This window comes from Ovis canadensis, chromosome 4 (genome assembly GCF_042477335.2).
Source record: "Ovis canadensis isolate MfBH-ARS-UI-01 breed Bighorn chromosome 4, ARS-UI_OviCan_v2, whole genome shotgun sequence".
NCBI classification, from domain to species: domain Eukaryota; kingdom Metazoa; phylum Chordata; class Mammalia; order Artiodactyla; family Bovidae; genus Ovis; species Ovis canadensis.
The window spans coordinates 109,548,778-109,692,956 of record NC_091248.1 but is presented as its reverse complement, the minus strand read 5'-3'; the positions used below and the strand labels follow the sequence as shown (position 1 = coordinate 109,692,956).

At 42.7% G+C, this 144,179-nt stretch overlaps 1 protein-coding gene, 1 long non-coding RNA gene and 1 other non-coding gene across 3 annotated transcripts; 2 read left to right on the top strand and 1 right to left on the bottom strand.

Annotated features, from left to right (window-relative positions):
* Window positions 1–28,558: 28,558 nt before the first annotated feature.
* LOC138439506 (uncharacterized) lies at window positions 28,559–137,101 on the bottom strand. Its single transcript, XR_011256750.1, has 6 exons — window positions 136,974–137,101; window positions 132,046–132,102; window positions 65,723–65,821; window positions 33,032–33,168; window positions 31,363–31,462; window positions 28,559–28,973 (listed from the first exon to the last, which is right to left on the bottom strand). It is a non-coding gene; the product is annotated as an uncharacterized lncRNA (long non-coding RNA).
* On the top strand, window positions 61,805–61,940 carry LOC138439891 (small nucleolar RNA SNORA13). Its single transcript, XR_011256835.1, has one exon. It is a non-coding gene; the product is annotated as a small nucleolar RNA SNORA13 (small nucleolar RNA).
* A 173-nt stretch (window positions 137,102–137,274) lies between the features above and the next one.
* On the top strand, window positions 137,275–138,462 carry KLF14 (KLF transcription factor 14). Its single transcript, XM_069588835.1, has one exon. It carries the CDS (start codon window positions 137,388–137,390, stop codon window positions 138,369–138,371), a length of 984 nt encoding a protein of 327 aa, XP_069444936.1. The 5' UTR covers window positions 137,275–137,387; the 3' UTR covers window positions 138,372–138,462.
* Window positions 138,463–144,179: the final 5,717 nt, after the last annotated feature.

Sequence of the window (144,179 nt, the reverse complement as noted above, 5' to 3'; positions counted from 1 at the left end):
ATAGGCTGAACTTGGATAAAAGTAGAAACTGAGGTGTTTGAAGTAATTGATATTTGAAGTGTTAGTTAGATTTTGGCCTCAGTATAATCTCATATATGTTGGATCCACCAGATCACACCCTCAAGGAGCGGTCATTTAGTATATAATTATTAGAGAGTTTCTCATTCTTCTTGGAGATGGATGAGAAAAAAGTTCACTTGGTCATGCTGGCACTGTTAATTCCGTTTACTGCTTTGTGTCTAAATGCCTTAGAGATGGAGTTCTTAGCCTTTCCAGGGTGTATTGGGCCCCTTTGAGATTGTGACGGAAGCCATGAGTCCTCTTAGCACACTCACACGCAAACGTTTGCCCACATTCTCCAGACCATTGCGGCCACAGCAGCGCTCGTCTGTGGGCCCCAAATTAAGGACTCCACCAAGAGTGAGACCTCACTGTGACACCGCCATTCCCAGCAAACACTGAGACTTAAAGTACGCGGCATCTAAGTTGAAAAGAAGTGGTCGCTAGGTGGAGGTGCAAAGTCCGAGGAAAGGAGGAAGAGTAGAGAATATGTGACTGATATTAAATAGACAAAGAGAATCATTAATATCAGAACCTCCGACAGATACTCCAGAATCCCTACATGTTTAACCTTGGATATTTGTCAAGTACGTTGTGAATTCCGGTAGAGACTTGAGGATTCAACGTTCAACAGTTGAGGAGAGTTTTCCTGACACGTAATGAAACCTCTTTGCTTTCCTTTTTGATTTCCATTGTGTGTGTTACCAAGCCAGGTAGGACTGCCAATATCTGAACCCCAGAAGTAGAAATAATAATAGTTGTAACAAATTGGAGAAGTGATTCTACATTAGCAGAAGGAGTTTACTGGGGTGTATATAAGGTAGTTTAGCTGAGTACACACAAAACCCCACGAGAAAGATGTAGCCCTTCTTGCCCGTCAGCTAAATTTGTCAGTACTGTAAGGCTGACGTGGAAAAAAATAGACATGATTCGGGAGTGTATTAAAAGGAGTATGACATAAAAGGGTGAGAAAATAAGGCTTGTATTAGTCAAACTCATTCTTGTGTGCAACCTGAGTCACATTTGAAAAAAGATTTGGGGTAGTTGTGGAGAGCTCTGATATGCAAGTGACAGAAAGTTATATACTCTTCTAGCAAAAGATAAAGAGTAACTGGAGGTTTTAGTCTCCAAAAGGCTAAGGGATTTCTTGCTAACGGTCTTTAAGTAGTAACAGTTTGATTTATCTTTGTAGCACACTGCTTTCTTTCAGTAAATTGTGATGCTTTGATGGCTGTCCTGTGTAGGGACATTTGTAACACTTACATGAGAACTTCGGCAAGAATAGATAGATTCAAATAAAACCAGAGTTGTCAGGACATAAGGTGTATGATAAATACACTTCTTTGTTGATTAATAGATAAGAAAGACTATCTCGATTGCCAAGATGATAAAGTAAACAAGTGGCTGAGGGAAGTTATGAAATCTTTGGTTGGGCCCTCTTTCAAGATGAAACTAGGGAATTCTGTTTTAGGTGGTGGAAACATTTATTAATTCCTTCTACAAGCTCTGAGGACCTACTTTGCTAGCTGCGCACAGTCTAGCTACAAAAACAGTTCACGATGTATGGTTTAGTGCTGTGGCTGCATAAAAATAGCATATGTGTGGCACCTTGACACACTCAGCCGCCATCCGTGAGTCTTCCTGATGGAGTGGCATCCGAATTGATCCTTAAAGGACAGCCTTTAAGGAGTGAGCTGGACCAGGGAGGCAGGCATTGTGGTGAGGGCTTCAGGCAGGAGGAAGAGTGGGTGCAGAGGAAGAGAGGAAGAAGAGAGGCTCAGAGCGGTAGGTACAGTGGAAGGTGAGGGGAAGGGAACAACAAGAGATGAAGCAGGAAGAGCCGTTGATACAGGGATCTATCCTGCTGTGCTGTGTTAGCCTGAAGGTGTCCATCCAGGAGGGTCATGAGGCCAGATGTGTGCACTGAAGACAGATCATGGGGCTGTCCTGAAGGGAGTGTGTGTGTGTGTGTGTGAGAGTGTGTGTTGGGGCAGGGGGGATGGGTTGGGCAAGAGGCAAGGAGACCAGATGGAAAGAAAGCTCCTCTGGTTGTTCAGGGAAGTAATGATGAGGACACCAAGGGCAATGGATTCCAGAGAGATTTGCAAGGTAAAAAAAGGGAAAAGGTGAAGTAAGGTTAGTGGCTTAGGTTATTAAGTGGTAGCGTTCACCACAGAATGAAATCCGAGAGGAAAAACAGGTTGGAGGGGAAGACAAGGCGACATTTGGACGTGTGACAGTCACATGGACGGAACAGGCGGAGGTGTAAGAGCCGAGCGAGCACGGAGGTGGTTTCTATGGTGTTGGACCTTGAAATGTGGGTTAGCAGCAACAGCCTAAAGTCAGTGGTGGTCTTGACTTGTGTGAAGACTTGTTTCTAAAGTAGTAGATCAGTCTTTTAAATTGTTTGTACAGTATTTAGAAGTTTTTCCTGGAACTTCTTTTAAGTTGTAGAATAAAATAGAGAAGAAATACAAATTTTCTTCTGACTCCATTACCCAAAGTTCTGTTAATATTTGCAAATTTTTATTTCCTTGCAGTATTTTCCAGAACATGCACATGTATGTGCGCGCACACACACACGGTTGCAAGAGCAGCATCGCTCTGTACAGGCATTTTTATATCCCGCATTAAATGCACATCTTCTCCATGTGCTTTAAAATGCTTTAAAAACGTTTTTAATGGTGCATTGTTTTCTAATTTGGGAGTTCAGTTTGCTTCCATTTTTTTAAAAGCCATCTTAACGTTACAATCATTATCCTTTTCTAAGTATAAAACTTTTAATTATATCTTGACTAGAATCTTCCTGAAAAGTTTTTTTCTAATAATTGATTTATAATAATATAGTTAACAATATTTTATTGGTTTCAGGTGTACAACATAGTAATTCAAAATGTGTATAGATTATACTTCTCTTACAGTTACCACAAAATAATGGCGATATTTTGTAGCGCCCTGTGCTGTATAATGCATCCTTGTTACTTCTGTTTTATGGAAGGTAGTTTGTGTCTCTTAATCCTATACCGCCCCTCCCCCACGTCACTCTCCTCACCAGTACTCGCTGGTTTGTTTTCTGTATCCGTAAGTCTGTTTCTCTTTTGCTATACATATTTTATAGTTTATTTTATAGTTTTAGATTCCACATATAAATGATTATATACAGTGTTTGTCTTGCTCTAACTTATCTCACTAAGCATAACACTCTAGGTTCCTCCATGCTATTGCAAATGGTAGAATTCCATTCTTTTTTATGACTGAGTAATATTCCATTGAATATATGTATGTGTATATATGGGTGGGTGTGTGGGTGTGGGTGTGTGGGTGGGTGGGTGTGTATGCACACACACACACACATACCTCAAACATCTTCTTTATCCATTCATCTGCTGATAGACACTTGGGTTGCTTTCATATCTTGGATTTTGTGTATGCTGCTGCTAAGTCGCTTCAGTCGTGTCCAGCTCTGTGCGACCCCATAGACGACAGCCCACCAGGCTCCCCTGTCCCTGGGATTTTCCAGGCAAGAACACTGGAGTGGGTTGCCATTTCCTTCTCCAATGCATGAAAGTGAAAAGTGAAAGTGAAGTCGCTCAGTTGTGTCCGACTCTTAGCGACCCCATGAACTGCAGCCCACCAGGCTCCTCCGCCCATGGGATTTTCCAGGCAAGAGTACTGGAATAGGGTGCCATCGCCTTCTCCAGCTTTTGTGTATAGTCCTCTGTGAATATTGGAGTACCTCTATCTTCTTGAATCGGTTTCTTATTTTTTATTGTTTTGGATATATACCCAAGAGTGCAATTGCTAGACCCTGTGGTCGTTCTGTTCTTAGTTTTTCTGAGATACCTCCATACTGTTTTCCATAGTAGTTGCACCAGTTTGCATTCCTAGCTGTGTACAAGGCTTCCCTTTTCTCCACATCCTTCCCAAAATTTGCTATTTGTAGACTTTTTGATGATAGCTATTCTGACAGATGTGAAGTTATATCTCATTGTTGTTTTGATTTCCTTTTCTCTAGTAATTAGTGATGCTAAACATCTTTTATGTACCTGTTGGCCATCTGTAAGTTTTCTTTGGGAAAAATGTATATTCAGGTCTTCTACCCATTTTTTAAATCAAGTTGTCTTTTTGATGTTGAGTTGTATGAGCTGTTTATATGTTTTGAATATTAATCCCTTATCAGTCCATATCATTTGCGAATATTTTCTCCCATTTAGTAGGTTGCTTTTTTGTTTTTTGGAGTTACTTTGCTGTGACAATAGTTAACCTGTACATGTGTCTTGGACAAATTTTCAGTGATTTCCTTAGGAGAGATTCCTTGCAGTAAACTTAAGTCACAAGAGCTGAACTCCTAAAGATTCTTGTTATCCTTTGCCTGTTTGTTTTCTGGAAAAAACTGTATCAAGTTATGCACAGTTTTATGTATTTTTAAATCTTTAGGCAAAAACATTACATTATTTTTGATTGATTTATTCAACAGCTATTTGATGAATACTCCGTCAGGCATGTGGCATTTTTATTGGCTGTCAGTAAAGTTTACCTTCTTTATGTGCTGATGAGTCCATTGTTTACTTTTGTAAATGTTCTGTTCACACCCACTACCAACTTTTCTACTGGGGTGTGATTGTTCTATATTGCGTTTGCATTGTTCTGTAATATATTTAGTCTTTTATGTGTATGTGACATTTGTGGCAAATATTTTTCCCAGCTTCTTTGATTTTTTATTTTGCTTATGATTTTTTGAGATATAGAAACTTTACATTTTATTTAGCTGAAAATGAAAAGATTTTTGTCTATGCTTTTTTTTTTCCCCTTGTGACTTCTGTTCCCTTGGGCTTAGGAATTCCTCCCCACCATAAGTTAGACAATATTCATCTAATCAGAAATTTAAAAAAAACATTTTTTTATGTAAAATCCACCAAATGGATCCAGATGGATTTTTTGACAAAGTCAACCTCTCAACATTGTGTGCAGAGTCGTCTACATTTCCCCAGTTGCTTTTTGGTGCTTCTTTTATTTTATATTTCAAGAGCTTGTACTATTTAATTGAGATGTAGGAGTCCATGAGTTTTGGTGGATGTTAGCACCCAAGTGAAGGTTATAAAAATACTTTTAAGCTAGCCTCTTATTGTAAAAAAAATCTCACACAGCAAAGCTGAAAGAATTTTACAGTTAACCCCCATATATACCCCAACTAGATTCTGCAATTAATATTTTACCACTCTTTCCTTTGTCGTCTACCTATTCATCCGATAATTTTATACCTCCTGAATCATTGTTTGAATTCAAATCTGGGACTAAAAGACATTTTCTTTCATTCTGGTTTTTTTCTGTAATTTGTAGGTTTGATTTCTAGAATCCCATGGACAGAGGAGCCTGGTGGGCTGTAGTCCATGGGGTCTCAAAGGAGCGGGACACAACTTAGCGACTAAACAACAGGAAACTTTCAGCAATTTATATTAATGCAGTAAAATCGTGAACATCCTAATAGATACCAAGAGAAGCTGCCTGGTTTGTTTTGGCCCTTTAATTTCATGAATATAGTTTACTCTGTCAGGATTATGATGGTTATTCACATCACGACGGCTGCCCCGTCCTCCGTGAGCTCTGCCTTCCACTAGAGTTGCTGTTTGTTCTTTCGGCTAGAACTGGAAAGGGACAGAAAGGCCACTCAGTAGACGCCGAGATGCTGGTGGGAGTGTGTGGTGGATGGGCCTTGGCAGAGCTGGTGAGGGGGCTGGCTGGGCCGCAGTGGGCTTTGAGGAACGGCGCTTGCCGGAGTCAGCCACTTGCCTGAGTGGCTCCCATCAGTCTCTGCCACCGGAGTCCTCAGCATGCAGGTCGCTTTGCCCTGTCCCAGACCTGCCCTCCTAACATTCGTCTTTGAGTGTCCCTGGTTCACGGCAGGTGATCAGAACAAATAAACCTTAGGTCAAGAAGCTTAGCCACCTCTTTTCCAGCCTAAATGATGAGCACCTTAAATTCCCTTGGTTTTTGGTGCTTGATGGCATCCCCGCCTAGAGATGGGTTGCAGCTGTGTGCTCACTGCAGATTGATATACAGCATCTGCCCCTTGGGCCAGCGTACAAGCAGCTGATGGAAAAAGGCACAGCCTGCATTAAAAGACTGCCTCATGGTCACCACTAGAAACAAACTGCCGTTTCATTTTTGTACTGTTTCTTTTTTCCCCATCCAGGCTTCAATTTTCTGTCTGTAAAATGTTGATTTTATTAGATTATATAGAAGGGTTTTTTTTTTTTGTTTATCCTAATCCTGCGATTTTAGTCCAGAACCTTGAGTGTAGGTCAGTATTCACCTCTTTCTCAGAAATCTGGGAAGACAGGTCTGTCCAGACTGTTAAGACCCTGGATGAAGCTCATCAGACTCTGGATCTGGGGCTAGAATTTTAAAGCCATTAGCTCCTCTGAAAGGAATGAGAGGGCATTCCTGAGACCGGTCAGAGGGGGAAAGCCTTACTCACAGGAAGCTTGTTAGCTGACTAGCTGCTTACAGAGCACGTTCCCGCCCGGACCTCCTCCGGGATGCTCAGCCTGTGGCGACACTGACCTCTGTCCTGAATTCTCTGCTTGTAGCCAGTGATGTGATAGTATTTTATTTTTATTTATTTATTTTTTTTTTGCGATAGTATTTTAGAAGCGTAGCCAGCCAGTGCTTTGAAATGGAAAGATAGCCATACTGAAAAAAATTTAACACAACCTAACCTAAGTTAATACTCTAGTAATACCAGTATTCAGAAGAGGCATCCTATTTGAGTGAATTTTCAGAGAGAAGGAAAAGTTAAATAACCTGAGTTTTTCCCTTGCCACTGTCCCCTCTCACCTTTACGCTCCAGCAAGACTCAGCATGTTGCTTCCCAAACCTGCCAGGCCGTTTCCTGTTGCCCTGCCTTTGAACACACAGCTGCCCCACCCTTAGCCCTCTGCCCACCTCCCCAGTACCATTGTACCCCACCATGCTCACCTCTCCCAGCCCAGTGCTGCTTAACAGATACCCAGATACTAAAGTAGGGAGTTGATTGGGCTTTCATTAATTTGCCAGGAGCAAGGGAGGGTAGTTACAAAGCACCACTCTAACCTGTTATTTTCTGCGCTGTTAAAATGTGAAGCAGACCGATGAAAGAACCTGCTCTCCCCACCAGTCATCAACAGGCTGTGCAGGGGGTTTATGAATCGTCTTCTGAATCCACAGCTAGTTTTAAAATCTAGCTTCTGGGCTTGGTCTGCAGGAAATACGACCGTGAGATCATAAATGCTGTGGAGGGAGTATGAAGTTATTTACCAGGTCCTGTAACATTAGCACTGGGACTCCTGTGTAAGGTGCTTTATTAACTGGGTTACATCTGTTTGGAACGTTAATATCCCCAAAGGGGTTAACATGTCAAAAATATAAACCAGCTTTAAAATGAGTCGAAATGCAATTGTAAAGGTTTTAAGCATGAGGTTTGGGTACATTCACAGGCAATGGGATTATATGACAGGTTTGTAAGGAAAATAAGATCTGGGGGTACTCCTTAACTTCTAAGCTAGGTGTCTTGAGAAAATGCTCATGAAACACTATGGTGTTACTCGCAGGGATTTAAAAACAACAACAGAGAGCACAGAAACACTGATTTAGATAGATTGGAGATATTTTCCAGGATGGAATCTTTCACGCACCGATTTAATGGAGAGCCGTCTCAGATGAAACTGTGATGGTAACAGTGCCAGATAGCTGTGACCTAAACTGTACCAGCCATGACCAACCTAACCGGGGGTTCCAGGACAACGCGGTCGCGTTTCCTGTCGCCTCAGTCTTCCGGGGGCAGAATTAACAGGGATAAGTCATTTCTGTGTTCAAGTCTCTAATTTTTCATCCATGTAAACAATAGATGAGAATAGACCTGACCCACCACAGGTCTGAGAGATCTGTACTACTAACAACAGTAGCTAACAGTATTAGCTGGGCACTGTACATCAGGCACTAGGCGGAGTACTGTACTTGGTTGTCTGTTCTAATAAACAATCCTATGCGGCGGGTGCTGTTACTATACCCATTTTATAGATAGGAAACTGAGGTGTAGAAAGGTTTTTATTTCCCAAGATTACACAGGTAGTAAGTGCAAGATCCAGGATGGAATCACAGCAGTCTGGCTCCTAAACCCAAGCTCTTAATTGATATCCTATTCAGTTTCCATGAACAACTCATATTTTGGAGGTACTTTTATTCTTTGGGGCTGCAAGGCTTCATTTAGTCCATTATCTTCCGTGGTGCTTTTAATGTATTAGGGAGGATGAATACAGCCCCCAAAGCTGGGCATTTTCATGCCTAACCTTGCTCTGGATCACCTGGTTGCAGCTTGTTATTAATGATGCATGTTACCACAACACAGCCCCATGGCTCCAGCAAATGCACCATTGGTTAAGAGAGAGTAGTATGTCCAAAAAAGGGAATTAACAAAGCAGCTATCCCAGCTACCAAAGAAACCAGTGTGGTTGGCTCATGAGGAATCCCTTTTTCTTTTATTATTGGAAGTGAATAGAAACTCATTAATATTGTGCCTTCCAGTAAGTTCCAGCCCTATAATTTAAGCACACTCTCGGGACCCAGAAATCTGTTGTCTTATGAGACTGTTATTGTTTGGTTGACTGCCTACATACTGCCTCAATTGTGGGGGAACTGGTTTTCCACTGTTGTAGCACAAAGGCCCTTCGTGTATTGGTCTCATCTTTTGGCACTATCCCATCCCTCCCCTATTCCATGGTCTCTGCCGATCCATGCGCCCTACATGGAAGCTCTTTCCTTCTCTCTCTTCCTAGCCAACCACTACTGTTCCCTTCAGATGAATCCTCCTACAGGCAGCTGTCCTTGACTGCTCAGGACCAGGTCAGGTGCCCCAAATGCTTCCACAGTGCCCTCTGCTTACTTCTTCGTGCACACGTTATATTAAGTTCTAACTTCCTGTTTCTCGTCTGTCTTTCCTGACTGGAAAAGCTGGCCCAGGATTGCTATTGTTTACTTTTGGATAGGGGCTTCCCTGGGGGCTGAATGTTAAAGAATCTGCCTGCCAATGCAGGAGATGCAAGTCTGACCCCTGGTTCGGGAAGATCTCCTGGAGAAGGAAATGGCAAGTCACTCTAGTATTCTTGCCTGGGAAATCCCATGGACACAAGAGCCTGGCAGGCTGCAGTCCATGGGGTCGGAAAACAGTTGGGCAAAACTTAGCAGTTAAACAACAACAACTTTTGAATAAAAACTCTGACACCCAGGACAGTGTCTGACACGACAGATGCGCTACAAATGTTCGAATGAGAGACAGGTAGAAATGGCATATGTGGTGATAAGGGAAACTAATATATACAGTACCTAGTGGTTACAGTTCATAAGGTACATTCATGATTTTACTGTACTGAATGCTCATGGCAACACGGGGAGATCAACTCCTTTAACCCCTTTGCACTGATGTGGAAACAGCAGCTTACCCCCGTGCATATACGTGGTTAGGAGGTGGGAAAGCCAGGACTTGAACTCAGGTCTCTGACCCCACACCTTATGCTCTAATACACCATGTGAATATCCCAAGGCTAGTCTTAATACAGCTACTAGACTCTGGAGCAGAGCAGCATGCCATTCTTGGCCTAACCAAGTAGATCCGGAGGAAGAATCAACGGGTGTTAATTTTTCTTGCTGGCCTCCTTGGCATCCTCCTAACCCCCACCCTCACCCGCGTTTCCAGTGAAAACCTTCCAGTGACTTGTGCCAGATCCTTTCCAGATTTCAAGGTGTTGATGGTGAATATTTTGTTTGCAGACCAGGCTGCTGCTGGTCTTAATTTGGGGGAGCTTTGGGAAAAAAATGGCTGACGGAGTTCTGGTGAAGTCCTTAAGCGAACTGAGTAAGGTCCTGGTGTATCAGGGAGTAAGAAATGAGCAAGGTGGGAGGTGTGTTGGGGGGAGGGGTCTAGGAACAGAGAAAGTGAGCAAGAGAATGTGAGTTGCGGGCTGGTTCGCTTGGCAAGTCAAAGGTTGTTGAGAGGATCCTGGCTGCAGTGGGCTGGGTAATGAACCAGTTGAACAGACCTTAGTATCAGATGGGGGTGTTCTTCCCGGGCCTGTGGGGTGGGGGCGGGGGTGGCAAGCAAGTGAATTGGCAGCGTCTTGGACACACAGGGCTTAGGTGACTGACTCACCTGGAATGCAGGGCCTGTGTTATTACCATAAGCAGGGAACCCGTGGAGTACAACAGAGCCAGAGGAGGAGAGAGAGATTCGGGGCAGCACTCCCTAAACTTGAAGAGTTGAGGATTTCATACTGAGCCCTGCTCTGTTCTGGGTACTCCGGGGAATGTTGTCAAAGGGAGGATATTTAATTGCACACAGATTAATTTTGCCACCATGACAGAACGTTAGGCATTCCTTCAGCAGTGGTCTGGAGTGTTAGTTATGGACGCCTCCTTTTGTACTTGGTTATTCCCAGTGAGGAAATGGCAACCCACTGGAAAATGCCTGGAAAATGCCACGGATGAAGGCACCTGTACAGTCCATGGGGTCGCAAAGACTTGGACACGACTGAGTGACTTCATTCATTCATGCACAGTGAGAAGCCATCCCCGCGTTTACTGTGGTTTTCCTGGGGGGTGGGCAAGGTCAGGATGAGGTGCAGATATGGCTGGAGGTACCTTTTCCAGGACATTCGGAGATCAGAGCAGCTTGAGGAGGTCAAGGCAGGCTGTTTCAGTCAACAAAGATTTCTTGGGCGTGCCAGGCACTGGTCAGCACAGAGGATAGTGACCTCTGTTGCCATGGAACTTGAGTAAATGCCCAGAAAAACAGCCTATTAAAACCCAGGTTCCCTGAGACCAGGGGAAATGTGCTGTGATGAGACACAGCCTTCCCTTCACGTGGTTCTCTGAGGAGGTGATTTCCAAGGTGAGAGCTGGAGGATGGGAAAGGAGTGTGTCTACGGAGGCACCAGGGGGCAGGTTCCAAGCACAGAGAGCAGCACATTCAAGAGCTCTGGGGTGGGGGACAGCCTGGCCTGTGAGGATCAAGAAGGCTGGTGTGGCCCAGGTGAGGGAGGGGCAAGCAGGTGCGGCCGCTCAGAGGCCTCCAGCTTGCTCCATCTCTGCTCCAGAAGACGTCCACCCAAGAGGTCTCAGGCCCTGGCCGGTGAGCCCCGGAAGTGTCCCCGGCCCAGGCCCCTGGCTCTTAGGAGAGCCCTGCTCTCCAGAGGCCGCCTGCCACTTCGCTGTCCTGCCGCTGTCACTTGTCAAGGGGATCTACAGCAGATGCAGATTTCAGTGAAACCAGCAGTCGTGTCAGGCGCCCCAAAGTGTGAGAATATGCCCACGGGACTATAAAGTGACTTGACATGGAAACGGCTTTAAAACGGATGATCTGCCTGCCCTACTGTAGTCACGCTTGCCAGTCTTGTGAGCAGGGAGACAGCCAGGCGCCAGGACTAAAACAAAACTCTTGGTCAGTTCTGTGAAGTGCAACCTACGTTCTTGGCCCCTGAAGTTCTGGGGCAGGTGGTCTGCTGATTGGGTGGAGCTGTTTCCTGGAGATGGGGTAGGGGTGGGGCAGGTTCTGACTCTAAACCTCCTCTGATCTGATGTCTGAGCCTCCCCGGTGAGCAGCCTGACTGCCTCCTGAAGGCGAGTCCCTCTCCCGAGTCCCGAGTCCCGAGTCCCAAGTGGGCAGGAAGGGTTCCTCTCAACTGCGGCGAGGTCAGGGCAGGCCTCTGGCTGCTCGAAGCCTTCCCTCTTTCTGAACCTTTCCCTCTTTATCCGTGCGTTCGCTCTTTGAATCACCTCTCCCCCATTTTAGCAGAAATGAACTTCGAACTCACTTGGGGGGGGCGGGGGGCAGGGCCAGGAGGAAGAGAGTGCTCTGCAGTGTTGTGTAAACACCGATTCCTGATCCTTCTCCTCTTTTACTACCTGTAGGGACAGGTGGACGCGGAGAAGCTGCTGGCAGGAAGAGCCGATTGTTCTCAAGGTTGTGGGTTGTGCAATAGAGCAGACGAGCTTTGAAGCCACAGGAGGTCAGAGCAGCTTGACCACGCGGCATATTACACAGAAGTTTTCCTTTATATGAGATCCTGTTTGCTTGACTCTCATCAGGAGTGCCAACACTTAGCTGGATCTCTGCTAGTCTATAGTTCAAGGAAGTGGTTTCCTTTAAAGGATTCTACCTGCAAAGTTGAGATGCCAGGCTGGAACAGCTAGCTACCCTTGGCATGTACATTTTAACATAAAGTTGTTATATCCTAGCCTGTAACTTTGTATTCAAGTCCATGAGAAAGAAAAAAAAAAGAGAAGATCCCGTAAAATAAAAAGAGAAGATCCTGTCTTCTTTATCCAGTTACAAAGTATAGGTGGACGGTGATGTAATAGGTTCTCTGGACCAGGCTGTGCTGAGCTGGCGTCTAGGACAGTGACCAGACGGACAAGAGCAGAAGTGGAAGATATTTTTAGCTGGTCAGGGCTGCTTCGAGACATAGGTTTCCCCCCAGCCCAGTACTTCCAGCGGGAGGTTCCCTGCCAGGCATACTTGCTTTGGTTCACTTCACTTCCATGTCGTTTTCAGATACTCATGAGGCCTGGTGGGCTGCCAATTTGATGGAGCAGCTTTGAAACTCGCACAGTTCAGGCCTGAGTCTGTGACGCGACTCTGTATCTCCCCACCCTCCCCCCACCCCCCAGGGACCAGTGTCTTCCCTCCTACACATGGTATTCTCTCGAAATCAGGGCCAGGGAACATAGTTCACTCTTTCTATTGAGGTGGACTTCCCTGGTGGCTCAGATGGTAAAGCGTCTGCCTACAATGTGGGAGACCCGGGTTCAGTCCCTGGGTCGGGAAGATCTCCTGGAGAAGGAAATGGTAACCCACTCCAGGACTCTTGCCTGGAAAGTCCCATGGATGGAGGAACCTGGTAGGCTACAGTCCATGGGGCCACAAAGAGTCAGACACGACTGAGCAACTTCACTTTCACTTTTCTGTCGAGGTGATTCAGGCATGCCTGGAAGTTCTGATGTTGAGAACAACATGCCCACCTACAAAGTGAGTTCTTAAAATTCTGAGTGAGCCAGTTTAAACCGCTGGCAATGGTAGATCAACGGAAAACTTCAGTGAGGTTATAAATCAAGTACAACTGAAGAATAAGTGAGAAAAGAAGGGGATCCTACCTGGGATAAACTGGCTATCTCTAGAATCACTCTGCAGGCTGCAAGGCTTCTGTGTGTAGTAAGGAAGTTATAGGTCAATTTCCACACAAGGGTTTGGGCCTCTCCGGTAAAACTTGTGCTCAGCTGGTCATTGTGTGCTCAGCTGGTCATTGTTTGGATTGAGGGCCGGCTGGTCTCTCTAGCCACGTGAGCAAGTGGTGGCAGTAAGACACAGAAGGCACCACGTGCTGTGTGGAGGAAGCGCTGCCGGGGCTGGGAGGCCCAGCCCCTGTCCATTCCCTACAAGCACCAATGACCTGGGAGGTTCCCGAGCCTCTCTCTCTCCCCCTGTTGATAAGCTGAGACAGTGTATGGCCCACAGGCTCTGAAGCCAGGCTGCCGGGGTCTGCAGCCCTGTTCTGCCACTTGCTAGCTGTATGACTCTGCACACATTAAGGTTACTTAATGTCTCAGTGCCCGAGCCGCCTCCTCTGTCAAATGGGAACAGCACCCATCTCACAGGCTGCTGTGAGGCCCGAAGGGGTTAACGTGTATGGCGTGCCTGCAAGGCGGTGTGCCGTTCCTGGGAGGGATCTGTCACACTGGCCCTAGTGATGGAGCCGGCTGCTTTCTCCTGCCTCTTCAGGCACATAGACCCACATGGTCACAAGAGCCAGTCAGAGCGAGCGATGACCAGGAGAGCCCTGGGTGGGGGCGTCCCGGAGCCCCTGGTGCCCACCTTCCTCACTGGCTCGTTACACAGCAGCCCTCGCCGCCCCCCACCCCAAGGAAAAACTCAGCCCCACCCAGAGCCCAGGCCCCGGGAGCTCCCGCAGGCGACTCATTGCACAAGGGACCCGCGACCTCGGTGGGCAGTGTTGCTGACCTGGGTGTGGCACCCCTGGGCCTGCCGAGGTCCCAGAGTCACGCGCCCGTTCCCTGCAGTTTGAAGGGTCATTGTCAGACTGCGTCATGGGGGCCAAGCCCTTTACTAGCTAGTTCTCCTTGGTGAAAACCCTTTCATTAAAACTTTTCTTTCTCAGTCTGCATAGTTTCAGACTCCCAACACTTTCTGGGCTGGCTTCCCTTCAGATACCCCAGTGAGAGGCAAGACCGCCAGTTTTCATGCTGACCCCACCCCCCCCCCCCAACCCCATCCCCCAAATCACCTGACACTCTGTGGTTTCTGCAAGAGGTTCTCAATGGGAGAGAGATGTTTATGGGGCAAGTTCAGAGAGCTTATATCTTCTCTTCAAAATGGACTTAGCAGCTCTGCCTTATGTGGTGGGGAACCCCGTTCACTTAAGTTGGGGCTTCCATCCAGTCTCTACTAGGAGTTACATCTTTAAAGGCTGCGTGGGCAGAACGGTCTGGTATTCCTTGCTAGAGACCTAGGGGTTGTCAGTGGACATCTACAAATCCAGGAGGTGCTAAGCAGGTGAGCAGTCTGGGAAGAGAAAGCCAGGTTGAGAGCAGATGGAGTTCTGCTGCTGCTTTATTGTATCGTAAGTCACAAACCTGAAGTGTTGGGAGATCTCTGGATAAGGAGAGAACCACCATGAATAGATAAGTGTCTCAAATCGACTTTTACAAGGAACTGAACTGAGAATGGTAAACATTCTTCATCACTAAAATTGTTCATCCAAAAGGCCTGGGAAAGGCCAGCCACTTCTTGTGGTCAGAATTCAGAGCTCCCAGTTTTTTTGCAAACCTGGGAACTCTGTCCCTTCATCGTGGAGGGCCTGGCCTTGAATGGCTGTCTGAGGCTGCCCCCTTGTGGCTAGCATCAGCAGCGCGTGTGTAATCTGTTGCTGAAATACTCTGCAAATACTCTCTGAAATACTGTCGTTTTAAAGGTCTTTTTAAAGACCTTTCTCAGGCGCTGTCTCTCTCCACTTATCACTCCATATCCAGGGCTTAACCATTCTGCTTTGGCATCTACTTTTGTCCCCTTTTGACTCCAGAGTCACTACTTTCAAATAAGCTGATCCATGGCCTCCCAACTGATCTTTCAAAAATGTGAATCTGATGTCTTTCTCCTACTCCAAGCCCTTTAACGGCTCCTCCTCTTCCAGGTTGCGGCACCAGTCTCAGAAGATCCCCAAGGCCCACTTCACTGCCCTGGACTCCATCTCTGCCTGCGCTCCTCTGTCTTCCTCATCTGCTCACCTGCTAATAACCTGTGCATTCTGAAGAGCCATCTCAGGTATCACCTCCTCCAGGGAGCCCTCTGCCTTAGGTTAGATGATGTAATGTGATGTGATAAGAGGGAGGAGGAAAGTGGGGAAAACGTGGGCACGCTGTGTTAGACCCAGGTCTGTTCTCCGTCTCCCACGAGACGCAAGCTGCCCGAGGGGGAGACTTGCTGTGTCAGCATGTCTGGCTGTCACTGCTGTCACCACTTACAAGGAATAAGGGACGCAGAGTAGACGCAGGCAAAGGCCCGGGTCGCCGACTTCTTCCTGGGCTGGGTGGAGCTTGGGAAAGAGCTCAACGAAGCTCCAGGCCCAGAGCGAAGGCGCAGAAGTCAGGGTGGATGGAAGGAAGCCTCGCCTCACAGAGCAGCTGGCTGAACTCTCCTTCCTGCCCACCCTCCAGATTCCGCAGCAGGACCCACCCACCTGTACTGCACACCCTTTTTGACACGTACCCTGAGTACTGTCCAGAGTCTAGGACTCAAGAATTACTTCCTGATGGACTTAATTACTTATTTAGCAGGAGATATGGCAGAAGCACATCCTGGAGTGTCTGTTAAGTCAACTGTACTTCTATTAAAAAAAAAAAAAGACCAGGGAGGAAGAAAGACGTGTGTTACTGTCTCTCTGTGGGTATGAGGCGTTGCGCTGGCCACTGTGGGCGGTCAGAGGGAAGGCCTTCGGGGCCTGCACGGGGCTGACTGTCCAGCTGGGGAGAAAACAAGCATGCAGGCCACATCGGGGACGAGATAGCCGGGGTGACCATGTCACAAGGCAGCATGTGATTAATTGCCAAACAAATGGCTCAAGAACACGGTGGTGATTGAATGTGATAATGTATGTCCAAGTGCCCCACCCCTCAGCACTTCCGGGCGCAGCGGGCCCTGCCGTCTTTCTCTCTCACCCGGGAGTAACCCCGTTGATGCATTTCATACAGCACAGGTACTCAGCCAGTCGGGACAAGTCCTTTGAGCTCAGATCCCGGCCCCCAGCGCCTCCTACCCTTGAACCCAAAGCTGCAGAGATGCTCAAGAGAACGTGCCATCTTGTTTCTGAACAACCCACCTCCCTCCCTTGTCCAACCTTGTCCCTCCTTTAAAATCCTCCTCTTCCTTTAAAACCCAGCCTAGAGTTCCTCCATAAAGCCTGCTGAGCCTGCAGAGCTCCTTGCATGTGCTCGACGGCAATGCGCGCACGTGAGTCTCCTGCGGCAGGAGGGAGAGAGGTAGACTCCTGCCGCAGGGTCCTGTCTTTTCTCCTCACACTCTGAGCACAGGTCCCTTAAGTGTTTGTCACTGACCGAAACACATTAGAGCCTGAGTGCACATCAGGTGGGTTTGCAGTTGAGACCTAAGTGCTGGTGAGTGCAGAAGGTGACATGCCCAAGTGGCCCAGGGAGGCCGTGTAAAGTAGGGAAGGTTGAACTGGACCTTAAAAGGTTCAGCTCAGAGAAAAGGCAGAGAACGAGGAGAATCCGAGGTGGGATAGCCCTGTGTCTGACTGCTAGCAGCCCAATCGGCCTCTCAAAACAGAAGCACAGAGAGGGAGCGAGCCCTGCAGGGCAGAGTGCTGGGGGCGGCTTATTTTAGCTGGAGCAGAGGTTTTACCTAAGGGAAGGCAGGAGGCTGCCCTGGAGGAAGGGTGGACGTAAGAGATGGAAGGTGATGGGCAGACCTCAAATGCAGTGGGGGTATCTTGCAGCAGTGGGCACCCTTTATTGCCTGTGAAAGCCATGGTGATCTGATCAAAGTGGTGTTGAAAGTGGGAGCTGTCCCATGGCCCTGCCCTCATTTTAACACCATGGCCCAAGGCCCACCGTCTCGGTGCTGCCCGAGACGCTCAGCACCCAGGTGGGAAGCCCCTCCACACACACAGCCTCTCCTGGAAATGCTGGGCTTTCTGTAAACAAAGGCTCTGCTTCCGGCACTGCCCTTGACCTGGCTCTGAGCTGTTGATTCTTTGAGTCCATTCAGCTCTGCCCTGTCCCTGTACCCTCATGACTGGCAGTGACCCGGAAGGTGGCAGCGCCCCCGCAGCAGGTGGCCTCCAGAGCTGAGTCACCGCCCTGGGAACAGTGCCCTGGCGAGGCCGGCCCAGGCAAACCGGGGAGGCCTCCCACCCCGCCCTGCTGTGCAAGGATCTCAGGGCACCGTCGGTGCTGCCGAGAAAGGGATCCTTTATGTGTCCTGGGTGTCATCAAGCTGATAGGAAAAGTGAAACTGAGGCCCCGGGAGACCAAAAAGGAGACTGTCCTGATGGTCCTTCCTGGCTGGTGTCTTTGGCAAGCGCAGAGGGCTTTTCTCAACAGTTACAGGGGCTGTGGTTGTTTTAATTGAACAGACACAAATTATCCATTGATGGATATCTTTAAGAATGGAATGAAGAGGTTTTGAAAATGTTGGCTTACGATTCTGTTTGACCTTGTACAATAAGAGCGCTCAAGGAATAAAATGACATGGAGTGATAGGATACCTAAGCTGCCAGTATCCTTAGAAATGAGCAAATGAGGTTTAAGGTTTCTTTTTCTTTTTTTTTAAGTTTTCTATATCATTCTTAGATACTCTGGTGGATGTTGCTTTTAAAAATTACGGTGCTTTCATTTCATCCCAGAGAAGATAAAAATGCAGTGTTACTCTTGAAAGGAAGGGTTTTTTGTTTTTTTTTTTTTTAGTCTGACTTGTTTACTACACCAATGAATAGAGATGACCTCAGTCTAAAAAAACCGAGTTAACCATAATCTCACTCCTTGCCTGGCAAAATAAGCCTTTTTCAAGTAGCTAGAGAAGTGCAAGTCTGACCACCAAGTCGTCATTTCAACTGATTAGATTTTCCAAAAGACAAAAACAGAAGGCTGTCTACATGTTCACAGCTGAACAGTGGCTCTCGGGAAACACTCCCAGCTTACTCAGTTCCTATAAGGCCATGACAAGTCTGGTGACGATTAATCAGACACTGACCAAATGCAAAAGCTCTACACGGTTAGCTATGTCGTGACCACTGTTTGAGTTTTCACAGTCAGAGACCACATCGCTGGCTTTCCGAGTATGCAGTTCTTTACCTTTAAAGGCTTAATTTTTTACGCTTTATACACTGTGAGCCTCGTTATTCTCTACTGCTGAGGTGCCCCTGAAGGCAGAACCCCAGTCGTTTTCTTGGGCAGGTTGTCTTGAGCACTGGGTGTATTTCCTTGCTCTGACAAGCCTGGGACAGTTTTCAGCAAGGCCATGGAACTCACTACTTAGTTGCCAAAGATGCTGTGAGCTGTGACTAGGAAGTTGGGTTTTCCCTATTGTTTTATTTTCTGTGAGCCACACAAAAAAATATGGACAGTCAAAAGTGTTCCCAGTTTCTCTGAGGCAAGAAGAACTGAGGCGAATTCTGCTAGAAGCCAGAACCATGTCCTGATTCCTACAGCCTCAATAAAGGCCAAATCAAAACAGATTTGAAAGCTAGTGGCCAGTTGATTGTAGGATCCATTCCAGCCAAAAAGAATCTCTAGACTCACTGGATTGGGGCATGTGGTTTAGGGGGAGGATTTTTTAATAAGAGCGCAGCTTTATTCTTTTTGACCAGTCTGGAGGGAGAACCAATCTATTTTGTGGGTAGAGATTGGAAGAAAAAAAACAGCAGTGACTTTCTGGTGACTATACAGAAAGATTAATGAGCACTGGCCCCAAGCTCGGCCTGCCCGCCCTTAAGGAAGCTGGCATAGGTACCAGCCTGGCGCATCAGAGTCAGAAGGCTCCACAGAAGCACTCAGGGCCCAAGGAGTTAAAAAGGCAGAGACAGTCAGTCAGCAAGTGCCCGCCTAGGCACGGATTTGTTTATCCTGCCCTTCTGAAGTCAGAGCCAACATTCTTCATGGTTTTGGATGATTCAGAATGCTGCTCTCTTGGCAGGGCCACTTTGCACACAGGGGCTTATGACTGAAGCCCCTTAGGTGTGGGCCAGGGCAGAGACCCACCTCACACTTGATGTCACAGCTTAGAATCCTCTTATATTAGAGCAGCAGGGAAACTGGCACATACAGCTGCCTGTCTCAGAGGTGAAGACACTGAACCCAGGGCCTGGGGCCTGGGGCCTGCCAGAGGTCACTGCGTGGGAAGGCAAGGCCAGCAAGAGCCAGGCCACCCTCCAACCACACAGCTCCCGTCCAAGCCCGGTGGGAGAGGCCGCTGCCCTTTGAGGAATGCTTAGAAAAGGGCTTAGGTCAGAAAGAAGAACCTCATTTTTACAAAATGAAACAAATCATTTACTTGTCACAGGCAGCTTTCCCAAAACCTCCTCTATCCATGTGGTGAATTTATTATCTCCTGGACTTCCAAAAATAAAAATAATAGCATTGCTGTCTATGGGCCAAAGTGGGAGACTTGAATATACCCGCCACGGCCCCCCTGCCACTTCACTTTTTCTTTTTCTGGATGAGAATTAACTTATTTCACGGCTAGTTCTTAATAAAACAAATGTTGACTCCTTCCCACAGGAGACGGAATTGAGCAATGTTCTCTGAGAACACGCTGTGCTCCTTGGAGCCCTGAGTGAATGTGATGTTTAGAAGATGCTCTAGAAGCTTGGAAGTGCCTCTTGGGAATAAAGCGAAGGGGGTGGAGACGGGGTAGCGAAGACACCACGGCCGCCCCAGAGGAGCAGTGACTCACCCTGTCTGCCTGGCCGGGGACTTCAGGCCTCGAGACGCCCACGGCCAAGGACTCAGTTCCCCTTGAGCCCCAACGTGAACCTGTGACCTTTAATGGACCCACAGGCCACCTCCGCGTCCACAAGAACCACAGAGAAGGACGCATCAGGGCCCTGGCTCTCTACCAGCGGCCTCCCCGAGCCCCTAGGCAGACAGTGCTGTATAAAGACGAAACACCCTGAACCAAGAAATGGAGCCACTTTCCTGAGGAGAAAAAGCCAAAGGAAGATTGCTGCCCGAGGCCTCCTGGGGGCAGGTGCCCCTCCTAGGTGGCCCACAAGCAGCCGTCACATCACGTATCACTTTGCTAACAGCTCGGCCATGGTGTTACCATGTCAGGAATATCAATTAAGCATGTCCAACAAGATCTGCTGGTCGGAGGAGCTGCCCGCGGTGCCAGTAAGTGCCACCTTCCCTCCTCCCAGGCCTGGAATTCGGGGTGGGGGCTCAGGTTGTGTTGAGCTTCTAAGGATGATTTTAGGGGATAAATAATAATGCTTTCCTCTCCATCAGTCGTATTGTCTTCATTTTTAAGAGAGACAATGTATTTTTAAAAGAGCCAAGAATAAGAAGCATTCGGCTGTGTCCCCAGTGGCCTTTCCCAGGCATCGAGGGTGCTGGGCCTCCACGTGCTTCCCCAAGGGTGGGGGGAACCCAGGAGGGGCCTGGGCAGTGGTTTAACATACTGTCTACCACTGAGTTTAAAACTCTGGCTTTGTTATGTTTGTCTGTCCTTAAAAAATTACAATCTAGCAAATGTTTCAAATTTAAGCCACAAGTAAAATTTTCCTAGCCAATAATTACACGGTAAAGCTGGAGAAACAGAATAGAAAGCCACTCAGGGTTCTCCTTACGGTTTGTGCATTTGTGTCGGACTCAGAAGGTGCTTCCAGTCCCATGAGGTGAAGCAAGGGAGGGTGTGTGGCGTGTCCTGCCCACCTGCAGTCAGAGGTGGGCCACAACCCCGGCCCTCCAGACAGACAGGGATACCGGTACACCCTCTTCATCAAGGCATCCTGAGAAAGGGCTCCCAGCCTCTCTGGGGAACCCGGAAGGACCCAACCATCCTCATTTCTTCTTGCCCACACCTCTGCAGACGTGGAGACTAGGAGGCCCTGGGAAAGCTTATTATCCTGACCCTTTAGTCCAGGGCCTCAGCTTTGGGTCCCTATAGACCCTAGAGTCTCCCCCTGTTCTGGTACCTAAAACCCACTTTGCCCGTTTGTCTGGACCCCTGCGAGCCCGCCGAGGCCATGAGGACTGGGGCCCCGGCTGGTTCACTTTGTGTCTCCAGCCTAGTGCTTCCCACGTAAAGTCCAACAAACTCGTTTCTTGTGTCCTTCATAAACTTCACGTTTTCTCTCATCTCTGCTGCCACCTTGGATCTCACTTTCACGGCGTGTGCGCACGCGCATGTGCACGTGGGGCGGGCGGAATGCACACATGTACTTGCTTTCTCTCACACGCAGCAATCCCGTGTTGCCTCGAATACCTCGTCTAGTTTCCCAAAGCTCCCACATGCAGTGGCTTTCCCCATGCTTGCTGACTTCCCCACCCCCCACCTTACCCCCTGCCACATTTAACTCAATGTCAGCATCCCCGCCCGTCCTTCACCTGCCCGGGCCACACCTGTGGAGCCCAGCTCAGATCCCATTCCTCTCCGAACCCCACCCCTCCACCACCCCCAGCCAGCTCCATGCTCACGCAGCCCTAAATGACTGCAGCGCTGTCCTCTGCGTGCACTCTGAGGTACCTACCCATCCTGTATGTGAGAGGTCATTGCACAGCTACACTGCATGGTCGCGTGCAGGCGCACCGCATCCTCCGTTTTACCTGTCTTTCCGGTGTCTGGCCCAGCGCTGGGCTCTGAGGCGGCAATCAGTGAATGCCTGCTTATTGGTTTTGATGTTCTGTTTTCATTGTGCTAAGTCGCTTCAGTCGTGACTGACTCTCTGCAACCCTATGGACTGCAGCCCGCCAGGCTCCTCTGTCCATGGGATTCTCCAGGCAAGAACACTGGAGAGGGGTGCCCTTCCCTCCCCCAGGGGCTGCCTTTGCCAGTAGTCCCGAGGAGTGACCTGTGGCCCTGCTGTTGTCAGTCCCTCCACGAAAGACGGGACTGTCCCAGCCCCTCCCTTGGACGTGGTCCCAAGTTGGCCCCCACACACGTGGTCTTCCTTTGGGGCCCTCGTTATGTCATCTCTTTATTTACATTGGACTCACCTGCCATATTTGCTCATGTCCTCTGAGCCTCATTCACCTCCTGGTACATTGTCATCTTGGTGAAACTGTGACGCATGACTAGATGGATGGACGTAGTTAGAAGATTCCCATCCCAGTTTCAGATTGTATGTCTATTCTCTTCCCTGACTGTTGACTCCTTGTCAACATCCCTTGGCTTATGTGTTACCCTTTCCCTCCAGAGAAGCCCCCAGACCCACAGCCTCTATGTACTGATGTCCAATCTGATTTCAGTGTTTCACGCCAACTTTAACATATTGATCATAACGCCTTAGGAAATGTTATCCAGCGTATTACATGAGCCGTCTTCTCACAGTGAGGGGAACGTGGGGGTGATGGGGCGGTTGACATTTGAAGGGCTGTGTACCTCCCATGTGTCTTATTTGAGTAAGCTATATTTACACAACTCTGAGAATTAGCAGTATTTGCGCGTTATAAATGAGGGAACTAGGCTGCCCCAGTGGCTCAGATGGTAAAGAATCCGCGTACAATGCAGGAGACCTGGGTTCAGTGCCTGAGTTGGGAAGCTCCCCTGGAGGAGAGCATGGCAGTCCACTCTAGTATTCTTGCCTGGAGAACTCCATATACAGGAGCCTGGCGGACTGCAGTGCATGGGGTCTCAAAGAGTCGGACACGACCCAGCAACTAAGCACACAGCACAAAGTTTAAAGGGTTAAACAGCTTGTCCAAGCTGCGTGACAAGTGTCAGTGGGAAAATCTGAATCCTGGTGTTTTTGATCTCCACGCTTATACTTTTGTCTCTCTGTTCCCAGTTTCAATGGACCATTAAATGGGAGGTTGCTCGATGGCACTTGAGATGGAAAAGCCAGAACAGCAGTACTCACTCAGATGAGCTAATGCTCACGAGGAAAGGCCAAGACAAGGAACAGATACTGGTAGACTGATTCTGGGCAGGGATTGACCAGGACCAGCTTCTAACACCTTCAAGGTTCAAGAGAACGACCTAAGACCACGGGGCCTCTGTGGCAGAGGGCTGTCAGTGGAAAGTGTAGGCTGACCCTCTCCCCTCCCCCCATTCTAGGAAAGCAGCAGGAATCCCAAGAGTGAAGTAAGCTGTCCCCTTGGTGATGGGCTGGGGACCAGCCTCAGCCTTGTGCTTAGATGAGAGCAGCTGGTAGGAGGCACCATCCTCCTGCGCTATGGGAGGCAGAGGGTGGAGATGTCAGTGGAAAATGCCTCTAGCACACTTACATTCTCATGGTTGAAAACCTTGGTACCAACTTATATAGTCTTCTTGACCAAATTCTTTTCGTGCTCTGGTGTCCCCACCCACAGATGATGCCCACACGTCTCAGTCTTATGAGGCTGCAGGCACAGGGCACAGAGTGCTCCCAAGGTCCTCAGAGGAGTGACCTCCAGGGTGGGAGAAGCATCCTCAGAATGAGGCTTTATCTCCAGCTCTTGCAGGAAGAGGTTGGCTGAAGCACTTCCCAGCACCTAAAATGAACTACTCGAAACACTTTTCCCAGATACTGGAAAGCCCCCAGTTAACAGTCTGCATATCTCCGTTAACCATCACAAAGGGAAAGAGCTCCTCTCTGACTTGGGTCCTGTCCTCGTGTTTATGAGCAGGCAATTTCGGAAGCCGCTATCACACATGGTATTTAACTGTCCCAGAAACGTGTGTGACTCCGTGGTGGCCAGAATTTGGTGTTCACCCTGATAAATCTTCCCACGTGTTCTCCATTTCCATGACTTCTTTTTAGATTGGCTTTTCTGTTGTAAGCACAACAGAAAATATCTATATATTTCACTTAAAATATCTATAATTCATCTATATCTCTATACCTATTGCTTTCTCTCAACTGTTTCTCTTACTGGTCAAGATCCTCTTGGATTCAACCCCGACTCTGAAGGATCTTCCTGACATAGTGTGTCCCTGTTCTGAGGGCACCATGAGGCACCTGAGCACAGTCCCTCCCCCTCAGAAGCACTGGGCCGAAAGGTTGCTCCCAGGAACCAGGTTCTGACCCATCCTCTGATGAGCCAGCTGCTCTCTGCCTCCACTGTGTTGACATTCCTCCTCTAAGGGGTTGTAGCCATTAACTTAAGACATGTCATGAGGCAGTCACTTGCCAAGACAGACTTTCCGGCATGGCCTGCTGAGTCACTCAGCCTCCCACTGGCTGAAACGTGAAGGCTTGAGAGCCGGGTCCTCCCTAGGTGAACTCTCCTGGAAGCTGCTCTGAAGCCCCCTGGGGAGTCCGGCAGGTCCCACGTGCAGACTCAAGCCTTACCTCAAACCACCAGATTTTAGGAACCTGGGCTCCCACTCCTCCTGTGATGTGGTGGAAGGAGCATTCCACCCCTCAAGTTAGATCCCAAAGGGCACAGTGTCCCTGGAACCTGTTCTGGGTTGTCCGCCTGCTTCCCAAGCAGGGAAGAGGTCAAATGTGCAGACCCGTGCTGCCCTCTGCTGGCCCTCTGGAGTCTGTGCCGCTGCAGCCCACAGTGGCAGAAATCAGTTCTGAAAACGTTAACAGAAGCTCTTGCTGGGAGAATCCCATGGACAGAGAAGCCTAGTAGGTTACAGTCCACGGAGTCGCAAGGAGTCGGACACGACTGAGCGACTTCACCTCAACTCACCTCACCTCACCTCACCTCACCTGTGCAGGCTGCTTGCTTGTCCTTCTTCGTGATTAGAGGTAGAGGGTCACTACGGTGTTTTATTTCATAAGACATCTACCTGAACACACCTTGATGGGCGGCGAAATGCACAGCCCTGCGTCTGCGGACAGTCTCCTTAGCATCGGCCGCACCAACTCCACACACAGAGAGGTGGTGTGTGCCACTGGGTGGACAGAACCCTCTCAAACTGCATGTCTTAAGCAGGATGCAGAAGGTGCTCCTTACTCCCCGTCTTCCTCTGTGGCTCTGGGATGTTCCCTAAGGGCTCATAGTGTCATTTAAATTCTAGGTGCTGCTGTTCTGAACAAACGCTCCCTGAGGATTTCCGTGCCTGGAACTTCTCCTCAACAGACTGCTGTGACACCTAATGTAAGTAGAGGCTCTTGCTCCTAAATCAGTCTCAAGGGAGCTTTGTTCTATTTTGTTCCTGGAGGATCCCCCCCAGTAAAGTTTTTTAAATGGTCATCAGTGTTCCTTCTCTGTTTCTTTTCTCTGAAACACTCAACTTCCGATTTACTATCAGAAAAAGACTATGACATGAACGCCTGCTTAGAAGCAAGGATATGGGATCCCATATTCGGGTCTCAGAATGGGAAGAGGAGAAGGCAGAAAATATTGAAGCTGCTCACTCCAGGCAGTTCAGTTGGAGATGCCATTCGTAGGTCCAAGGGCATCTTTTCAGGGTTTAGTACTCACCAGACTCCTGTGCAGAGTGACTGAGGAAATGTGCCCCATACAGCTCAGGGGTGAGCCCCCGTGATGTGGGGGCCCTTCTGTTTGGCAGCCGGGGCTGATCTCGTAGCCATGTCTCCGCTTATAACATGCGGAAGGAAAACCTGTCCCTTGTTTATCATCGTCACCATCCCTTACTGAATGTGTACATGTGCCATTTCTAGTTCTGCTTGCTTCTCCTCGGGCTGCACCCTCACATCAGCCTTCCGTGGTGTGGGTCCTCATAGTACACAGGTGTGATTTCCCAGATGGGGAGACCAAGGCATGGAGAGTCAAGTAACTTCCCCCAGGTTGTGCAGGGAGTGAGTTTCGGCTCCACAAGGCTGCGCTGGACCAGCCCACCAAATGCCCCACAGAAACAGGCAGCTTTGGAGGATGAGCAGTGGGGCTGATCTGGAGACAAGTGTTTCAGCGCTGCCATAACCCCCTGTGGGAAGGGGCTGCTGGACTTAAAGCCTGGAGCTTCCTTAAGATTAGTGGGAGAACAAAGCTTTAGAGAAGATCTAACAAGTTTAAGGTCACACTGCAAGTCAGAGTGTAGCTGAGGGCCCTGGGCCAACCTACCAATTTCTGAGTATTCGCCTTCCTCTTTGTCGTCAGGTGCCACTTCTGGTAATAGGGCCAAGGCTGGTTCCAGTGATGTGTGTATGTGCCTACTGGTGAGGACCTGCAGCACAGAGCCAGTTTGTGTTCAGAGACCCACATGGCCATGTGAAGATTGGCTGCTACAGTATCCGAGCAGCAAAGAAGGATGACTAAGAGCCTGGGCCTGGAATCAAGCAAGGGTCTGATCCCTCGTCTTGTCAGTCCTAAGCTTTTTGACCAGAGCGAGTCCTGCACCCTCACTAAATCTCTGTTCTTGTACCTGGAAACTGGAAATAATTCCACAGCCTTGTAGGCGGATGAACATGCGAAAATGCGTAGAAAGCATGTAGCACCGTGTTTGGCCCAGAGTAAGTCTTCCAAAAGTGGAAGCTATTATCCAGAGAACCTTTCCATCCACTTTTCAGTTCATGTTGGCCTTCCCCCTACAAAGGCACTACAGTGTCCCAACCCATCTAAGAAAACAACGTTTGAGTGCAGTGCTTTAAAAATTACAGATGTTTCCTCATACTGAAATCCTGATGCCTTTAAGAACCACTGCAGGACCGGAATCTGTAACTCCATTCTCTAGATCGGCATAAGAAGGCCCAGCAAAATTAAATGATGGCCCAAGATCCCACAGCTAGTCGATAGCACAGCCCAGCGCCAGATCCTGTGACTCTTATTCATCCATTTCCTGTAAGAAAATACTCATTAAAGGCACGTAAGTCAATAGAAAACCACCTCCCACCATAGGATCCAGCACCTTCCAACCGATAAAAGAGTTGTAACTTTAGTCCTAAATATTCAGGCCAGGACTCTCATATCCTGACGTCTGTTAACATTTTGAAGCTACCTTCTCAAAGAAGTGTCATAGTCAGATACCATCTCCTTGTGAAATCCTCAGGCCCCAAGGGACATTATCTTAATCTGGTTAGCTCGTGCAAGAAACAACTAGCATTTCACTTCGAGGAAGACAACATGTTTCCGCTGTTCTGCTTTTGCCACACAGGAGTTACCGGTGTGGCTCCCCGGTTCACATTTCTGGCTCTAACTTTCCTATCAGATCTGGAAGAAAAAATACAGAGAAGGGCAACCTGTTCAAAACAGCATGAAGGTAAAGAATCGCAGGTGGGATTTTGAAAGGGAAACGCATCCTTGTGGCCCCTGGGCTGAGAGACACCAAGGAAGGATTTTGTTCTTGAAAGGTGGTTACTTGGCTCCTGGAGATGGAGAGTTTAACAGTGTTAAGTGTGTATCCTGTGTGGAAGAAAGATTTGTTAAAAAAAAATAACATTCTTTTCAAATGATGCAATACCTTGGCACTGTCAAGGGGTCAAATAGAAACACCCTGAGTTACAGAAACTCAGCCCTGCCCTCTCCTGGCCTGGAAATACAGAACAATCAGATGGATTGTTGGAGGTGGGAGGATGGGGAGGAGTGGAAACATGTTAATGTTTACTGAGCAAAGTCTTTCTCTGCAGTTGACTGTCACTGAAACACTCATCAAAGTAAGCAGATACCACGCGCTGTCGTCTTGTTTTCCTGGAAAGAGAATGAACAAGTGCCTGTTAACTTATCAACTTTGTTTTTCGCTTACTAGTAAACAATGCGATTTTTTTCCCCTCTGTGTTAATTCAATAGCCAGCCTGCCTACAGACCTCTTTGAAGAAAACCAACCTCTTACTTTAGAAGATTACTCACTCAAGATCTCTTTTTGGCTTAAGTCATTTTACAGTCACCAACTAAGTACCTCGGTTTGCTGCTTATTACAAAATTCAGAGAAGTATACTACATGACTGATCCCTGTGCCGATTACTCTGTGTCTGCTAGGAATGCCTCCTCACGTGGAGGGATATACATGGGAAAGGATATATCCACCTTCGTTCTTCTGCTGAATTTTTTGAAAAATATACTTAAAGGATAACACAAAACTTACCTTATCTCTTTGTTTCTGCTAAGGGAACAGAACAGTATGGTTTGTAATACAGTATGTGTTATGTATGTGCATGAAGTGCCTGGGTGGGTTTGACATATATTTGATGTACAAAGTATGTATGATTTTATTAGGCTTAAGTAACAAGAAGCAATTCACTCTTTACTTTTCTTCAGGAAAACGTTTTCTCCATAACTGAAGTGTCAGTCATTTGAAAACAAAACAAAACTTCTGATTGGCAGTAGGCAAAAGCTGTAACTAGTCACTTGTAAAACATAAGCAGACCTTTTTGTTCTGGATTTTGGGTTTGTTTTTTTTTTTAACCAAAAATGATGAGAACAGTCTGGCTGCATCTTGCATAGCTTCAGTCACTGTTATTATCAATTACAATAGGATATCCAGAAGGAACAAAATTAGTGACATAGTTATTTGAGAGTGCCAGTGATTACATGTGTCTTGGCACTTTTTCCGGTTTAAATGCTTGAATTGACTCTCCGATTGAAATGTTAACTGCCTGTCACTTCACAAAATATGCGCATTCCTTTGCAGTAGCTTTGATGAAATGATTGCTACCCAGCTCTGCAGCCCAATAGTATTCTATTTCTTTATTTAAAGAGATGAGAAATCTAGCCTAGTAGCAGTAGGCACATACATGCGGCTTTTCCACTGTAAAGGGTGAGCCTGTGTTGCGATCTCCTGATGAAGGGGTCAGTGGCCAAGCCTGTCAAGGATAAGAATGTGAGCTGAACTCCCTGCCCTCCTTTATTAACATCCTGCTGAGCCCACCTGGAATCCTCAACCACAGGCACGTTTAATTGGATGTTCTTCCCACCCTCATTTGATGTATGAGGCAAGTCAAGAAGAGCTAAGTTTCTGTTAATTAATCTTTAAGCAAAGAGAGCACAGTTAAGTGAGTGGTACAACCAAGATTCAAACCCATTCTCACAAGATGATACCAACATGAGAAAAGCAAAAAAGGACAGGGAGATGTTTTAAGTTAAAAGAAACCAAAGAGTCTTGGTGAGTGAACCTTGATGGGATTTGGGGTAGAAAACAACCCAACAAATCCATAAAAGAAAAATTTTTGGAGAAAGTGGGAAAACTTGGATATAGGCTAGACGTCAGATGATACTAAGGAATTGTTAACTTTCTTAGGTATGAATAAAATATAACTATATGGAAGAATGGCCCCATTTTCTTTAGACCTGCTCAAAAAGTTAGGAGCACAATGCCACAATGGTTGTTGAGTCACTTTCTAATGATTCAGCAAAAAGTATGCATACGCTGTACATCACTAAAGCAAAAGTACCCAAAATGAACAGTTACTGAATTTAGGTGGAAGAAATTTAGGAATTCGTTTCATTGTCCTTCAAATGTAATGTGTGTCTGAAATTTTTCATAACAGTTTTAAAAAAAGAAAGCACATCTCTTTGGGTTGGGTGACCTGGACATAGTACGTATCTTCTTGGATCCCTGGAACCCTAAAGGGAATGGCAGTAAGCTTCCTAATAAATGATATCAAGAACGATAATGGGAAGGAGAAAAGAACTGCAGCAAAAAAATAATTTAAGGAGAACCAGGGGTGCAGTGAACAGAAGGGAGCTTAAGTAAAGCCAACAGGAATCCTTAACAAATAGATGCAATCTAAGGAATTCCATTCTGAAAAAAAAAATTGGCTCTCATTAGGGGTCGCACGGAGTCGGACATGACTGAAGCAACTTAGCAGCAGTAGCAGCAGCATCAATATATTACTTTGCCTCTGAGCTATTATGTTATCTCCTTTAGGCCCCCCCAAATCATAGTCATCCTTTGACTCAAACAAAATTATCTTCAGACGAAAGCACTAGGTTTAGGAAAGCGTGGTCTTGAACTTGTACCAGAGCACCTGCTTACTTGGTACCATTTACGTGGATGTTGTACCACTCTGACTCATCCTGCACTGGGCACTCCAACCCCTGGGTCAGCTCCGGCTGACCTTTTACCTAAGTAGAGGGTTTCCCTTGACCTCCCACCAGGAGTAAAGAAGTTGACCTGTGCCTTGCCCCTGAATGATAAACACTGAGTCTTTGGGCAGCTTGAGAATTAAAGAGCCACAGTCACTGGCCCATACCCACATCAGCTATGGAAACAAAGACAGAAGTATAAGCATACAGATGTGCTAAGGCTTTCCTTACACCACAAAGGAAATACCTCACAGCAATGTTTCCACTTTTCCCATCCCAGGTTGTCTTTGTTTATTTTAAGAGAGCATTCCGAAGGAAGAACAGATCTCAAAGCTTCTTCAGGAAGCTGGTTTCATATGGTGGTTTAGATTTAAATAGTGATTGTCTAGCACCATTTGAAATCAGTGTTCTTGGGGGAGACCAGCTGCACCAACGGCGGCAAAAAGGACAAAAGGGACGAAGCCCTGAAGGCCAGCTGGCGAGGAGAGCCTGCCTGGAGCTGTGCTGACCCAACCCACCACTGGCATCGGTGAGCCGTGGCGTTACACACAACAGGTCAATGACGCAACATCTCATTCCTAGAACTTCACACTCATCTGTGCGATAAACCTTCTATAGCACTCTTCCCATGACACAGCCTCCACCGTGCGTGCATTAAAGCAGAGTGTGGCAGATGGCAGATTGATTAATCTTGGGGCCTTCCCAGCCCTCGCCTCCTCCTGTGACCCCCCCTTAGAGGATGACTGATTTCTTTTGGTGTTCAGAGTCAATATAATTTTCTAGCACCATCTGAAATCGGTTATAATGATTGGGGAAGAGCACCGGGCTGCTGACTAAGGAGAGAGAACGTGTTGGTGACCTTCGGGGTCAAGACTAAGAAAATGGACCTATCAAGGTGGTTTTTCTTTTTTAGTTTCATTGCCATGAATTACGTGTGTTTTAATGCTAATAAATGCTAATAATACTAATAATGCTAATAAATGCTAATAACTATTAGCATATTCCTAGTGGTTGTATTTTAGAGGAATTCCACAGACTTTGTAGGGATGTTTGTTTTGATGCTGGACACCTAGGAAAAAGTGGGTGAAGTCAGTTCCTCGGGTCATTTGGGAGGTGTCACGAGGAGGGAGTAATTTCTGCTGCTAGTGAGAAGCCTGTGAACCTCACCTTTGACACTCCCCTGCCTCCGTGGGGTGGAGTGAATTCCATGGTCAGCCAGGTCTTTCTCTTGAAGGCAGCATCAGGCTCAGGCAGCTGGAAGTTAAATCTAACAAGGCGTGTGAAGGAAGGTGCACAGATGACCGAGTTTATCTTTCTAGGGCACAATGAAGCTAACGTTTCTGTTCAGTATAGCAAACAAGGTGAAGAAGGCCTCAGGTTACACACGAACCATTTTCCTGAATTTGTCTTCCTTACTGTGGATGGGAAGTCATGAAGACTGAAAACCGCCCTTGAGTTTCTGGTCCCAGGCCGGGGAGGGGCACGGAAGGGCTCGGGAGGGAGCTGTCTCAGTCGCCCCGCCTCCCAGGGCTCCTCTAGGCTGCTGCCCCGGTGCCGGTGCGGCGTAGCCACTGTCAGCCTGACCTCACGCGCCGTCCTGGAACACAGCAGGGGCTCCTGCGGGAAGGCCAGACCTCGACCTTCCATCTTCTCTCTGGCCTGGAGCAGCCCCGGAGCCTGACTGACATCGGGCGACTCCTCGCCCTGCTTCGCAAAGCTCGACCGCCACCTCCCCGCCCTCTCCACACCCGCCCTGCCTCTCCCCACTCCTGCCTGCAATTTGTCGGGGAGAGTCCTTCCACTTGAGGGCTACGACATGGGATCTGTTGCCAAAACATTCCGTCAGCCACGCACATCAAGTAAGGCCATTTCGCTGCTGCTGCTTCTGTCCTCTGGTTATTCGTTCCCCAGGACTCTGCCTGTTGCTTTCTTACCTGTTTTCCCCCTGAGCAACCTTATTACTCCCCTGCTTCAGATACACCTGCTACGTGATGATTTTCCTCAAACTAGAATTCTAGCCACAAAGATCTTTCTGAATTCCTTGTGTCCATGTTTCCGTTTTTTCCCCCATACAAAATCTTTAACTTTGCAAAGAATCACTTGTTCACTCCAACAGCTGTACCAGACTTGGCCGCCTGATAAGTTACAGACAGACAGACAGACACACACACACACACACACACGCTAATTGGCACAGTTCTTCAGTTGGTCTAGTCAGGACCAAGTGGTCACATTCCCCACAGCCTTCTTCCATGAGGACATCTTACTCAAGACAGGCTGAGGGGCAGCTGTGCTTGAACTTTGGCTCCAGAGAAGACTAGATAGTTTCACCTGCTATTCTAAGCAACAGGGATCTTAGTTCCCCCACCAGGGATTGAACCTGGGCCCTCGGCAGTGAAAGCATGGAGCCTTAACCACTGGACCGCCACGGGGTTCCACCGCCGCCCCATTTTTTGGTCTCAGTTATAATACTAAAGCTGTGCTGATTTTCATTCCCCCAAACCAGCTCTCCCTGCTCTCTGCCCGCCACGTTAAGGCTGACCGCCTGAGAAGTGTCTGCCTTTCCCCTCCGCTGCCCCAGCCTCACTTCACTCCCCAGGCTGTGCTGCTTCTCTGCCCTGCCTTTCTGAAATCCACCCTGCACCCTCAGGAGCCTAGGCAGCTTTCTTATCCTACCTCTCACCTTCCCTCCAGCTTCCGTGTTGCCTCTGGTTATCCTTCTCCTGACGTGTGACTTGGCTCCCCCTCCTTCCCTGGGGGGTTTTCACCCCTGCCTATAGGGCTGCCTTCCTCTCCAGACCCACCCCTGCCCCCAGGGCCCAGCTTCTGAGCTCACCCAGCTGCTTGCTGCTGCGAACCTGCAGCTACCTTCACACCGCCAAGCCTGTGTGTGACAGTTCCTCTGCTGGGATCTTCCTTCTCCTCCTCAGCCTAGAACTCCAGCTTATTCTCCAGCTTCTGGCTCAAGTGATGCTAAATTGGAAAATAAACAACAATGATGATAACAATAGCAGCAGCTAACACTGAGCTCCTATTTTGTGCAAGGCACTTGGTAAGCATTTTTACACGAATTATCTTATTTAACTGAACTTTCAAAATCATCCTGTGACGTTGCTATTATTACTGTTATTCCTATTTTGCACGAGAGAACAAGCGAAAAGAAATGATTTGTCAGTGACGGTGTAACCTTAAGATTTTTGTGCAGGAGTACAAACCCAAATCACCAATTCCAGGGCTCTTCTCTTCATTAGTGCTGCTGTCTCCACTGTGGGTATCACCATCAGTTCAGTTCAGTTACTCAGTCGTGCCCAACTCTTTGTGACCCCATGGACTACAGCACGCCAGGCCTGTTCATTTGGTAGGCAGGCTCTCAGCTGGCCCCCCCTGCTTCCCACCTACAGGTCTTCATGCCCAGTGTAATGCTCTCCCCTTTAAGTGTGGGCTGGACCTAATGACTTGCTTCTCCCAAATAAAATAACAGCAAAAAGTAAAAGGATGTGACTTTTGAAATTAAGTCACAAATAGCTGTGATTCTGTCATGCTCTTGTATACGTTGTCTCTCTCTCTCTCCGCAAAGGCACCTGCCACGTTGGGATCTGCCCAGTGGAGAGGCACATCTGGCAAGGAACTGACATCTTTAGACAGTAGCTCTTGAGGACCCAAGGCCTGCCAAGAGTCACGTGAGTGAACTTGGAAATGAGACCTCCTGCAAACAGCCTGGGGGTGACTGCAGCTACAGCTAATCCCTTGACTGTGGCCTGTGAGAGACCCTGTGTCACAGAACCCAGTTAAATGTGCCTAGATTCCTGACCCATAGAAACTGGGACATTAAAACAACAAAATAAATACAGGTTTGTTGCTTTAAGCCACTACGTTTGGGGGTTGGTTGTTACACAGCAGTAGCTGTTTGTTATACAGCTCATAGTACTCATGTCTAGACTCAAACTTTCTGCTTATAGGACCTAATTTTTTAGGTAAACTTCTTGTTGGAATAACTCTGCATTAAAGAAAAGGCAAAAAGAGTACAAAGAGGTTTTCTCTCTCACCCTCTGTCATGCTGTATGTAATCATGGTTCACTGTCAACACTAACAAACCAACACTGGTGCCTTACTGTTCATTAAGTCTCAGAACTGATTCACAGCTCACCAGTTTTCCCAACAATGTGCTTTTACTATTCCACAATTGGGGTTGCATTTTTAGTAGCATAATAGATATCACAGCCCATAACTCTATGTGTTTGTGTTTGTGTATATGTGTGTGTGTAGAACAAGATGAAATATATATGTGTTTGCTAAAATCTGGAAGATATATTATTTATTATTCTTTAAATAACGAAGGGATATTAGAAAAGTCTTTAATTAGGGATATTGTTTATAATTATTTAGAAAAATAATCATTACATTAACTAAAAACTGTTATCGTGCAGTTACTGAGGAGGGAGGTGGGAGTGGCTCCCAAGTAATAAATGACAAGGTGCTAACAAGTCACAGTTTTAAAAAGTCAGATATATGTTGCTAAAAACCTTTAAAGGTTTCCACTTATTAATAAGTATACTGAATGCTACAAGATTCACAAATGGTTCTTTGGCATTAGGATATTGGCATAAATTAATTTTATTTATATAATATGCAAATACTTAATTTGCTTGTAACTATTTAAATGGAGACTGTTCAACTAAGAGTCCTAATGTACATTTTTATTGATTCCTAATGCAGTGCGATCTTGGCAAGTCACTTGGTCTTTCTGGGTTTTTCCTTGGAATGAATTTATATTACTAGATTTTTGCCACGAATTAATCATGGACTATAACTACTTAGTAGCTGTAAACATTTTGCAAACAAAACTCTGTGTACAGCATTTAATCATAAACTACTGTCTAATTAAACGTTTAGCTGCATTATTTTGCAGCATTGTTCCAAGTGATTCTTAAGGAACAATCCATGTACAAGTAAAACTTTTAGTGGTGTCACTTACAGGAGAATCCCACGGGTAGAGGAGACTGGTGGGCTGTGGTCCATAGGCCATGTGTCACAAAGAGTCGGACACAACTGAAGCGACTTAGCACACACATATGCCAGGACAGGCAAATCGGTTGAATTTTTAAGTAGGCTGTACAAAGGAGGAAGTCAAGTGACTTAGCAGAAAATAACAAGTAAGGCAAAACTTCGGATAGATCCTGAAAAGCTATTAAGTGAGATTGGATTTGTGAAGTCCTCTTGGTGACCTACCAAAATCCCAAATAAACCACTAAAAATAACAACAGAAACAAATTTGAACTTTGAAAATAATGTACACATGAGACCCCAAGTCTTAGTGGCCAAGATTTACTTCCTGGCTTGTCTCTGAGGGATCAAGCCCTTCTTTGTGGCCAGAATGACATACCTGATCTTCAGTAATCAACTACTGAATGAAACAGGCAGTAGAAGATGTTGCAGAAGCAAGAGATGCCAACAAGAGAGAAATAAATACAATTGGGGGAAAAAAGGACCAGAACACAGTGTAACCTCATTCACAAGCCGTCACTTTCCAGAACTCTGAATTCATTAAGTTTTCCGCACTTCTCTACTTTGAAAGTGTCAGATGACAAGAAAGCAAGCTGTTAAGTTTACTGAAAAACTGCATGCATAAATATTTCTAATATTATGTTTGGAGGTTAGTACATAATTCATTTCTGTCTAATGTGCCTAAGATATAATCTTGACTATTCAGAATGATGACTGATCCTCATAAACTGTGGAAACCATAAATCATCAAAAGCTTCAATCATATTCATCACCCTATGCTTACCAAAGCCAGAGACTGTGGAAATATGCTCTCGAGACTTTGTAAACAACTCTTCGTTTAGCAAAAAATTAAAATCAAATCTGTATACTCTATAGACAGAACCCAGTATTCTTTAAACTTTATTACTGAGATGCAAGTTCACCCTAACGTATAAAGTTCACCATTTTAACCACTTAAAGTGCACAGCTCAGTGGCTTTTCCTATAGTCATATTGTTGTGTAGCCTTCACCACTACCTAGTTCCAGAACATTTTCATCACTCCCAACAGAAATTCTGTAGCCATTAAGCAAGATCTCCTCAGTGCCTCCTCTGCCACCCATCCGCCTTCCATGGATTTGCCTGTCCTGGCATATGTGTGTGCTAAGTCGCTTCAGTTGTGTCCGACTCTTTGTGACACATGGCCTATGGACCACAGCCCACCAGGCTCCTCTCCCCGTGGGATTCTCCAGGCAAGAATACTGGAGTGGTCTGGATGTCCTCCTCCGGTGTATCTTCCCATTCCAGGGATCAAACCCACGTTTCTTACATCTCCAGCACTGACAAGCAGGTTCCTTACCACTAGCGCCATCTGGGAAGCCCTGCCTGTTCCGGACATCATGCCAAATGGATACGCACAGTATGAGGGCCTGGCTGCACTCACTTGGCATAACATTTTCACGGCTCAGCCATGTTGTCGCAGTGTCTGCACTGCATTGCTTTTGTGGTTGAACCATACCCCACCGTGTGGGCAGACCACGTTTTGTTTATTTGCTTTCAGTCTGATGGCATTGGGCTTGTCTTTCTCTACATCTCCAGCAATGGCATACATGTCCACAGACTATCAGGTCAGGTGGTGCTGGTCCCGCAGTAACAAAGGGCCATCCCCTGCCCGTCCACAAGCTGCCCTTTTCAGCCCGTTTGTTTCTTCTGATTATTTTCTTCCATTTAAAATGCTCATACTGCTATTCCTCATTTCTCCTTTATTTATTTTACTTTTTCTACTATGGGAAATGAGGATTTAGTTCTAACATCACACTTAAGTACATCGTACTCCATTTACCATCACAGTTTAGTTACAGCACAATTTTCAGTTAAACCAAGAATCAGTGTCGGTAATTATATACTATTGACAGCATGAGTGAGTGAGTGAAATCTCTCCGTTGTGTCTGACTCTTTGAGATCCCATGGATTTTAGCCTACCAGGATCCTCCGTCCATGGGATTTTCCAGGAAAGAGGACTGAAGTGGGTTGTCATTTCCTTCCTCAGGGGATCTTCCCAACCCTGGGATCGAACCCGGGTCTACATCATTTTACATTTCTTTTTAAACTTTTAATACTGAAGTTAGTAATTTCATAATTTTAACTTGCTCAATTTTCTAGATACTTAATTATTTTCCAGTCTTCACTATGAAACCCTAAGACCATCTCAGCGTTTTTTTCTTGGAGCTGTGTATCCTCCCGTGGTGATCTGGACTGGCCGTTTTCTGGGCATGGTTCCCAGCCATCATCCCAGGACTTAATTTCATTCAGTTCAGTTCAGTTCAGTTCAGTCGCTCAGTCGTGTCCGACTCTCTGCAACCCCATGAATCGCAGCACACCAGGCCTCCCTGTCCATCACCATCTCCCTGAGTTCACTCAGACTCAAGTCCATCGAGTCCGTGATGCCATCCAGCCATCTCATCCTGGGTCGTCCCCTTCTCCTCCTGCCCCCAATCACTCCCAGCATCAGAGTCTTTCCCAATGAATCAACTCTTCTCATGAGATGTCCAAAGTACTGGAGCTTTAGCTTTAGCATCATTCCTTCCAAAGAAATCCCAGGGCTGATCTCCTTCAGAATGGAGAAACTGCTTTGCTTTTCTCCTGGGTTGGATTCCCCACCCTGGATCCTGGAATGTCTCTTGCTTTACTTTTAACTTTGTGCCCATCCTTCGGTAGTTTCCTAAGAAAGGAAGTGTGTGCTAAGTTGCCTCAGTCGTGTTCGACTCTTTGCAACCCTATGGACTGTAGCCCACTAGCTTCCTCTGTCCATCAGATTCTCCAGGCAAAATACCGGAGTGGGTTGCCAGGGGATTTTCCTGACCAGGGATTGAACCCGCATCTCTGTCTCCTGCTTTGGCAGGCAGGTTCTTTACCACTAGCACCACCTGGGAAGCCCTCAAGAAAGAATGACCAGGAGGTAATTTTTTTAGGCTTTTCATTTTACTTTTATGTTAATTCCTGATTGGAAAGCAGACATTTGTTTTCTAGCTCCCTGTGTTGCTGAGTAGTCTGATACAATGCTACTTTCTGGCTCCTTTTCTCTGGAAGTTTTTAGGAGAGTCTGTTTCTTCCTTATGTTGTTTAAATTTCACAATTATGTGTATGATCGAGCTTTTGTTGATTTATTCAACCAGGTATTTAATATCCTTTTCATCCTGGAAGTTTATTTTGTTCAACTCAAAAATAATTTTTGTTATTTCTTAGATAATTTCATGTATTCATTCTCACTGTTCTTTCTTTCTGGAAATGTTAATTTTCCTATATTGGCCCTCCTGGACAATCTCTGTTATTTTTCTTTTTTTTCCCCCTTCCAGTTTCCTATCTTCTTGATCTTATTCTCATTTCTGGGACAATTCCCACCTATATTTTCAAAACATTAATATCAAATTCTTATTTTTGCTAACATGTGTTTAATATCTGAGAGTTTTTGTCTTTTTTTTCTAGCCTTTTGTTCCTGTTTTGAGGATTCATGAATGTCTCTGAAGATGTTAAATAGATATTTCTCTCCCCGCACTGTTTTCTGCTCCCTGCACTGTTGCTGATAAACCTGTTTATCCCAGTTTCTTTGTGTTTTAATTTTTGGTTTTGTCTTTCACGTTAGAGGCTTTCTCGGATGTCTTGTGATCCTTGACTATCCATTCATATTTAAGGATGCGGACTTTAAAGCTGTTGAAAGCTCTCTTTACATTGGCAGAACTTACCAACTGCTGGGCTCATCCTAGGACGCATGAGAGGCAAAATAATGACAAAGATGTCCACATCCTAAACCCCAGAACTTGTAGAAATGTTGCATCACATGGCAGAAAGGACTTTGCAGATGAGTTTCAGGTTAAGACCCTTGAGATGGAGAGAGCAACCTTCATGACCCAGGTGGGATCAATCTAATCACTTGAGCCCTTAAAAGAGAGAATGGTTCCCAGCTGTCTTCAGAGGGAGACCTGACTGCCTAAGAAAGGTCGGAGAGTTGCCACATTGCTGGCGTTGAAGATGGAGGATGTGAGTCACAAGCCAGAGAATACAGTCAGCTTCTTAGAAGCTGGGACAAAAAGGTAACAGAATCTCCGCCAAAACTTCCAGGAGGGAATGCAGCCTGCGGACACTGCTTTTACTCCAGTGAGACCTGCTTCAGACTTCTGGCCTCTAGAATGGTAAGGTCATAAATTTATGTTGTTTTAAGCAACTGAGTTTGTAAACATTTCTAACAGCAGCAATAGAAAACGCATACAGGGTAACTGGCTTCCCTGGTGGCTCAGACGGTAAAAGAATCTGCCTGCAATGCAGGAGATCCAGGTTCAATCCCAGGGTCAGGAAGATTCCCCTGGAGAAGGGAATGGCAACCCACTCCAGTATTCTTGCCTGGAGACTCCCATGGACAGAGGAGCCTGGTGGGCTCCAGAACATGGGGCTGCAAAGAGTCAGATGGCTGAGTGACTAACCCTTTCACTACAGGGTAACTGGAAGGACAGCTGCTCACTGAGAATTCCCAATTTCATTCTCTATAAACTGTCGGTTTTTTTCACTTTTTGGTCTGGTCAGTTTCTTCAGTGATGAATCCTTCATTCTCCTGCTGGGGGTCAATCAGTTAGGCTCAAAGAGAATCACCACAGGTTTCACTAGAATAAATTAATTATAGCCATTAACGTGTGTGTGTTTAGTCGCTAAGTCATGTCCGACTCTGCGACTCCATGGACTGTAGCCTGCCAGGCTCCCCTGCCCATGGGATTCTCCAGGCAAGAATACTGGAGTAGATTGCCATTTTCTCCTCCAGGGGATCTTCCCAACCCAGGGATCAAACCCATGTCTCTTATGTTTCCTGCATTGGCAGGTGGGTTCTTTACACTAGTGCCACCTGGGAGGCCCATACAGGCTTTAGGGTCTTCACAAACGCAGGACGAGGTTTGCTGGGAAAAGGGGAGGCCTTGAAAGCTACAACTAGAGAATTAGTGAAATTGTCACTGAAGATGTGAGCCTGCAACATGAGCAGAAGCTGGAGGCACCAGGCAATTCCAAGAAGCCACAGCATCTACCAACCAAAAGGGGCTGTGAAATGGGAGCTTGTGGGGAGAGAGCACATCTGACCGCTGGAATAATGGTGCTTCCTCCGCTCTGGCACCCAAATCTTTATTCACGTTCCTCTCACTGGCAGACTGGGCCTGGAATCGTGCCAGGAAAGGGGTTCTGGGAAGGGTGGTTCCCAGCCTTAGACAGGCATGGTGACAACCACAAGCAGACAACCCAGCATGGAGGTATAGTGGAAGCTTGGCTGCCAGGTGCTGGAAACTGAACTGAGGAAAGCAGCTAGAAGCTGAACAATGAGGGAAGCTGACTGTTCACAACATGGACTAAAGTCTAACCCTCTTCACAGTAAGGCACCCGATCTTCCCATGGCTGTGCCTGAGAGTCCCTGAGTCCAGAGCGTCTCCAGAGAGTGGCATCTGTGTTGGGAAGGACAGGGGAGAAGCCTGGAGTTAAAACTGAGCCCTCACCCAGACTCCCAGCGAGCCTGTTTTTGGTCCCCATTTTCAGAGGCGACTGCACCTTCCACTTTCCACCAACGTGCACAGTTACCAGTTTGCTGGGGTCTTAAGGTTTTGGCCTGTTTCCTTACCACGTATCTGTCTCCTCTCTTAAGATTTTGTCCACAGCCTCACAGGCTACTGTCCACTCTGGCATTCTCTTTGTCCTTATTGGCTCATACTTATTTTACCGTTTATTATCATGTTAGTGGGATTTCAGAAGCAAGTCAACAAGCCTATGAGTTCACTGTGCTTAACTGAACAGCTATAAGGTTTTTAAAGTTAATTGTATAATACTGTATAAAGAGCTCAAAGCCAGGTGGCTTGGGTCTAGTTCCAGCTACCTTACCATTTTAAAGAGCCAAATTTTCTCATCTCTGAAACGAAGTGGTCCCATCGGGGTCCTTTTTCAAGACTCCAGTGAAAGCTGTGGTCCTTCTCCCTTAAAAGAAAAATAGTACACATGTGTACACACACAAGTATATTTTAGAAGGCTCACAGGTCCCTGAGGGCCTTCCAAGAAGCCTCCAAGGCAAAGTTCAGAACCCCTGACTTATATTGCCTCTGAGGCCACTTTTAGATTGGACATTGTGATTTTTTCAAAGCTGTAAGGTTTAAATGAAGTATATTTCAAAGGTGACATTTCAAGGCCTTTTTAAGAATTAAGGAAATAGTTTTCAATGTACTAGTTATTAAGAAACCAAAAAAGCTGGACTCCAGGGATTAGTCTTAATTCATTTCAGAGGGATCAAGAGACTTAATCTGCAGCAACATGATGGACCTAGAGATGATCATACTTAGTGAAAGTAAGTCAGAAAGAGAAACACACAGACCATTTAATATCACTCATATGTGGGGTCTAAAATATAACACCAAATGAGCACATCTAGAAACAAAAACAGATTCACAAAAACAGAGGACATACTTGTGGTTACCAAAGGTGAGGGGGAAGGATTGGGAATCTGGCATTAGCAGATGCAAATTATATTATATATATATATTATATAAAAATATTATATATAGGATGGATGAACAACAAGGTCCTACTGTACAGCACAAGGAACTATATTCAATATCCTGGGATAAGCCATAATGGAAAAAATATGAAAAAATATATACTTATGTATAACTGAGTCCCTTTTCTGTTCAACATTGTAAATCAGCTATACTTCAAAAAAATTTTCTGAAGTAAATTTAAAAAGGAGCTTCGAGGTTTAAGTGGCTTGTGGACTTCTAGATGATCAATTGGCATTCCTGGTGGAAGAACTGACCAGAGATTAAAGGAACCTTCTCATTTGCTCATCATGAAAAAGACCATGAAATCCTGGTGCGAAATCTTATCAGAAGCTTGGCCGGCAGGCATCGAGGGTAGTCCAGGTTACTTTAGCAGTAGTCTCCCTGACAGTGCACTCTTCAGCACACAATTCTTTAAGTTAATTTCTGGCTGCCCTGGATCTTCATGGCAGTGCACAGCCTCCTTGTTGCGGTGGCTTCTCTTGTTGCAGAGCGTGGGCTCCGGGTGCATGGGCTTTGGCAGTCACAGCACCCAGGCTCAGAGTTGTGGAATGCAAGCCTAGTTGCCCCTCAGCATGTGGAATCCTCCTAGACCAGGGATCAAACCCATGTCCCCTGCATTGGCAGGCAGACTCCCAACCCCTGGACCACCAGGGAAGTCCCCACAATTTTTAAAAATGATAAGAAAACAAGCTCATCTGAGCTACAGATGCCAGATAGTAGCATCACTATGTACCCAAACAACCCTATATTGGTTTTGGTCTTTTTGTTTTAGCTCTTTAGTACCTGAGGGGCAGCATAGCTGCTGGGATTCTGTTCATATTATCATATTATGCTCTGTGTGGGTAAGGGGCAAGATGACTTCTTTGGGGCTGCATGTAAGTGGCCGACAAAGAGAACTTTTTCTGTATTGCTGAGAAAGATGAGAGGAACAAGGGCACAGCCTTTGCCTAGGTCAGGAGGAAGTGTGAAGGGGAGGGTCTCTACTAACTGGCCTCCAAGAAATCAGAGCAACACTGCAGTTACAGTTCTTTATCTCTGGACCTGATGAGAGCTGAGATCAACTCTACAAGGCTTTTTGTTGTTGTTCAGTTGCTCACTCGTGTCCAATTCTCTGTGACCCCATGGGCTGCAGTATAGCAGGCTTTCCTGTTCTTCGCTATCTCCTAGATCTTACCGAAGCTCATGTCCATTGAGCCGATGATGCCATCTAACCATCTCATCCTCTGTCACTTCCTTCTCCTGCCCTCAATCTTTCCCAGCATCAAGGTCTTTTCCAGTGAGTCATTTAATGCCTTTGTTATCTGGTTGAGGCTACTTGGAACTCCAGATGTGGGGCCATAATAGGATCACTACTGAGTGGACGGATGCCACACACCTGTAACCTTGGTGCCATCTTCCTTTGCCTTGGTAGTTTTGTTCATCCTCTTCTTTTACATGTTTTAAGTTTTAGAAAGTTAAGCCTTTTTTAAATAAAAAAAATTCATTAGAAATAAAAGCAAATTATAACAACAGGACACTATTTTTGTTCCATTACAGCAGCAACATATTCATTTATGGTAGTAAATGCCTGATGTCAGGAACTGCCAGGGAGAAGGGTAAAGCGGCACAGTGGCCCTGAGGTGTGAGTGTCAGGAAGCAGAGCCATGAGGATGTGCACACCCCTCAAGCCCTGCACCCTCACTCGTGACAGTCAAGGCAATGACACGAAGGTGTGGACAGAATCAACTACGAGGCTGCACCTTACATCACATGGATTATGAGAAACTGGAGACAGTCTAATAGCAGATCATTTAAATAAATTACAGCACAGAAATACAAATGATGTACTAAACACAATGGCGGGCAGAGATGGACTTCTACCCACACGTGAGGTCAGTATTTTGTTAAATGGAAAAAGCAAGTCATGAGAGCAACTGCTAAGCCTGCCAAGTACAAGTTCCATTTGATATGTCATCTAGCATATTGGCTGATGTGCTGTTGAAGCTGTTGAAGCCAATCATTTTTTTAAAGACTTTTAGATGGGCTTTAACAGTATAAGGGGGTGACGGAGGATGAGATGGTTAGATGGCATCATCAACTCAACTGACATGAGCTCGAGCAAGCTCCAGGAGATCATAAAGGACAGGGAAGCCTGGCATGCTGCAGTCCACGGGGTCACAAAGAGTCAAGACATGACCGAATGACTGAACAACCCCATTCTACAGTTGGGAAAAATGAGAAGTATCCAAAAGAACTGTTTCCTTAGGTTCAGCAGTCAGTGAGGGTTGGGAAGAGCATCGCCAACATCCTGTCTGTCCTACACCATTTACGCACAATGGCCACCCAAGGCCATGAGTTTTGCTTTTTTCTGATACCAGAGCTTAGAACCCTGTAGAAATTATTTTAAGTTGATGAAAGAATTTTTTGGCATGAACTTTTTTTTTCTTAATCCCCAAGACCTGGTTCTAGAGACGTTCTGAGCACCACACCCCTCATTTACTCCCACTCTCAAGGCCAAGCAACCACCTTTGGCCAACTGCTTTGGACCCACCCTGCTTTGCAAAGGCTCATTCCACCCAGGTGGCCTTAGTATCCAATGGCCAACCCTGCCCACTGCGTGGAAACAATAGATAAGTGCCTGAGCTGGCACTGCCCTGGTATGTGGGTGCGGTTGGGAAGCTTGAGGCCAAGCTGTGCCGACTTGCTGTCTCAGGATTAGCACTTTCTAAAGCTAGAGAAGACATGAGTGGTGGTGGGTGCACAGTTCTTCCTTCAGGTAGGTGAGAGGGGTCTGTAGGTGGACAGGGAGCTTGTTCATCAAATTCTTAGGAGGCAGTCAAAGAGGAGGAGGAAGAAAGAAGGTCCATGTTATATCTGCTGCTTTTTATAAATCCTGCCTCCAGGGAAACAAAGACCCACAGAAGTGTGGCACTGCACCAGTCTGTATCAACCCCAAAGTGTTGGACACCACCCGCCATGGGTTGGGCAGAGATGGTGCAGGCCTGGCAGAGGGTGAGTAGCCAGTCCTGTGCCAAAGGCTTGATGTGGCAGGAGGTGACAGGACAAAGGTACTGGAGTGTGCCAGTTGGGCGCTAGCCTTCTTAGCTGTCAGAACTGGTCTTGGAAAAAAGCACAGCCCTTGGGTATGTTTTTGAAAGAGGCATTTTTACTCTATGAAAACAGCTGCCACTCCCTTCAGGCTTCCTTCCTGTGACTGAACAGGCCAGAGGGGAAGGTCAAGGGCAGGCAGGATAACCAGGACAAAGGACTAAGGTGTGGACTGTACATGGAGCTGTGCTCTCATCCTAGCTCACTTACTGACTTCCTGCAAAAAATAAAGTCGGGTGAGGAAGAGGCCAGGAGAAACATAAATGAGCAGACCTTCCACAATAAAACAGTGAACAGTTATGAAATTCTTGGTGGGGGTGGGGGGAGGGGAAGCAGGAACCTTGCCTGCAAATGACTGTGAGATGACTTTGGAAAAGGTCCTGTTTCCGTCCTGATGGGCTGAAAGAAAGCACTAGCCCCATTTTTCCTACCTAGAAGGTAAGGTCAATAGCAATACCTCCTGGAGAGGTCTTGAAAATGAAAGTGGTAATGGTCATAAAGAGAAAAAGAGGGGTTGTGGTCATGTATATGGGTCTTTTTTTATCTGAAGATGATGGGTCTGACCTGAAATTGTCACAACATTGTTAGTCAGCTATAACCCAATACAAAATAAGAAGTCTAAAGTCTGGAACAAAACAAAGAGAGATGTGTCCTGCTGAGATGGGCTAGATTCTAGGTCCTTGGGTAAGCTTTTCCTGAGTTCATACCTCTTGTCCCCGAAGCAAGAGTTCCTCGGTGCTGTACAGCGTGAGGATTACGGTCTGCTGGGCTGTGGGAGTGTCCCAAAGGCCCAGAACACGTGACTCATTCCACTTTGCCTTCTGGAGCACAACACTGGCCCTGGGAAGCAGCCATCCCCCATTCCTTTAGTATCTCAGCACAATTCAGTCAAATAAAGATTTGTTGAGCAGCTACAGTGTTCCAGGGACTGTCTAAGATTTGAGAGGCGAGTTCCTCTGTAACACGCCCAGAACTCTGCTTCTCAGGCCGTTTCCACCTCAAGATATTGGCAAACTGATTGCAAGTGCTGTCTTTTCATGCTATTAAACCTCATACTACTCTCCCCAAGCTGCTTACCTAGCATGCCACAACCTTCTCTTTGAAGTACTTTTTAAGTTCTGAGACAGAAGAAGGAGCTTTGTGCTCAGTCGTGTCCAACTCTTTGCCTGGACTGTAGCCAGCTAGGCTCTTCTGTACATGGGATTCTCTAGGCAAGAATACTGGTGTGGGTTGCCATCTCCTTCTCCAAGGGATCTTCCCGACCCAGGGATCAAACCTGGGTCTCCATTCTTTACCAGCTGAGCCACCAGGGAACCCTAAGTCCTGAGAAAGAGACCCTAAGAAGGGCAGGAGGAACCCCTGATGCTTAATTAGGTGAAAGACACTGGAATCCTATTGTGACCAGGGTCCTTCCTAGTCAGCAGAGGAAAGTCTGATCATGTGGTTTGTCCTTCCCGAACAAATTTCTATGTAGCCCATGATTTACACCACCTCCATACAGTAATCTCTGCCTTGTTTATTTGCAGAGAGCTGGTGGAGATGGAGCTGCAATGTGTGTCCATGGAGCAGATTAAACACTATCTGCCCCAACCTGCCTGAGACTGTCCTCTCCCTGGTTGGCAGTACTTGAATAGGGGGGGGGGGGGGGAAAGCAATCCTCCTGAGCTCCCAGCAAGCAGAAGTCCCAAAAGTCATGACCAGGATCTCGTCGCAAAGTGGAATTCCTCTCTAAAAAGAAATGTATGGCTGACCGGACTTCATCAATTTAGATATGTCTGCCCCTGGTCTGAAATGGAAGGTAAGTGGAAGGTCAAGACCAGAGTGCAGGACTCTGGAGAACTCCCTGCTTAGGTATTAGGTCAGAGTGGATCACTGTCCTGTCACAATTCTTCCAACACGTTGTATCTTGGTGAGAGCAACAGTACGTTTCTGCCTTCCTTTGGCATCACTCACATTCATGTTTTTTCTCACTTAATAGGCTGTAAGCCTTTTGATGTCAGGGTCCACACTCCCAGCACACACCTTGCACAGTGTAGGTAAGCATGCAGTATAGCATTGGCATGAAAAGTGCTGTTTTCCACAAACTCGGTTTTTTGAGGATTAACCTAAGATAAAGCTTTATGTCAACACAGATTTGCTGGTTGTCAGCAAAGCAGCACCACACTGAAGTTGGAAACCTCCACTCTGAGAAGCAGAAGCCTCTCTCTAATCATTATCTTGGGAAGTATGGCATAGCTGTTGCTACTCCCTTAGAAATTGAGGGTAAAATATTGCACTTGACCTGTATTCCACTGACTTTGGCACCAGCTGGTTTTCAGACTATTTAAAAACCTTCTACTCATATTCTAATGGAGTTCCGGAACTGGGAGCACCCTAATCTATAAATTTTAGCCAGAAATTCTCTGCCTATCTTACATTCCTTAAAAGGAGCTCAAGGGAGCAGATGGACTTTATAGCTTAAATATGTGCCTTTCGGAGGGGCACACACTGCCTTATACCACTTGATACACATTCTGCATCTGTGAGATCATAAATCTACTGCCATTGTAGGAGCTGAACTTTCAAACATCAGATGATTCAGCACCATGGCCAGGGCCAAAGAGAGAGCCTTGGGCCTGAAGTAAATCCTCTCTATAGGAGGGAAATAAAGGGACTCTTTACCTGAAGAATTCTCCTTCTAAACAATAATGAGACACCACTACATCTACTAGAATGGCAAAAATGCAGAACGCTGGCAAAACCAAATGCCAAGAAGAATGTGGTGCAGCAAGATTATTCATCACAGGGGGGAATGCAGAATGGTTCATATCAACCACTGTGGAAGGTAGTCTAGCATCTCACAAAACTAAACATACTCTTACCATACAATCCAGCAATCATGTTCCTTGAAAGAGTTGAAAACTTATATCCACATTAAAACCTGTCATGGATGTTTATAGCAGATTTATCCGTAACTGCCAAAACTCAGAGACAACCAAGATGTCCTTCAGTAGGTGAATGGATAAATAAGGGTTGGTATATCCAGACAATGGAATATTATTCAGCACCAAAAGATGAGCTATCGAACCTCGGAAAGGAAACTTAAGTGCATACTCGTAAGTGAAAGAAGCCAATTCAAAAAGGCTACAAACTGTATGACCCCAACTATATGACATTCTGGAAAAGGCAAAACTCTGGAGATAAGAGAAAGACTAGTGGTTGCCAGAGGTTAGGTGGGGATGGAGGGATAAACAAGTGGAGAACGGGATTTTTCAGGACAGTGAAAATACTGTGCATGATGCTGTAGCGGTGGACACATGACACCATAGATTTGTCCAGACTGGTAGGATATACAGCACCAAGAGTGAGCCCTCCTGTAAACTAAGGACTTGGAGTGGTAACAGTGCATCACTGTAGCTTCATCATTTGTAACAACTGTACACCCTGGTGGGGGATATTGTAATAGCAGAGGCTATCCACATGTGAGGACCGATTACAGGGGAAACCTCTGAACCTTCCTAAAACTTCTGCTGTAATTCTAAAACATTTTTTCAACTTTCTTTTTTTAAAGAAGTCTTTAAAAAAGAATTCACCTTCTTCCCTGACTCTAATGGCTGGTCAAGCCCCGTGCTCAGGTCAGCCGAAGAAAAGATGCTCGAAGCCCCAGCTCCACACTGACAGGAACCACTCTGTCCTCAGGTGTTGCCTGGACCGGAACCCATATCCACAGGTCTCAATCTGGACTTACTCCTTTAAGTGTGAGAGTTTGGAGGTAGCTGCTTTTCCCATGCTGATTTTCAATGTCCGCTAATTTGAAATAGAAAAAGCCATCATATCTTTTAGTAGTGTTAATCCAGATGTCTGAGGGGTCCTCTAAAACAGAAGGTAGGGGCTGACCTCAAGGACCCTGAAGGAAGACTTGGCCCCAGAATCATCCTTTGCCCTTCCCAATGGCTCTTCTATAGGGAAAGCTAAACCTATGTGAGTACAGGCAAACTTATAATGCACATGACCTTGAAGGACAGAGGGGGCAGGTTCTAACATGTACTGACCAACCCGTGTGTGCCAGGTGTGAAATGGAAACTGCCTTGTCATCTGCACAGCAGCCTGATGCAAGTGCGAGTCTCTAGCTTCAGTTCACAGGAACATGTGCACAAGCACGGATGTGGTGCACAGCCGTGGAGGCTGGAGGAGACCATTCTTGTTAACAACCTGTGTGCTTTGCATCATGTGACACACGCACTCCTAAAGACGCATATGTGTTAAGCTCTACATTCGTGTAACACATCGTTCAAGTTTTTCGTTTTTCCTTATTTCAAAAAGTTTCGAATCCAGAACTAGAATTGAAATCCTTCCAGTGGGAATATAAAATGTTAAATGGAACACTTGGTGGTAGATGACTAATTGCTTTTCTGATCTATTATGGAGAATGTGTAAAGTTGAAGCCACAATAAGTTAATCTTACAGAGCGGCATGGACACTCACACGCACACCACCCTCTTTAGGTCCTAATGGGGATACACTGCAGACTTCCCAGGTGGCGCTAGTGGCAAAGAACCTGCCTGCCAGTGCAGGAGACACAAGAGACGCAGGTTTGATCCCTGGGTCAGGAAGATCCCCTGGAGGAGGGCATGGCAACCCACTCCAGCATTCTTGCGTGGAGAATCCCATGGACAGAGGAGCTTGGTGAGCTACAGTCCGTAGGGTTTCAAAGAGTTGGACACGACTGAAGTGAACTAGCACACATGAGGATACATTGCAGGTACCGTCCCCATAACAAGTGTCCTAGGAAGCGGAGCAGTGATTACAGTCACAGTATGTAGTAATTACCGTTAGTTGAGTGCCTGGATGCTTTCTTCAAGATCTCCTTCAAATTCTCCCTTATTCTTTTTTTGCAAGTTCTAAAACCAGATGCTTTTTTAATACAAAAGTCTAATTGCTGTGGAATCTAATGTATGTCCTCCTTTCATACCAGATATCCTCCTTCGCAGATATTTAATTTACAACCCTCTCATGACTCACCTTTTGGAAATGGTCTAAAAGGAACCACACCTTTTTTGGTCCTGCCTACACATATTGCTAAGTCTTCAACTTTGGGAAAAAGCATTCCTGAGTTATGTTAAGTAATATGAGATAATAAAACAGACTTGTCTTACAAACACAAAACTATAATGACAAATCAGATGTTGTGTTTTTTTTGGCCCCATGTGCTGCTTTCTCATACCCCACAACCTATACTTATAAAATCTCTGCCCTTTTTTGGCATGAGTCAGACCTGGAAAACATCATAAGATAGCTTGTGCCTAGTAAAATTCTTTTTGAATTAGTGAAAAGAGACAAAGGGAAATGAAGCCTATATACCTAAATGGTAGTAGAAAATGAAGAAAACAATGAAGAATAAAGCAATGAAAGGTAATGAAAGGTAAAAACTATGTTCTGTGTTTTTTGGGAGATAGTAGAAATTTCTAAGTTCCCAGCATTTACCCAATTTGATGATACTATGAAAAAATAATGTACACAAAATTCACATTCAAATAACTCCTGTGGCAGGCATCTCCTTTTTTTTCCCCATTGTAACAGAATGCCAGTCTTGTTCAGAGGATGAGACAAAGTGTACCCCCCCACTAAAAATACTTGCCCACTACATGAGATGGTCCTGTGACAGTAAAGATCAACACAACAGAAATTAACACAACACTGCAAATCAACTATACTTCAAAAAATGCTGAAATCAATGGAATTTCACCATTTAGATTGGCAAATATCACCATCTGATATCACCAGTGTCAGCAAGGTTGTGGGGAAGTGGGATCTCTCACATCCCAGCAGGAAGTGGGTAAACTGGTGCAGCTACCGAGGAGAGCAGTTTTCCAGATCTAGTAAAACTCAGGATGAACATACCAATAACTCAGCAAGTCTTGCAGTGTGCTCAAGAGAGCCGTAGGAGGAGTGCTACTTTACAGCAGTGACGCCCTGGAAATAACCTAGGTGTCTGCTAACAAGCAAACTGGCAGAAACATCAGGACACACTCTTACCATCCAAAATGAACAAACGCAGAGCTCAGATCTACCCAAGGATATGGAATGATTTAGTGGAATGCTACAGCCGGGTCTCAAGAGCTATTTGTTAAAATTTCAGGAATTTTATGAGCTGGTTGATAGTATATCAGTAGTTTGAGTTCAGTCATGTTAGGAGTATTTACAACATTGAAATTAGAAAAAGCAATAAATCGCACCCCTTTTCACCATCATAAGGGCTGGTGGTTAAGCACTTACCAGCACATCACTGGACAGACTTCAAACACAGCATTTATTTTAAAAGGCAAGTTGCAGAATGATACCAGTGTGGTGGCATATATTTAGAGCTTAAAAACATATAGAAATGTTATATATTTATAATATTTATCAATGGTAATAAAATGTAGTCTAGAAGGAGAAATGCCGGATTTGTGATAACAATCGTCTCTGCGGGTGGGGGGTAATGTAATAGGCATGGTAGACGGGAAAGAGAGGACTTGAGCTTTTTATCTGTTATGTTCTGTTTATTTTAAAATATCTTAAACCAAAAAGTGAACAAAAAGTTACTTTTTTTCAATTATGGGCACTAAGTATAAAAACGTTTACTGTTCTGTTTATCTCTATTATTTAGATTTTAAGATAAAAAGCAAAGAATGAGCCCAAAGAAAACTTGCATATCACGTTTCATTGATGCCATAACATTGACAATAAGATTCACTATTATTTTATATACCACTAAGAGTTTTGGAATCTGTCATTTAAACCATGTTGATGAGGGCATATAGAATCATAAAATCATGCATTTTAGAAGCAAAAATAAATGTATCTTAGAGTTGATAAAATGTGATATACTGGATTATGTAGAATTTTGCAGCTTCTACACAAATAGCATTGTATCAGGAAATGAGTTTGGTGCATATCACCACATAATAACAGTGCTTGTACAGCTTAGAAGTTTATCTTCATTTCACATGGACTTGGGCTTCCCTGGTGGCTCAGAGGTTAAAGCGTCTGCCTCCAATGTGGGAGACCTGGGTTTGATCCCTGGGTCAGGAAGATCCCCTGGAGAAGGAAATGGCAATCCACTCCAGTATTCTTGCCTGGAGAATCCCACGGACGGAGAAGCCTAGTAGGTTACAGTCCATGGGGTCGCAAAGAGTCGGACATGACTGAGCGACTTCACCTTCACCTTCACATGGACTCAGTCATGATGTGGACAGCCCAGGGCTCATGAACTATCTATCCTAGCTACATGATTTGCTCAGACCCCCAGATATCCTATATGTCATCCTATAGTCAATATTTGGCTTCCATTTTCAAAGTTACTTTATGGCCCAAGATGGCTGCTGGAGTGCCAGCCATTAATCACATTCTAGGTGTACAGCTGGGAGAGGAAAAGGGCAAAATGCTTTCCTCCCAGCTTAGCTCTCTTTGAGGTATGCTTAAGGAAATCTTCATATATCCATACAATGGGAAAAGCTCTATGAAGGCAAGATTCCTATCTGTTTTACCAGCACATCCCCAGCACCTAGCACCAAGCAGAGCATGCTGAGGCACTGAAGGAAAAAAAAAAAACAAAAAACAAAAAAAAAAAAACATGTGAAATGAATGGATACTTGCAAAGAAATGGATAAAATGCACCATACATAACCATTTAAATATTTTCGTAAGAAACAGGGACATGTTCATTACGATAGAATTTGTGAAAACATTATAGTATAATCCTAATTTTATTGAAAATGTATGCCTAGGGAAAGAAAGGAATATACTAATCTATTAACTGGTTTTCTAAATATGTGGTGAAATTTCTCTGATTTTTAATAATTTTTTAATAGATTTTTCAAATTTATGCAATAAGCCAGAATATTTTTCTGATTAGAAAAACCCGGTAAGCTTAAAAATCCCCCAATCAATCAATCAATCAAGAAGAATGTTTTAGTCTAAGTATTAAAATCAGGTAGTGAGTTTATAAACCAAAAGAAGTAATCAACAGCCACATATGCTGTGGAGAGTCTAACAATCCCACTTCTCTTATCCAACAGCTTTGTTTTCTTAATACGGTTGGGGAAAAGAGATGTTGACATTTGCAGATGACACCCATGTGGAACCATGCCTAGCCTACATTTTGGGGCAGCAAATTGATTCCCTATCCCATATCTCAGTTTTTTCAGCCTAGTGGTTAGCATGTGTGTGTGCTAAGTCACTTCAGTTGTGTCTGACTCTGTATGATCCTATGGGCTGCAGCCCATCAGGCTCCTTGGTCCATGGGATTCTCCAGGCAAGAATACTGGAGGGGGTTGCCATGACCCCCTCCAGGGGTTCTTCCTGACCCAGGGATTGAACCTGCATCTCTTCCCTCTTCGGCATCGGCAAGTGGGTTCTTCACCACTAGTGCCACCTGGGAAGCCCCAATGGTTAGCATATAAACACTCATTTTTTAAAAGCTCATGACAAGAGAAGTCATCCGTCTATCAAAGCAAACTGATCTGCTCTCAGATCTACCCCTGATCACTTGCACATGGTCAAACCGAACTCAGCACCTCTCAGCACAATGGAGAGCCACCACAGCCCGTGGATTTTCTTGTGCTTTCCCACTATTAAGAGCTAAATTGTGCCCCTTCTCTCCAGATTTCATATGTTGAAGGCCTCGATCCCAATACCCCAGATTGTGACTACTTGGATATAGAAGCTTTACAGAGGTAATTCCATTCAAGTGAGGTCACAGGGTGGACCCTAATTGAAAAATGATTGGTGACCTTGTAAGAAGAGGAAGTTAGGACACAAACCTCTACAAAGAGAAAGTGAGTGAAGTTGCTCAGTTGTGTCCGACTCTTTGTGACCCCATGAGCCCTGCCAGGCTCCTCTGTGCATGGGATTTTCCAGGCAAGAATACTGGAGGGCGTTGCCATTTCCTTCTCCAGATCTTCCCGACTCAGGGATTGAACCCAGGTTTCCCGCATTGTACGCAGATGCTTTACTGTCTGAGCCACCAGGGAAGTCCAATGTGAGATACAGAAAGAAGACAGCCATCTACAAGCCACGAAGAAAGGCCTCTGAAGAAACCAACCCTCCTGACACCTTGATCTCAAACTTCCAGCCTCCAGAATTGTGAGAAAATACATTTCCGTTGTGTAAGCCACCCAGACTGTATAGTGCTTGTCATGGCAGCCCTAACAAATACACCCACTCATCATATTAATTAGATACTTGGTGACAGGAATGGCTAATTTTATGTGGCAGCTTGGCTAGTTGTGTCTTATTGATGAGATATCAGTCTAGATGTTGCTGTGAAGGTACACTGACATGTGATCAACATTTAAATCAGTAGACTTAGACTCTGCATAATATGGGTGAGCTTCATGCTAACAGTTGAAGGACTTGAAAGACTGAGATCCCCAAAGAGAAAGGAGTTCTGACTCTAGGCTGTCTGTGGACTCCCGACTGCAGCATCAACTCTGGCCAGCCTTCCCTGCAGAGAGCAGACTTGCCAGTCTCCACAGTTACACAAACCTATTTTTAAAAATACTTTCCCCTCACTGCCACACACATACATACTTCTACACACATCCTATGGTTCTGATTCTCTGGAGAACTCTGACTAACACAGCAAATAAGGACTGGTTTTCCAGGTACTTAACTCCATGCTCTTGTACTTTATGCAAAATACCTGTTAATTTATTTCCAGATTTGTGACTGGAAGAGCTGGTCAGATATTTTCAAATTAATTCATCAGTGTGCTGTTCTTTCTTTTTAATGATGACATTGAGCTTTTGCTAGAGGATGTCATCAGCCAGAAGGAGTAAAGGCCGATCTCTCATCCAGATGCCTAACAATTTACACCCACGGTGCGCTGGTGCGCTGACAGCCAGTAAATTCCAATAGGATGAACAATGAAGGTTATAATTTTTAAACTCTTTGTTATGAGCATCCTGCTTTTGCCTTTTGATCCTGCCTAATCTTGTTCCACCCTGTACATTGCCGCATCACTTCTTTCTTCAGAAATGACAAGTTCTCTTTCTGCTCTGTTAAGTATGTAAACCGAGCTGCTTATCCAGAGAGAAATCGGATAAGATAAACTAGATAAATGCGGAGGGTTTGGCTAGGGAAGAAACAAAGACACCAGACAAGGAAGTCTGAGGAACGTCATCAGGTTGCATGAGGTGCCTGGAGGGCAGGGTACCCTGAGGAGTGGGGGTGGCAAGGAATGACCCCGTGCTTACCTGTAAGCAGGAACACTTATTTGTGACACCCAGCTAACAAAAGATAACCGGGTGACCAAGCAGATGAAGAGCTAAACAAAGCCAACAGAACTACACAGCTTGCACTCATGAGACTGGCATTCTTGTCGCCTCGCTCTAAAAAGTCACTGCCCAGAAGTTTCCTTCTCTACTACACCTGTGAACTTCTGAATTCGAAGAGGCTTCCCGTGGAAGTGGGGGAGTGCAGAGACAAACAAGAGGCACCCTGGCCCTCATGAAGAGAGTGACGTGCAAAGGGTAGAGCCAGTTTCTGCCTGGAGTTTGAAAGAGCTCTGAGGCAGCCCACAAGGCAGACACCAAAACTGTCTGGGAAATCTTGCTCACCAGGGCACTAAGAAGCAGTCCTGTTTGGTGGACTTTCTGCAGGGATGGAAATATGTTACAACTGCACTATCCAATGGGTGCGATGGAGCGCTTGAAATGTTGCTGTTGAAACTAAGCCACTTGATTTTATTTTTTATATAATTAAAATGTAAATAGTCACATGTCGCTGGTCAACACAGCCATGTGGTCTTCATAACACAGTGATTGATGTGTCTCACAGCACATCAACACGTCAACAGTCTGGGAAAGGATTATTCCAAACAAATGAACTCAATGATCCTCTTGCTACTGAGCGCTCTGTACTTAAAATTACTAGCAATCTGAAGAGGTGGGTGGGACCAGAGAGAATGATGGCACCTCCTGAAGACCCGAAACCACTGGTGGGGAAGCTTAGCCACCTGGCAGGACCTAACCTGGTAAGCAGTGAATTATAGCATCTTCTGTAGGAAGCACTAGTATTTATGTTCACCAAATATGCATAAGGTAGACCCCTGCCTAACAGTTATAACTCAAGAAACAGGGCTAGAATTTCCCACCTTTGGTTTCCTTCCAAAGGTGGAATTTTTCTTTAAATTTACTTCAATTTAGAATAGAATTGGAAGAAAAATTCTTCCAGCTGTTAAGGAGCATTCTAAATAAGAGAGAGTAACATTTGTCAAGTGTGTCTGGGGAGAGTTTTTGTTCAAGTGATTAGAAGTGAAATGAACTTGGAATGAGGAAATTTGTCATATTTGACATGATGGCAGAAGAATATTGAGCAAGAAAATAATTTGGCATTTGGTCCCCAGCATGAGTTCGTACATGCAAGCCCATTAACTCACATTAGGAAGGAAATGTGCTTTTACTAGGAAATATGCTGGGCTGAACCAGAGACTCCAAAGTTCTGACGTAATGACATGACTTCCTCTCTTTAATGACTGGGGGACACTCAGACTTGATGGGCCTCCTCTCCTTCACTCACATGGATGGGGGAAAAATGCTTCCTCGGGGTTTTTTCAAGGAAGAAGACCAGAACCATAAATCACAAATGCAAAGCACCCCTCAATATAAATTATTAACAAAGAGGTTACTTATTTGATTTCCTTTTGGGGAGGGGGGATGAAGGATTACTTGAGTATAATATGGAAGTGGTTCAATAGCACCATTACAACTGAGTTTTTAAAAGAGCAGGGAACTTCCCCAAATGGTTTCAAAATGAAAAGTACTATTGGTTTCATATGCAGGTTTTTAAAAGAATTATTAAAGGTTGAGAGAGGAGTGAGTGGCTGCAACGTGCACTGCGACCAACTTCCAAATGATGATTGTGCCTTGAGTCACTTCTGAAAAATAAGTAAACGAATTCTTTGACTTTGACTGCTAACAGATATTGATCAAGTCCATATGCTCATACCCATGACAAGGCACCACCTCACACTATTTAGGAAATGGTCATCCTGAGTCAGATCGAGTAGTCAGAGCTGATACATCTGATTTCCCTTTCATTTGGTTCTTGCTCCATCCTCTGTGTCTACCCAAATTTAGTCTTCTTCCCTCAGAGACACTTAGCCATGCTAGTATCATCCGCAGTCCTAAAGAGCAAGAAGAGAATTTCCATGGTGGCAGAAGAACTTGACTAAGAATAGAAAGCTGCATAATTTATTGTCCAAACTGAGAAGTGAGAGGAGGCCTTCTAATAACTATGCTGGAGCCACAAGTATAAACTGATCACCCTACTCAAAGAAATAAACAGAAAACATATGTAAAGGTCAGCCTCGTTTGTATCAAAGCAACATAAAATGAAACCAGCAGAGACCCACCAGAATGACAAAAATGAGAGAGTTCAACAATACCAAATGTTGGTAACATATGGAATCCTGGAACTCATCGTGCTGGGAGTACGTTTTACAATGACTTTTGAGAACAATTTGACATTATCTAATAAAGATGAACAAGTATGTATCCTATAATTTCAGCAATTCCATGCCCACAAAATAGGTACTAGCCGGGGAGTGGCCAAGATGGTGGAGAAGGCAGATCCTGAGCTTGCCCCCCTCCCATGGGCACAGCAAAACTACAGCTGTTTAGAGCGACCAGCAATGAGAAAGACCTGAAGACTAGCGGAAGGATCTACAACTAAGGATACGAATATGGATCCACACGAGATGGAAAGTAGGGCCAGAGATGCAGCATGACTTCCCCGGGGCTCAGACGGTAAAGCGTCTGCCTACAATGTGAGAGACCCAGGTTTGATCCCTGGGTCGGGAAGATCCTCTGGAGAAGGAAATGGCAGCCCACTCCAGTACTCTTGCCTGGAGAATCCTGTGGATGGAGGAGCCCGGTAGACTACAATCCATGGGGTCGCAAAGAGTCGGACACGACTGAGCAACCAAACTTTCACTTTCACTACACCCTGGGTAGGCAACCCACAAACTGGAGGATTATTGCTATGGCAGACGTCCTCCCCAAGGAGGAAGGAGACCAAGCCCCAGAGAGGGCGCCCCGGCTTGAAGGTTACCCAGAAGGCCATCGCGGCTTACTTTCAGGAGAGCCAGAGGGCCGTAGGAAATAAAGACTCCATTTTTAAAGGGCACACACAAAATTACACACACCCAGGACCCAGGGCATAAAGAGTAACTTGAAAGGAGTCTGGGTCAGAGAAGCAAGAGACAACAGGGGATCACCTTAGAGACAAGAGGCAGGCAGCTACCAGTTTAGGGAGCCCATCCTACCATGAGGACACTGGTGTTGCAAGCGCCATTTTGGAATCCTCCCTCTAGCTTATTAGTGCTGGGGCCCAGCCCTGCCCCACCAGCTAGTCAGCGCAGTCCTAGAAAACCCAGGTGAAGCAGCTGTCCAAGGCAGGGTCACGGCCCCACCTACCAGCAGGCTGGCTGCCATAGGACCCCTGAACTGCAGGCTGCCCAGGTCCTGGCCCCGCCCACAAGTGCATTAGCAGTAGCCCAGGACAGCCAGCACCCTGAGCCAGCCTTCAGGATCTGGCCCTGCCCACAGCAGGCTGACACCAGATCCAACCCCCTGACCTTGCAGCCATAGACCCAGGACCCAGCTCTGCCCACCAGTGGGAGACACCAGCCATAGGACCCCCTGAGACAAGGCCCCACCTAGCCGCAGCTGGAAGCCTCCACACTAGGCAAGGCCTGACAACCAATCTGACCAGGGTTATCCACACCTACCAGCCCACTACAACAGAAGGGTCCACACAGCACAGACAGACCTTGCCCCCAGAGCATAGAGCTCTAGAGATCAGAAAGGAGTGCCCTGCTGGGCCTCAGAGGACTCTCTCATATAAGGTTGTATCTCCAAGATCAGGAAACATAACCAATCTACCAAATACATAGAAACATATAATAGAGAGAGGCTTCCCTGGTAGCTCAGCTGGTAAAGAATCCACCTGCAATGTGGCAGACCCTGGTTTGATTCCTGGGTCGGGAAAATCCTCTGGAGAAGGGATAGGCTACCCACTCCAGTATTCTTGGGCTTCTCCTGTGGCTTAGACAATAAAGAATCCACCCACAATGCGGGAGACCTGGATTCGATCCCTGGGTTGGGAAGATACCCTGAAGGGGGCATGGGAACCCACTGCAGGATTCTTGCCTGGAGAATCCCCAAGGACAGAGGAGCCTGGCAGGCTACAGTCCATGGGGTTGCACAGAGTTGGACACGACAGAGAAATATGTTCCAAACAAAGGAACAGGAGAAAACTCTAGAATGAGAACTAAGTGGAGATAACCAGTCTACTCAAGAAAGAATTCAAGGTATGACTGTAAAGATGGTCAAAGAACTCAGAAGAAGAATGGAACACATCTTCTCCTCAGAAGACAGAGGTATCTAACAAAGAGTTGGAAAATATAAAGAGAACCAAAAAGAGCTGAAGAATATAGTAACTGAAGTGAAAAAATTCACTGGAGAAAAATCACGAGTAGATTAGCAGATGAGAGAAGCGGATCAGCAACCTGGAAGACAGAATAAAATCAGACGGAAGCTGAACAGAAAAAAGTAAAATAATTTGAAAAAATGAGGACAGTTTCAGAGGCCTCTGACACAACATCAAGCATGCTATTAATAATAATGACATTATAGAGGCCCCACAAGGAGAAGAGAGAGAGGAACAGAGAACATACTTGAAGACCTAACAGCTGAACTAACTTGGGAAAGGAAACAGACATCCAGGTCCAGAAAGCACAGAGAGCCCCAAACAAGATGAACCCAAACAGAACCACACCAAGATACACTGCAACTAAAATGGCAAAAATTAAAGAGAGAATATTAAAAGCAACAAGGGAAAGCAACTAGTTATGTACAAAGGAAATCAGGTTAGAAGGGAGTGATCCATTTAAAATGATGAAAGGAAAAATCCTACAACCAAGAATACCTGCCTAAGCTATCAGTCAGATTTGAAGGAGAAATAAAGAGTTTTACAGACCAGGAAAACTGAAAGACTCCAGCATAATGAAACTAGCTTTACAAGAAATGTTAAAGGGACTTCTCTAAGAGTAACGGAAAAAGGCTACAACCGAAAATGTTTAAATTATGAAAGGACAAATATACAGCAAAAGTAGTAGGTCAACTACCCATCAAGCTAGTAGGAAGGTTAAAAGTCAGAAGTACAAAAAGCATTATATCTATCCTAAGCAGTTAAGCAAGACGCAAACAGATGTAAAATATAACATCAAAAAGATTAAATGTGTGTACGGGGGAATAAAAATGCAGGGTTCTTAGATTTGTAAACTTTAGATCATCAATGAAAATAATCATATATATAGTTAATATGAAACTATAGTAACCACAAACGGAAAATCTACAGTAGACACACACACACACACACACACACACACACACACACACACACACACACACACACACGAGAAAGGAATGCAAACACAACACTCAAGATAATTAGCAAATCACAAGGGAAGAGAGCAAAAGAAGAAAGGAACAAAAGAGAACTGCAAGAACAGTGCCAAAACATCAACAAAATGGCAACAACATAACATAATTAGCAATAATCAGTTTAATTGTACTGGAGAAGGAAATGGCAACCCACTCCAGTGTTCTTGCCTGGAGAATCCCAGGGATGGGGGAGCCTGGTGGGCTGCCGTCTCTGGGGTCGCACAGAGTTGGACACAACTGAAGCGACTTAGCAGCAGCAGTAATTGTAAATGGACTAAATGTCCAATCAAAAGATTAAAGAGTGGTTGAATGAATACAAAAACAAGACACATATATATGCCGCCTACAAGACACTCACTTCAGATCTAAAGATAACACAGACTGAAAGTGAGAGGATTAGAAAAGACATTCCATGAAAATGGAAATAAAAAGGAAGCTGAGGTAGCAGTGCTTATACAGACAAAACAAACTTTAAAACAGACAGTTATAAGAGACAAAAAAGAACATTACATAATGATAAAGGGTTCAATCCCAGAAGAAGATATAACAATTGTAAATATGCGTGCACCCAAAATAGAAGCACCTAAATACATAAGCCAACTATTAGTAGTCATAAAAGAAGATGACAGTAACATAATAATAGTAGGTGACTTTAATGCCCAAATTATGTCAAAGGACAGATCATCCTGAGAGAGAAAAATATATATATATATATATTTCCATCCAAAAGCAGCAGAATACACATTCTTTTCAAGTGCACATAGAACATTCTCTGGGATAGATTCACATGCTAAACCATAAAACAAGCCTCAATAAATTTAAGAAAATTTAAATCATATCAAGCATCGTTTCTTACCACAATGCTATGAGACTAGAAATACACTACAGGAAAAAACCTGCAAAAAAACACAAACACATGGAGTCTACACAACATGCTAGTAAACAATCAATGGATCACTGAAGAAATCAAAGAAATAAATACCCAGAGACAAATGAAAACAAAAACACAAGGATCCAAAATGTATGGAACTCAGTTAAGGCAGTTCTAAGAGGGAAGTTTATAGCAATACAAGCCCACCTCAGGAAATAAGAAATACCTCTACCCACCTAACCTCACACCTGAAAGAACTAAAGGTAAAGTAGAACAAACAAAGCCCAAAGTGAGTGGGAGAAAATAAATCATAAAGCTCAGAGCAGATACATAAATGAAATAGATACTTTTTAAAAATAGAAAAGATCAGTAAAAGAGTTGAATATTTGAGAAAAGGTAAACAAAATTGATAATTTAGCCAGAATTGCCAAAAAAAGAAAAAAAAGAGGGCCAAAATAAATAAAATCAGAAATCAAACAGGAGAAGTTACAAGAGACACCACAGAAATACAAAGGCTCATAAGAGATGATTATTAATTATACACCAACAAAATTGAAAACCTAAATAAATGAACAAATTCCTAGAAATATACAGTCTCCCCAGACTGAATCAGAAGGAAATATAAAACATGAACATGTTGCCCGTTCACTTTTGGAAATCAGTGACTGTGGTGTCAAAAAAGGCATAAACCAAACACTTCTGCAGCCTTTTCTGCCCTTGTATTTGAAATCTTTGGAGTAGAAGCTGCATAAGTAATAGCTGGGAAAAAAAAGGCAGCTTAGACAGCATATTAAACATATTAAAAGGCAGAGACATTACTTTGCCAACAAAGGTCCGTCTAGTCAAGGCTATGGTTTTTCCAGTGGTCATGTATGGATGTAAGAGTTGGACCATAAAGAAAGCTGAGCACTGAAGAATTGATGCTTTTGAACTGTGGTGTTGGAGAAGACTCCTGAGAGTCCCCTGGACTGCAAGGAGATTCAACCAGTCCATCCTACAGGAGATCAGTTCTGAATATCCATTGGAAGGATTGATGCTGAAGCTGAAACTCCAGTACTTTGGCCACCTGTTGCAAAGAACTAACTCACTGGAAAAGACCCTGATGCTGAGAAAGACTGAAGACGGGAGGAGAAGGGGATGACAGAGGATGAGATGGCTGGATGGCATCGCTGACTCCATGGACATGAGTTTGAGTAAACTCCAGGAGTTGGTGATGGACAGGGAGGCCTGGCTTGCTGCAGTCCATGGGGTCGCAAAGAGTCAAACATGACTGAGTGAACTGATTGATTCTCACGTCACTAGGCAGGTTCCTGGAATGCTCTCTGGTTTTCCAGCAGGTGGTGCTACAGCTCCAGTTGGTGGCTTCTCCCTTGCCCACACTGTGTAGCCTGTCTTAGCGGGCTTCATGTCTACAGGAGCTTGCTTTCACAGCTGCACTGTGAAGCATACATGTGGAGATGCCACAGACTAGGTTGAGGTGTGGGTTTAACACTGGCTACTCCAGTACTTTGGCCACCTCATGCAAAGAGCTGACTCATTGGAAAAGACTCTGATGCTGGGAGGGATTGGGGGCAGGAGGAGAAGGGGACGACAGGATGAGATGGCTGGAGGGCATCACTGACTCGATGGATGTGGGTTTGGGTGAACTCCGGGAGTTGGTGATGGACAGGGAGGCCTGGCGTGCTGCGATTCATGGGGTCGCAAAGAGTCAGACATGACTGAGGGACTGAACTGAACTGATGGATCTAGTAGGGAGATGCACAGGTGGTACTCCGAGGGATTTGTGACTGCCCTTCCTGCTGAGTCAGAGAAGGCAATGGCACCCCACTCCAGTACTCTTGCCTGGAAAATCCCATGGGCGGAGGAGCCTGGTAGGCTGCAGTCCACAGGGTCGCTAAAAGTCAGACATGACTGAGCGACTTCACTTTCACTTTTCACTTTCATGCATTGGAGAAAGAAATGGCAACCCACTCCAGTGTTCTTGCCTGGAGAATCCCAGGGATGGCGGAGTCTGGTGAGCTGCCGTCTATGGGGTCGCACAGAGTCAGACATGACTGAAGTGACTTAGCTTCCTGCTGAGTGCAATCAGCAGGAAAGGCTTCCCTTCTCTGCCCCTTTCCCCACCTCCAGTCATGAAAGACCCCACCTCAGGACCCTGGGTGCTGCTGGAGAGAATCGGGTTTGTCCCACACAACTGGAATAGCTGGGTACTCACTCCCAACTCCTCTTCCCCCTAGGGAGAGCGTGCCACCGCTGGCTGCGTCAGCCTGGTACAGCTCTTCCTTGGAGGGGGACACTAGGAAAGCTTCTCTTACCACCCCCTCTGCTGTGACCAAACTGTGATTGGTCTGCGGTGTTTTGCGTTTGTTGTTTCTAGAATGGTGTGCTGGAATCTCCCCTCAGGACGGCTGGACTTCTGCAAATTCTCTCTCATGCACGAGTATCTGCTCAGGTCAGCACTCTCCAGGTGTTTTTGTTTTGTCTTTTTTCCCAATCACAGCAAGAGGGGATTTGGACAGGTTCACTGGCCCCCCTGGTTTTGCTGTCTATACTGAAATCTGTCTGCCTGGGTACATACAGGTACACCTATACACTGGGTGTACTGGTAGGTGGGCCTCCTGGATCCTGCAACTCCCACAAAGGTGCCTTTGTTTGTGGATGGATGTCTATTTTGTTGTTTTAAAAAGCGGATAAAAAAGAGGAATGTTTTATGCTGCCATGATGCTGACATCACTCCCCTGACCCTGATGTAATAATGTTCATTCTTTATATTTCATAAGTAGACAAGTATTGTGTAAACAAATGATATGATAAGTGTGAAAGCTCTGAGAGTTGCTACCTTCTGGGTACAAAATGGGATTGCTCTCTGGTTCTTTGTGGCTGGGCAGGGGCTGAAGCATGTATAAATTATAGACAGCGGGGCAGGGCTTGGACTTTATTACAAGGCAGCCACTGGTGGGTTTAGGAGGATGATTAGATATACATCACATTTTAAAGGCGGGTAACTCTGGTTGTGTAGGGAGGATGCACTGTTGAGTGCAAGTGTGGAACCACAGAGCCCAGTTACAGAAGTAGTAATGGTGAGATGATGGGGACTTGAACGTCACCGATTACAGGCAAAACAGAAGCAGAAGTTTTTGGAATGCATTTTGCAGGTGTACCTGATGTGACTTACAGAAAAGTGGGAAATAAGAGTTGAGGCAAAGGGGTGGATTGTAGATGATCGCCGTTTTGGGTTGAACAAGTGGATATATGATAGGGCCATGTACTGAAATGGAAGCAAATGAAGGATTAACAGGCATGAAGAGAGGGAACGGAGCCTATTTTTCTCTGTATTAGCTTTAGACAGCTGTGTGCACATGTTAAACAAGCGACTAGAGATTCAATCTCATCTCTCAAAGGAACACCTGAGCCAAAGATGTATATATTTGGAAGTCACTAGTATACAAATATATTTAACTCAAAGGACTAAATTAGATCATCCAGAGAGAATATACATAGGATAAAAAATGTACAGATAGGAGAAAAACCTGGCCTGTATGTGGTCACAGAAGCCAAAAGAAGACAGTGTGTTTTGAATGTTGTTGAGAAATTGAATGAGACATGAAGCGATTATAGTAGTTGAAAAACGGAGCCGATTGGCAGCTTTGGCAAGGGAAGTTTCAACAGAGTTCTGTGTGATGGGGGTGGGGGCAGGGGAGGCAGTCTGAGAGGGCTGAGGAGAAAATGGAAGAAAATGACAAAAGAGAATGAAGGGAATTTTGGTAAGTTTCCCTCTGAAGGGGAGCCACAGTGGGCTTGGCGGAGACACGTGGTCAAGGCCAATTTTCTTTCCTTTAGGATGAGGGGTACTAGAGTGCGCTTGTTTGCTGCTGGTGATTCAGCAGTGGGGAAGGAACTAAAGATGCAGGAGGTTAAGAAGTTAATTCTCCAGGGAAGAGAGGGGTCTGATGGAGGGCACAATATGGGGGGCTGTCCCTTCACTCTTCCATCCAAGGATGGAAAAGGCAGGTGGATGACTGTTTAATGATGAAACTATGAGACCGTGCTCTTTGACTGTGGCTCTTTTCACTGACTTATAACAAAATAAGTGGAATATTTGACGGATCCGAGGTAAAGACCCTACTGCATATCAAAAAGATTCCCATGAAGCAATAAATTAATGAAAAGCATTCAACACCTATACATTTCTTGGTTAATCTTAAGATTTAAAGGTAAAGAATAAATCCTATGACTCCATGGATTATACAGTCCATGGAATTCTCCAGGCCAGAATACTGGAGTGGGTAGCCTTTCCCTTCTCCAGGGGATCTTCCCAACCCAGGGATCGAACCCAGGCCTCCCACATTGCAGCATGTAAGTGGAAAATACAATTATAAACAAAGCCAAAAGGCAAGCTGCACTTCTGATTCAATCACGATGGAATAGTTAATATCAGATGAATTCTCCTACTATAAGCAACTATAAGGATGCACAGATTTAAGAACTGTTTATGATATTTGGAGAACATGTAACGCAGGCAGGATTTGAGGGGCGACAATACCTGAGACAAGGGAAACACTGTGAAGGTGGATTTCTCATTTCCTCAGGCCTTTCCTTTGAGGGCACTTGCTGTTTCACAGTAAAGCAGGGGAACAGAGTCCTACGAGAGAGCAGAAGATAGACTTTTCTTTTAAATTTAGAGATGAAGCAATCCTATACAGAGAGAATTCAAAAGAATCAACCAATAAACTATAATTAATAAATGCATTAAGGTCACTAGATACAAGATTAATACTAAAAAATCAATTGTCTTTCTACATGCCAGCAACAAAAAATTAGACAATGGAATTTCTAAAACTGTTAGCTTTGACTCACCAATATAGATTACAAACCAGCAATTACCTGTGTGTGTGCCCGCTAAGTCATGTCCGACTCTTTGCGACCTCATGGACTGCAGCCCACCAGGCTCCTGTCCATGGAATTTTCCAGGCAAGAATACTGGAGTGGGTTGTCATTTCCTTCTCCAGGGGATCTTCTCACCCAGGTATCAAACTCGGGTCTCTTGCATCTTCTGCACTGGTAGGCAGATTCTTTACCACTGAGCCACCTGGGATGCCCGTGGTTACCAGTGGTGAGAGGGAAAGGGGGACGGGCAATATAGGAGTGGGGGGAAAGGATTATTATGGGGTTACACAAAATCCTGTGTGTGAAGCTTTTGAAAAATTGTGAAGTACTACAGAATTTAAAGAATCTTTCATTTATTTTTCTAAAAATGGACTGAATTCATATCATACCACAGTATGAATGTCAGAAAATAAAACATAGTTAAATAAGCTCTTGGAAGCAATAGAAAAACGGTCTTTATTCAAAGTGGTGCTAGTTTTAATGTTGAAACTATGACGGAAAGCTATTTTCCACTAAAATTATTTCATGTTGTACTTCAGCCAGCTGCAAGATGAATCAAGGTAAACAATTCATGAATGCTAAAGACATAACTTGAAAAGACTGGCAGTGAGCAGCCAATGATTTTAAACCAAGTATCTGTAAGATGCCACTAGGTGTATTCATTACCTATACTTATTAGACATATGTGCAAAGTATAATTTAGAGTAACAAATGGACAAAAGTAGTAGGTAAGTCATTACGGAAATGGAAAATGGAGGATAATTTTCTCTAACATAATACCATTATTGACATTAGTCTTTGGAGAATTATACACTGAAGTATATTTTAGCTTTTTATAGATATATAACATGCATATATTGAAATATAAATATACACCTAAGTATACAGCTCACTGAATTTCCTCTAGGTGAACACTCTTGCAGTCATCACAGACAAGAAATAAAACACTGTTAGCTCCTCAGGAAGTTAAGCAAATTTTTAAAAATAACTAGTAGAACAAAATCGAAAGTTCCAACCTACCCCCCAAAAAGCCTAATTAGTTAAGGAACTACAATTTTTAAAATCAACAGAAGAGGGCGCTCTTGAACTGTGAAATATAGTAACCTGTCTGAAATCCTTATCCCTGTCTGTTCTTGCTAGTCAAAGAAAAAACCAGAACATTTCAAATGAATGGCAAATGGCAGATAACATACAAAGCCAACACACAAAGGTAACATAAAATAGAAATAATCACATTTCAGCCAGTAAAAAATCCTTCTCCAAAATGAAGCAGAAGGAAACATGTCCAATAACCAAACTGAATTAAACATTCTTAAGCATTTGCAGATATAAAACCATCTAGTCCCAGATTAAAAATTCAAGCAGAAACAGACACCCCCAGTACCACAAAACAAAACCCAAGATAATATAAAAATGAGAGTCTTGCAATAACGGTGGAAGGATATGTTTGGATCAATCCTCCTCATAACAGTTATGAATTCCTATCAAAATATAAAAACAACCACTTGAGGGCTCTAGAGAACAATCAAAAGGAAGCAGAAACGAGCGGGGCTGATGCTCAGGAGAAGAGACCAGAACTGGGTAATTTTCCACTGTGATGCCTTGTTGCCTGAGGGAAGCCCACAGCTACTAAAACTTGGGCAGAGGGACTTCCCTGGTGGGCCAGCAGTTAAGACTCTGGGTTCCCAATGCAAGGGGCCTGGGTTTGATATCTGGCCAGGGAACTAGATCCCACATGCTGCAACTAAGCGTTCGCATGCCACAACTAAAAATCCCACATCCCACATGCCACAGTGAAGACGGAAGATCCCACGGACTGCAACTAAGACCCAGCACAGCCAAATAAATATAACACGGACATCACCAGATGGTCAACACCGAAATCAGATTGATTATATTCTATGCAGTCAAAGATGGAGAAGCTCTATACAGCCAACAAAAACAAGACCAGGAGCTGACTGTGGCTCAGATCATGAACTCCTTATTCCCAAAGTCAGACTTAAATTGAAGAAAGTAGGGAAAACCACTAGACATTCAAGTATGACCTAAATCAAATCCCTTATGATTATACACTGGAAGTGAGAATAGATTTAAGGGACTAGATCTGATAGATAGAGTGCCTGATGAACTATGGAATGAGGTTCATGACATTGTACAGGAGACAGGGATCAAGACCATCCCCATGGAAAAGAAATGCAAAAAAGCAAAATGGCTGTCTGGGGAGGCCTTACAAATAGCTGTGAAACGAAGAGAGGTGAAAAGCAAAGGAGAAAAGGAAAGATATAAGCATCTGAATGCAGAGTTCCAAAGAATAGCAAGAAGAGATAAGAAAGCCTTCTTCAGTGATCAATGCAAAGAAATAGAGGAAAACAACAGAATGGGAAAGACTAGAGATCTCTTCAAGGAAATTAGAGATACCAAGGGAACATTTCATGCAAAGATGGGCTCAATAAAGGACAGAAACGGTATGGACCTAACAGAACCAGAAGATATTAAGAACAGGTGGCAAGAATACACAGAAGAACTGTACAAAAAAGATCTTCATGACCCAGATAATCATGATGATGTGATCACTAATCTAGAGCCAGACATCTTGGAAAGTGAAGTCAAGTGGGCCTTAGAAAGCATCACTACAAACAAAGCTAGTGGAGGTGACGAAATTCCAGTTGAGCTGTTTCAAATCCTCGATGATGCTATGAAAGTGCTGCACTCAACATGCCAGCAAATTTGGAAAACTCAGCAGTGGCCACAGGACCGGAAAAGGTCAGTTTTCATTCCAATCCCAAAGAAAGGCAAGTCCAAAGAATGCTCAAACTACCGCACAATTGCACTCATCTCACATGCTAGTAAAGTAATGCTCAAAATTCTCCAAGCCAGGCTTCAGCAATACGTGAACCGTGAACTTCCTGATGTTCAAGCTGGTTTTAGAAAAGGCAGAGGAACCAGACATCAAATTGCCAACATCCACTGGATCATGGAAAAAGCAAGAGGGTTCCAGAAAAACATCTATTTTTGCTTTACTGACTATGCCAAAGCTTTTGACTGTGTGGACCACAATAAACTGTGGAAAATTCTGAAAGAGATGGGAATACCAGACCACCTGACCTGCCTCTTGAGAAATCTGTATGCAGGTCAGGAAGCAACAGTTAGAATTGGACATGGAACAACAGACTGGTTCCAAATAGGAAAAGGAGTACCTCAAGGCTGTATATTGTCACCCTGCTTATTTAACTTATATGCAGAGTACATCTTGAGAAACGCTGGACTGGAAGAAACACAAGCTGGAATCAAGATTGCCAGGAGAAATATCAATCACCTCAGATATGCAGATGACACCACCCTTATGGCAGAAAGTGAAGAAGAGCTAAAAAGCCTCTTGATGAAAGTGAAAGAGGAGAGCAAAAAAGTTGGCTTGAAGCTCAACATTCAGAAAACGAAGATCATGGCATCCAGTCTCATCACTTCATGGGAAATAGATGGGGAAACAGTGGAAACAGTGTCAGGCTTTATTTTTGGGGGCTCCAAAATCACTGCAGATGGTGATTGCAGCCATGAAATTAAAAGACGCTTACTCCTTGGAAGAAAAGTTATGACCAACCTAGATAGCATATTCAAAAGCAGAGACATTACTTTGCCAACTAAGGTCCGTCTAGTCAAGGCTATGGTTTTTCCTGTGGTCATGTATGGATGTGAGAGTTGGACTGTGAAGAAGGCTGAACGCCGAAGAATTGATGCTTTTGAACTGTGGTGTTGGAGAAGACTCCTGAGAGCCCCTTGGACTGCAAGGAGATCCAACCAGTCCATTCTGAAGGAGATCAACCCTGGGATTTCTTTGGAAGGAATGATGCTAAAGCTGAAACTCCAGTACTTTGGCCACCTCATGAGAAGAGCTGACTCATTGGAAAAGACTCTGATGCTGGGAGGGATTGGGGGCAGGAGGAGAAGGGGATGACCGAGGATGAGATGGCTGGATGGCATCACAGACTCGATGGACGTGAGTCTGAGTGAACTCCGGGAGATGGTGATGAACAGGGAGGGCTGGAGTGCTGCGATTCATGGGATCTCAAAGAGTCGGACACGACTGAGTGACTGAACTGAACTGAACTGAACTGAACTTTTTAAATTTTTAGTGAGAAAAGAAAACATACTACACAGAGAAAAGTTTTAGTCACTCAGTCGTGTCTGTCTCTTTGCAACACCGTAGACTGTACCTGTGTCCATGGAATTCTCCAGGCAAAAGTACTGGAGTGGGTTGCCATTTCCTTCTCCAGGGGATCTTCCTGACTCAGGGATCGAACCCATGTCTCCTGCATTGTAGGCAGATTCTTTACCATTTGAGCCACCAGCGAAGCCATACCCAGAGAAAGGAATATATCAAAAAGTAAGTGAAAGTGTTAATCACCCAGTCAAGTCCAAACTTTAGGACCCTATGGACTGTAGCCCACCAGGCTCCTCTGTCCATGGGCTTGTCCAGGCAAAGACACTGGAGTGGGTTGCCATTCCCTTCTCCAGGGGAATCTTCCCAACCCAGGGATCGAACCAAGGTCTCCTACATTGCAGGCAGATTCCTTACCACTGGAGCCACCAAAATGCACAGTAAATACAATGTCAAAATAGATAATAACAGCAAATCAAGCCTGTCACTCATTTCAATGCATGTAAATGGAAACCTGCCTATTAAAAAGATTTTCAGATTGATTCACAAAGTAAAACCCCTCTCTGTGCTCAGGAGATACACCTGAATCAAAGTGACTCAGAATGGCTAGAACTAAGGAGATGCGTAAACGTATAGCAGGCAAATAAGGCAATAAGAAAGGAGAGCTTGTGATTGTGTTCTCAGAAAACGCTGAATCTGGACAAAAAGCATTAAATGAGACAGCAGAATACTTGGTAATGCCAAGAGCTTAATACTTGATAACGCCCTCGGTGTGATGATATTTGGAGGTGGGGGGTCTCTGGAGATAAATAGGTTCAGATGAAGCCATGAGGGTGGGGCCCTCATAATGGGATCAGTACCCTTAAAAAGAGAAACCAGAAAACCAGAGAGCTTGCCCCTTCCTTCCTCTCTCTCCAACATGAGAGGATGCAGTGAGAAGCTGGCCATCCACAAGCCAGAAAGAGAGGTCACCAGAACCTGACCATGCTGGCACTCTGTTCTCAGACTGCCAGCCTCTAGAACCTGAGAAAATACTCCTCCGTTGTTTAAGCCACCTCGCCTATGGTACTTTGTTACTGAGTTCACAAATACACCTGCTCAGCACATGAGCTAGCCTAGAAGAATGGAGAGGAGAATGCATGCCCCGGTGCCATCCACCCACGATGGTGGAGGAGAGCTGGTGGACAGTAGTGAGAGCTGCGGAGCTGCAGAGGCTAAATTCCTGGGGAGTGTGGCTGAGTGATCAGGGCACTCTTCCCCCACCCAGCCCAAACTCAGTGTAGAGGCTCTACCACAAGCTCAGCCAGTGACAAATATCAGGCCTCAACTGCCCTTGCTCCAGCTTGCTCATGGAGCAGATGTTCCACGCCGAGAGAGGCAAGCCACCTACCCAGCTCCCGGCCCCTAGAGCAGGGTGTCTCTCCAAGAGAAGCCAGTTTCCTGAGATTCTGCTCAGAGGGAGAGACAGTCTATAGGATCAGAGATCATCCCCGTTCTCAGAATCCCAAGGGAACTGACTTTATCTGAGACAATGTGAGAACATCCAAGACAAAGAACACCCTCAAAGACAAAAAACAATGGAGATTTCGTTGGTGAGCAACTAAGTGGAGGCGGAGAGTTTCATTAGAGCGACATGCTAAACTGTGGGCCAGCTCACCTAGCCAGAAAAAAAAAAAAAATCAGGGAAAGAGACCACTATGGAAAACACTTCTAAAGTCAAAACAAACCTCTAAGACCTGCCTCAAAAACAACCCCTGCAAAGTGGCCTGATTTAACTCGGTCAGACTGAGCAGCAATGTGTACCCCAGGGCCCTGAACACAACAGACCGATCAGCTGAAATCAACAGACCAAAACAACAAGCTCCAGCATGGAAAGAAATCAGCCTCCAGAGTTGCTACAATATGTTGTCCAAAATGTACACCTTTCAACAAATAGTACGCTTTTAACAATTATGAGACATGCAGAGAGACAGGGAAATATAACTGTACACAGGAAAGAAGCAGTAACACGGTGCCTATGAAGGGGCTCAACTGTTGATTTTACAGGTAAAGACTTCAGAGCAATCATTATAACTATGCCTAAAGAGGGTACAGAAACAATTTTTAAAGAAAGGAAGGAAGGAATGATGGCAATGTCTTGTAAAATAGAAAATAACAATAAGATAAAGAGATAGAAACTATAAAAAGAACCAAATGGAAATTCTGGAGTCAAAAAGTATAACAGAGATGAAAAACTCACTAGAGAGTTTCAACATGACATTTGAGCAGGCAAAGATAGAGTCAACAATTAAAAAAATCGATTTGTAGAGATTATGTAATCTAAGAACAGAGGAAAAATGATGAAAAGTGAAGAGAATCTCAAAGAAACATAGGACACCAATAAGCATAACAATATACACATAAAGGGAAGGAAAGGAGAGAAAGAAGGAGAAATAATAGCTGGAAACATCCCATATCTGGCACACAAAGATCTGTATGTCCAAGAAGCTCAACAAACTCTTAGCACAATGAACACAAATGCTGAAAGTCAAAGATAATGAGAAAAAAATCAACAGCAGCAAGAAAAAGTGACATCATTTTCAAGAGAATCCCAGTAAGATTAATGCCTGATTTTCCATTAGAAACAGTAGAGGCAGTTGGGTGCATATTACAAAGTACAGAAAGAAAAACTAAAGGGAGAAATATACAATTCAACAATAATATCTGGAGACTTTAGCATCTTATTTTCAATAATGGTTAGTGTATATATACATATACACATATACACACACGTTGTGTGTGCTAAGTTGCTTCTGTTGTGTCCGACTCTGTGCAAGTCTATCGCTTATAGCCTGCCAGGCTCCTCTGTCCATGGGATTCTCCAGGCAAGAATACCGGAGTGCGTTACCATGCCCTTTCCCAATATGTGAGTGGATGTTCACATATATACATCTTCTCCTATCATAGGATCCAGCAATCCCATTCCTAAGTACATTCCCAAGAGTCGACAATCTTCACAAAACAACTTATACACAAATATATGTGGCAGCTTTATTCATAATAATATTTATTCCCAAATCTGAAAATAACCCAAATGTTTAACAGGAGAATGGACACATTGCAATACGGCTTCACAATGGAAAACTACTCAGCAATAAAAAGGAAGAGATTAGGATGTATGCTATAGCATGGATGAATCTTGAAACATATGCTTAAGAAAACAGTCAGAAATGAATATATATGTACTTCATTGTTCCGCTTATATGAAGTTCCGCAACAGCAAACTCATCTCTGGTGATAAAAATCAGGACACCAGTTGCCTCTAGTTGGGGCGTATTTACTGGAAAGTGACACAAGAGAATTTGGAGGGGTTATGAAAATGTTCTGTATCTTCATTTGGGTGGTAGTTTCATGGGTTTCCACTGAGTTAGAAAAACCTAACTCAGTTCTCCTTCTGAGTAGGGAAAACCCCCATCTTTCCCTTTTCAGCTTCTCCTGTGTGTCTCCTTTACTCACACACTACCACCACATCCACACAGAACACACGTCCAGTGTTTCTGGTCACTAAATGTGTGGGAGCTTTTCCTACCCCAGGCAAATTCCCTGTGACACTGGCCGTCCTCAGTCCTGACACAGTCTACCTGGAGGTACTGTCCGAACCCACAGGGTAAGACTTCAAACACCGATTGCCAGAAGTAGGTTCCCAGGTTTTACTCACAACTTCTGTCTGAAGTGGCTATTAAGTTGGAGGGTCCCATGACCCCCTCCTCAGTCTGATGAATTGCTAGAGTAGCTCACAGAACGTAGGGAAACATTTACTTACCATTACCAGTTTATTAAAGTGTATGATAAAGGATGCAAGCGAGCAGCCAAATGAAGAGGCCCACAGGGTGACGTTGGGAGGGTGCTGAGTGCAGGAGCTTCTGTCTTCATGGAGTTAGAATGCGTTACCCTTTCAGTGTGGATGTGTTTGAACCTGGAAGCTCTCTGAACACCATGCACGCTGTGCTCTTGAAATTTTTCTGGAGACTTCCTTACATAGACATGATCAATTATTAACTGGGGCTAAAATCCAAACCTTTTAATCATGGCTTGGTCTCTCTGCTAACTAGCCCCTACCAGGAGCCAGCCAGGAGTCCACCCACAGTCACCTCAATATAGCACAAAAGATGATCCAAGCGCACTTATCACTTGGGTTTTAAGGCTCTGTGCCAGGAACTGGGGGCAGAGACCAATGTATGTATTTTCTATTATCTCATACATATATCTGTCAAATGTATATAATTAAGATCTCTGTAATTTAATGTAATTAAAATTAAGATCTCTACAATATGTAAACTATATCTCAAGAAAACGGAGTGAAAAAGGAAATTCACAGAACTAAAACTGAAATCCAGGAATAAAATTTCAGATTACTAAATCAAAATTTTAACTCTTGTTTTATTTTGGCCTCCCTTCTGCTCTGGTTTCAGAGACAACATCTCTAATCAGTGGCCTGTGTGGGTATCATGGGGCCTGAACTGTAGGTAATTTTGGAGGTCTATTGTGAGCCACAGAACACAAATTTACAAATATAAAATTAGGAAGGAGAATGTTTATTTAAAGTGATAAAATAGTCACAGTAAATTTTAAAATTATAAAATTATGACAAATACCACAAACATCACAAATCTAATTCAGTGTTTTTATTGATTTGTTGCCTGAAAAACCTCTATGTTTCGTACATATCTTGGCTGTATGGATGTGAGTTGGACTGTAAAGAAAGCTGAGCGCTGAAGAATTGATGCTTTTGAACTGTGGTGTTGGAGAAGACTCCTGAGAGTCCCTTGGACTGCAAGGAGATCCAACCAGTCCATCCTAAAGGAGATCAGCCCTGGGATTTCTTTGGAAGGAATGATGCTAAAGCTGAAACTCTAGGACTTTGGCCACCTCATGCGAAGAGTTGACTCATTGGAAAAGACTCTGATGCTGGGAGGGATTGGGGGCAGGAGAAGAAGAGGACGACCCAGGATGAGATGGCTGGATGGCATCACTGACTCGATGGACGCAAGTCTGAGTGAACTCTGGCGGTTGGTGATGGACAGGGAGGCCTGGCATGCTGCGATTCATGGGGTCGCAAAGAGTCGGACACGACTGAGCGACTGACTGAACTGAATTGATGGCTTTATGTATGTATTATTATATAACATAGTTATTTATATATTACATATATACATCTATATATTTTAAGATTGCTCATGTGCGTGCTCAGTCACTTCAGTCCTATCTAACTCTTTGTGACCCCATGGACTGTAGCCCACCAGGCTCCTTTGTTCACGGTGTTTTCCAGGTGAGAATATGCAGTGGGTTGCCGTGTCCTCCTCCAGGGGACCTTCCCAATCCAGGGTTGACACTGGCAGACAGACTCTTTGCCACTAGTGCCACCTGGGAAGCCCTGAAAAATGTTTAGTGGGTATGCTGCACTATCAAATAGTACTCCTATTTTGACCAGACATCTGTGAGACCAAATCCCGCCCTTATAATTCACATGTCTAACAATTCTAAGAAATCTCTGTGTACTAGCTTCTTCTTCCATATATTCCAAATCTTGCTTTTCCACCGCAACCAACATAATTTTGGTACTGGGCACACATTCCTATTCCAATAGAACCACTAGCCCACACTTTGATGTCATTATAATTGGGTGAGTTGGCTCTGTGGGTGATAGCACTGTTCTTAGAAGCCATTCCAGCATGAGGGCGCCTGGCAGTAATTTAATTCTACAGAAATACCTGCAAATCCCATAACCATGGGCTTCCCCAGTGGCTCAGCGGTAAAGAATCCGTCTGCAGTGCAGGAGCTGCAGGAGCTGCAGGTCTGATCTCAGGGTTGGGAAGATCCCCTGGAGGAGGGCACGGCAACCCACTCCAGTATTCTTGCCTGGAGAATTCCACGGACAGAAGAGCTTGGTGGGCTACAGTCCATAGGTCTGCAAAGAGCTGGGTATGACTGAAGCAGCTGAGCAGACATGCACACACACGTGCCCCTCAAGATGGTCTATTAACATCAGCCCCAAACTGCATGCTTCCCCAGCTCTGCTTGGCATTAGCCAGCTCCATGTCATACTGAGGCCACCCAGAAGGACCAGATCTAGGCAGGTATGTGGGCAAGAGAAAGTTGAAGAAGGAATAGCAACCCTAACTGACTGCGGTTAAAATGAATACCACATTTTGCAAATTTTACAGAAACATATGACCATTTGAACTCAGTATCAAAGCTCTTCCTGGGGCCTGGAAAGGGTTCTGTGTAGGGGTGGTCCTAAAGTTTAGTTTTCATTAACTGTGTTCATGTAAATCTGTCTCAGTCTCTAGTTCTTTACTAAGTGGACACTTGTTGAGGGAACTCTCCTCTCATTCTGTGCAGAAACGTCAGCTATATCCTTTTCCCTCCAGGAAAATCTGCTTTTCATGCTTCGTTTGTGTTTGATGAAGGAGTCGCCCAGTTCCTAGAAAAGTTGATCCTAAATGTATATTGCAATTCATCGTTTAGAAGAAGCAAAAGAAAGCAAGCTGAATGGGACTCCTTAGCAAATGCCCTAACCTGAGCCACAGCACCCCCTTTGGGAACTGGAGATCTCTCTCCAGACAAGGTAGTTGGTGAGGAAATCATTTTGGTGGAATGGGGTCTCAAAGGTTTTGTTCACCATAATAATGAGAGCTAAACGGACAAATCATTAGAAAGTTCAACAAGTATGTAAAGAAAGATACAGGGACAGAGTCTAGAAAAATTCAGTCAGTCTTTCTGTGAAAGACCTGCATGGAGAACTGAGTCAGTTATTTTCTCCACGAGAAAGATGAGTTAGTGATACTCTCACGGAAAGAGACGACAGACCCACTGGCCGCTTGAAGATTTTTTATGGACCAAAGATATAAGGGATATGTACATAATTAATGAATAATACATAAGTAAAATCTGAAACCCTCCCTCACATCATCTCAGCTCTGCTTTACTCATCTGAGAGAGACAGTGTGGAAAAATGGAAGGTGCACTCAGCATCAGACATACCCAGATTCCAGTCTCTGTTCTGTCACTTGTTACCTTTGTAACTTTGGGCAAGTTAATTAACCTCTCTGAGCCTCAGTTTCTCATTTGTAAGATATTAATAATGGTACCTACCTCATCAGGTTGTTGTGATGATTAAATAAGAGAATCCATGGAAAGCATGTGGAATAAAGCCTGATACAATAAATACTCAATATATGTTAGCTTTGGGGGTGACTGTTATCATATGGTTATCTTAAGTTTGTTTATGTATTTATTTGGCTGCACTGGGTCTTAGCTGTGGCAAGTGGATTTTTTTTTTTTTTTAGTTGTGGCATGCAGGGTCTTCAGTTACAGCATGTGAACTCTTAGTTGTGGCATGTAGGATCTAGTTTCCTGACCAGGGTTCGAACCCAGGCCCCCTGCATTGGGAACACAGAGGTTTAGCCACTGGACCACCAGGGAAATCATATGGTTTAGAATTCTTGCTCAGCCACTTACTAGCCTAAAATCTTGGGCAAATTATGCAACCTTTCTAAGCTTCTGTTTCCTCATCAATAATATGCAACTCTACAGGATTTCTATTAGGACTCTAGATACTGAATCTACGGTTAATATAGTTGAGATTCTTAAAAGTGAAAACTGTTATATATGAGAGCAGACAGCTCAATAAGAAATAATGTTGTGTTAGAAAATGATTTCCAAGTCATATCACCTTTGTTCAAGTAGAACATCGTAGATAGAAAATGAGCTATGAAATACAGCCAGAACTGGCCAAGGAAAGGACAGAAGTACACAAATGTGAAGAGTCGGTGCATTAGAAGCTGCATACAGTTGAAGGTATTTGACATAGAACGTGTTAAATGTGACTGGACACATCTTTTAAGCTGTCTGTGGTAGCCAGCCTCCAAATGAGTCCTAAATGCTCCCTGCCTCCCTACGTGGACACAAATGCACGCCCTTGTGCCCCTTCCCATTGCATATCAGGGTTGGTCTCTGCAACCAATATATTCTATGAAGCATGTCACTTTTTATATTGAGATGTAACTCACATATATAAAAGCCATCCTTTTAAAGTATGACTTTGTGATTTTTTTAGTATATTCACAAAGCTGTGCAGCCATCACCACTATCTTAATTCCAGAATATTCTGCCCAAAGAAGCCCTGTACCCATTAATAGTCTCTCCCCACTTGCTAGTCTCCCCAGCCACTGGCACTCCCAGTCTACTTTGCACGCACTGTATAGATAACCACATTTTGTTATCCATGAATCAGCTGATGGACATGTAGGTTATGTCTACCTTTTGGTTATTTAAATAGTGCTGCAATGAACTTTATTTGCATTTGTTGTTCATCTTTTTTAGTATTTATGACCGTGGGTTTTCTAGATTGTGATACTCATTTCTAGCCTTATTGTACCATGGTTGAAAGCTGTGATACTGCTATTTTTACACTGAATTGATAGTTTCTTAGTGGCCTTGTACATGGTCAATTTCAGAAAAATTTCCTGGGCACTTGAAAACAAGTTGTGTGCTTGGTTTTCAGGTGTGGAGTTTTTTTATATCTCAATTAAATATACTTTAATTATCTTATTTATCTTATTAATTGTCAGAAACACACTTGGCTGAAAGCCCGAGGTAGCGGGAGCCTCAGATTGACTTCCCCAGAGGCTATATAGTGCCAGATCACCTCTTGTGGTCCTCTTGGGCCAAAGGCTCTTGTTTATCAGTGCTTCGTAAAGACAGCTGAGCAGTTCCAGAACTCACATTCCTACACAGCAGACAGATGACCACGTTTCTTCTCTTTGTAGAATGCAGAAATTCTGCCTGAAGGCCCAACACATTTTCCAACTCTTTGACCTCAACATGCCCGTTCCTGAGTCATCACAGGCAAGGGGGATACTGCACTGTGACTGCTCAGGCCTGGTTTGCTGAAACCATCACTGGCAGGCCTGACAAGACGTCCTGATTAGGGTAAAACAATGAGGCGCTAATCCTGAATTCTAGACAGGATTAATTCCCTCTCACTACCATCCCCACTCCAGGCGCATTTCCTGCTTTTATTCAATGGGGGAGGGGTGAAAGAACTCCCAGGAGACATCCATAGCTCCCATTACACTTTTAGAATCTATTGATCTGTTCATGAGTAGCAAAAAGAATCGGTATTCCTCCAGATTTTCTTCATGTTTTATTTGGTGTGTAAACGTGTATGACTATTAAGTCATGAATGGGGGATGGCATGTTTATCTCATCAGTGAATTATGTCTTTAATTTACCATGGTCTGATATTAAGATCTTCACTTTCTCTTTATTTAATTTACCTTGTATGACTCGTCCTCTCCTCATGTTTTAAATTGAAGTATAGTAGACTTACAGTGTTGTGTTAATTTCTGCTGTACAGCCAACTGATTCAGTTACACACACATATATATTCTTGTTTTATACATTCTTTTTCATTATAGTTTATCCTAGGATATTGAATATTGTTCTTTGTGCTTATACAGTAGGATCTTGCTGATCCTACCCTCTTATTTTTGAGCTTACTGAGTCACTTTGTTTTAGTTGTGTCCTTTATAAATAGCTTTGCCTTCTGATCCAGTGCATTGCTTCCTTATAATAGTGAAATTAATCCCATGGGTTTTAGATATTGTTGCTGCTGCTGCTGCTAAGTCACTTCAGTCGTATCCGACTCTGTGCGACCCCATAGATGGCAGCCCACCAGGCTCCCCAACATACCAAATCTTCTTTTACTTTATAATTAGATTTATATTGAATTCTCTCTTTGAAAAAATGACAAAATAAGTATAACTCTACATTTCATTGCACCATCTTTCCCTTCACACTCAAGTCTGACTACTCAATACTGTTGTTATACTTTTAAAAAATATACTAGGATTTCTCATATTAATGTGTCAATTTTGACAAGTGCTAACTCATCATAGAATATGAGAAAACTGACATATTTACACTATCTCCTACTGTTTCTCTGTTTCCATCTTTTGACTTTAAGATGAATCATTTTTTTCTACCTTGTGAGTAAACACTATCTGTGATTTTCTAACTATTCCTTCATGTTTTAAATCTTAGTTTTGCATCCAATGGATTCAATGCCACCACAATTGCTTTTAACCCTAAACTTTTCCATTCACCATTTGATTCACCATTAGAAGTTCAACTTCTAATACTTTGTCCAAGAAATACAACAGGAGAGAGTGTCTATGTATGTCTATGTATGTCTTAGTCCCTTCATTGTCCACCTGAAACTATCACAGCATTGCTAATCAGCTATACCCCAATACAAAATGCAAAGGTTAAAAAAAAAAGAAATACACCAGGAAACTTTGTATTTGAAAATATCTGCCTTTGATCTTGGGTAAAAATTTGGTAAAAGTATGCATTGCTTTTTTCACAAAGAATACCCAATATGATAGCTCAGTTGGTAAAGAATCCGCCTGCAATACAGGAGACCCCAGTTCGATTCCTGGGTCGGGAAGATGCCCTGGAGAAGGGAAAGGCTACCCATTCCAGTATTCTGGCCTGGAGAATTCCACAGACTGTCAAGTCCATGGGGTCGCAAAGACTTGGACACGACTGAGCGACTTTCACTTTCAGAAGTATGAAGTCAAACTGATTCTCCTTGAAAAGTGCCTAATTTTTTTTGCCTGAGGCCCATCAGATTCATTATACATATTTAACTTTGTGCTATATAGAACACATTAACCAGAATATGTCTTGTTTGTATTAGCATATGTGATATTTTCTTAGGATATAGTATGTACTTTCAATCTGTAGATTCATGTCTGTTTCAAAACCTAGGCCTAATTTTATGTGAGTGCTCTTTATCTTGTTCTTATGCTCTTTTCTTTTTCCCATGGTCCCTAGTTTTGAGTATGTTAACTCAGCTCTCTGTCTTCAATATCTGTCATCGTCTATCCCATCCATTTGCATTCTTTGTTCATTTCCACACAATAGAGTTCAATTTCTTAAGACTTTATCCCATGACCTCAGGTGTATATTCAGCAGTATGTATTGTCTTCATGGCTGCTTTAATAGTGATCTTAATTTTCATGATCATTTTACGTTTTCACCTCTTTGCTTTCCAGATCTCTTGCTAATTTATTTTTATTTTCTTCTATTATCCTATCATTTGTTTCCTGAGCCTCTGCATTGTTTGAACTTAATTTTTATGGAGTTCATCTCCTTATTAAATTATTTGATTTCATAATTCTCTGATTGCAATTTTAACCAGATCATGAGGTAATTTTTCTAGTATGTATATTTTTGTGTATATTTTAATCATCATATCTCTTTTTTTTCTTACATTCTTACATAGTTTCCATTGTGGGTTTTTTTTTTTATTTCTTTAATATTATCTTGGTATTCTTATTGCCATTGCATTGCATTTCATTGTAGTTTTAATTTGCATTTCCCTAAACTTTTTGGCATCTCTTCACATGCTTATTAGCTATTCATATTAGCTATTCATATTTTTTTGTGAAATGAGTATTCAAATCTATTGCCTATTGTTTAATTATATTGTTTATCTCATTGTGAGTTAAAGGAGCTCTTCATATATTCTGGATATAAGTCTTTTATCAGACATGTGATTTGAAAATATTTTTCCCAGTTTGTGGTTTGACTTTTAATTTTTAATGTTATCTTTTGAACAGCAACAGTCTTTCTGATGAAGTCTCTTTGATCAATTTGTTCTGTAAGGAATCATGGTTTGAGTCATCATATCTAAGAAATCTTTGCTTAATCCAAGGTCACAAAGATTTTCTTCAATGTGTTTCTCCAGACACTTATTGTTTTAGTTCTTATATTTAGGTCTGTTATCTCATTTTAAGTTGATTTTTGCTGGGTTAAGGGTATTTTTCTCCTTTCCCTCAGGATCACTTGTGATTGAAAAAAACCATTCTTTCCCCTTTGTTGAAAGGGCACCTTTGTAGAAAATGAATTAACTATAATATAAGGGTGTATTTCTTAATTCTGACTCTCAACCCTGCTTAATTGATATGTATATCTATCTTTACACTAAAACCACCCAAGTTGTACCTTTATGGTAAGTTTTAAAATCAAGTACAAAAATTCTGTCTTCTTACTTTGCAAAATTGTTTTGGCTAATTCAGGTTCTTTGGCATTCCATACACATTTTGGCAACAGTTTTGTCAGTTTCTATGAGAATGAGTGCTAGGATTGGAGGTATTGCATTGAAACTATAGATCATTTTGGGGACAGTTGCCACCAGTTAGTTTTTCAATGAATATAAAATGTCTCCCCATTTATGTAGCTCTTATCTTATCTTAGCCATGCTTTCTAATTTTCAGTGTACTTATCTTTTATTAAGTTTGCTCCTATGCATTTTATTCATTTCAGTACTACTGTGAAAATAATTTTTAAATTTTGGTTTTGCCATAATTGAAAAAGACACATGCACCCCAGTGTTTATAGCAGTACTATTTATAATAGCCAGGACACAGACTGGCTGTGTGGGACGCCCCGAGTTGGACACGACTGAAGTGATTTATCACACACAGCACGCACAAGACATGGAAGCAGCCTCGATGTCCACTGACAAATGACTGGATGAGGAAGATGTGGTGCAGATATACAGTGGAATATTACTCAGCCATAAAAGGAATGAATTCAAGTCAGTTCTAGTGAGAGGGATGGACCTAGAGCCTAGTAAGTCAGAAAGAGAAAAACAAATGCGTATATGAACACATATATGGTATTGAGGAACCTATCTGCAGGGAAGGAAGGGAGATGCGGATGTAGAGAAAGTACCTGTGGACACAGTGGGGGAGGAGAGAGTGGGATGAGTGGAGAAAGTAGCATCAACGTATCCATGGTATCAGGTGTAGGATGGATAGCTGGTGAGGAGCTGTGTAGTACAGGGAGCCCAGTCCTGAGCTCTGTGATGACCTGGAGGGATGGGATGGGGGAGGAGAGAGAGGCTCTGGAGGGAGGGGATGTATGTATAATTACGGCTGATTTGCATTCTTGTATGGCAGAAATCAAAGCAACATTGTTAAAAAATTAAAAAAACAAAAAAGAAAAATTTTAATTTTGGTGTTGGATTATTTGTTGCTGACATATAGAAATACAGTTGATTTTTATCTTGAGCTTGTATTCTGAAAACAATGCTAGACTCCCTAGTTCTAGTGAAATTTTTTGTTGACCCTTTAAGATTTCCTCCATATAGGATTATGTCATCAGGGAATAAAGACTAACTTCTTCCTTTCAACCTCTATGCCTTTAATGTATTTTTCTAGCCTTACTACATTTCTTCAGTACAATGTTGAATAGGGGTGGTGAAAGCAGATGTTCTCACCTTATCCCTAATATTAGGAAAGAAAGCATTCATTCTTTCATCATTAAGAATAATGCTAGTTGTAGTTTTTTTTGTAGATGCCTGTTTTATAAGGCTGAGGAGGTTTCCTTCTATTCCTGCTTTGTTGAGAGTTTAATCATATACAGTTTTTGTCTATTGTCAAATGCTTTTTCTGTTTCTGTTAAGATAACTATGTGGGCCAGACATCCTGGAATGTGAAGTCAAGTGGGCCTTAGAAAGCATCACTATGAACAAAGCTAGTGGAGGTGATGGAATTCCAGTTGAGCTATTTCAAATCCTGAAAGATGATGCTGTCAAAGTGCTGCACTCCACATGTCAGCAAATTTGGAAAACTCAGCAGTGGCCACAGGACCGGAAAAGGTCAGTTTTCATTCCAATCCCAAAGAAAGGCAATGCCAAAGAATCCTCAAACTACCGCACAGTTGCACTCATCTCACACGCTAGTAAAGTAATGCTCAAAATTCTCCAAGCCAGGCTTCAGCAATACGTGAACCGTGAACTTCCTGATGTTCAAGCTGGTTTTAGAAAAGGCAGAGGAACCAGAGATCAAATTGCCAACATCCACCGGATCATGGGAAAAGCAAGAGAGTTCCAGAAAAACATCTATTTCTGCTTTATTGACTATGCCAAAGCCTTTGACTGTGTGGATCACAATAAACTGTGGAAAATTCTGAAAGAGATGGGAATACCAGACCACCTGACCTGCCTCTTGAGAAATCTATATGCAGATCAGGAAGCAACAGTTAGAATTGGACATGGAACAACAGACTGGTTCCAAATAGGAAAAGAGTACATCAAGGCTGTATATTGTCACCCTGCTTATTTAACTTCTATGCAGAGTACATCATGAGAAACGCTGGGCTGAAAGAAGCACAAGCTGGAATCAAGATTGCCAGGAGAAATATCAATCACCTCAGATATGCAGATGACACCATCCTTATGGCAGAAAGTGAAGAGGAACTAAAAAGCCTCTTGATGAAAGTGAAAGAGAGTGAAAAAGTTGGCTTAAAGCTCAACGTTCAGAAAACTAAGATCATGGCATCTGGTCCCATCATTTCATGGCAAATAGATGGGAAAACAGTGGAAACAGTGTCAGACTTTATTTTTTGGGGCTCCAAAATCACTGCAGATGGTGACTGCAGCCATGAAATTAAAAGACGCTTACTCCTTGGAAGAAAAGTTATGACCAACCTAGATAGCATATTAAAAAGCAGAGACCTTTCTTTGCCAACAAAGGTCCATCAAGTCAAGGCTATGGTTTTTCCAGTAGTCATGTATGGATGTGAGAGTTGGACTGTGAAGAAAGCTGAGTGCCGAAGAATTGATGCTTTTGAACTGGGTGTTGGAGAAGACTCTTGAGAGTCCCTTGGACTGCAAGGAGATCCAACCAGTCCATTCTGAAGGAGATCAACCCTGGGATTTCTTTGGAAGGAATGATGCTAAAGCTGAAACTCCAGTACTTTGGTCACCTCATACGAAGAGATGATTCATTGGACAAGACTCTGATGCTGGGAGGGATTGGGGGCAGGAGGAGAAGGGGACGACAGAGGATGAGATGGCTGGATGGCATCACTGACTCGATGGACATGAGTCTGAGTGAACTCCAGGAGTTGGTGATGGACAGGGAGGCCTGGTGTGCTGCAATTCATGGGGTCGCAAAGAGTTGGACACGACTGAGCGACTGAACTGAACTGAACTGTCCTTTGTTAGTATGGTATATTATTACCTAAATTGATTTTTGAATGTTAGATCAAACTTGGATTCCTGGAATAAATCATACCTGGTCATGGTGTATAATTCTTTTTATAAGTTGTTGGGTTTGGTTTGGTAATACTTTGTTAAGGATTTTTATGTCTGTGTTAAGTAAGGATATTGTTCTGTAGTCTTCTTATATATCTCTGTCAGACTTTGTTATTAGGGTAAAACTAGACTCAGAACATTTTGGAAAGTGTTTCCTCCTGTTTGCTGAAAGAGTTCATGTGAGATTGACTTTATTTCTTCTTCAGAAATTTGATAGAGTCTACCAGTGAAGTCATCTGTGTGTGTGTGTGTGTGTGTGTGTGTGTGTGTGTGTGTGTTAGTTGCTCAGTCATGTCCAACACTTTGCCACCCCCATGGACTACAGCCCGCCAGGCTCCTCTGTCCACAGAGTTCTCAGGCAAGAAAGTGGAGTGGGTAGCCATTCCCTTCTCCAGGGGACCTTCCCGACCCGGAGATCGAACCCAGGTCTCCTGCATTGCAGGCAGATTCTTTACCATCTGAGCCACCAGGGAAGTCTATACTTTTTTGGAAGGAAGATTTTTAATCACAAATTTATATCTTTGTTAGAGGTCTGTTCAGTATTTCTATTTATCCTTAGTTAATTTTAGTTTGGGTCCTCCTAGAAATTTACCATGTCATTTATGTTATCTAACTATTGGTATTGACATAGTGGTTCAGAACATCCATTTATAATCCTTGTTACTTTTGTAGGGTTGACATCAATGATCCTTGTTTTTTTTAATTTTGTTTTAACTTTATTTATTTTTTAAATTTTGCTAATCTTTGTCTTTTTTTCCTCTTAGTCTAGGTAAAGTTTATCAATTTCATTGACTGAGCTTTTCAAAGAACCAATTTTTGCATCTACTGATTTTTTCTATTTTTTTCTGTTTTCTATTTCACTGATCTCCACTCATATATTATCATATCCTTCCTTACGCTTGCTTCAGGTTAACTTTACTCTTCCTTTTCTAGTTCACTAAAATGGCAACTTAGATTGTTGATCTGAGACCTGTCTTTTTTTGTTGTTGTTTTGTTTTTTAATTTAAATTTATTTATTTTAATTGGAGAGAACTTTCTTTTTAACATCATGTCTAAAAAGTTACCAATTTCTGCTTTATGCGCATCCCTTAAATTTTGATGTTATGTTTTCATCTTCTTTATGTTCAAAATATTTTACAAGTCCCATTGTGAGTTCTTCAATACATGACTTATTTAGAAGTATGTTGTTTAATTTCCAAAGATTCGGAGACTTCCCCCACTTCTTCCTGTTGATTTATAACTTAGTGCTATTGTAGTCAGGTATACTTTGAATGATTTAAATCTTTTTTAATTTATTGAGATTTGTCATGACTGGCATATAGTCTACGCTGGAGAATATTTCATGTGTGCTTTGAAGAGTCTGTTCTCTGCTCATGTGAGGTGGAGTGGAGTGTTCTATAAAACGTTAGGTTATGGTTTTTAATGTCTTCTGTATCCTTGGTCATTTTATGTCTAGTTCTATCGATTAACTCAGAGGTGAGTAATGAAGTTCCATTTATAACTGTTAAACCATGCACTTCTTTTAATTCTGTCAATTTTTGCCTCAGTATTTTGGGGCCCTCTCATATATATATATATATATATAGGTCTTCCCTGGTGGCTCAGAGGTAAAGCCTCTGCCTACAATGCAGAAGACCTGGGTCTGGTCCCTGGGTCAGGAAGATCCCCTGGAGAAGGAACTGGCAACCCATTCCAGTACTCTTGCCTGGAAAATTCCGTGGGCTACAATCCACGGGGTCGCAAAGAGTCGGACATGACTGAGCGACTTCACTTTCACTTTCATATATATATATATATATATACACACATACATACACATACACAATAATTGCTATGTCCTCCTGATGTATTGGCCCTTTTAATCATTATGAAATGTCTCTTTTGGTTTCTAGCAATACTTTGAGTTTTAACATCATGTTGTGTGATATTAATGTAACCATTCTGGCTTTCTTATAATTTCTGTTATATCTTTCTCCATCATTTTATTTCAACTCATTTGAGTTATTGAATATGAAGTCTGATTTTGTAGTCAGAACATAGTTATATCTTGCTTTTTTATCAATTCTGACAATATGTGCCTTTGTGGGGTGGGGAGCATACCACATAAGGAATCTTAGTTCCCTGATCAAGAATTGAACCCATTCTCCCTTAAATGGAAGCTCACAATCTTAACCAAGGAACTGCCAGGGAAGTCCCCAATATCTGCCTTTTGACAGAAGTGTTTAGTTCATTCACATTTAATGTAATTATTGATATGGTTAGATTTATACTTGGTATTTTTCTATTTGTTTTCTGCATGTCTAAATCTTTTTTTGTTACTCTGTTCCTCCTTATTGTCTTCTGTTATGTTAAACAAAAATTTTATTGTCTCATTTAAATTGTTCTGCTGATTTAACTATACATTTTGAATTATCTTAGTAGTTTCTATAGGGATTACAATATAATACATTTTAATTGATCACAATCTACTTCAGGTTAATATTTATGTTATTCTAGTAAACCACAGAAACTTTGCTATACTATAGCTCCATTTCTTTCTCTTTCTTTACATCTATACATCTATAGATGCTGTTTATATACTTATTTTTAATATGTTTATATTTTATGTATTTATATTAAGATAGTTTATAAAACATATAGATATGGCATACAAATGTGGCATTACATCTTATATATGTTATACACCCCAAAACACAATGTTATTTTTTTTAAACAATCTTGTGTGTCTTAAGAGAAAAAAAGAAAAATGTATACATTTATATTTACCCACAAATTTACCACTGTTTATAGTCTTCATTCCTTTCTTTGGACTTGAATTTCAGGCTGGCATCATTGCTTTTCAGCTGAAAGGGCTTCTCTGGTATAAGTCAGGTCTAATATAAATTCCCCCAGGCTCTGTTTATCTGAGAATCACTTTCATTTTCAGTTCTGAAGGACAGTATTGTGGTTAATTTTATGTGTCAGCTTGACTGTGCCATGAACTGCCCAGATTAAACATTTCTGGGTCTGTCTGTGAGGGGGTTTCCAGCTGAAATTAGCATTTAAATTGGTGGGCTCCGTAAAGTAGATTGCCTTCCCCGGTGTGGGTAGATATCATTCAATCCATTAAAAGCCCAAATAGGACAAAAGACAGAGAAAGGAAGAACTCACCCCTGTTTTTTGTCCTGCCTGCCTGCTGAATTGGGACACTGGTCTCCTTCTGCCCTTGGACTGGGAGTTTCACCACTGGCTCTCCTGATTCTCGCTCAGACTGGAATTATACCATCAGCTCTCCTGTACCTCTGGCTTGCATTTGGTAGATTGTGGGTCATCTCAGCCTCCATTATTGAGTGAGCCAATTCCTCATAATAAATGTCTCACACAGTATAGATACATAGAGCTCTGTCTTCAGCTCTCTCTCTCTCTCTCTCTCTATATATATATATATAAATGGCACTTATAATGTACCACTTCAATGAGCTTCTTGCACATCCAGTACTCAAACAAAGCAAGCACGCTTACCAGAATCTACCAACACTAGTTACTGGGTTGGCCAAAAAGTTTGAATTTTTCCATAGTTACAGAAAAACTCAAACTTTTTGGCCAACCCAACAGAACAAGTATTGATATATGACTTAAAAGAAAAAAAAAAAACTTCTAAATAGTTCCAATAGATATCATGGTAGGTAAGTTCTTCCACCATACAGACCCATGTAGACTCTTTCAAAAGGGATCTTTTTGTCTTGATATCGCCATCTGAAATGTGTGATGAAGAGACATTTGACCACAGAACTGAGCACTGTTGAAGTTAGCCTGGCACTGATTATAAGAGAAACCAGACTGTCCTTAGATTTATAGATATATTATTTAGAATTGATGTAAAAGAGCTGCAGAATGCTTTCTTTAAGAAAATTCCAAAGACCTGTTTTCATGCATAAGCTGATTTTTTTTTTAATATTGACATCAGCAGTCCAATACTAGCATACTTTAAGGGTCAAAAACTTCATGTAAATGCTTCCAGGTATCAGGACTAGGTGATATAGACTAGACAGCAATAAAGTGCCTGCATTCAGATCATGCCAACTCAACTTTGAATCTAGCTTTATGTATTTCATAAAACTTGCCTTGCCTGAATATAAACAGTACAAGGCAGCAGTGAAATTTCCACATCATTTTCCTCTTTTTGTTCCATTTACAGCAAGAAGCATTTATTTTCCCCTACAGACACATATTTATGTGTTTTGCTCAGCAGGGGAAGCTCACATTACCAGAGTGAGCTTATTTTAAGCATGTGAACAGATGCTTTCGTATGCATAGGAAGGAACTAGCTAATAATCACATCAAGGAGGAGAACTGGGGTAGATACTAGATACGTAGAACCAACTGAGTACAGTGGCTGCATCGAAAGCATGAGGGCTCTTACTAGGTAAGGAGAAAAGCTCATTATCTCAAGTCAAGCTGTAGAGGAAGGAATTTGAGAGTATTGCCTCCAGTTAAAAGTGCCTTAGTTACCTTCCCTGGAGTAACTGTGTGTGTGAAAGTCACTCAGACGTGTCTGACTCTTTGCAACCCCATGGGCTATATAGTCCACGGAATTCTCCAGGCTAGAATACTGGAGTGGGCAGCCATTCCCTTCTCCAGCGGGCCTTCCCAACCCAGAGATTGAACCCAGGTCTCCTGCATTGCAGGCGGATTCTTTATTCGCTGAGTCACCAGGGAAGCCCAAGAATACGGGAGTGGGAAGCCTATCCATTTTCCAGGGGATCTTCCCAACCCAGGAATCGAACCGGGATCTCCTGCATTGCAGGCAGATTCTTCAGTTGAGCTACTAAGGAATATTATTCCTTCCCTGGAATAATATTAGTGTCAAAGTTGCTCATACCTGGCTTACCTGTGTGCCACTACTGTGTTTATAATATGAGGCTTCAACTTTAGGACTGCCTTTCCATCAGCCAAGGACAGTTGTGTCATTCAGAAGACGATGACAATTTAGAGCAATATATATGTGTGTGTGTGTATTGAGGTATAGTTGCTTTATAATATTACATTATTTTCAAGTATGTGTGTTTTGCTCACTTAGTCATGTCCAACTCTTTGAGACCCCATGGACTGTAGCCCGCCAGGCTCCTCTGTCCATGGAATTCTTCAGGCAAGAATATTGGAGTGGGTTGCCATTTCCTCCTCCAGGGGATCTTCCCCACCCAGGGATTGAACCCGGGTCTCCTGCATTGCAGGCAGATTCTTTACCTTCTGAGCACCAGGGAAGCCCAAGTATACAACATAGTAATTCAAACTTTGTATAGATTATACTTCATTTAAGTTATTATAAAATATTGATAGTATGCCCTGTGCTGCAAAATAGAGCCTTGTATTACTGTTGTTCAGTCACTCAGTCATGTCTGACTCTTTGCAACCCCATGGACTGCAGCATGCCAGGCTTCCCTGTCCTTCCACATCTTCTGGAGCTTGCTCAAGCTCACGTCCGTAGAGTCAGTGATGCCATCCAACCATCCTCATAGTTTTATTATTTTATACATAATAGTTTATACATAGTAATCCCATGTCCCTACCTTGCCCCTCTCCCCACTGGAAACCACTAGTTATATCTGTGGATCTGTTTCTGCTTTGTTATATTCATTCTTTTTTTTTTTTTTTAAGACTCCATGTATAAGTGATTACATACTGTGTCTTTCTCTGTCTGACTTATTTCACTAAGCATAATATTCTCTAGGTCCATCTATGTTTTTGCAAGTGGAAAATTCTCCTTTTTCTGGCTGAGTAGTATTCCATTGTATGTATATGTATATGTATACACATACACACACACACAGTGGAAGAATGGAAGAAGTGGGGTGTGTGTGTGTGTATATATGGATATAATTTCTTTATCTATTCATCTGTTGTAGATGGACACTTAGATTGCTTCCTTCTATGTCTTGGCTATTATAAATAGTGCTCCTATGAATACTGAGGTGCAAGTATCTTTCTCAATTAATGTTTTTTCTTTGACTATATTAATATATCCAAGGAATGGAACTGCTGGATCATGTGGTAGTTTTAGTTGTTTTGCAAATCTTCAGACTGTTTTCCATAATGGCTACACCACTTTACCAACAAGGTGAGAGAGTTCCCTCTTCTCCACATCCTTGCCTACATTTATTATCTGTGGTCTTTTTGATGACAGCCATTCTGACGGGTGTGAGGTGATATCTCTTTGTGGTTCTGATTTGCATTTTTCTGATGATTAGCAATTTGAGCATCTTTTCATGTGCCTGTTGGCCATTTGTATGTCTTCTTTGGAAAAATGTCCTTTTCAGGTCTTCCCACTTTTTAGAGGTTATTTATCATTTTGCTATTGAGCTGTGTGAGCTGTTTATATATTTTGTATACTAACACCTTATCGGATTAACATCATTAATATCATATCATTTGCAAACATTTTCTCACACTCAGTAGGCTGCCTTTTTGTTTTGTCCGTGGTTTCTTATGCTGTGCAAAAGCTTTTTAAGTTTAACTGGTCCCACTTGTTTATTTTTGCTTTTGTTTCCTTTGCCTTAAGAGACAGACCTAAAGAAAATATTGCTATGATTTATGTCAGAGTGTTTAAAGCAATATTTTTAAAGTAACTCGAATAAATCTAGTTCTGGGCAGTCAGATTGGAATACCACTAAGAAGTGTGTCCTAATTCATGTAGGCTGGGCCATGGCCCCAGATGTAGCAACTTAATCCATCTTCCAAGATGGGAGTAAGGTTGACGCGAGTCATGTTAAGAACCTGGTTACCTTCCTAGTATTCTCCAGCTGTGAGCTGACTTTGAACATGAAAACTCCTAAAGTGTTTACGATTTTGTTAAAATTTATGAGCTTTTCCTTTGCTTCAGTTTTCTATCTTAAGTCTCCTAATATATCCAACAATAACTATAATGCCAGGTTAAACCCAGTTATTTTGGTATGGTATATTCTTTTCTCACAAAAAGAAATTTATGAAATCTAGAAATTCTCTTGGTTTATGGGTATCCTGCTTTGACGTAAGTCCAACTAGTACTACAATAGCATAGCCACTATTTTCTTTGAAATACTGTGTCTTTTCTTAGTTTCTCCTGCACTTTGATGCTAGTAAGGAAGTACAAAAGTCGTTAAGCACTAAAATGTATTTATTAGATTTACGTGCCTGACCCATTCTCCTTGACAGTGGAAACAGACCATTTCCAAAAAGGAATTGCTGCTGCTGCTGCTGCTGCTAAGTCGCTTCAGTTGTGTCCAACTCTGTGCGACCCCACAGATGGCAGCCCACCAGGCTCCCCTGTCCCTGGGATTCTCCAGACAAGAACACTGGAGTGGGTTGCCATTTCCTTCTCCAATGCATGAAAGTGAAAAGTGAAAGTGAAGTCGCTCAGTCATGTCCAACTCTTAGCGACCCCATGGACTGCAGCCTACCAGGCTCCTCCATCCATGGGATTACCCAGGCAAGAGTACTGGAGTGGGGTGCCATTGCCTTCTCTGAATAAGGAATTAAAATCATTCAAATACATCTTTGTAACTGCAAATGAATTAACTCCTTTATAATAAGTTACATCTATATAACTGGAAAATATATAGTCACTACCTTGGGAAACTGAAATAAAACCCATTAGGAGTTTAGGAAAGGACCCAAGACAACTGTCTTCCGAGGGTTCTTTACACTGTGAACATAAAATAATGCATGAGAGATAAAAATCTTGAGAAAAATACTTATTACTTAGGGGAAAAACAAACATTTTTTTAGCTGATTTATTATCTCCCCTTCTCTCACAAGCAACACAGAGCACCAATATAAACTGTAACATGGAGAAAAATCTGGAGGGCCACCAGACAACCGTCTGTTCTGTGATCCAGTTTATTTACTGCAGAGGTTCACAAAGTGTGTCCCTGGACCAGCAGCATCAGCATCACCTGGGAACATATTAGCATTGCCGGTACTCAGGGCCCACCTCACACCCACTTCTGGTGTATTTCCCAGAACCACCAAACAATCCTCCAGGTCGAAGGGACACAGATTGTGTGTCTTATAAATTTAACTCAACTCTGACACCATCTACCCAGAGATAGTGCCAGATTCCACAGGTGATGGGCTCAGTCCCACGAGATGGCTCCCACGTCAGACACCAGTCACAAGTCCAGGCTGTCCCCTGAGCTTCTGGCCAACCAGCTCTAAATCTGAGTTCCTACAACCTCCTCCTTGGGTTTGATGATTTGCTGGGATGGTTCCCAAAGCCCAGGAAAACATCTTCTTGCATTTACCAGATTCTTATAAAGGATGAAGATGAACACCCAGATGAAGAGGCACATGGGTAAGGTCTGAGAGGATCCTGGGCAGAGATTCTGTCCCATGGAGCTGGGTGGCTCACCAGTACTGAAGACCATCACATTTTCTTGCTCAAAAGTTTTGATGCAGCTTCATCTCCAGCTCCCCCACCCACTTCCCAGAGGTCAGTGGATCAGGCTGAAAGCTCCAGCCTTTAGTTGCTGCTTGGTCTCTCTGATAACCAGCCCCATCAGCCCCATCCCATCACTGACTCACATAAATTCTGGTGCACTCAAAAGAGACTCCTTGCAAACAACAAGACACTCCTATTGCTCGAAAAACTCTAAAAGCTTGTAGGAGCTCTGTTCCAGGAACCAGAGAAAAAAGACCAAATATATTTCTTACTATACCACATACTGAATCAGAAATGCTGGGAATGGGGCCCAGTAGTACTTGGCCTAACAAATTCTCTAGACCCTGAGACTCACTAAAGTTTAGTGACTATTGCTTTACGATTTTTTTTTTCTAATTCTGGGGCCTGGATTTATAAATTTGCCACATCTCAAAAAGAGAGCAGAGGAAAACTCAGTTTCAATTAAAAGAAAAAAAAAAAACACTTCAAAGGAAATAACAGAATCAAAATTGAAGGCCATTGCCTTGGCTGCAGAATCAGCTAATGCATTTTATTTTAGACCTCATCAGTTATTTATTTTTTTTATTTCCTTTCAACTCCAATATCTTGGAATTAGGTTTTATTGTACTAAAAAAACCAAAACAAAACAAAACAAAAAAACAGGCTACTATTCACCCAGAAGGTACTAGAACAACAGACAAGTGAGCATCTGGTCTGACTGGCTGCTGCTCACACTGTACAAGGCTTTAAGTAAATCTTTTCAAAAGGTAAAGAACACAAACCACAAACACACAGAACACTGCTCTTAGAAGGACATTCACAATTAATGGAAATTACAAATGAAAGAGCACAATGTGAACGTATCAGGGCAGGAACTCGGCAGAAAGCAGAATTCACTCCGGATGGTTCAAATAAACAGACCTGAGTGACGGGGAGATTTCAGAGTGGGGGCGTGGGGTGGGAGGCAGGGTTTCGGGAACAATTGAAGGAGAGCCAGGAACCAGAGGCTGGCCAGCAGTGTGCAGCCCACTGGACTCCCTTGGAAGGAAGAGAAAAGGAAGGAAAGCATGTCACTGGGGAGGAAGTTTACCCAGTGGGAAGTATTTTCATGGAAGGACCCACCTGCTGCCCAAGATGTGGATCCAGAGCAAGGAAGGAAGAAGAAATATCTGGCCTAATCCTCTCCCGCCCTCCAATCTTTCACCTCCCATTTGCCAGACTCAAGCCGAGGCCAGGGAGCCTGCTGATGCAATCACAGGGTCCAACTCTCAGGTTGTGGTGCAAAGCTAAGAAGGAGGAGAATAAATTGAGGTAATAAAGTGAGGTAAATAAAGTAAATAAATTGAGGTAATAAATTGAGAATAAAGTGAGGTAATAGAGAGTAATGAGGTAAAAGAGACCAATTAGGACTTTGAGGCTTTGACCCTCATTTAACTCTGATTATGGGAATTGGTGCATTATTTATTTTATGACAGACAACTTTAATGTTGAACTCCAATTTCTGTAAGGTCTTTAAACAAATATTTACTGTCTCAACACTGCATTAACTCTAAAGATATAACCAATTCTCCCCCAATTAAAAACCAGAATTATCATGGATGTTTAGAACTTTTGATCCAGAAAATGTCATTGAAACAATCTTTGTAGTTAAATAGCTTTAAAACATTGTTGGTATTCCACAAGAACTACTCAAAAGACATTAGTATATTTTAATTAACATGTTTTAGTAGCAAAATTATATTTAAATTATATTTTGTTATCCTCCTAGTAACTACAAGTAATTTCTGACACAGGTAAAGCCCAACCAGGGGGTTTTATTTGATATAAAACCACCAAAGAATTTAGCAACTTTATGAAAGTTTTGATTAACACTCAAAGTTCTAAAGCATATCAAGCTCCAATTTTGTATCCTGTGGTGAATGTGTCACTAGTGGAGGGGGAGGGACACAGAGTCACCTTAAAGCAGTTGTCTCTACTATATGGATGAAGACCAGCTAGATTCCTGAGAGGAGGGCAGACCCAGTGGCAGGCTGTGGCTGGCTGGTACTGGCCCAAGAGAGCCACTTCTCTGCATCTCTTACCAACTCTGTGCAGTGACTTCACACTGATAGTTCAAAACCAGGCACGATGGGAATGTCTATGGGGACTCCACTGAAATTGACACAAAGTACAAATAAGGGCTCACTTCCTTTCTTCTTTCCTTTTCCTTCCTTCCTTCTTCCTCCATTCCCTCATCGATGTACTTATTTAGTCATTCACTCGTGCATGAATGCTGAGTTTTAAGCCAACTTTTTCACTCTCCTCTTTCACTTTCATCAACAGGCTCTTTAGTTCCTCTTCACTTTCTGCCATAAGGGTGGTGTCATCTGCATATCTGAGGTGATTGATATTTCTCCCGGCAATCTTGATTCCAGCTTGTGCTTCATCCAGTCCATCATTTCTCATGATGTACTCTGCATAGAAATTAAATAAGCAGGGTGACAATATACAGCCTTGACGTACTCCTTTTCCTGTTTGGAACCAGTCTGTTGTTCCATGTCCAGTTCTAACTGTTGCTTCCTGACCTGCATACAGATTTCTCAAGAGGCAGGTCAGGTGGTCTGGTATTCCCATCTCTTTCAGAATTTTCCACAGTTTATTGTGATCCACATAGTCAAAGCCTTTGGCATAGTCAATAAAACAGAAATAGATGTTTTTCTGGAACTCTCTTGCTTTTTTGATGATCCAGTAGATGTTGGCAATTTGATCTCTGACTCCTCTGCCTTTTCTAAAACCGGCTTGAACATCTGGAAGTTCATGGTTCATGTACTGTTGAAGCCTGGCTTGGAGAATTTTGAGCATTACTTTGCTAGCGAGTGAGATGAGTACAATTGTGCGGTAGTTTGAGCATTCCTTGGCATTGCCTTTCTTTGGGATTGGAATGACAGTCCTGTGGCCACTGCTGAGTTTTCCAAATTTGCTGGCATTTTGAGTGCAGCACTTGTACAGCATCATCTTTTAGGATTTGAAACAGCTCAACTGGAATTCCATCACCTCCACTAGCTTTGTTTGTAGTGATGCTTCCTAAGGCCCACTTGACTTTGAATTCCAGGATGTCTGGCTCTAGGTGAGCGATCACACCATTGTGGTTATCTGGGTCACGAAGATCTTTTTGTACAGTTATTCTCTGTATTCTTGCCACCTCTTCCTAATATCTTCTGGTTCTGTTAGGTCCATACCATTTCTGTCCTTTATTGTGCCCATCTTTGCATGAAATGTTCCCTTGGTATCTCTAATTCTCTTGAAGAGATCTCTAGTCTTTCCCACTCTATTGTTTTCCTCTATTTCTTTGCACTGATCACTGAGGAAGGCTTTCTTATCTCTCCTTGTTATTCTTTGGGACTCTGCATTCAAATGGGTATATCTTTCCTTTTCTCCTTTGTCTTTTGCTTCTCTTCTTTTCATAGCTATTTGTAAGGCCTCTTCAGACAACCATTTTGCCTGTTTCCATTTCTTTTTCTGCCTATGTGATCTGTTAAAAGTGCTGCACTCAATATGCCAGGAAATTTGGAAAACTTAGCAGTGGCCACAGGACCAGAAAAGGTCAGTTTTCATTCTAATCCTAAAGAAGGGCAAAGCCAAAGAATGTTCAAACTACCACACAGTTGCACTCATTTCATATGCTAGGAAAGTAATGCTCAAAATTCCCCAAGCCAGTCTTCAACAGTATGTGAACCAAGAACTTCCAGATGCTCAAGCTGGATTTAGAAAAGGCAGAGGAACCAGAGATCAAATTGCCAACATCCGCTGGATCATAGGAGAAGCAAGAGAGTTCCAGGAAAACATTTACTTTATTGACTACACTAAAGTCTGACTATGTGAATCACAAGAAACTGTGGAAAATTCTTCAACAGATGGGAATACTAGACCATCTTACCTGCCTCTGGCGAAACCTATACGAAGGTCAAGAAGCAACAGTTAGAACCGGACATGGAACAATGGACTGGTTCCAAATTGGAGAAGGAGTATATCAAGTCTGTATATTGTCACCCTGCTTATTTAACATATGCAGAGTGTATCATGTGAAATGCCGGGCTGGAGGAAGCACAAGCTGGAATCAAGATTGTAGGGAGAAATATCAATAACTTCAGATTCGCAGATGACACCACCTTAATGGCAGAAACTGAAGAGGAACTAAAGAGCCTCTTGATGGAGATGAAAGAGGAGAATGAAAAAGCTGACTTAAAACTCAACATTCAAAAAACAAAGATCTTAAACCTCAATAATCACCAAATGAAGATAATGGCATCTTCTCCCATCACTTCATGGCAAATAGATGGGGAGACAATGGAAACAATGACAGACTATTTTTTTGGGCTCCAAAATCACTGCAGATGGTGGCTGCAGGCATGAAATTAAAAGATGCTTGCTCCTTGGAAGAAAAGCTATGACCAACCTAGACAGCATATTAAAAAGCAAAGACATTACTTTGCCGACAAAGGTCCATCTAATCAAAGTTATGGTTTTTCCTGTGGTCATGTATGGATGTGAGAGTTGGACTATATAGAAAGCTGGGCACCAAAGAATTGATGCTTTTGAACTGTAGTGTTAGAGAAGACTCTTGAGCGTCCCTTGGACTGCAAGGATATCCAACCAGTCAATCCTAAAGGAAATCAGTCCTGAATACTCATTGGAAGGACTGATACTGAAGGTGAAGCTCCAATACTTTGGCCACCTGATGTGAAGAGCCGACTCATTAGAAAAGACCTTGATAGCTTTCTAGGTGGTGCTAGAAAGTAAAGAACCTGTCTGCCAATGCAGGAGACATAAGAGATGTGGGTTCAATCCCTGGGTTGGGAAGATCCCCTGGAGAAGGGCATGGCAACCAACTCCAGTATTCTTGCCTGGAGAATCCCATGGACAGAGGAGCCTAGTTTGCTACAGTCCATGGGATTGCAAAGAGCTGAACACGACTGAGTGAGTGAGCACCGATGCTGGGAAAAATTGAAAACAGGAGAAGGGGATGACAGAGGACGAGATGGTTGGATGACATCACCAACTCGATGGACATGAGTTTGAGCAAGCTCCAGGAGACAGAGAAGGACCGGGAAGCCTGGAGTGCTGCAGTCCATGGGGTCGCAAAGAGTTGGACACAACTTAGCGGCGGACAAACAAAAAACACGATTCCCGTTTGAAATAATTTATTCCATATTAAAGTCTTTGTTTGGGGTGACAACACTGAAAGTCCCCACCTCATACACCAGTTGGTGTTTGCATTGTGGTAGGGGAGACACCTCTGTCCGGGCCTTCAGGGTCACTCTGCTCTAGGCTGGTCACTCTCCAGCCCAGTGAGAGGAGGCCTCCTGCAGGATGCTGGCTCCCCTCCAGTCTGACCAGCAGCAGGGCTGTGCCAACTCTGAGCACTTCTCCCCTGAGCAAGCACCCCTCTCTGGTGCTCAGGCACAGGCTCCTTCTCACCAACCTTCTCCTGTGTCCTGATTCCAGGGTCACTTGTAGCTTGCCTGGGCCTCTCCAGGCACCTGGTGACTGAGGTCCTGATTTTGCTTATTTCACTAATATGTATTTTTTTTTCTTTGCTTAATATCATCCCTTTCCCTTCTCACACACTCCTTTTACTAAAGGAAGGAGGTGAAGTTCAGCTCACCCCTCCCCCACTCTCAGCTCAGAAGCTATATAAGCCGTGGACACCAGCCAAGATCCCAAATTAACCTAAACCATAAATTTTTTCCCTAATACTTGAACCCTTGGCAAGTTCTGGGCAGAATGCCAGATGCTTTCTATCTCAGGCTATGAAGGCCATCATTACCTAAATAAAATTGTGCCTGAAATTAAAAAAAAAATCAGCTAAGTAAGTTCTTTAACCCTTTAGTGACATTTCTTCATGCCATTAGAATGTACTGTCAAGGATAGGACAGAACACCCTGATAACGATGATGCTTCTGTTCTTATTTGTACTTTATGTGTATGTAACCCAAATACTGCTCTGTTTTTCCAGACTCACATAGCAGGCATTTAGAAGTTTAAAGAATAAATTACTTTCTGTATACTTGACCAAGAGAAGGTCTATCTGGGTAGATATGAGCAATGGCCCACTTTCTCTGCAAGTTAGTTTCCTCATGTGCAAAATGAGAAGCACAATGGTGCCCACCCAGTGAGGTTCAGATAAGACCCGAAAAACAGCTTTAAAGCGAGCATCCAAACATTTCTATCATCCTCATTATTGTTGTTCATATGAAAGTCCATCTGTCTCCTTGCACCTAAATTTTAACTTAGTTTGAGCACAGAGGATCTGAGTTCAAAATAGAACGGCAGGACTTCCCTGGCAGTCCATTGGTTAGGACTCGAAGCTCTCACTGCTGAGGGCCCGGGTTTGATCCCTGGTGGTGGAACTAGGATTCCACAATCCACACAGCCAAAAAATATATAAATTTAAAAAAAATCAAAATAGAATTAAATTACTCGAAAACTGCAGAAATTCAATGGTTTTTAATTTTTCTGTTTAGAATAGTTTGAGGTTTTTGTTGTTTGGTTTGGTTTGGTTTTATTTTGTGAAGAGGGATGCTATAAAAGGGCACCATGAGAATTAAAAGTAATTTTCTTACTATTGCTTCGTAAAGGCCTCAGTTCAGCTCAGTCGCTCAGTCATGTCCGACTCTTTGCAATCCCGTGGGCTGCAGCATGCCTAGCATGAATATAAAAGTTGTTTTGGGAAACTATCTGGAGCTTCCCAGAGGGCACAAGTGGTAAAGAACCTGCCTTCCATTGTAGAGACTGCCTGAGTCAGGAAGACCCCCTGCAGAAGGGAATGGCACCCCACTCCAGTGTGCTTGCCTGGAGAATTTCAGGGACAGAGGAGCTTCGCAGGCTACAGTCCACAGGATCATAAACAGCGGGTCATGACTGAGGCGACTCAGCACACACACGGGACATTATCTAGTCAGCTTTTTGAAGTAGAGTTCTAAACATAGTGAAGAAACCGCCATTTGAAAAATAGAGTTGAATCATGAGTTTAAGGTGGAGCAGAGAGAAACATAGCCACGGAAAGGATTTTATAATGAGACAAGATTTATCACTCTTGATTTGGTTCTTGCCCTCCCTCTGTAGAATTCTCTTCTTTTCTCATAGCATAATAATGTCAGTGGTTTGATGCAATCAGAGAAAGCTTTCAAAGCAGAATATGCAGAGGCAGGGGGGAGGGAGGGGTGCACTTTCTTAGCAGTGCTTTATCTAATATCCATGTTATTATCTTGCAAAATCTAGTGTAGTATGTTGTCAACATTAAAATTTCTCGAAGGATTCATGCACTTAACAAGAAATAAAAAACAAATAAATATATAAAAAAACAAGAGTTCCCCAGACATTTAAATGTTGATTGCCACAAAAACTTTTCAGCATCTAATATATCAGATTCTCATAAATGTGTTAAAGCCCTTTAAGAACAGCTGTAGAGCAACAGAATAATTATAAAATAGACACATTCACTTACACTGTCACTGGTTATCCAAGTGTTAGTACCACGATTTGGAATTTTCTTTATCTTTTTACTCCAATAAGGAGATTCCTATTATTAAAGCTTGGAAGGTTACTCACCTGCACTCTTATCTTCTTAGATCTAAAACCCTGGCATCCATCCAGTCTCACTTGCTGGATAAGGATTCTTAATCATTTAAGACCGTTTTGTGTTTTAAAGGTGAAATGAGGATTACTAGTTCATCTACATTTTTATTATAAGTGATGCATTTAGTTACAGAATAATTGAAGGTTTGTGCCTCCTAAGCTTTTCAGATAGAAGCAGATTTGCCTGAATTTATAATCTAGGGAAAGGGAATTATCATTTAGAATTATCCAGGATAAAGAAATACCAATTAGCCAAGTGTAAATTGCTGGTGTGACTGTGCCAGTGATTCATACTCAGGGCGCTTATTTGCTCTTTTCTCTTAATCTTTCTTCCCCCCAAGTCAAGCTCTACCAAGAGTATAATTCTTGACTATCAGCAAGATGAGAATATAAAGGTATAGGATGTGCGTCTTTGTTTATTTTGAGCTTGACATGTATTTTATTATTAGACAAACATTTTTAGATGTTTATTAGGCATTTGTTAACTTTTTTAAAAGATTTATTGGAGTATAGTTTCTCTACAATGTTGTGTTAGTTTCTACTGTATAGCGAAGTGAAATCAGCTATGTTAGTTGCTCAGTCATGTGGACTCTCTGTGACCCCATGGACTGCAGTCCACCAGGTTCCTCTGTGCATGGAATTCTCCGCACTGGAGTGGCAGCCATTCCCTTCTCCAGGCGATTTTTCTGATCTAGGGATCGAGCCCAGGTTTCCTGCTTTGCAGGCAGTTTCTTTACCATCTGAGTCAGACACTAGACCTCGTACATGTACCTGTGTCCCCTCTTTTTTGGATTTCCTTTCCATCTGGGTCACCACAGAGCACTGAGGAGAGTTCCCTGTGCTATTTGGTAGGTTCTCATCAGTTATATATTTTGTGCTTAGCATCTATAGTGTATATACATCAACCCCAATCTCCCATTTCCTCTCCCGCCCCTTCCCCCTTGGGAACCATATGTTTGCTCTCTACGTCTTTGTCTCTAGAAGATGTGCTTTGGATTTCCTCTCTTCACCATAAAGACAGACGGCACACTCTCAACATGCTACAATTCCTGTTCCCAGAAAGGACAGTCCCTCTTTGGACATTTGGGCTTATACATACCTATCTTTAGCATATAAAAATCATCCTGCCAGGCTCCTAATGAAATGGTTATGTGAAGCAGAGGGAACTACTCCCCAGGATGCTAATGAGCCAGGTGTATTTTTCAAGAACTCCCAGAACAGCCAGAAATTAAGTGACCAGGATCACAGGGTCTGGATAGATGCTGCTGCAGGGCAACTCTCTCTGGCAGGTGGACGCACACAGAGCTTTTAACTGCCGACCGGGAGTGGGTAGGGAGCCGCTCCTCACCCACTTTGCCAGCTTCTGCAGAATCCAGACTGTACTTGAACATGCAGATGAGTGTATCATCTGGGGGTCATTTACAAGAGCAAAAGAAGGCCCTCCTTTGGTGAGAGGATTCCAAAGAGGTACTCAACACATCACCTTCACTAATGAAAGAACAGTGTGCTCTAAGGGGGAAGAACCCATACCAACAGTTTTGACTATCAGCGAAGATTGAAGGGCTTCCCAGGAGGCACTAGAGATAAAGAACCCGCCTGCCAATGCAGGAGACATAAGAGATGCGGGTTCAGTCTCTGGGTTGTGAAGATTCCCTGAAGGAGGGCATGACAACCCATTCTAGTTCTTGCCTGGAGAATCCCATGGACAGAGGAGCCTGGCAGGCTAGGTTCATAGAGTGGGACACACAGTCGCAGAGTGGGACACAACTGAAGTGACTTAGCACAAAGATGCGAAGAGTTTTAACTTTTAGATGGGAACTACTGGCACAGAAAATTTCAGGACAAGATGGAATACCAGGCAGGGATCATCAACTTGGAGGAAAATCTGCAACACAGAAGAAAAGGACCAGAATTAAGAGGAAAGAAGTCCCCAGAAGAAACAATGAAGTGAACAGTCTAGAACTGGAAAAGCACATCTGGCATTTTGGAGAGAGTGGGGGGATATATTTAATAAAACACAAAGAACACCCCCATAAAAAAGAGATATCAGAGAACATGAAAGAACATGCAGTGAATAAACGTGTGATCGTCAACAAAAAAAGTGGACATACGTGTAACTGATTTCATTTTGCTGTACACTTTAGAATTCTGTATGTAGATACGGAATTTTAAATACATATTTAACCCTAAAGTGCCTTGAAAAGACATGTGCAGGATCATGGGAAGAGAACTGAGGGCCTGTGTGGCCGAAATTCAGAGACACCTTTCCTGAATGACCCATGGCACAGGAAGCACCATGGAAAACCCCTCACTTACCAACAGACCAACTATTGGAGTACAGGCTCGAGAGCTAGATATTTCTGAAATAAAGTCTACAGCTGCTTTTACATTTGAAGAGCAGAAAGCACACTCTTATAACTGCTCCACGATGTTCTCAGAAGTTACAAGTATTAAGATTCATCATCCTCTTTCGAAACCACATAGAAATTATCACTCTGACACTTCCTTGTTTATTGCTTGCTGCTTTGCGTGTCGCAGGTTCCACAAAAGCTGGGGTTTTACATGCCTGGTCCATCTCTCTATCCCTACTGCCCAAAACTGGGCCTGGCAGATAGTAGGTGTGATCTTAATGATGTGCCTCAGGAGACTGTTACAGTCCAGCCTGTCGTAGCTGGCATTGCTAATGAAGGTTCTCCTCAATGCTCACCCTGAGTCCCAATTCAAGGACTTCTAACGAGAGCGTCTTTCAAAAGATGTCTTTCCTGTTGTTGTCAACTCCAGTAGCATAAAAAGAAAATATGGAAAAGGCAATATTTTCTGTGACAAAACAGCATACATGTCTATTAGTGGGGAATGCAGAATCGTTGAGATCTGAGGTGGACAAAAAATAATACTGCTCTCTCCTTCTTGAGAGAGAATGTTCTTTTGTTTGTTTTTTTTAAGGAAAAGTCGTACTTCAAAGTCCACACTGAGCTTCATTGGAGAGCGTGACACAAATATGAGGCCACAGGTGGGTCTTCTCATCTTTGCTTTCCAAGAGCCCCCCCTAGGACTTCAGACTCCTGCCTGCAGGAGCAGAGCCCCCTGCAGGGTTCACCTGGAGGGAGGAGGCAGGTCACCTGCAGGATCTCCCAAGCCAGACACCCTGACCAAAGCACAGAAAGGGTGTGGCTACCTACACCACGAGAGGTAAACCACTCTGAGTCTCATCAGCGAGATCAGTCACTCCTACCTGGGGCATGGACTCATTCACAGTGTTACACCCTGGGAGTGGAAATTCCCTCGTGAAGCATGAGGGAGAGGAATAAAAGTTCCCACCAGATAAATCGGCGGTAGGCCACGCAGTGTTACAGTGTGCATCTGTTTATAAGAATAGAATTAGATCTCTATAGACTGACACTGAAATGCTCCAAAGGCTACTGAAAGTGAAGCGAAAATTGCAGTGCTATGCATGACCTTATTTTTTCTAAAGATATATGAATCATCGTAATAGAGTACCATATGAGTACATAAGGAGAAAAAAAGAGGACTGCATGTCAAACTTAGGGATGGTTATCTTAGGAGGAGGAATTATAAGGGAGGTTTATTATTGCATTGAAATGATATCTGAGTTTTATATAATGGGAAAGCATTCTGTAATTTTTTTAAAACAAAGAGTAGAAAAAGGGAATTAAATTCAGAGAGTAGAGAGGAATTCCTGGTGGTCCAGTGATTAGGGCTCCATGCTTCCACGGCAGGGGGGAATAGGTTTGATCCCTGGTCAGGGAACTAAGATCCCACATGCCACACGGCATGGCCAATAAATACATAAATAGAGGGTGGCAGACTTTTTTCCTCCCTAAAATTACCCAGAGAACAAGAGGAAGAGCCTAACCAAATCAATGTCTCATGAATAACTAACTGTGCAATGGGCTTTGCCCATTGGCGAGCACACTCGGTGAGGATGGGGAGTCCCAGGCACCCCGTGCCCTCAAGGCCTCTCCATGCTGTTGTCCCCAGGGTGCGCTTCCTGCTACCTAGTGCCCACTTCCTCCCGATACACTGGGACAGGAAACCCCAGTGTGGGGCCCGTACCCTCTGAGGGCACAGGGAAACACGCAGGGCCTTTGGCAGTCAATGGGCCAAGGCCCAAATGCTAGTGTTGCCATATCTGCAGCGTTTGGATGTGGGCAACTTACTTAACCACTGAGCTTGACCAAAACTCGTCAAACTTCACAGTCAAAATGAGTGCCTTTTAGTGTATGTAAATTCTACCTAAAACTGATTTTATGAAAAAAAAAAAAAGTCAGATCACACCACTCTTCTGCTCAGAGCCTTGCCATGATCTCCCTTTGACTCTGGCCTCTCTCGGGCCTCCAATACCCTTTACAGTTGGTACCATCTCTTGCTGCAATCCAACCTCATCTCCTCTCCTCTTCAGGGTGCCCCAAACAAGCCACCACACTCCACCTCCGAGCCTTTGCACTGGCTATTCCATCTGCCTGGAATGCTCTCCCCCAAATGGCCAGATAACACCTTCTGCTCCTGAGGTCTATGCTCAAGTTCCATTTTCTCAGGAAGACCCATCCTGACAATCTTACTTAAAACTGCACCATCTCTCGCCATCCTGAATATCTTCTACCCATTCTCTTCAATGTGCCGATCCTTACCTACCTGCTGGTGGTATTATAACCTGGGATAGCCACTTGGAGGGACAATTTTGCATTGCGTATTGAAATATAAGGTGGGCTTATCCTACAACTCAGTAATTACACTACTCCATTTCTATCCCAGATAAACACCTGGAGGCAAGTATTAGCAGAGTCACAGCAACGGCATCTAAAATAGTGATGAAATGAAAATAACTGAAAAGTCTATCAGTAGGAGGGTGGTTGAATACTAAGGTATATTTGTATTATGAAGCTATATTCAGCATTTAAACAGAACTAGGTGTATGTACTAACATGGGTAGATCTCCATGACATATTGTTGAGTGAAGGAAATTAAGATTTTCATCAAAAAAATCAAAGAATGGGTGTGACCGTAAAGAGCAGCACCAGGAATCTTTGAGGCAACGGAACAGTTCTGTATTTTGATTGTGGCAATTAGAAAATCGACATGTGATACAATTACACAGAACTACAGGCAATGGCACCCCACTCCAGGACTCTTGCCTGGAAAATCCCATGGATGGAGGAGCCTGGTGGGCTGCAGTCCATGGGGTCGCTAAGAGTTGGATACGACTGAGCAACTTCACTTTCACTTTTCACTTTCATGCATTGGAGAAGGCAATGGCAACCCACTCCAGTGTTCTTGCCTGGAGAATCCCAGGGACGGAGGAGCCTGGCGGGCTGCCGCCTATGGGGTTGCACAGAGTCGGACACGACTGAAGCGACTTAGCAGCAGCAGCAGCATACATACACAGGGCTTCCCAGGTGGCACAGTGGTAAAGAACTTGCCTGCCAATGCAGGAGACATGGGTCTGATCCCCAGTTGGGAAGATCACCTGGAGAAGGATATAGCAACCCACTCCAGTATTCTTGCCTGGAAAATCGCAAAAGAGTCGGACTCGACTTAATGAATAAACAATACGAATAATACACACACAACTGAGTCCATGTAAAACTGGTGAGCTCTGGATAAACTCTATGGATGCACCAATGTCAATGTCCTGCTTTTTGGTGTTTTTTTTTTTTTTAATTATCCTTCTGTTCGTGGGTCACCTACCTGGGGGTATGGGTCTTTTTAAAAAAAAAAACCTTAAGTATAGCTGCTTTACAATGTTGTGTTAGTTTCTACTGTACAGCAAAGTGAATCAGCCATAAATATACATACATACCCTCTTTTTGGGATTTCCCTCCCATTTAAGTCACCACAGAGCACTGAGTAGAGTTCCCTGTGCTATGAAGCAGGTTCTCATTAGATACCTATTTTACACATAATATTAACAGTGTATACCCAATTTCCTAATTCTCCCACCCCCACCTCTTCTCCTTTGTATCCATACATTTGTTCTCCAAGTCTGTGTCTTTATTTCTACTTTGCAAATAAAATCATCTATACCATTTTTTTTCATATTCCACATATATACGTTAATATAGGATGTTTGTTTTTCTCACTATAGTTATGTACAATGTTACTTTTGGGGGAGGCTGAGTGAATATATATTGGGTCTCCTGTACTATATTTGCAACTTCCCAAGAATCTATAATTATTTCAGTTAAAAAGTGAAAAAAGAATAAAAAATAAAGATTGATATATAAGAAGATGATTTGATGACATCAGGTCTTGATAAACTGGCTAGAGTCAATGCAATCTCAAAACTTTAAAAAAATAAGTTGACAAACTGGTTCCAAGATTCATATGGAAATACAAAGAATCAAGAATTACAAAAAGAATCTTGAAGAACAAAGGAAGATAACTGGCTCTATAAGACATGAAGATTTATGGTATAACTATGGTAATAAGGAAGTGATAATATGGTAACGAGCAAATTGATCAATGGAACAGAATAGAGAATCTGAATATGGGGATGTGGAACCATGAATGTAAGGATACTTGGTAGATGACTAAGCTGGAACTCTAAAATAGAGAGAAAGGATATACTTTTCAATTAAAAGTGCAGGGAAATTTGGGTATTTGTATATAGGAAATAAAACTAGATCCTTAACTCAGACCTAACACAAAAATCAACTGAGCCATCATATTACTGCTTCAATGAGAAGTTAATGCAAATTTTAAAAAAAGTACTCAGAAAACATATAGAAAGAAGAATTCAACAGCAGTTTTATGACGGAAAAATACAATACCCTAACTTTTAGAACTCAGCAGATGGTTGTAATAGCAGAATGAAGAGGATAGAGGAAACAATCAGTGAACCTGAAACAGAATTTTACTAGTTGTTTAAAGAGGAGTTAATACCATGTATAGAGAAGGAAATGGCAAACCACTCCAGGGTTCTTGCCTGGAGAACCCCTTAGACAGAGGAGCCTGGTGGGCTGCTGTCCACAGGGTTGCACAGAGTCGGACGTGACTGAAGCGCCTTAGCATGCATGCACGCACTGGAGAAGGAAATGGCAACCCACTTCAGTGTTCTTGCCTGGAGAATCCCATGAACAGAGGAGCCTGGTGGGCTGCGGTCTATGGGGTCGCACAGAGTTGGACACGACTGAAGCGACTTAGCAGCCGCAACAGCAGCATGCAATCTCTTCCAGAAAATAAAAAGGGGAGGAAATAGTTCTCAACTCGAATTTTGAGGCCAGTATTGCCCAAAGATAGTACGTGTATGCATGCACACACACACGCACACACGGAGAAAACGACAAATTCATATCCTTTATGAGTATAGATGCAAATTTTAAAACACAATATCAGCAAATAGAATTCAATAATATGTAAAAAGACATACATCATGAGGATGCAGGGTTTATTCCAAGGATGCAAGCTTGGTTCAATAATTAAAAATCAAGGTATTCCACCGTATTAATGGGACTTCCCAGGTGGTGCTAGTGGTGAAAGACTCGCTTGCCAGTGCAGAACACAGATGAGACACGGGGTTGATCCCTGGGTCGGGAAGATTCCCTGGAGAAGGGCATGGCAACCCACTCCAGTATTCTTTCCTGGAGAATTCCATGGACAGAGGAGCCTGGCAGGCTACAGTTCATGGGATCACAGAGTCAGACACAATTGAAGCAACTTAGCATGTAAGCATGTACCATATTAACAGCGTAAAGAATAAAAGTCACATAATCATATCAATTGATACAAAAAAATTTTTTTTTATAAAACTCAACACCCACCCATAGTGAAAAACTGTAAGAAAGCTTCCTCAATTTGATAAAGGGCATATTTAACAGTGGAAGACTGAATGCTTTCTCACTTAGGTCGGGAACAAGATAAGAAGTCCACTCTTATCAGTACCATTCAACATACTACTGGAACTCCTAGCCAGAGCAATGAAGAGAGAACAGGAAATGAAAAGTGATATGGATTGGAAAGGAAGAAATGAAGCTGTTCCTGTTTGCAGATGACAGAATGATGTATGTAGAAAATCCCAAGGAGTCTTTAAAAAAAAAAACAAACCCTAGATCTAGTAAATGAGTTCAGCAGACTCTAACAAAGACCGTAACAGAGACAAAGGAGAGAAAGGCACTATTTACAGTATCCAGGACATGGAAGCAATCTAGATGCCCATCAACAGATGAGCGGACAAGGCTGTGGCACATACATACAATGGAATGTTCCTCAGCCATAAAAAGGAATGCATTTGAGTCAGTTCTAATGAGATGGATGAACCTAGAGCCTCTTATACAGAAGGAGAAAAACAAATATCATATACTAATGCATATATATGAAAGCAAAAAAGATGGTACTGTTGAACCTATTTGCAGGGCAGCAATGGAGATGCAGACATAGAAAACAGACTTGCGGACACAGTAGGGGAAGGAGGGTGTGATGAACTGAGAAAGTAACACATCCATTATACAGTAACACATACACATACATTGAAACACACATATTACCATATGTAAAGCAGCCAGCGGGAATTTGCTGTATGTTGCAGGGAGCTCAAACCCGGTGCTCTGTGAAATCTACAGTGGTGGGAGGGAGGTTAATCTTCCTCACCTATTTCCTCCTCACCCCTGCCAATGCAGGGGACACAGGTTCAATCCCTGATCCCGGAAGACTGCACATGCCCCAGAGCAATGAGCCCCAGGCCTCACAACTATTAAGCCTGTGCTCTAGAGCCCACGAGCCGCAACTGCTGAGCCAGCGTGCTGCAACCACTGAAGCCCGTGTGCCTTGAGTCTGTGCCACAGCAAGAGAAGCCACTGCAATGAGAAGCCTGTGCACTGCAGTGCAGAGTAGCCCTGCAGCTAGAGAGAGCCCGCATGCAGCAATGCAGGCCTAGCACAACCGAAAAAAAAAAAAAATCCTTCGTATAGTGAAGGAAACTATCAACAAAACAAAAATGTAGATGGCTGAGTTAGAGATGATATCTGCAGATGATATATCCACTAAAGAGGTGATATCCAAAACATATAGACTTCCCTGGTGGCTCAGACGGTAAAGCGTCTGTCTACAATGCGGGAGACCTGGGTTCGATCCCTGGGTTGGGAAGATCCCCTGGAGAAGGAAATGGCAATCCACTCCAGTACTATTGCCTGGAGAATCCCATGGACAGAGGAGCCAACTAGAGAGAGCCTGCATGAAGCAATGCAGGCCTAGCACAACCGAAAAAAAAAAAAATCCTTCGTACAGTGAAGGAAACTATCAACAAAACAAAAATGTAGATGACTGAGTTAGAGATAATATTGGCAGATGATATATCCACTAAAGAGTTGATATCAAAATATATGATGAAGTCATACAGTTCAACATAAAAAAAAAACCAAGCAGCTTGATTGAAAAATGGAAAGACTGAATACACATTTTTATAAGGAAGATATACAGATGGGAAACAGACACATGAAAAGATGCTCAACATCACTGATCACCAGAGAAATGCAAAAGTCACAAAGAGATAATCACCTCACACCTGTCAGAATGGCTACTATCAGAAAGAGAACTGTAACAACTCTAGAGAAGGATGTGGAGAAAAGGGAACCCTCACACACTGCTGGCAGAAATATAAAGTGGAACCGCCACTATGGAAAATAGTTATGAAGGGTCCTCAAAAAAATTTAAAAAGAACTACTATATGATCGAGCAATTTCACTTCTGCGTATTTATCTGAAAAAACAAAACCCACTAATTTGAAAAGATATATTCACCCACTGTGTTCACTGCAGCATTATTTACAGTATAGCCAAGGTATGGAAGCAACCGAAGTGTCCACTGATGGATGAATGGAAAAGAAGTGGTATGAAAAAGAATGAAATCTTGCCATTTGCAACAGCATGGATGGATCTAGAGGGTATTATGCTACGTGAACTAAGTCAGACAGAAAAAAACAAAATACTGTGTGATTTCATTTATATGTGGAATGTAAAAAGTAAAAAAAAAATTAGACAAAACAGAAACAGGCTCGCAGATGCAGAGAACAAACAGGTGGTTACCAGAGAGGTGGGGGTAGGGAGATGAGTGAACTAGGTGAGGAAGATTAAGAGGTATAAACTTCCAATTACAAAATAAATGAGTCATGGGCATAAAACGTGCAGCACAGGGACTATAATCAGCGACACTGCAATAACTTTGTACCGGGACAGATGGTAACTAGACTTATGGCGATTATTCTGTGAGTATAAAAATATCAAATTACTATGTTGCACGCCTGGAACTAGCATGGCTGTAAGTCTATACTTCTATTTTTAAAAAAATGAATAAAGTAAATAAAGCAGACAAGGGTCCCTATATTACTGAATATAGTTATGATGTTCCTCCCAACGCAATAAGTAACATGACAGGGGATTAGTTACTGAGAAGGAGGTGGCAAAAAATAGTCATTATTTCTGGTGCTGTGATTGTCCATACGGAAATGCACAGCAATTACCTTTAAAAAGTTAAAATTCAAACATCAGTAAGATTGAAAAATATCTAAAAATCAGCTCCATTTCCATGCCTACATGCATACTAATTAGTTAGAAAAATAATGAGTTGAGAAAGATCCAAATGGTAATGCAATAAAAATACGCCTACAAATAAACCTTCAAATTGAGATGTTAGACCCTAATGATGAAAATTATACATTTAATTGAGAGAACATAAAAGAAAATCCAAACAAATAGATCTACAATATTTTTAGATCAAATATTTCTAATGCAATACTATAAAGATATCATCTCCCCATATAAATCTCTATATTTCCCACAAGCTAAATACCAATATTTTAAAAACTGAACAAAAGTGTTCTAAAGGACATCTAAAAAATAAAAATAGAAAAATAACCAGTACTATTTTGAAAAAGAGTAACAACATTGCATTAGTATACATAGTAAGAAAAATTTCAAAATACATTAACTTGTTTATGGCAATGGCAATTACATCTGCAATGTGGCAGATTACAAATGTTATGAGTACAGTCTTAAAAAATAAATAATGCATAAAGTAGACATAGCGAGATATTGTTAGTGGTCTCTGGGTAATAGAATAATGTGCAATTCCTTTTTAGATCATTTGCATTTCCTAAATTGTCTATAACAAACATATATAGATACCATAAAGAGGAAAATGTAACGTTTATTTTAGCAAAGCTCAGATCACATCTTTACTCTTATTTAACCCCAGCTCTCCTGATCTCTGCTAGGCAGCTTCACATTGTTATTTTTATTTATAGATATAGTGTATCATGGGCCTCCTTGGTGGGTAAAGAATCTGTCCCCAGTGCAGGAGCCTCAGGAGATGGGTTCGATCTCTGGGTCAAGAAGATCCCCTGGAAAGGGAATGGCAACCCACTCCAGTATTCTTGCCTGGAGAATTCCCATGGACAGGGAAGCCTGGCAGGCTACATTCCATAGGGTCACAAAGAGTCAGACACGACTGAAGTGACTTAGAGCACGCAAGCACACACAGTGTGTGTAAGTGTGTATTGTAATACTTTGGCTTTCTGTCTTCCACCCTTGTGAGATTTTTAGAAACGAAACTGTCCTTAATTTGTTCATCCCTAATACTGACCTAATATATAGCAGATCCTCATTAAGTATTTGTTGACTGCATGAGTAAATGACGGGTAAAAAAGGAATATACAGTAAAGAAAATTTGCAACTCCCGCTACCACCACTAGAGGGAACCACATCCCTGTCAAGATTATCCCTGGAGCTAATGGATTTTTTTTTTTTTTAAATAAACAAGGCTGTTCAAATCTGAGAAATCTTCCAGACTGCATTATCGAACCCACCCAAGGGGACTGAATTTAAACCATTCCTAACAGTGAAATGTGTCTTCTGTGATTAGACAGTCCCAAGACACCCCCATCTTATTCAAATTCACTGTACTTAATATCTGCTCCATTCAATCTGACACTGATCAAAAGCAGTCTTATTTGTTATCAAATTGTATCCTGTGTCTGTGTCTTGCCTCCACAACAGGCAAGTAAGCTCATGTTTAAGCTCATTTCTCTCTAATTAGCCAGCTCAGTTCTAATCAGTTAAGCAGTGTGAAAATATTTAATTGAATGAAAAGGTTGACATTCTCCCTTGAATCATGCTATGCTAAGAAAATCTAATATGCAAAAATTCAAATATATAAAAGACAAAAATTATGTGCTTATAAGAATGTTCTCAGATTTATTGACAATTTCAACACACATGTTCAATAGAAAGCCTCTCCCGATACACTTAAAATGTGATCTTGTTTGTAGAATTAAGGGGGCAGCCACTTTTACAAGGGACTGTTATGATTTAAATAGTGACAGGCTCTTGCAAATGAGACCTAAGGGGCAGACAAGCCCACTCAAGATGCACAGAGTTGCTTCCAGAGGAAGGCGTGACTGGAATGTGTTTGATGTTTAAAAAAAAAAAAAAAAAAAAAAGGAAGGAAGAAAAAACATCAATGGTGAGAGAGCTACTTAGTTGCAGAGCTGCTATGTCATAGAGGCTGTGATACTTAAGAAAGAAAGTCAGGAATGGCACTTCTCGGCCTCCAGCGGTACCCACGAGAGGCACAGCGGCTGCTAGAACTCAACTCTCAGTTCTGCCACCCGCTGTGTGACCTTGAATAAGTTACGCAACCTCTCAATGCCTCTGCTGCTGCATGTGCAAAGTGGGATGCTAATTAGGACCACCTGCTAATGAGACAATACATGAAAAGTGGCTGAAATAGTACCTGGCACACGGAAAAGAAACAAAACAGTCACCATTACTCATAAGCTCATTCAACAAATTACACCGAAAATTGTCAACAAATTGCGAGCACAGAGTAGATACTAGGTAAGCGTAGGCTGTTATCGTATGAGAGCAGGGCCCCCGACAGCCCATTAGTGTTTTCATCCTCATGGAAAGTGTGTTCCCATTACACGTAAGTGGTCATGACCTACGCTATAGCTTGAAAACACCAGCTGGCATGATTACACTGGTTCCTCTATTCTGATTCATTTCAGTAAGTAACCTTTTGATAGTAAGTTGGCATCCTATGTAAACATTTTGCGAAGGAGAAACTGGTGAGCTGATACCAATATAACTAATATGCCACCCCTTATCAGTTTAGGCTGGAGAAGGAAACGGCGACCCACTCTAGTACTCTTGCCTGGAAAATCCCATGGATGGAGGATCCTGGCAGGCTACAGTCCATGGGGTGGCAAAGAGCTGGACACGACTGGGCAACTAACACTATCAGTTTAGCATACAAAACAAGGGTATATTTCCTTTAATGTTCAATTTGGGACCCAAGTCCCTACCTGACCAAATTAACAGGAATTAAGCCCTTCCGGGGATCTTTTCCAATAAATATTTGTAATGAAACAAGAGTTCTTTCAGTTCAATCAACAAGTATTTATTAAGCACCTTCTATGTGGTAGGCACCACTGGACACTGTAGTTGAATAGTGTAGTGAACAAAACAGCCCTTTGGAAACCCTGCATTCATGAGGCTCACATTCTGGTGGAGGCGACAAATGATAATTAGGGCATGAGTTAAATAACATCATAGCTGGATAGGGATGCACCAAGGAGGAAAAAGCAAGAGGGATCTGTGGGGGAGGGGGAGGTGATGTAAATTTCGGTAGAGAAGGAAAGTCTGGACCTGAAGGAGCTGAGGGTGGCGCCCGTCGGTCTAAGAGCCAGTTGACCTTATCCACTGAGAGTTTTAGGAATTCAGATGTTCCCCAGTCTGCGTCTCCGCAACTGCTCACCCCAAGCCATCACTCCTGCTGAACTCACAGGCATCAGGGGTACCCCATGATTGCCAGGACCACGTCCCCCACGCACAGGTGCATTCTCCTCGTCCCAGAGGTCCTCATGCGCTGCATCCCCCGCTACTGCTACCTGTGACAAAGAGGAAGGCTGGTGGGCCTGTCTTCCGTATCCTCCGTAGGGCAGAATCCTCCACCCACTCCTTTCTTCCTCCCCATCTCTCTCAGTTGGTCCCAGCAACCATGGAGCATCCCTCCCTCTCCTGCTTTTGACCACAGAATCAGCCACCTCCTAAGATGACAGGCAGAAAGGTCTTCATGGCCCAAAGAGATAACCTCCAAATCAAATACTTTGACACTGATCTGACGCCTATGGTCTGGGACAGTCCTTCTCAGCCACAGGCCCCTTCTTATAAAACAATTCTGATTCGGAGGTCAGTCAACATTTTCTGTAAAGGGCCAGAGAGGAGACTTCCCTGGTAGTCCAGTGGTTACGATTTTGCCTTCCAATACAGGGGGTTCAGTCCCTGATTGGGGAGCTAAGATCCCTCCCACATGCCTTGTGGACAAGAAACAAAACATAAATCATACTATAGCAAATTCAGTAAAGACCTTAAAAAGCTTCCACACCAAAAAAGAAAAAAAAGAAAACTTAAAAAAAAATAAAGGGCCAGGTAGTAAATTAAATATTTAAATATTTTAGGTCTGTGAGTCACATAGGTTTCTATCCCATATTCTTACTTTTGTTTTACAAATCCATTAAAAAAATTTTAAGGGTTCTAGCTCATGGATTGTACACAGACCACAGGTCTTCGTTTCGCAATCCTTGTTCCAACCTCTTTGTTGGTTATCAACAATAATAGATTTTCCCCTTGGCTTATAAGTCAGTCTTTTGTTGATTTATTTTTGTTGGTTTAACATTAACAATGTTAATTAACATTAACAATGATCTGCTGCATCAGATAATGTATCAGTTGTAAAACCTGACACATAATGGGCATTTACTTTGTTGCAGGGTGAAGAAAAAAATGTATTATTTGAATGTCAGGTACCAAGGTTCCTCTTGAGGAGGCAATGGTCTTCTCCGAGAAGACCTTGATAGACTGATCACCTTGGATGTGGAGGGTGACGTTCCACGGGCATGGCTGGGATACAGAGTTATACTGTAGGAGACATCAGTGAGCAAATGAACACTGCGGGGGAAAGCAGATGGGCGGAGAGGGGAAGGGGAAGATGGGTGCTGGACAACATGGGAGGTGACTGAAGCCCATGAAGAAACGTGGACAGAGACGCAGTCCTGTGGCCGAGTGGCCAAAAGACTGTTTTATTTCAAGGCTGAATAACACCTCATCTCAAGCTATTTGTATTGCTGTAATGTAAACTCTTTCCAGATCCCAGCCCTCCAGTTTGTGTTTTTTCTTCACCGGTAGGAATGTGGGTAGCTTCAAAACAGGATTTATGTGAAGATATAGAACGAGATCAAAGATCTGGGCTTAGAAGGCAGCTCTGCTGATCTAGCTGGCCTGCCCCTCCTGAGATCAGCTGCAGCTGCTCCACTCGATTGGAAGGCCAGGGAGCCAGCTTCTGCCTGGCCTGGCTCAGCAGGATACCGACACAGCCCCATGGTATCTGCTTCCACTAGGGGAGAGGTAATTCCCCCCAAGCAGATGAGGGCACTATGATAGGAAGATGGGGACGCAAAACAACAGATGCCTCCTATGCCCACATCTCCCGTGAGCGGTATCTGAGGAAGGAGGGAAAGAAGCAGGGACCCACAGTCTGGTCATGTGCAGTGAGAAGAAGGGAACAGCTGCCAAAGATGAGAGTTCAGAGGAGATAGGAGCTCAAGAACCAAAGGTGGCCCTGAGAAATGAGTCCCTAAAATGTACATAAATCATAGGAGAGGTCACTGGGATTTCCCCAGGATGTTGAAGGGGCTTGGGAGCCAATTTTACAAAAATTCTAGATTGTCTATTATTTCCCCTCACCCACTATCCCTTAATCTGTGGCTCTACTGATCCTGGGAGATTAGGGATCAGGCTGGAGTACAGTGGTAAAGAATCTGCCTGCTATGCAGGAGATGCAGGTTCCATCCCTGAGTCAGGAAGATCCCGTGGAGGAGGAAATGGCAACCCATTCCAGCATTCTTGCCTGGAAGATGGACAGAGGAGCCTGGTGGGCTACAGTCCACAGGGTCACAAAGAGTCGGACACGACTGTGCAGCTGAGCACACATATACTTGATAGATGCCTCAGGGTCAGGAACAACACCTCTGAGGTCACTGCCTGAGCAGCCAACCAGCTTCTCTCACTTAAATGTAAAAAAGGAGTCCATTATTTAATAACTCTTTATCAGAAAGTCCTTCAATACATGAATCCTAGAATTTTGGAATTAAGAAAGGGTCTTTTAAGATCTTCCATCCACCCACTTTATTCACCTTGCCCACTGGGATTCTAAACCAAAGTTTCTGCTTAAAGTGTGATTCTCAGAGCAGTAGCAGCAGCAACAACCTGGGAACTTGTTAACAATGCTAATTATAAGGCCCATCCCTGATCTACTGAGTCAGAAATTTGAGGGGGAAGAGAAGCAATCTGTATTTGTAACAAGCCTTCCAGACACTTCTTGTGCAGGCTTAACTTTGAAAACCACCAGTCTATGGGATTTGTCCAAAGTTACGGAATTTGTGAAAGCGCCAGAAGAATTTCAGCTCTTGTATCTTTTATGTCTCATTCAAATCTCTCCACTGAAATCTGGCCATTTCCTTGCTTTCTGCACAAGTAGTAATATTTTGCTTCAGTTAACCCTGTATCTGTGCCCCCAGAGTTAGTAGATTTCTACACTCCACCCCTAGAATTTTATCACCATTGCAAAGATTTATTTTTCCTTGTTTCCACAAAGTCAACCCTAACTTATTTCCTCTGAGGTTATGAGGGAGGACACAGTCAGTGTCCAGTTTCTTCCCCAAACATTTTCTTGCCAGTAACTTCAATGACCCTGTCCCAAGTGGCTAGAGTTCTAAGACACCTCTTAAATTTCAGTGCTTCAGGGTCGTTCAGCAAAGGGCCTAGGGACATTTTCTGGCCTCACAATGCAGCCCAGAATCATGGAAGAGGCAATGTACAACCTCGAGCTTAGCCCAAAGAAGTGCACACTCACTTAGGCTTGTATCAACTGGGTCATTTCTTCCATTGCAATATCTTCTCAATTTTCTCTGAGTTTATTCCCTTCCCAGCATCATAACGCCCAATTCCCACGAGCAGCTGTGGAGATGTTATAGGAGAGGTGGAGAGAATAAGCCTTCCAACAAGACCTCTGGTACTAACGTAGATACTTGTCCTCAAAGGAACCCACAGACGTCTTGTTCTTGTTGTTGGATTTGGCCACCTTGTGACACACAGCAGTTTCCTATGACCACTTAAATGTTTCCATTGAAGGGGAATCTTAATCTGGCCTCTCCTAATATCTTGGCACCCCTCAGGGGATATCCCACCACATCAATAGGGAGTTAAATATCAAAGTCACACAAGTCATAGGGGAAGAGTGATGGCTCACTATGGTAGCTACTAGTTTCACGAAAAGTGATTACAAGCTATCACCAGGCACCCCTGTTAAGGGCCTTAATCAAGAAATCCAGGCTGCTGGAAAGCTGAGAAACAAAGGGAAGAGACATATCAGCTAAAGCTGGTTTAAAGACAGAGCTGTCCAACCCCCAGGCAGAACACCATCTCACATCCTTCCAATGCTCAAGTGCCCGTTTCAGGACTGCTTCGCAGCTTCTTTGTCCCTCCTCCACACCACATTTGCAAGGGACAGCCCTGACGCTGTGATCCTACAGTCCTTCTCCTCCTTTCTACAAAAGTTTAAAACAAATCTGAGCTCATACACTACTTACAGAATATCTTCTTCTCTTCACAGTGTATCTGTAACATATTTTTGGGTCATCGTGTATTTTTTATTATTGTCCATGTAGAGTCTCATGGTAAATAAATATTATCATAATGTAACCAACCTGATCTCTATTTGGAGGCATTTACATTCTTGACTGTATTGCCTTTGTAGTGCATTCAATCATTTATCAGTATAAAATTAATTACATTTGATGCATTTAATATTCTGGTCCTGAGTCCTACTTTGTATGGTTTTAATCTTAGTACATATGGATGTGTTCCCTTTGATTGCATTTGTCTCTGACATTTCTGCCCATCCCATTACTTCTCAAGTTTCTCTGTCATCTTCACTTTCTGTTTATTCATTTATATTCATTATATGATATCTAGCTGATATATTCAATTTATAAACACCTTAGGGCCCAAATTTCTTTTTATCCCCACTTCATCTGGGAGTCTTCTGTCTCTTGATAGAGATCTTAAAGCCATCCATATCTATTGTATCATGACAACAGTTTTACCTGATCTTTGTTCTGCCAATTTATTTTAGAATTTTTATTTGTAATGCTTCCTGTTTTTTTCCCTTTTGTTTCTCACTATAGTAAATAAGTATACTCTTTTTTCCCCCTCTCATGACTTGGAAACTGCCTACTTTTGTGTTTTTCATTTGAACTTAATTTAAAATATATAGATAGAGTTGAATTATACCTTTTTCATTAATTTAAAAAACTATATAAGTAAAGCATAAATATATTTGCATTTAAAAGTTCAAATAAGACCAAAGTATGTTCATAATGGATAGGAATATTTTTTTTAAAAGAATGTATATATAACTGAATCACTTTGCTGTACACATTGTAAATCCACTAAGCATCAATTAAAATAAATAAACAAAAAAGGAAAAAGACCAAAATGTGTAAAGTAAAAAGCGAGTTCCCCAGTCTCATGGCTCTTCCTACAGAGAATTTGATGCGTAATTCTCCAGACTTTTCTCTGTGCATGTGTGAGTATGTTTATGTGAACAGATTTGCAGACTTTTAAAAAACACAAATAGGAACAACATACACTGATTACTACTTGCTTTTTTCATTTAATACTGTATTTCTTTGTAAATAAATATACAGTGCTATGTCAGTACTTACATATGTGTCATTTGTCATAAAAGTCCATTATATAAAAATTTTTTTGACTTTCAAAGGCCATATTTTTAAAAAAATCTTTATTTGGCTGAACTGGGTCTTAGTTGCAGCTCACGGGATCTTCGATCTCTGCTGTGTAGTTGCAACATGTGAACTCTTAATGGTGGCGTGTGGGATCTAGCTCCCTGACTGGGGATTGAACCTAGGCTCTCTGTATTGGGAGCCTGGAATCTAAACCACTGGACCACCAGGGGAAGTCCCATTCTATGGACTAATCTCATTTATTTAACCATTTTTCTACCCATAGACATTCATATTGAATCCTATTTTTCGCTACTACAAACAAGGCACTAACAAAAAATTCTTTTATATACATCTCTGTGCACCTGTGGAAGTATCACTATAGTGTTAATACCTAGAAGTGAAATTACTTAGTCAAAAAGTATACACATTAAAGTTTTTAATATGTGTGTGTGTTAGTTGCTCAGTTGCGTCCGACTCTTTGCAACCCCATGGACTGTAGCCCACAGGCTCCTTTGTCCATGAAATTCTCCAGGCAAGAATACTGCGGTGGGTTGCCATTTCCTTCTCCAGAGTATCTTTCCAACTCAGAGATTAAACCTGGGTCTCCTGCATTGCAGGCGGCTGGTTTACTGTCTGAACTACTAGAGAAGTTTTTGATAGCTATGACCAAATCATCCTTCAAACTGTACCATTATATACTCTTTAAAACTCCATGGGATTACCTGTAGCCTCACATCCTTACTAATTCTGGGTTTTAACAATCTTTAAAAGATCTGCTTATCTGATGTCTAAAAATGCTATTACAGCATTGCTTTAATTCCTAGCTCACTGAGTGACAGTGAGGTATGACTCTTTTCATGTTTATTGACCATCTGGTTCTTTCTATGAACTCTCTGTACTTTGTCTGAACTCCATGTACTTTGCCCACTTGTTACATTATTCATCTTTTTTTCATATTAATCTGTAGGTATTAATCCTTGATCTGCTATATGTGTGGAAAATATATGTTCTCAAAGTCTGTGGCTTGGTTTTTAACTTTATGATGATGTTTGTCCTACGGAAGTTTAATATTTTGTAGTAATCGTATCTGTGAGTCTTTTCCTTCAAAGCTTGCTTTCCTACTGCACAGAAGTTTTAACAATTTCATACAGCCAAGTAACCACCACCAGATAAAAAAGATATGGAATAGTTCTATAAACCCCTGAATTCATTCATTCCCTTCTTCCCAGCCCCATGGTAACCATGGATGCGTTTTCAAACATTTTTCATATAAACAGAATTATAACTTATATAGCCTCTTACCTGACTTCATTCATTGAGCGTAATGCACATGGAATTCATCCATGTGGTGTGTATCAGCTATTTGTTCTGGGTTTGCTTTGTTTTTTACTGAATAGTACTCTCTTGTATGGAATCATCCCTCAGTAACAGTGGGGGATTGGTTCCAGGAAGGTCCCCCATACCAAAATCCAGGGATGCTCAAGAACCTCATAAAATGCTGCACTATTTGCATATAATCTTCATACATCCCCCCAACACTTTAAATATCTCTAGATTGCTCATAATACCTAATACAATGTAAATGCTGTGTATATAGTTACCAGCACATGGCAATTCAGGCTCCACTTTTTGAAATTTTCTGGAATCTTTTTCTTGAATATTTTTGATCCTCAGTTGAATCTGCCAGTGTAGAACTTCATAGATACACAGGGTCAACTGTACTACAGTTTGTTGATCCATTCAATAGCCAAAGGATATGTGAGTTGTTTCTGGGTTTGGGCCATTATGAATAAAAACATTCTGAACATTATGAAAGGTTCTGAGGTGAATATAAGTTTTCACCTCTCTTGGCTAAATACCAGGAAAGGGACTGCTGGGTCATATGACATGCATGGGCTTCCTTGGTGCCTCAGTGATAAAAATCTGCCTGCAATGCAGGAGCCTCAGGAGATGTGGGTTTGATCTCTGGGTTGGGAAGAACCCCTGGAGGAGAGCATGGCAACCCACTCCAGTATTCTTGCCTGGAGAATCCCGTAGACAAAGGAGCCTGGTGGGCTACAGTCCACAGGGTCACAAAGAGTCGGACACAACTGAAGTGACTCAGCACACACGCACTCATGGAATGTGTAGGCTTAACTTTGTAAGTTATCAAACTGTCTTCCAAAATGACTAAACTATTTTGCACTCTCACCTGCAGTGTATGAGAGTTCTAGTTGCTCTGCCCTTAGTAGTCTCAGTTTTTTTTTTTTAACATTCTAATAAATATGTAATGGTACCCCATTGTAACTTTAATTTGCATTTCCCTAACAATGATGCTGAGCATCTTTTGTTTTATTTGTCTTCTTTGGTGAAGTGTCTCCTTAAATCTTTTGTCTATTTAAAATATTGGGTTGCTTATTTTTTAGTATTGAATTTCAAAAGTTCTTTATATGTTTTCAATACGGGTCCTTTGTGAGATATGTAATATGCAAATATTTCTCCCAGTCTGTGGCTTTCTTTTTCATTCTTTTCATTGTGTCTTCTACAGACAAAGATTCATTTTGATGAAGTCTAATCTACAATTTTTTTTCCTCATGGCTTATGCTTTTGGTATTGTATCTAAGAAATCTTTGCCTAACCCAAAGTTCACAAAGATTTTGATTTTCCAGAAACCTTATGGTTTTGAATTTTACATTTGGGTCTATAATCCATTTTTTATTAGTTTTGTATCAAGTGAAAGGTCTGGATTGAGTTTTTGTATATGGATTTTAATTGTTTGATCACCGACCATCAAAAATACTATTATTTCTCTTTTGTTTTATGTTTGCATCCCTGTCAAAAACTCAATTGGCCAATTTGATCTATTTCTTGAATCTCTCTTCTGTTCCATTAATCCTAGATCTATCTTTTCATCACACTCTCCCAATCACTGTAGTTTTACAATAACTCTTGGAATCAGGTAGTGTGAACCCTCCCACTTTGCTCTTCTTCACCAAAACCATCTTGGTTGTTTTAGTTTCTTTGTCTTTCTGTATCAGTTTTAGATACAGTATCTAATAAAAATAATAATCCTACTGGGATTTTGATTAGGCTTGTATTAAATCTATTAACCAGTTTTGGAAGAATTAACATCTTCTCAATATTGAGTCCCCCAATCCATGTAGAAAGTATGTCTTTGTCTTTATTTATGTATTTGCTGTCTTTTATCACCATCTTATAGTTTTAAGTATACAGAAAATGCATATTTTTAAAATGTATGCTAAATATTTCACTGAGGGAGATACTAAATTGGTAATGTTTTTGGTGGTAAATAATAATTTTTTATTTTTAATTGTTCATTGTTAGTATATAAAAATACTATTGATTTTTGTGTCCTGCAACCTTACCAAAATTACTCATTAGTTCAAGTGACTTTTTGGTAGATTCCTTTGACTTTTCTAAATAGACAGTCATGTCTGAAGATAGTTTTATTTCTTTCTTCCCAAGCTGTATGGCTTTTCCTTGCCTTATTACACTAAGTCCTCCAGTATAATGCTGAGTAGAAGTAAGAGAGTGAACATCCTTGGCTTGTTTTCAATCTCAGGAAAATCATTTGGTCTTTCATCATCAAGTCCAATGTAGGGTTTTTTGTAGGTGCCCTTTATCAAATTAAGGACATTCCTTTCTGTTGTCAGTTTTTGAAGAGTTTTTAATCACCAGTGGATTTTTACTTTTGTTAAGAATTTATTCTACATCTATTGAGGTGTTTATCCCAGCAATTTAAATTTTATTTTTATGCTGAGATCTCTAATCCACCTAGTATTTATTTTTTATACTGTACGTGGAAGTGACTGAACTTTATTTTGCTCCAAATGACTAATTATCGAAACAATTATTGAAACTGCATATAATTTCCCCACTCATTTGAAATGTCACTTTTATCATACATTGAACTCTCATAAATACCTCTGGACCATCTCTTTTGTTTCATCAATTTATTGGTCTATGCTTACACCGGTCTACACTGAATTAATTACTAAATTTGATACGTTTTCCTATCTGCTAGAAAAATGTTATTCCTGTCATTTTACTCTTCCAATGAATCTCAATCAGTTTGACAAATTACGTCAGAAACTTGTTGATATATTGTTTGGGATAGCATTAAATTTATAAATTTGGTGGAATAATTACCTTATAGCACTGAGATTTTCTGATAAGAAACAGATGTATTTCTCCATTTATTCAGGCCTTCATTTGTGAACTTTATTCTTTTATATACTTTCCTTCATGTAGATCTTTATATATTCACCTTATCGATATCTTACTATTTGTAGTTCCTGACATTATTGGATTTTTCCAAGTAGACGGAAAATTTGCCAAAAGTAATAGTTTTGTATCTTCCTTTCCAGTATTTATATATCTTATTTCTGGCCCCATCTCTTTTTCATTACTGCACTGAATGGGGAACTCAAGTTCAATGCTACATAGTAATGGCAGGGGCTACACTCAGATTCTTCCTCATTTTGATGGGCATGCTTCCATTATTTCATGAATTAAGCATTATGTTTGTTGTAGATTTTTAGTAGAGACACCTTGTCAAATATAGGACATTTTCTTCTATGACCTGTTTACTAAGATCTCCATTTTAAACTATATGTATTCCATTTTATCAACCACTCTTTTTCTGGGCACTTGTTGAGATAGTCCTCTTCTTTTTCTCCTCAGCAAATACAATGAATTCTATTAATGTAATTTTTACTTCCCAACTATTCTTCCTCCCCTGGTGGTGCTCGCTCACTCAGTCGGGTCTGACTCTTTGCAGCCCCATGGACTATAGCCTGCCTGGTTCCTCTGTTTATGGAATTTTCTGGGCAAGAATACTGGAGTGGGTTGCCATTTCCTACTCCAGGGGATCTTCCCGACCAGGATCAAACCCGAGGCTCCTGCCCTGGCATACAGATTCTTTGCCGCTAGTGCCACCTGGGAAGCTCTTGCTCTCCCCTGGGGTAGCTCAGTTTGGACAAGAGGCAACGTTAGTCACCCAGTTATGCCTGACTCTTTGTGATCCTCTGGAGTGTAGCCCGCCAGGCTCCTCTGTCCATGGGCTTCTCCAGGCAAGAATACTGGAGTGGGTAGCCATTCCCTTTCCCAGGGGATCTTCCCGACCCAGGGATCAAACCCAGGTCTCCCACAGTGCAAGCAGATTCTTTACTATCTGAGCCACGAGGGGAGCAGTACTAGAAAAGACACGGTAGACAGTAAATCCGTCCGTGTCTACCCTGCTAGATTTGAAATGCTAACAATTTATTTAGAAAAGTTGCATTTATGTTCATAAGTGAGATCAACTTTTTTTAGAGCTACGTTCATCTGATTTCAGAACTGGTAGAGTACCCCTCTCTTAAATAAACTGGAAAGCTTCCAATCTGTTCCATGGACTAGAATCATATACATATAACATAGGAAATATCTGCTTTTTTGTTTTAGTAGCTCTAAATTGCAAAACTGTTTGGGTCTGGTGCTTTTTTGGTGGAGGAAGGGGTAAATTTTAAATTACTTTTCTATTTATTTTAGGTGACAGTCCACAAATTTTCTCCTTGTTGAACCAGCTTTAGTGATTTGTACTTTCATGGATCAAAAATGCCATCTTAATTTTACATTGTATTTGCTTAAAATTACACATAGCAATCAGTTTTTTCCACATTTCTTGTTCCTTACATTATTTATATCTATCTTCACAAAGAGTAGTAATGGGTTTTAGTAGTGAAGTCCAATTATTTAAAAATTCCATTAATTTCTATTTCTATTCTTATTCTCTTTTGTTTTACTTCTTGGGGTTTATTTTTCCTGTTCCTTTTCTAGCTCTTGAGTTAAATGCTTAGTTTGTTTATTTTCACAATTTCTCTTTTCTACAAACACTTGAAGCTGTAAATCTTTCCATTTGGACCACGTTGGCAGCACTCACAGATCTCGAAATGTAATGTGCTCATTTGTTCATTTCCAAGTAGTCTGTAATTTCAATTTTAATTCCTCTTTAATCCAAGTTAATTAGAAGTGCACTTTCTCATTTTTACAGGGATCGTGTTTTGTCTGTCACTTTTACTATTTTTGTTGTTAAACAATAATTTTATGTATATGGTTAAGTCTGAATGCTTAACATAAAAATGTTAAGCTTGAATGACTTCTACTTTTTTGAATCTACTGCAATTTTCTTTATAAATATTCCATGTAAGTTTTAAAAATGTGTATATCTCCCCATTATTTCTCAAGTATAAAGTTTCCTAAAAATTGAGCCTCCCAGTTCTTTTTTTTCCATACTTGAAACGTAAATTTGCTTTTCTTTGTTACATCTATTACTCAATCTAAATTCTTGGGTAATTTTGTTTTAGGTGTTTTAGGTAGGCAGCATATAGGTCTTTAGGGCTTGGGGTCTTTTCTTTCTTTTCCAATCTGAGGGACTCTCTTTTCACATGGTTACTAAATCCATTCTCACCGTGATTATGGGCTAATTTGTGCATCTTCTGTGTATTCTGTTTACAATACTTTGTTATTATTTCTCCTTTTTTTTCTCATTTCCCCTTCTGTTGAAAGGATGATGTTTTCCTATTTAATATTTTTTAATGGCTAGGAAGTTAGACATCCTGTTTCAACTTTTCCAGTGGTTACTCTATTTTTGAAGCATATATTAAACTTATTTTATAAAATCAATATTTTCAATTACTGAGTATAACTAGCTTCTCTCCAAACAAGTCAAGAACCTCTTCATGCTTTTACTTCTCTCCTTTGCCCAGCTGCCTCCCAAGTAGAGGTTATTAGGGATTTTAATTCCAGATTGTGCACTCATTCTCCTTCCTCACTCTCCTCGATCAACAGTGATTTTAAACAAGTTTTGCCGTATTTTGTCACCAGATTTTGTGTTCACCACACCTTCCCCTTTGATTTGTGTTTTCATTTTCCCAGAAATACACTGTTTATTTCTCCAGAGAGGGTGCTTGAGTGGCATATTTTCGGAGCCCTTCCGTTCCTGAAAGTGTTTTTATTGTGCTCTCACACTTGAATGGTAGGCTTACCCGCGTACAGAATTCTCAGTTGAAAATCATTTTCCCTCAGAACCTTGAAAGCTTTGCTCTCCTGTCTCACTGCTGCTGGAGAGCAGCTTTGACTCGGTGGCCACTCACCCACTGTTCCCCTCCTCAGGGTCTAGAAAGTAGACTACACACTTCTCAACCACTCACTCGTTCCGCAAGAAGTTTTTGTGCATGTCATGTCCCGGGCTCTCCACTGGGATTTTTTGAAATGGAATATTTCATGCACATAGAGAAGTATAAGAGGATACATAACACAGCAAACAGGATTGTACCCACCATCCATACTGACAGATCTTACCATGTTGCCTTACTTAAGTTTCTTAAAAAATAAATACAACACTAAAGAATCTGTTGAAATCTCATTCCCTTTCCTCTCACACCAGAGATGATTACAGCCTAAAATGTGTTTATCATACCCATTCATGGATTTTATTTTTGATATATGGATATATATGATGGATAATACATGAAATAAAAAATTAATAACTCATATAGTGCTTACTATCTGCCTATGGATGGTCTGATCACCTTACATATGATAACTTGTTGTCACTACAGCCCAAGGTAGTAGGTACTATTATTATCTCCTTTTTATAAATGAGAAGTAATTTAATTAAGTCTCATAGCTGATCAACTAGGCGACAGCAACCAATGCCTGAGAGCCTGGCTGCAGAGTTTGTGCTATTAACAACTGTAATCTGCTAATTTAATAATAATTCCCATGTACTTAATCTTCACATGTGTGTCAATTGCTCAGTCATGTCTGACTCTGTGACCCCATGGGCTATAGCCCCCAGGCCACGTACATGCTATCAGATTAGACAAATTCTTCTAAAATCTTGGGGGTTTTTTTCCTGCCCTATTTACTGAGCATAAAACATTATCTATGAGCTAGCTGGGGGTTTTTTTGTTGTTCATCATTTATTTTTACTAGTGTATAGTATTGCCTTGCATTTTTATCAATATTTAGATTGCTTCAAAAATTTACGGCAAATGTTCCATTGAATATATCTGCAGCCATCTCCTAGGGCTAACAATCAGAGTTTCTCTAAATATCTACCAAGGCATGATATTTCTAAGTCACAGGGTATGTACAGTGTCATCTTTACAAATTATTGTTAAATAGCTGCACCAACTTATATTCCTCCATGTGAAAAGGGAAGGTCCCAGGTCCTGTGCTGAGATTTGAATCTGACTTGTTCGACTCCACACATATTGCTGAACTGTTGGGCCATCATAAAACCTCCACCTACTTTCTTCTGTCTCAATACAGACAACTCAGTCAAGCCTTTGCTCTCAGTCTCATTATGTAAAAATATTTACTGATAATTTACCACATGCTAACTCTTTCTGTCAATAATCATTTTTTAAAGCTCATAACAGTACCGGCACTGAAAAGTATTTGAAATTAGTCAAATAAAGGCTCACCTGATTTTCATAAGGTCATGAATACTTTGCTTAGGCTTGTAAATTAACATAAGCCTGAATGTAGCATGAAAGAAGTTCAGCTGGATCTAAAAGAAACTGACAGCTAAGAACATAGGAATTTATTAAGAATTGAAATTGAATGTAAATAATTATATTTAAATTATTAGATTATATGAAATAGAAAGTATTCAATGTTTATAGATTAATATAAACTGTAAATTTAAAAATATTTAGATAATGAATTATTATCATTATACTAAAACATTAAACAAAAGAATTATATACGGCATTTGAGAAACTCTACCAAAAGTTAGACTCCCTATCCTTCAAAAACATACACATAAAAATATATGCATGTATGCATAAGTTGCTTCAGTCGTGTCCAATTCTCAGTGATCCCATGGACTGTAGCCCACCAGGCTCCTCTGTCCATGAAATTCTCCAGGCAAAAATACTGGAGTGAGTAGCCATTTCCTTCTCGGGGGGTAGCTTCCTGACTCAGTGATTGAACCTAGGTCTCCTGCATTTCAGGAGGATTCTTTGCCATCTGAGCCACCAGGGACACCCATAAAAAATACACAGCACTTTTTAAAAGACCCTTTCATCCTGTTGCCCAGTCAGGCATGCAGAACAAACTGCAAACTGCAAAAGCATCAGACTCATAGATCCAAATGCCTGCTCAGCATCCCCAGCATGTCTACAAGGCACTTCAAAGTCTCCAAATACAAACTCCCTTTCCACCTCCTACATCTTGCTTCCTCTCAAGTCTTCCTCATCTCAAAATACAAAGTATATTCTTCCCGCTGCTGGACTGAAATCTTAAGAGTCATTTATGAGTCCTCAGCATCTCTCCTGCCCTATATCCAACAGGTCAGCAAGCACACATCTTGCACTGTTCTGCAGAAGACATCCAGACTCAGGCCACACCTCACCACCTACCCTGGCCCCACTCTGGTGGCACGTCGCCTTTGGCTTGAGTTTCTATGGCGGCTAACTAACCCAGCACCTGCTTCCACTCTTGCTGGCACTCTAGTCTGTTCTCCACATAGCAAACAGGGTAAACCTCTAAAGAGTAATTCAAATTATATCACTGCTCAACATCCTCCCTAAAACTTCCCATATCGTTCTTTATATTGGTTTTCAAGGGTCTACATGATCAGCCTTCCCACTCACCCAGATCTCTGAACTCATTTAACTCTTCCCGTGCTCTTACCATCTCTTCCTCTTCATTTATTATGCAAAAGCCTTGTGTTGGCAGGATAAGGGCGCCCCTAACCCCCAGAACCCACGAATATGTTACACTATTACAGTAATTAGACCAAAAGATGACAGTGATTTGGATTAGGGCACTGGCAGGGAAAACAGAAAAGTGAATGGTCAGATACATTTTGAAGACAGAATTAACTAAACATGAAGATGAATTAAATGGGGGAGAGGTGATGGAGAGGGAGGTGTCAAGAATGACACCCAGTTTCCTGGCTTGAGGCACAGGATGTATGAAATGGCTATTTGCTGAGACAGGGAAAAATACGGGAAGATTAGATTTAGGGGTAAAAAGAAGTCAGCTTTTGAATATATTAAGTTTGAGACATCTATGAGACATCACAGGAGGGTTGGGGAGTTATCAAGTAGTCACATGGATATAAAACTACCTGACATCTCTGGAAAATATATCTGGTGTAAAGATTATAATTTCATAAACTGTCAGTATACAGGTGTACTTAAGTCATGGAAAATGTTAACAAGTACCTAGAGAATGTGTAGAATTAACAGAAGAGGGATTTGTATAGAGTTCTGTAGAAATTTAAATTTTAAAACTTAAGTAAAGGAAGATAAATGAATAATTAACACTGGAAAGGAACAGTTAGAAAGACAGAAGAAAGCCCCCCAAAATGAAGTGCCACAGAAGCCGAAAAGACTGTCTCCAGGGTGACTCAACTGCTCTGAAAGATCTGTTACCCTGACGATTCGATTTAGCAGTGTGGAGGTCAATGTTGATCTTGTTTTCCTTTTGAGAAAAGCACTTTTTATTGTGGTACAATAAACATGAAAGGAAATGTACCATTTTTAACCACTCTTAGGCGTTCAGCTCCAAGGCATGAAGTACATTCACACCGCCGGGCATCAGTACTGACCTTAACAAGAAGAATTTCTATGGCAAAGTAAGGGCTAAATATTGGAGTGATTTAAATAATAACACATGAGGGTGTGGAAATGGTGCAAGAGAACAGATACGACACCCATCTCTTGAGAACTTTGGCTTTAGAGGGGAATGTGGCTACGTGACAGCTGCTAGACGAGATGGAGAGTTGAGGGGGAGCTTTTTTTAATTGGAGCTATTATAACGGTTCATTATTGAATGCTGATTGAAATTATTTGGCAGAGAAGGAGAGAGAGAATGTGATGGAGAGCGAGAAGGTACGTTGAGGATTGCGGACCTTGAGAAACAAGAAGTCATGGGGATAGAATTAATGGGAATGGACTGGACTTTGCCAAAAGGCGGGAAGGAGACTAGCACAGATGCAAATGGGTTTGCAATGTTTCTGGGAATGTTAAATGTCTACTTGAGACTGGTAAGCATGAATGAACAGCGAAACTAATCTGTCAGTTTATATATTCCTACTCATTTGTTCCATATATATTTAGAGGATGCCTACTATGTGCCTCCTTTGAACCACTTATCACCAAAGGGGTGGGCAGGTCAATCTCTCTAGGCTTTCAGGAACATATTTTTGATGTTGCTCTTGCAAGCTTCTGAATAAGCTTGGGAGAGAGATCATTTCTGTAACACTTCTTTCAAGTCACAGTAAACACTACATTGAGAAATTACTCTTATTCTACTTTCCATTTCAAATAATCCTCCATTATGCATCCAGAGCGAATTCTTAAGAGGCTACACAAGATACACTGGTTACAGATTAGCTCAAGTGATAGAGCACCAGTTACACAAAAACCCCAAAGTCTTCTCATCAACTTAAACAACTGATGCCCTGTCCATTATTCAGAGAAACAACCAGAGTCAATCAATCCCAAGAAACAAACTCAACTCAGTTCCAAGAAACAACCAGAAAACTCCCCTCCCTATCCAGAGAAACTATCTATGTATAAAGCGTCTCTTCCCTGCAATTTCTTCCAATTCTGCTTCTTTTCATACAAAGAAATCTATCAGGAGATCCTTCCCAGCAGTTGAAGGACTGTGTATCTTCCACTGGAACTGGAAGAGCTCCTTCAGCAACCTCCAAACCAGTATTAGCGCCCCAGCCCCAAGACCCTCATTTGCACTGCTTTTCGAAAATCCAAGAGCGCCATCTAGACAAACTGCAATATCAGCACCACATCCACAGATGAAGAAAAACATGAGCAAATACTTACCTTCAACACGGAGGCACCTCCTTTTCGTTCCAGAAAGATCTTCCCTTAGGTGATCACCTACACAAAAGTAAATGTTACTTTTTCTGCACTGTTGGTAGGAAGGATCCTGTCATCTACAAAAAGCACCCTTCTGAAAATTTAACAGCTAAGAAATCACAACAGAATTATGATGTAGAACTGAATGACAACGAAAGCACTATTTTGAAACCTGTGGAGTAAAGACAAGACATAAGAAACTTCTCTTCAATGGGAATTTATAGACCTAAGTTATATTTTTGAAAATAAGAAAGATTGGAAATTAATGTGTTAGGTATTTCAGTTGAAACACTTTTTTTTTTTTAAAAAAAGAGAAGATGTAATGTGCTAAACTAGACAAAAAGAATAAGAGATTAATAAAAAATAAATACAGCAATTAAACAAATATATATTTTAAAAGTAACAGATATGATCAGCAAAAGCTGGCTATTTTTTAAAAGACTACAGACAAACTTGTACAGGTTTGTCTTAAAGTGTAGACAAACCCTCTGCTCAGACAAAAAAGAACAGAGAATTCACAAATATATATCAGGAATGAAAAGGAGGATATAACTACAGATACCATAGAAAATTTTTAAATAATGAGGGTATGTTATGAATCACATACCAAAATTTTAGAAGCTTGATTGTAATATCTAATTTTTAAAGAAAAGATGTGAATTTCCAAAGTTGACTCAAGAAGATACAGAAAATCCAAATAAACTAATAATCATGAGAGAAACTGAAATGAATTTTCAAAATATGATGGTTTCACAGATGAGATTTACCAAACATTCAAGAAACAACAGAACCTATTATATACAAATTGTTACAGATAACAGAAAAACATCTAAATGCATTTCATGAGAGTAGTATAAACCTGGACAAAGGTAGCACAGGAAAAGAAAATTATAAGCCAGTATCAGCTATGAACATAGATGCTACAATAAAAAAGCACTTGCAAATTGCATAAGTGGTGTATTAAAAAATAATAGTACATCATGGCAAAGCAAGATTTATGTCAATGAATGCAAGGAAAAATCCATGGTAGAAAAACCTATCAAAGTTATCCATTACTTTAATATATCAGACAAAACTAATTATCATCTCAAAAGTTTTAGAAAAAGCACTTAATAACATTCAATATTCATTTCATTGTTTAAAAATATTCCTTCTTTAAACTCAACTGGGAGAGAAAAGGACTCCCTAACCTAATAAAGAGTTTCTATCAAAAACTTATAGCAACTATCATAAATAATGATGACACACTAGAAACATTCTCAATGAGACAGAAATAGGAAAATATTGCTTACTATTTGACATTATATTGGAGGTCCCCGTCCATTCAATGAGATAAAAGGAGAAAGTATCAAGAGTATCATTCAGAGATAATATTATCTACATAAAAATAAAAGAGAATTTGCAAATAAACTTTAGTAAGAAAGTTAAGCATATTTGCTGAAACAATCCAGAGATTAGGATGCCACCCTCTCACTGCCAAGGGCTGGGGTTCAATCCTTGGTTGGAGAATTAAGATCCCACCAGCCACGCAGCATGGCCAAAAAAAAAAAAAGGATTATTCTAAAATCAGTAACAATTCCCAGTAGCAGCAGTAACCCATTAAAAAATTTTTAAAGGATCCCATTTCTAAAAGCAACAAAATAGTAAGATACCTAGGAATAAATCTAACAAGTACAAGAGCTTTAAACACAAAAGCATAAAATGTTACAGAAGGATATCAGGAAATCAGAATAATATTAATATACTAGATGACTCAATTTTATAAAAATGTCATACCTCCCAAACTTTAACCTGAAAATTTAACTGACCAAAATACCAGAAAGGTTTGTCAACAGAAATTGACCAACTGATACTAAAGTTAGTATAGGAAAGCAGAGGTCCGAAAATAGCTGTTACAGCTTTTTTTAATGAACAAATAGGTAAATGTGCTTCTATAGGTGAAGATTCATTATAAAACCATAATAATTAAAAATATGTGGTACTGGCTCAGAACTGGTTTGGCCAATAGAAAAGGACAAAGTAGAAATCTGTCCATGAATATACAGAAATTTAATTTATAATCACAGTGGCATTACCCATTAGGGAAGGAATGAAAGACTGTTTAGTAAATCAAGTCATAATAACAGTTTTCCATATGGAAAGAGGGAGAATAAAATTAAATTCTTACTTTACACCATTCAAAAAATAAATCCCTGATGGATCCATTTTACAAGTGTGGCAAACAAAACTTAAAACATTAAGGGAAAAAACTTTGGAGGGTATCTTTGTGGCATCACATGTGGAGAGGTGTCTTTAAGATGACGCAAATGACACAAACTCTAAAGATCAGTGAATAGGACTACATTTTAAATTTTCTGTAGTTCAAAAGTTATCAAAAGTTAAACGAGTCACAGAATGAGGCAATATAGTGTTGTATATGTGGACTCCTACAAACCAAAAGGGGGGAAGATGAAAACATTCACAGCCCATTGGATAAATAGATGAGGACTGTGAAAAAACAAACCACACACTCAGAAACTTTAATAGCCAGTAAATATATGAAAAAACACTCAACCTCATTGGCAGTGAGGGAAATTTAAATTAACAATAAGATTCTGAGTTTTCAAAAAATATCTAATTGTCAGAAATAAGAAAAGTCTGAATTTAGAAATGTTGAAGGTCATGTGAGGGAAACAGGAACTCTTATAGACTGCTGATAGTTGTGTAAATTGAAAAAATATTTGGCAGTCTCTAATAAACTGAAAACGTGTGTGTAACCTAGCAATTCCCCATTAGGAAGACACAGAAATTCTCACATGTATGCAAGGGACACAGGAACACATATGTTCATATGAACATCGCTGTTAATACCAAAATATTTGCAGCAGTTTCAATATTCATTAATAGGGAAATGAATAAACCCAACATATTCATATACACGGATCTATAATATAGCAACTAAAATGAATTAACAGGATTTATATTTATCAACATGGTGAGAAAGAATGAAAACATACCAGGAAGGAAAAACAAAACAAGTTACAAAATATGTACAGTCTAATACCACACGTGCATTTTAAAAATCAAAGCAATACTCTGTGCTTGTATGGGTTCATATATAGTAAAAGTATAAACCTAAAGGAAAGTTACATACCAAATTCATGATAGTACTTGCCTTGGAGAAAAGGGTGTAGAATGGTTTTGGGGAGGAGTGCAGAGGGACTTCAATTTTATCAGAAACGATGAACAGCTCAATTAAAAACAGACCTGAAGCAGGTATGGCAAAATGCTGACATATACTAGTTATATGAGACAGGTACATGGGTGCCTGTAATAGTCTCTCTGCATTTTAAAATAGCTTTAGATTTTTTTTCTAAATAATAATATTTTTTAAAAACAGCTAGTGAAGAATTCTATCTGATACAATCTTAATATGTGTAGAGTGAGAGTTAATTGTCTAAAATTTTGAAGCAAGCAGCTTTATAATAATTATTTGTTTTAGAATAGAATCTCCATAAAAATAATAAAGCTGACAGGATCATAAAACTACTGAAATGAATAAAGTAGATTCTGTAAGTGTCAACATGGATAGTTTTCAAAATCATATTGAGGGGGAAAAGTAAGTTGCAAAATGATATGTACATTTTGCTGTACCATTTATAAAGAAAACTTAAAACATATAAGCATAGACATATATATTTACTATATTTACATGTAAATATATAGAGGTAATTAGGTAATAAAGAATAATAACCGTACTGGAAGCATACACATTTTATGACACTGATAACCTAGGCAAGTAAGAGAGAAAGGTGAATGAAACTGGGGAGGGAAATAAGGTGACAGTCAGCTCTATCTGGAATCTTTAATATAAATAAAAAGCCTGAAGCAAATGTGACAAATATTTCACGTTTGATTATCCTAGGAAGTACATACATTAATGTTTGTTATTCTTGAGGTATCTGCATTTTTAATTTTCAAAAGAAAAAGAAAAGCATTAAAGAACTGCAAATCAACTGCACATAATTCAAATATATATAAGTAAAGCTTGTATACATCAAAACCCACGCTATGGCTATTTTTAGAAATTATCCTGTTTGCTTTTCTGTGTGCTTTTAATTTTTTTTTAAGTCATAGGAGGAAAAAAATGAAAGCAGCAAAGAAATATAAACATATACACACACATATATCTGACTATATAAAAAGAAAAAGCTCTACAATCACAAAACACCATATGAGCAATTCTATATAATTTGCTGCGTTTTCTTATTTTTAATTTTTGTCAAGAGAAAAATAAAAGACGTTGCCTAATTGGAAACGTGACTTTCTATTATTAAAATTGTGGGAGTCCATTTTAATGTGTTTATCTTGCTGCTAGTCTATAATTTATATTTCAGCGTGGAAATTTGTTTGTATGCCTGTGACAGGTTAATGCAGTTTAAACATGCATTTTTCTTTCGTTGGCTGAATGGTTAAATCGTTACTCAAAAGATTTTAAGTTTCAATTTCAACCATGAGAGGATTCTTTGCTTTTTACAAGGTTAAAAATGTTTCTGGTTCGAAAATTAATTAATGGCTACGTAGCGGCTCTATTTAGGGAATCGGTACGGACCCTGGGTTGACAGCGGGACTGTTAGATGAGAAAACTTTTTTTGGGGGGGTGAAAACTCCGGGATATTTTAAATCTGATCGGAGAGCGGTAACAGTGAAACGCAATCCCAGCCCGCTTTACTAACAATCGTAATTATGAATCGAAAGACATGTCAGGTATAAGCATTTTTTTCCCTTAAAAAAAAAGTTTCGCGGACTCCGCCGGACACCCAGCTGGCGGAGGACCAGCGGGCGAAGGGGGGGCGAAGCCGGCAGGCTGCCCAGAAGTTACGATCGGGGAGTTTTCTCTTTATTAAAATTACCTGGCTCGCCGGCAGAGGCAAGAATGCGAAGACAAGATAATTTCTTAGGCTGTTAGGAATCACTTAGCCCCGGTGGGCCGCGCGTTCCGAGGGGTGTCCTGCCGGCCGGGGCGGGTCCCGCCGCCCCCGCGGGCTCCGGTGCGTCAGGGGCGCGTCAGGCGGGGCGGGCTCCGCGCGGGCGGCCGCGGCGGCGGCTGCTGCGGCGGCGGTGGCGGCGGCGGCGGCGGCGGCGGCTGCGGCGGCGGCGGCGGCGGCGGCGGCGGCGGCAGCGGCGGCGGCGGCGGGTGGCGGGCGGCGCGCACCGGGCCTCCTGCTTCTCGCTCCGAGGCAGCGGGGACGGACGCTCCCGAGAACTCTCTCGCCCGCGGCCGGCCGCGCTCGGACGGCGCGCGCCGGCGGCCCGGCGGTGCCAGCATGTCGGCTGCCGTGGCGTGCCTGGACTACTTCGCCGCCGAGTGCTTGGTGTCCATGTCCGCGGGTGCTGTGGTTCACCGCCGCCCGCCGGACCCCGAGGGCGCGGGCGGAGCGGCCAGCTCGGAGGTGGGTGCGGCGCCGCCGGAGTCCGCTCTGCCGGGTCCGGGGCCACCGGGGCCCGCGTCGGTCCCCCCGCTCCCCCAGGTCCCCGCCCCTAGCCCCGGCGCGGGCGGCGCCGCGCCCCACCTGCTGGCTGCAAGCGTCTTGGCTGACTTGCGCGGCGGCTCTGGTGGGGGCTTCGGAGAGTACTCCGGGGAAGTTCTGCGCGACTGGTCCGGCTCCTCCGACCCGACCCCGTGCTCCGGCCCGACCCTGGGCTCCCAGCCAGCCCCGGCCTCCAGCGCAGCCGAGGTCTCGGGACCCATGCACTCCACCGACGCGCTCGAAGTCCCTGGCGCGCCAGCCGTCCCGGGAGCGCCTGCCCACCCTGGCGCGGTGTCTGGCGTGGCCCCTGGGGCCGGCCCCGCCCCCGCCACGGGTCCAGGCCCCCGTCGGAGGCCAGTAACACCTGCTGCCAAGCGCCATCGCTGCCCCTTTCCGGGCTGCAACAAAGCCTATTACAAGTCATCACATCTGAAGTCCCACCAGCGCACCCACACGGGTGAGCGCCCTTTCTCCTGCGACTGGCTCGACTGCGACAAGAAGTTTACGCGCTCCGACGAGCTGGCCCGCCACTACAGGACGCACACGGGCGAGAAACGCTTCTCCTGCCCACTCTGCCCCAAGCAGTTCTCTCGGAGCGACCACCTGACCAAGCACGCCCGCCGCCACCCATCCTATCATCCTGACATGATCGAGTACCGGGGGCGCCGTCGCACCCCCCGCGTCGACCCGCAACCCGCCAACCTGGTGGACAGCTCCGGCTCCGTCCCCGGGCAGGTGCCCAGCTTCACCACCTGCTTGTCTGACAGTCACTGCTGTTAGTCGTTCCCGCAAGGATGATCCCCCAGGCCACTGTCCTTGCTTTTTCTCTGCCCATCCCTCTTTCCCTGAGTGATTATAATCAAGGCACAGACTGGCTTCTCCGCTTTGGCGGGTGTGGGTGGGGGGAGGGGGTCCAGGCAGGCATGTTGGACTCTGGGGAGGGACTGGGGGCCCGAAAATAGCAAGAATTCTTACAACACGTATATCATCCAAAAGGGGGGGATTGCCTCAAGACAGACCCCCGGAACTGATAAGAAGGGATGAACCCCCATACTCTCCAGAGTCCTGAAGATTCTCCCTTCCATGGGAACCAGAGATGTGAAACTGGAATTCTCAGGTGCCTGAGGAGCTCTCAGTCTCAAAAGACTCTGGTGTCTTACCCACCCTCCAGGGCGGACCTTGGAGAGGGTGTCAGGGGTGGCAGTCTTGGGAATGTCCAGGACTGGGATGGTGAGAGGCCTTTGGAAACAGAAATGATTTCTATTTCTGTAAACAGTGATGTTTACTAATGTATTTTTAGTATCTTTTAAACAGGGATCCCAGGTTGATAGGAGGTCGATGTCCTCCGCACCCCAGTTGCCCCAGCTACCTCTGCTAGGAGAGGCCATGTAAGAATCCATGTGGATGGATGGCTGGGAGATGCTTCTTGGTGTTTGGGGAGTGGCATGCGTCTGTTTGCAGGTCCTGTTGCAAGGGCTGAAACCCTGCACTTGCGTCGTTGTCCTAGCTTTTCCTGTCATTTGGAGTCCTACTTGGGGTGGTAACTTCCTGGCTAACTCACAATGAGGTTGGTCTAAAAATTTGGAAGCAATCATAAATGCACCAGAAATAAAAGGGTGGGCCAGGTGAGTTCCCACTTCACCAAGAGGGCAAACCCAAGTGACTGTGGTTGGGACAGGTCCAAATGAAGACCTTTCAGAGTCATTGTTAAAGTTCAGGGAAATAAGGGCTTTTGGTCCCAGCTGCCACTCCCAAGTAACCTTAGGTGTGGTAGATTCTGTTCATTTCTAGCTAGCTAGTGGGTTATTTCCCTTGGGATCTGTGCATTTTTGTTTCTGCAATAGGTGAATTGGTGATTTTAGGAAAGGGAAGTAGGAGTGGCTTCTTTCAAAAAGCCAGCTGCCCTGGATTTCGGGAAGGGACAGAAAGGTGAAAGTTATTGTCATATGGAAGGACCCTTCTCCCCTGACCTTGGAGCCCCTCCGTGTTGCTCCCTTAGTGCAGGAATTGAGCTTCACCAGTATGTATTTTTCTCTGTGTTTCTGCTGCTATGATGAAATTGTTGGCCACTCTGCTTATGTATGTGTGAATGTGACCCTTTCATTAGAGATGAGGCTGAAAGGCATTTCCTGCTCTGGTAAAGTCCCCTTTGGCCCCCCTCCTGAATATCTTGTAATAGTCCATCAATCACACTTGTGAAGGATGCCATACTATCAAAGGACCATAAGAGGCATCTAGTTAGACAGACTGCTTTCCCCTATTTTGCAGATGAAGATACTGAAGGCTAGATAAGCTCAAAGTCACATGCTGAGTTGCTGGCAAAAGTCATAACTAAAATTTAGTTATCTGGCCTTCTATCTGACTCTTTCCATCATGCTTAGTTACCCAATCTGGGCTCTTAGTCAAAGGGCACCACTCTTTCTTACTGCCACCAGGATCCCCTTCTTCTCTATTCACTATCACTTCTATGTTCCTTCAGCTGTCCAGTTCCCGCTGAACCCTTTGCCTATTGTGTTTAACCCAAAAGCTGTTTTCTAAGCAGGTTGAGTACATTCCCTCCTTCCATACAATATGGACTTAAGGTGGGAATGCCTTTATCTTTTAATCTGGTAGATTACTTTTCAATGCCAGTTTCTAGTCCTGGGCACTCTAGCTTCCTTGAGAGAGTAAGTGATATGAACACAGGGACTCTACTAAGTGCTCACTACATTAAGTGAAGGAAAGGTATTTAGGAAGGACCCAAAGGGTTTAAAGAAGTACAGTGTTTCCCTGTTGAGGACTAAGCAGGGTGAGTGGAGCTCTCCTTGAGTTACATGTGGGAAGAGGAGGCCCCCAGTTGTGAAGGCGGTTTTGGTGGTGGGAAGTCCTTTGTTTGCTTGTTTTGTCTCCTCAGCTGGGACTTGATAAGAAGGGCACTCTGGGGCCCCCTTGAGGACGATGACTTCTCCTTTGTCCCCTTCAGTAGAAGAGCTGCTGTTGGGTAGGCGGACCAATGAAGTTAATGTGAGAGAAACTCCCACTGACCATTCTGGAATTGGGCTCAAGAAAGCGTGATGTTTCCTATCACCATCTGATAAATAATGTTTGATTTTCAATCTCCCCAGTAGTGTCCTTATTTGAGTTCTTGTACCTCGGGGACTTTTGTCTGGGATTGGCCTCTGACAGTCTAAACGCGGCGTGTCTTTCACTGACTTCTCCAAGGACCTGGGGTGGTGGGAAGGGAGACGGATAATGGGAGCAATATTTGTAGGCTGGTCTTTCTTGGCTTTGGGTATTGTTTTACCCTTTTCACTCCAGCAGCCAGAGAGCTCTTGAGGACGTTATCAGTGAAATGCCTTGAAAGGGCCTTCCTAGTTTTATTAGTGTTTCTTTTGCTTCTTTTTGCTAGTCAGATGGACCTTAGCAAGTGAATATATCTGGAGTTTGGTGGAGTCAATCTGAACCTCTGGCCCTTGCCCTACTCCCACCATCCTGAGTTTTGATACAGGAATGACCTAGTAACAGAATCTATTTATCAAATTCTTCCTGAAATATAGGTTGGGGGCTGGGTGTGAATTCCATGTCAGCCCTTGGGCATGAGGGAATGGGATCCCCTGTCCCTACTGGAAGGGAATGAAAAGTACAGGCTTTGTCCCACCTATGGGGACAGGAATCTTTATTTGTCCTTATTTTCCTATTCTCCAAGTAGACAATTATATTGGAATTCACTCTTGGCCCCTGTCTGCACCTCTTACTCACTTGTCTCCAAAGAAAGATTGTATTCTCTGATCGAGACATAAAGAAGAGGGTCATTATGAACACACATTCTTACTCACTCTAAGCTCTCCTCTCTTTTTTGAACTTCTTGGCTTGCTATATGTACCCACACCACTCAGATTCCAGCTTTCATATGGTAAGCACACCTTCTGTGGGCCAGGCCTGCCTCTCGTACTTCTTTGCCTGCTATCTGTACCCACACCACTCAAATCCCAGCTTTCATATGGTAAGCACACCTGCTGAGGCCCAGGCCTGCCTTCCAGAGGCAAGTCTGAAGAGTACTTCTCTCTGTCTCCACTTTCGGAACAGCCATGCCCCCTCGCAACTCCCCAGGTAAGTGTTTCCTTTGTATATTCTTTGGGTGAATAATCCCAGTAGAGGGATCAGGAAGGGTGTGAAACGCAGTGGAGGGGTGGCTTTGGAAAGCCCAATTTGGCTATAGGTACAGCCTTCTCAACAAAATACTGATATTTTGATCTTCATTGGTCTGATTCTTGTATCTATTACCTAGTTGGTTGAGAACTTAGAAAGGAAATGGATGCAATTAATTGTTCTCCTTAAGCCCTAACACATGCAAATATGCATTGGCTACTAAATCGTGAGAAATAGGCAATCTGACTGGAATTAGGGGACCAAAATAAGATAAAGATGGAACATTTGGTTGCCAGGGCACAGACTTTAGTGCTGTAGTGATTTGGGGCCTTTTAGTTCTTTGACCTTTTCAAGTTCTAGCAGCTTATGGTAGCTAGTGTCCACAGGCAAGTCATTATTTTTTTAGAGGTACTAGATGTAGGGCTTTGCAAAAGTAGGCTCTGCAGGTCACTGTGTCTGATCTTGATTCACATAGATATAGTTGAGGCTTCACATAGATATTCACAAGAATAGGCTTGCTGCAGAAGGGAAAGGCACTATTGAATAGAAAAATCTGTGCTGCCTTTTATTCTCTGCCAGAATTCCAGATGAGGAACTTAAGAAACTTAATGGCAGAAGTTCCATGTGTACTTCAAACAAACTTGGGAGAGTCTAGCCCTTCAGTTTTACTGGGGATTAACAGGTGGCATTAGAATAGTTTCACCCAATTTGGGCTAATCTTGATTTGCATTGCATCCTTTTGTAGGGTCTATGGAGAGACTCCTGGAAGGGGTAAAGTTCTTTAAGTCATATGGGTATTCAGAGTCACCTTCCATTTATGTCCCAAGTTGGTGCCTCATGTGTTGACTATATGAGCCCTGATGAGAATTTCAGGGGCTCAAGTTGTGTGTTCAGTCACAGAGAATGGTGGATTTTAATCATAAATACAAAAAGAAATGCAAATGTTTGTTATATGGGGATTTAAGGTAGAGAGAAGCAATGCTATTTAATTCCAAAGGCTAGGAAGAGTATTAAAAAGGGTTGTGCCTGGATTCTTCTCTCCCTAGGAAGCAGGTCTATTTAGGAAATCAAGTGGGAACTATATTTGTTTCAAGTATATGTTCAGGCCTGGAAGTCAAAATGGAAGCACTGGGAGGGTGAAAAGTGAATAAAGGAAGAGAGACCAATTGATCTGGAGGAAAAGGATTTCTTTAAAACAAATGCTGTGTTCTTAAAGGACACAAAAACATTGATAATACAAATTGGAAAATAAAAATGGCAAAGAGCCAAATGATCTTAAGATGAGGCTATAGAAGAGGGTGGTAATTTATTCATTACCAAAGTAGAGGAGGTACTTGGAGCCCAGAGAGATATAACAGAAGAATGGAAGTAAGTTCTCAGAGAGGAAACAGAAGTGTGCATTTCCACCAGGGATCTCAGATCCAGGGAAATACTGAGAGGTACCTACCTGAATCTGCAGAGGAAGCAACAGGAAATCATCCCGTTAACACTGAGATAGGTATATTAGAAGCTTATAGAAAATATAGATGTACCTTCAACATTTTTAGCTTAGTTCTTAGTGATATTACCATTGTAAATAGGATCACAAATGTGTACATTCTCCATTCTCTGTATGGGAAAGCATAGGGTAGATGAGACACATGAAATGTATTAAAGTAGTTAAATTACTAGAAATTAAGAAGGAAAAAGCAAAATCATCTCTGGTTCCAAAGTAAATATTTGTTAAAACTCAATACTAGGATTTCCCTGGTGGTTCAGTAGTTAAGATCCTGTGCTTCCCATGTAGCGGGCATGGGTTGGATCCCTGGTTAGGAAAGATCCCACATGCCACATGGCACTGTCAAAAAAGATGAAAACAAAAAACAGACAAAAGAAACAACACTAATTTGTAATTTAATATAAAAACACCTTAGCATGCTATGTAGCAGTAATTAACACAATATTGTTAATCAACTATACTTCAATTTAAAAAATAAAAAATTTTAAATAAAAAGTAAAAACACCTTAGCAAACTAGTAACAAAAATAATTTTTAAATTGATGAAAAGTATCTATAAAAAGTCTACAGAAAACTTCAAGCTTTGAAAGATTGCAGGAATTTTAGTTGACCCTATGGTAAGATAGCATGTCTCAACAAACTCCAGATAGGGAGTCACATAAATATATGATAAAAACCTAACCCCAAATCCACATATTGGGAAATGTAAAAGCAAGCTTCTACATAACTCAGGTAAAAGTAGCAATTACAAAAATTTAGATCTGAATAGAAACCAAAATTACAAAATAGCGAAACTTCAGTAATGTAAGCAAACAACACTAGGGGGAAAAGTACAGCTTATAGCCTTAAATTTCTTATTTTAAAAAAATGGAAGTAAATGAACTAAGCTTTTAACTCCACAAGAAAAGGAAAATAAGCCCAAAGAAAATAGAAAAAGACATTACAATGGGTAATGCATTCTCA

Bases quoted from the DNA above. Each gene is read 5' to 3' on its own strand.
- KLF14 (XM_069588835.1), top strand. From the start codon at position 137,388: ATGTCGGCTGCCGTGGCGTGCCTGGACTACTTCGCCGCCGAGTGCTTG.